The sequence below is a fragment of the Molossus molossus genome, unplaced genomic scaffold (assembly GCF_014108415.1).
Source record: "Molossus molossus isolate mMolMol1 unplaced genomic scaffold, mMolMol1.p scaffold_m16_p_24, whole genome shotgun sequence".
In the NCBI taxonomy this organism is placed as follows: Eukaryota; Metazoa; Chordata; class Mammalia; order Chiroptera; family Molossidae; genus Molossus; species Molossus molossus.
This window is the reverse complement of record NW_023425360.1, coordinates 13458499-13590763: the sequence shown is the minus strand read 5'-3', so window position 1 is coordinate 13590763 and position 132265 is coordinate 13458499. Positions and strand designations below refer to the sequence as shown.

The following is a 132265-nucleotide window of genomic DNA, read 5'->3' as shown; positions in this document are numbered from 1 at the left end:
TCTAACCACTATGCTGTACACCTAAAATGAATGCAAAATAATACTGAATGTAAACAAATTGAAAAAAATTAAAAATTTAAAGAAAGAAAGAAAGGCTACAGAATCTTTCAAATTTGGGGGAGAAATGCATTCATGAAGCCCAAAAGCCTCTAAACAGATTGAATCAAAAGAGGGCTATACCAAGATGCATTAAAATTAAATTATCAAAGTCAAAGAAAAGAGGATTTTGAAAGCAGCAAGAAATAAGCCACTTATCACATATAAGGGAACTCTGATAAGACAAGTGGATTTCTCACCAGAAATCTTGCAGGCCAGAATAAAAAGGGAAAAATACTGAAATTAAACATACACACACACAAAACCTTGCCAACCAAAACAATTAAACCTGGAAAAACTGTCCTTTAAAAATAAAGGAGTGGGAAAGACTTTCTGAGATTCTGTCACCAGTAAACCTGCTTTACAAGAAGTGTTTAAGGGGGTTCTTTGCCTTGCCCAGTTTGACTCAGCGGTTAGAGCGTTGGCCTGTGGTTCAGGGAGACCCGGGTTCGGTTCCCGCTAAGGGCATGTACCTCAGTTGCAGTTTGTCCCCGGCCCTGGTTGGTCGTGCGGGTGGCAGCCACTCGATGTGTCCCTTCACGTCAATGTTTCTCTCTCTTCCTCTCTCTCCCTCCCACTCTATCTGAACAAAAAAATGGAAAAATGTCCTCAGGAGAGGATAAAAAAAAACAAAACAAACGAAAAAAGGGGGGGTCTTCAAATTGAAATGAATAAACACTAAAGAGACACAAAAGCATATGAAATGTAAATCTCTCTGGTAACGGTAAATACAGTTGACCCTTGGACAATACAGATTTTAAAAATCCACAAATCAGTGGACGTGCAGAGTTCAAACCTGTGTTGTTCAATGGTCAACTCTATGTAGATGAACACAGAATGATGTATTACTGTGTGATGGCACACTGATCACTTTAACCCTAGTGTAAAAGAAAAGTATTAAGAATAACTATCACCACAAAGAATTTTTAATGCATTCAAAAAAAATTTTTTTAGAAAAGAAACTCCAACCCTCAGAAGAGGGGATGGTGGGGGGAGGAAAGAGATAAACCACAGAACTTACATGCATGCACGCATAACCAATAGACATGGACCACAAAGCTGGGGATGGGGTGGGGGGATGGAGAGGAGGGTGTCAATGGGGAAGAAAAGGAGAAACATCTGTAACAAAAATAAATTAATATAAAAATAAAAAAGAAATAAACTCTAACATTAATAATAAAAAGTGTGGGGAGGAGTAAATAAAAGTGTAGCACTTTTGCCCTGGCCACTTTTGCTCAGTGGTTAGAACATTGGCCCGTGGGCCAGAGAGTCCTGGGTTCGGTTCCCGCTAAGGGCACGTGCCTCGGTTGCAGTTTGTCCCCGGCCCTGGTTGGGGTCGTGTGGGTGTAGGCCACTCGATGTGTCTCTCTCGCATGGATGTTTCTCTCTCTTCCCTCCTCCCTCTCTCCTTCCCGTTCTGTCTGAAGATAAATGCAAAAGTAAATAATTAATTAAAGTGTAGCACTTTTTATATGCAACGGAAGGTATGCTGTTACAGGCTTAAATTAGACATGTAACTATAAGTGACTCAACGCAAGCCTCATGATACACACAAAGAAAAACCCTATAGCAGATACACAGAAGCTGAAAACAAACAAGCCATAAACTACAGAAAATCATCACAAAGACAGGAAGAAAAAACAAGTATGAATCAGAGAACAAATAATACAATGTCACTAGTAAGTCCTCAGCTGTCAACCATTACTTTCAATTTAAATAAATTAAATCCATACATTAAAAGGACTGAGCTATTAAATGGATAAAATAACAAGACCCGACCACATCCGGTCTCTGAGAGATTCATCTTGGATTTGACTTACATAAGCTGAAAGTGAGTTATTTCATGCTATTGATAACCAAAGAGAGAAGAAATGACTCTACTTCTATCTGACAAAATGGACTTTAAGACAAACACAGTTACCAAGAGACATATAATGATAAAAGGGCCTATTCATCAAGACTATATAACAATTATAAATATATGTGCACCCAACATCCAAGAATGCTGATAAATACAGCAAACACTGATAGCAGAACACTAAAAAACAACAGAGGAACAAACAGTGCCTGGTTTTTTTTGTTTTTTATTCCTCACCTGAGGATATTTTTCCATTTATTTTCAGATAGAGTAGGAGGAAGGGAGGGAGACAGAGAAACATCATGTGAGAGAGACATATCAACTGGCTGCCACCTGCACGACCCCAACCAGGGCCGGGGACAAACCGCAACCGAGGTACATGCCCTTGGTTGGAATCGAACCTGGGACTCTTTGGTCCATGGGCTGATGCTCTATCCACTGAGCTAAAGCAGTCAGGGTGTAGCTGGTTTTAAAGCCACTTTCAATAAAGGGTAGATAATCTGAACAGAAAATTAGAAAGACCAGATGTGCCTAACAAGTACATATAGGACATTCTGTCCAACATCTTCAGAACATAGTCTTCTCAAATACACATGGAATATTATCCAGGATAGATCATCTGTTAGGCCACAAAGCACGATGTAACAGATTCAAGATTACTGAGATCATCATGTGTCTTTTCTTACCACAATGGTATGAAACCAGAAATCAATTAACAGGGAAAAAATGTTTGAAAAAAATCACAAATATGGAGGAATTTTAAAAAAATGCTCTTCTGAGCCACTAATGGATCAATGAAGAAATCAAAAGAGAAATAAAAAATATCTTGAGACACATAAAAATGGAAAAACAACATACCAAAATTTATGAGATTCAGCAAAAGCAGTTCTAAGAGGGAAGTTTATAGCAATAAATGTCTACATTAAGGAAAAGGGAAGATCTCAAATCACCTTTCTTTACACCTCAAGGAATTTAAAAAAGCTGAGGGGAGGAAATAATAAAGATCAGAGCAGAAACAAATGAAATAGAAACTATAGAGAAAGTAAAATATACGAGGTGATTTAGGGGAAAAATGAACATAACTGACAAACTGAATGGTTTGTCTAGATTAGCTAAGAAAAAATAGAGAAAGCTTAAATAAAATTATAAATAAAAGAGGAGACATTACCACCAAAATACAAATGATTATAGGATACTATAAAAAATTATACAACAAATTGGACAACCTAGAATGGATAAATTCCTAGAAACATACAACCTACCAAAAACTAATCATTAGAAAATAATTTTAATAATCTGAACAGCCAATAATAAATCAGAAATTGACTCAGTAATAAAAAACCTCCCCCAAAAGAAAAACCCAAGACAAGATGACATTACTGGTGAATCCTACTAAATATTTTAAAAAGAATACACACCATTCTTCTCAAACTCTTCTAAAAAATGTGAAGAAGGGATAACAGTCCTGTACTTATTTTATGAGGACAAAATTCCCGACACCAGAGCTAGACAGAGACATGACAAGAAATAAAAACTACAGGCTATTATCCCTTACGAATATCGATGCAAATATCCTCAACAATACACTAGAAAATAAAATTCAACAGCAACGTGAAAGTATCATACTATTATACACTATGATCAAATAAGATTTATCCCTGGGATGCCAGGATATTTCAATATATGCAAATCGATTAACGTGATACAGCACATTAACAGAATAAAGGCCAGAAGTTATATGTTCGTCTCAGATGCAGAAAAAGCATTTGAAAGTATTCCTCATCCTTTCATGATAAAGACACTCAACAAACCAGGCATAGAACACATTTCCTCAACATAATTAAGGACGTATTTGGCAAACCCATCATACTCAAAGGTGAGAGAAACACTTAAAGCGTTTCCTCTATCATCAGCAACAAGACAAGGATGCCAACTCGTGATGCTTCTACTCAACATAGTACCAGAAATTCTATTCACAGTGATCGGCCCAGAAAAAAAAATAAAAGGCATCCAAATTACGAAAGAAGAATTTAAAAAGTCTCTGTAGGCGGGATAACACGATCTACCTGTAAAAACTCCTAAAGACTCCACCATAAAAACAAACAACAAAAAAAAAACCTGTTAAAACTAATAAGGGAACTCAGTCAAGTTGAAGGATACAAAATCAACATAGAAAAATCAGCTGTTTCTCTACACAATGAGCTTTCCATAAAAGAAATGAGTAAAACAATCTCATTCACAACAGCACCCAAAGTAATAAAATGCACAGGGGTAACCCTAACTGAGGAAATAAAAAAACCTGTACACTGGAAACTGTAAAACACAGATGGCAGAAACTGAAGATGACACAATTATATGAAAACGTGTCTTCCGCTAACGAGTTGAGAGAATTCATACTGCTAAAATGTCCATGTGACCCAAATAGAACTCCAAATTCAATGCAATCTCTATCAAAATCCTAATGACAGCCCTGGCCGGTTTGGCTCAGCGGTTAGAGCATCTGCCTGCGGTCCAGAGAGACCTGGGTTCGGTTCCCGCTAAGGGCATGTACCTCAGTTGCAGTTTGTCCCCGACCTTGGTTGGGTCGTGTGGGTGGTAGCCACTCAATGTGTCCCTTTCACATTGATGTTTCTCTTTCTCTCTCTCCCTCCCACTCTATCTGAACAAAAAAAATGGAAAAAATGTCCTTGGGTGAGGATTATAAAAAAAAAGCAAAATCCTAATGACATTTTTCACAGAAACAGAAAAAGAAAAGCTAAAAATCATAAGAAACCCTCCCCAAAAAGGCCCCAAACAGTTTTAAAAAAAGAGGAGCCCAGCTAGTGTGGCTCAGTGGTTGAGTGTCGACCCATGCACCAAGAGGTCACTGGTTCGATTCCCAGTCAGGGTACATGCCCAGGTTGTGGGCCCAATCCCCAGTGGGGAACATGCAGAAGGCGGCCAATCGATGTTCTCTCTCCCTCTCCCTTCCTCTCTCTCTAAAAATCAATAAAGAAAAAATAATAATAAAAGAGGAACAATAGTAAAGCTGGTGGCCTCACACTTCCTAACCTCAAACTATATTACAAAATTCTAGTAATCAAAACAGTACACTATTTGAATAGAAGCCAACACACAGACCAGTGAAACAAGGCTTAGAAATAAACCCTCCAATACACTGCCAACTAATCTTCGACAAGGTACCAGAAGTACAAAATTGGAAAAAGTCTCTTCAACAAACGGAAACTGGATATCCATATGCAAACAAACAAACAAAATCAGAAACAAACAAAAAGAAACCCACAACGAACCTGGACCCGTAGGTTGCACCATACACAAAAAACCAACTTAAAATAAACGCAAGAGGTCGATGTTAGACCTGACACTGTCCACAACGGGGAAAAGCACCTTGACGTTGATGTGGGCAATGATTTATGTATTTATTTTTTGGATATGACACCAAAAGCAAAGGCAAGAAAAGCAGAAACACACAAGTGAGACGACATCCAACTAAAACGCTTCTACCCAGCAAAGGAAAGAATGAGGACAAGCAAAAGAGAGTCGCGGCAGAGAGCAGGTGGGGGACTCTGCAGCGCGCTTAGGAAAAGAATACCACCCAGGATTGGAGGCACAGGTGAGCGCCCCTGTTGACGTTCCCCCCGAACCTGGGCAGCGGGTGGGAGCTCTATCCAGGGCCCCTGGCCCCACCCACAAGGCGCTATAACTTGTCCCCAGCTACCCCTCCTGGAGCTCCACCCCCAGAAACAGGAGAGCCAGCCGCACAGCGTGCAAACCAGAAGCTGCGTCACCTGGAGACTGCCCAGCAGGTGCAGCAGCTCGCGACTCAGCGCTCGCACCTGGCTGCGCACACGAGGGCCCCCGCAGCCTAAAGAGCGTGCAGAGCCAACAGAAAGACAGCAGCGCTCACCTGCCGGGCTGCCCTGTCCAGAGAGTCTGGAGCTGGCAAGACGCGGCGGTGCGCACAAGCCTGGCTCCCCGCGGGCCGACGTGGGGAGCTTCTGCGCAGCAGCCCCGGAGACTCGCCGTCCCCGGCCGGAGCGAGGTCAGAACTACCGACGTGCCACTGTGCGCGTGCGCACGCTCCTGCGCACAAGCCGGCCCCGCCCAGGAAAGGGCGGAGCTAGTAGGGCCTTGAGACCCCTGTGCGCAGAGCGGCCCCGCCCAGACGCTGCTCCCACTGAGGATATCTCCACCCATAGGGCGAGCTCAGGGCTGCTCAGTGGCCGAGCCTGCAAAGAACTGGGGTGCTTGTTAGCTCAACAAGCAAAGTGCCCAGAAAATCCAATACACTAACCGGGGAAGATAAATGCACCCCCCACGCTCATTGCAGCTTTCTTTACAACAGTGGAGATATGGAAGGAAGCAAGAGCCCATTAATACAGGGGTGGATCAAGGTGTGGTACCTATAGGGTGTCCCCCAAAACATGTATACAAACTTTCAATAATGATAAATTCCAATGGGTTAAATCTGAAAAGCAAGAAACATCAATTGAGCTACCAGCTTTTAAAGTGTGTATACATTTGAAGGGGGCGCACCCTCTATATACAATGGAATATTGCTCAGCCCTAAAAAAGAATAAAATCTTACCATTTGCAACAGCATAGATGTATCAAGATTATGCTAAGTGAAATGTCAGATAGACAAATACCATATTATTTTACGTATATACCTAGGACTACGTTAGTGGACACTGTAAGTATTCTAAACACACTACATGTAGTTAGATTTAAAATTTTTAATATACTCTGGCAAGTGTTTATAGCTTGAATGGCATCTCCCCTCAAGGCTAGTAACCTTTTCACGTGCTCATTTTCCAGATGGATCTTCCCTTTGTGGTGTACCTGTTTAAATGCCTTCTTCCTCACTTTTCAAATATAAACACTATGTTTTTTGTATACTGGCCTCTCACTGAATACACCTTTGGACAAACAAAAATTTTAATTTGGATGCAACCATTCATCAGTGTTTTCCTCTATGGTCAGTGCTATTGGTTTTCAATTGGAATGTTCTTTTCACCCAAACTGTGATAACACCCTCCTATCCTATGCTCAAGAGAAATGCTGTTTTACCCATGTCATATATGTCTACACTGCACCCATAAATTATTTCTCTGTGTGGTTTTAAGAAGAGTAAAAAAATTTTTTTATAGCCTGGCTGGTGTGGCTGAGTGGATTGAGCATCATCCCAGGGACTGAGAGGTCCCAGTTCGATTGCCAGTCAGGGCACATGCCTGGGTTGTGGGCTCAATCCCCCGTGGGAGGCACGTTTCAATCACTCTCCCTTCCTCTCTCTCAAAAAAATCAGTAAAAACATATTTTAACAATTTTGTTTATGTTGATGTCTGACATACCTCGCAACAAATTTTGAACAGATCAGACCCCCTTTTCCTCATTGTGAAACTGTGGCACCTTTATTACAAACTGAGTAATTATTTCTGTTCATCTGTTTTTGTGGAGTCTCTAGTTCAACCCCATTAAGCTAGTTTTTAAAATTTTTTTATCCTCACCCGAGGACATTTTTCCATTTTTTTGTTCAGATAGAGTGGGATGGGGAGAGAGAGAGCGAAACATCAACGTGAAAGGGACACATCAAGTGGTTGCCACCCACAAAACCTAACCAGGGCCGGGGACAGACTGCAACTGAGGTTCGTGCCCTCAGCGGGAACAAAATCCAGGTCTCTCAGGACCACAGGCCGACGCTCTAACTACTGAGCAAAACCGGCCAGGGCCCATTAAGCTAGTTTTCAATCTTTTGTCAATACAGTCTAACTTTGTTCATTTTCATCAAGATTACCTTTGCATCCTATATACTTCTTGAAATCAGACTGACAATTTCTAAAAAATCCCAATGGGATTACTATTTGGAATGCTGTTACATTAAATCTTTAAAATAAATTTGGGGCAGAATTAACATCTACATGAAGTTTAATTTGCCAATCTGAATATGTTTTATTCCTTCATTTGTAAGGTATTATATAGTATTGTATAATCTGTTCCTACATAATTGCTATTTCTGATGTTCCTGATTTTTATATTTCTAATTTTCACTTTTCATTTGTTATTTCACATAGGCAATTGATCAGTGTATCTCATATTGGTATTTCTCTCTCTCTCTTTCACTCTCTCCTCCTCCCTCCCTTCCACTTTTTAATCAATGGAAAAATATCCTCGGGTGAGGATTAACAACAACAACAAAGACTTATTTCAGGATAGATTCAGATTTATGAACAAGGTGACAATAGCCTAGAGGGTTTCCAAACACTCTGTACCCCTTATTATTAACATCGTATAATAGTAGGGCATATCTGTCAGGCAATTAACCATCGTGGATACATTGTTATTAATTGAAGTCTACACTGTATCGGGATTTCCACGGTTTTGACCTAACTCCTACTGCTGTTCGGGAACCCACAGAGGATGCCACATTTTATTCCACTGTCCGACCTACTTAGGATCTTCTTGACTGGGACACTTTTCCAGGTTTTTCTTGCTTTGAAGGGCCTCCAGTTTTGAGGACAAGTGGTCCTGTATTTTGTAGACTGTCGAGTGGGATTTGTCTATTTTCTCCTCTTATGCTGGGGCTATGGGTTTGGGAAGGAAAACCACAGAGGTAAAGTCATTTGCTTCACATTATCTGAAGGTACATACTGTCAGCTCCGACAGCCTGTCTGTAGTGGCACCTGCCAAGCTGCTTCACTGTCAAGTTACTTTCCTCCTACCCACTGGTCACTCTGTGCTCTTCGGAAGTCTCCACGCACAGCCCATGCTTGTGTGAGGACGGCTGTGGCACCGCCTTGAAACAAAAATATCTACAAAGATTATTTCACATTCTCCTGCACGTGACATTTATCTATTCTACTTTTTTTTTTTTTTTTTGGTGTTACGTGCCCCTAGCGGGAACCGAACCCGGGACTCTCTGGTCCACAGGCCAACGCTCAACCGCTGAGCCAAACTGGCCAGAGCCAGTTTGAAATGGGGGCATTTTAAAAAATGGTTTTATTGATTTTTTTAGGGAGGGAGGGAGGGAGAGAGAGAGAGATTGATTGATGTGAGAGAGAAACATCGACAGGCTGCCTCCTGCACGCCCCAACTGGGGAAGGAGCCTGCAACTGGGAATCAAACCGGGACCTCTCAGTCCCTGGGACAACACTGAATCCACTGAGCCATGTTGGCTGGGCTCTCCCCTATTTTATTTATTCAGTTTTTTATAGTCTTATGGATTCATGAGTATTTATTTTATACTTTGGGTTATAACTCAATACTAAGCTATTTATTCTGTTCAAATTGTGCTGGTTGTATTAGATGCTCTTTGGGTTGGCTCCAATGTCGCTTTGGCATACTTCCATCTGTGTGTGTGTGCGCGTGTGTGTGTGTATATGTGTGTGCCTCTTCCTCACCTCTGGGCTTACAAAAGACCCCCAGCTCATCCTTTCTACAGAATCCACCCTTCTGCACTGTCCCCTGGTTTGTTTCATCGGAGGTTTTGGAAACCCAAGTATGGATTCTAGTGCCTGTTGTGACTAGAACATCAATGCTTCTAGGCTTGAACTGTGCATTTCCAGTATACACATGTCGTGGTTTCCACGTTACCAGTGTACACTTATGAGAAACAACTTCGCCAAGCAGAGGAAGTGCTGTGGTCAGTCACTTTGCCTTCAGTCTCAGATTCCACTAATTCTCAGGTTACTGAGGTCAACACCTTTCCCTCCCAACCTCATCAGTGAGGTTGTTTCATATGTTGATAATACAGTAGATTCTCTTCTCACATTCTGTATTCCCCAAGTTCCTAAATGAATTCTTAACATTTCTACATGTTAGCCCTGGTCAGTTTGGCTCAGAGGTTAGAGCCTCAGCCCATGGACCGAAGGATCTCGGGTTTGATTCCCCATCAAGGGCAAATACCTGGGTTGCAGGTTCGATCCCCGGCCTTGGTGGGGGTCAAGTGGGAGGCAACCAATTGATGTGTCTCTCTCACATTGATGTTTCTCTCTCTCCCATTCCCTCCCCCTCTATCTAAAAATCAATGGGAAAATATCCTTAGGTGGGGATTAACAAAAATAATACTAAAGAAAGAAAATAAAATGTCTACATGTTCAAGCTCCCTTTTTGTGCCATAAAGGTCAATGGATTTTTTTCTTATCCTCATCCGAGGACATTTTTGTTCAGATAGAGTGAGGAGAGAGAGGAAGAGAGAGAGAGAGAAACATTGACATGAAAGGGACACATCGAGTGGCTGCCTCCCGCACGACCCCAACCAGGGCTGGGGACAAACTGCAACCGAGGTACATGCCCTTAGCGGGAACCGAACCCGGGTCTCTCAAGACCACTAACTGCTGAGCCAAACCAGCCAGGGCAGGTCAATAGATTTTGTCAACTACAAAGTATCATGTATGCATGAATACAGTATCACACAAAATAGATTCACTCTCCTGTTTATCTATCTAGTCCTTACCCTCCCACTGCCAACCACAGATGTGTCTACTGTATCTTTAGTTTCGCTTTTTCCAGAATGTCACATAAATGGGGATACATTGTACGTATCCTTTTCAGATTGGCTTCTTTCACTGAGCAAAACGCAGTTAATATTTACCTGTCTCTTTCTCCACGTGGATGTACCATTGTGAGTGTGTGTTTCAATCAATTCACTTATACAAGGAAGTCTGCATTTCTTCCGGTTTCTGGGGATGATGAATAAAGCTGTTATAAATATCCATGTGCAGGATTTTTGTATGGACATTAGTGTTTAACTCGTTTGGGTAAATGCCTGGGGGCACAGTGGCAGGGTGCATGGCACAGACTGTCACACTGTCTGCCAAGGTTTAAGATTTCTTTATATATTTAGATAGAGGACCTTTATCAGATGTTTGGAAAACATTTTCTCCCAATCTGTGTCATCCTTTTTTGTCAACGCAACAGTGTCTTTTACCAAAACAGAGCTTTTAATTTTAATTGTCTACCTTATCATTTTTTTCTTCATGATTTTCACTTTTGGTGTCATATCTAAAACCTTGTAACAAAAACCTGAGGTCATGTTGATTTTCTCCTGTTTCCTTCTAGAAGTTTTCTACTTTTGCATTTCACACTAAGGTCTATGGTCTACTTTGAGATCATTTTTGTAATTAACTTCCAATTGTAATTTTATAATTGACCTACAATCCATCAAGAAAACACGTAAGGTCGGTGTTTAGGTCTCACATTTGAAATGGACATCGAAAGTCCTTTCAATAAATCCTGCACTGAATTTCTTTCATGCCTGTCAGAGATCATTACTGTCTCTGTGTGTATCTCTATTCCCAACTATTGATCCGTGTGTCCATTCGTTTGCCAAACTCATGCTGTCTTAATTAGTGTACCTTTATAGTAAAAGTTTTGAAATGAGGTAGTGTGAGTCCTTCAAATTTGTTCTTCAGTATTGCGTTGGTTCTTGTCTTTCCATAAAACTTGAGAATCAGTTTGTTGATTTCTATAAAATCACTTGCTGGGATTTTCAATAAGATTTCACCAAGTCTATAGATTAAGTTGGGAAGAATCAAGTTCTTAACGATATTGAGTCTTCCAAACCATCATGAATACAAAATTATTTAAATCTTTGATTGTATTTTCTGCATTTAGATCATGATGTGTGTGTATGTGTATATATATATCATATAATATGGTGTACATATATATATTTTACACACATATATATACACATACATTATCTTTGATGTACATGGCTTATAAAAAATTATTTCAAATTCCAGTTGTTCATTACTGGTATATAAAAAAGCAATTGTCATTTTTTTCTATTAATCTTCCATCCTTTAACCTTGTTATATGCACTTAGTTCCAGAAGGCTTTTGCTTTGTAGATTCTTTGGGACTTTCTACATAGACAGCCATGTAATCTCTGGATAAAGACAGGTTTTGCCTGGCTGGTGTGGCTCAGTGGTTGAGCGTTGACCCATGAACCAAGAGGTCACCAGTTCGATTCCCAGTCAGGGCACATGCCCAGGTTGTGGGCCCAATCCCCAGTGGGGTCATGCAGGAGGCGGCCAATCGATGTTCTCTCTCATTGATATTTCTAACTCTCCCTTCCTCTCTAAAATCAATAAAGAAAAAATTTTTTAGAGACAGTGTTACTCCCCATTTCAATCTACATCCTTCCTATTGTCCTACTGAGCTAAGGTTTCCAGGGTTACGGTGCAAGAAGAGCTAAATGCCTTTTTGTGAAATTAGCACAAAGTACCCATGATATTAACTATACGTCTTTTTTTGGGGTAGATGTTCCTTATCATATTAAGAATTTCCCTGTATTCCTAGTTTACTGAGGATTATCACAAAAGGGGTGTTGGGTTTTGTCAAATACGTTCACAGCATTTACGGACGACCATATGATTTCCCTTCTGTAGCACCCTGATGTGATGGATTATGTTGATGTTTGAATGTTGAAAAAGACTTGAATGGATAAAAGCAGATTAAGGGATTAGCCAAAGAACACAGGCATAAGCCATAGACACAGACAATAGCAGTGATGGCCAGAGGGGGGAGGGGTTGGGTGGGGCTGGGAGGACAGGCACATCTGTAATAGAGTCCACATTAAAAAAATAAACACTTAGTCTAAAATAATAGTCTTGCACCCCTGGAATGAATTCCACTTGATTGTACACACGGATGGACTCAATTTGCTAATGTTTTGGTGTTGAGGGTTTTTATGTCAATGTTCATGGCAGATACTGGTCTGCAGTTTTCCTTTCTTGTGGTGTCTCTGGTTATGACGTTAGGGTAAGAATGTTTTAATGGAATGCATTAACACATGTCCCCTTCTCTATTTTCTGGAAGCAATAGTGGAAATTGGTATTATTCTTTCTTTAAATGTTCGTTAAAATTCACCAGTAAAACTACCCGAGCTAGGTGCTCCCTTTTCGGATGGTTACTAATTATGAACTCAAGCTCTTTAATAGATTGAGGGTTATTCAGCACTATGTAGTTCTTCTTGTGAGTTTTGGTAGATTGTCTTTTGATGAATTAGTTCATTTCACCCAAGTTCCAATCTGGGGGCATATAGTTATTCTTAGTATTCTGTTATCATGCTTTCAATATCTATCCACGGGGTCATCACTGATGACTCATTTAATTTCTGATACAGCATTTGTGTCTTCTTTTAGTCTGGCTAGGTTTGACCATTTTATTGATCTTTTAAAAGATCTAGCTCTTGATTTTCACTACTGTTTTTGTTTTTAATTCACTGACTTCTATTCATTATTTTTCTTCTACGTGCTTTTGGTTTAAAGTGTTTTATTTTTCTAAGGTAGAAGTGTATGAATTTTAAATACTCTTTTCTTTTCTGATATAATTTAATATTAAAAATGTGTAAACAATGCTTTAGCCCCATTCCACAAATTATAAGCATATTTATTTGAACTTCGTTCAAAATAATTTTTAATCTAATGACTTTTTCACTGATGTATCTGTTATTTACAAGTGTCTTGTTTAATCCAAATATTTGGGGATTTCTCAGCTGTTATCTTTCCAGATTTCTAGTTTTATTCCATTGTTGCCTAGAGATGTACTTTGTACAATTTCTTTTAAACATGTTATGGTCTGCTTTATGGGATATAGAAAGATCTACTTTGAGGAGTGTTTCATGGGCTTTAGAAGACTGTGCCCTCTCCTGTTGATGGACCATGTCACCTATGCCAGGCAAATGGACGGATTGACCATGCTGTTTAGAATATTCACACCTTACTGTTTTTCTGCCTGCTTAATCAATTACTACCAAAGGGGTGTTGAAGTCTCCAACAGTGGCTTTTGTCTATTCCTCCTTTTACTTCTTTCAACTGTTACCTCGTGTATTTTGACACTCTGTTGCTACGGACATATATGTCGATGGTGGTTACGCCTTTTTGAAGAAATGACCCTTTATTATTCTGGAACGACTTTCTACATGCCTCCCTCGTTCTGAAGTTGGCTTCATCTGAAATTAATGTAGCTTCGCCAGCTGCCTTCTGGTGAGTGTTAGCATGCTGCCTTTGCCAACCATTTCACATTATCCCACCTAAATCTTTCACTCTAAAGGCTTTCTGAAGACAACATCGAGTCCGGTCTTGTTTTATCCATTCCGATGATCCCTGTGTCTTTTCATTTAAACCCTTCACATTTAAAATGATTATTTTGTTGTATAAACATCTTCCATGTTTGTAACTTTTCCAGTCATTGTGTCTGTTCCTGACTGACAGCTTCTTTTTCCCTATGAGCCTTCAACATGTCAAACCCAGTTCTTTTACATTCCCTACATGCTCATCCCGACACCCGAATCCTGAATCTGGTTCCACCAATTGCTTTGTCTCCTCACGCCCTTCCTTTTCTTTGGCACATGGCCTGGGCAAGGAAACTATGAGTTCTAGCTGATACTGGGAATTGAGATAAACAGGGACACGGGACCAGCTGAGTCCTGTTTGTTTGCTGTTGGTCGAGCTATCTACCAGAAGTGTGACCTTCCGCCGCTGTCTGTGCCTCCCTCCCCTCTGGACCCTGGGCTTCCAGGAGTACTGTTCCTCGGGGAAGCGGTGTCTTCTCTTCCCACTGCAACCCTGTCCTCGTTCTAGCAAAGCCTGTTGCAGGACGTTCAGCGACCCGCAGCCTTTGGAGTAAGTTTATCTGTCAGTCAGCTGTGTTTGGGGCCATGGCCTTCACAGCTCTCTCCAGTAGCAGATCTGATTTCTTCCTAGCGCTCTAGTCTTCCCGGGCTCTGGTGTTCCCAATCGATTTCCTTAAAACACCGCCCTCTACTGGTGTGTGTGCTTCCTGATCAGTGCCGTAGGGCGGCCAGAGGGGGCTGAACTCCGAGGAATACACTTTCCCCAGCTGGCAGAGGGCTTTGCTCAAGCGCTCCCCCTAGAGGTAAGGCCTTCTTCATGAAATCCCCTGGGTGTTCGTTACAGGGGTTAGTCCTTTCCTCACACTTCCAGAGCCACGAGGGGGTTCCTTCTCAAATCTTTACCCTGGGAAACTTGGGAGGTTCTCGTAGGCGAAGCCCACACACTGGGAGTCCCCAGAAGTTTCTCCCTCTTGCGCTAGTCCACCTGCAGTCCCCTGAATTGCCATCTAGTGTCCCCAGCAACTCAGGGTTGGTTTCAGCCAAATCTCTCACCTGTGCTTCAAGGACTGTGCCTGTACCCCCAGACGTGGGGGGAGCTTTCCCTACGGATCCAAGAAAACCCCCAATTACTTTGTCCAATGTTACCTTGTAAAGACAGAAATGATGGCTTGTCTTATTTTTTTAAATGTAAAAGGTAACCTCTCAAATGGTCCTATTTTTAAATACGATTTATTATTATTTGTACTGAGGATGCTTGCACCCATGTTCAGAGTAGCCATATTCGGTAAATTCATAATTTAACATTGTCGTATCAGGCTTAATTGCTAGACTGAAGCTATTCTGAGAAAAGAATTACTGATATATTTTCCTTTAAGTATTTGTAAAAATCCATGAGTAAGAATACTTATGCCTGAAATAGTCATGTTTGGAAGAATTTTCATCATGGATTCAATGTCTTTATCAAATATAAGACAATTCATATTTTCTATTTTTGTATGATTTTTCTCATTAGCGGCATTTTTAAGGAATTTTCCCATTTCATCAATATCTTTAAATAATTGGCAGAAAAGTTACTCTTCAAATGTTCTTTATATATATTTTTTGTTTGTTTATTAATCCCCACCCAAGGATCCATTTCATGGTTTTTAGACAGTGGGAGGAGTAAGAGAGGGAGAGAGAAGAAACTTTGATGTGAGAGACACACATTGATGGGTTGCCTCCCACATGACACCAACGGGGGTCGGAAATTGAACCTGCCCACGACTCTTCACTCCGTGGGCCAATGCTTAACTGCTGAGCGGGGACTGTTCTTTATATTCTTTACATTTTAATTTTAAGAAAATTGCAGAGGCAAACAGTGTCTGGATGGCTGAGAACTCTTGACCTCCGTCCCCCCTTTTATGTTCCCTGTGCTTGTCCGGGTTTTGATGGTGAGACGGAAATGCCACGCTTGCCTGGGAAACATGACCCACATGTACGAAGAGCTGCAAATCCCACTCTCCCCAGAAAGACAGGATGACCCAGGGCCAGGAAGCTGCCGGAGTGGCTGAAACTGCCTTCCAGCCAAATCCACCATCCGCAAACTCCTTGACTTTGAATGGACCTGCTCTCTCATACGTCCAGTCCTGGTCAATCAAACCAACACCATTCCACCTGCTTTTTTTTTGCTTCGATCTAATCAAAATACTGCTTAGTCTAATTAACCTAAATCCCACTTTGCCTCAAAATTCTCTATTATTTTGCTCGTTTTTCCAAGAAGCAATTGGTTGAAATTTCTCTTACAAGGTTTTCCCTCACCAAACCAATAATGTGGAGTAATTTTACCTCCTGGCTTTCAGACATTTTTAAGTTCACTTTATTTCCATCCATGTCAAGGAATTGGAATGGATGCAGTCACAAATGAAAATGTCTGTGTTCCACAGGTCGACATTCTCATGCAAGGAGATAACCATTAAAAAATATTAAACACTAACACTCATATTAGATGATAAGTCCTAAAAATCATGGAAAGGAATATAAATAAACTGAAACCAGAAACGGAGCATAAACTAGACAAGAAAAACACAGACCTGGAAGTTGCTGCATTATCAGAACTCCAGCTCCTCACTCAACTTTCGAGAGTTTTGTAATGACAGCAAATCAAACTATGAGACATTTCACCTCCCACCTGAACACCCTGAAACCTGCCCTGATATCTCTCACTCGATGTTGACAGCAGCTGGCTGGTTACCTCCGACCACTGCCCAGCCCAGCTCCTGTCTCGTGCTACATGGTCCACAAGTATTTTTAGGGTGAATGGGTTAATTTTATTTATTTTTTATCCTCACCTGAGGACATTTTTCCATTTTTTATTCAGATAGAGTGGGAGGGAAAGAGGAAGAGAGAGAGGGAGAAAGATCGAGGTGAAAGGGACACATCGAGTGGCTGCCACCCTCACAACCCAACCAGGGCCGGGGACAAACTGCAACTGAGGTACGTGCCCTTAGCAGGAACTGAACCCGGTTCTCTCTGGACCGCAGGCCGACTCTCTAACCGCTGAGCCAAACCGGCCAGGGCTGAATGGATTCATTTAAAACATATTCCATGCAGGTACAGCATGGTACCCTAGAACATGACCTTCGAATCCAGAAGCTCAAAATCAAATGAATATACATGCTTCTTAGTGATTGTTTACCTTACTTTTCTCATCTTTATAATGGAAGAGATATCTAGATTTGCTCTAAAGATTACAGGGTAGAATTAGCTAAAGCAGCAAAAGACGGGACACTAAAAAGGTAAAATAGTGTCTACTATGATGATGATGATGATTGCTCTTACATTGCTTTCACCCCAGTATTTTCCTTCCCTGCATATAATCTCATTATTTCTGAAGTGAATTCCTTTCCTTATCTTCCTACACTTGAATTCGTCCCTGACATGCAGTCACATAAGAAGGGGTCTGCGTGTCCGGTTTCTCCTACTGATTTTGGAGGACTCTGTGTGTCTGGAGACTACACATGGAAGTGGAGCATAAACACGTAGTGGCTGACACATGCCATCCAGATGGAGGAGTGGAAATGGCGAGGATGACCTGGCCAGTTTGGCTCAGCCGCCAGGGCATCAGCCGCAGACCAAGGGCTCTTGGGTATGATTTCCGGTCAAAGGCACGTTCGTGGGATGTAGCTTTGATCCTCGGCCCCAGTGGGGGTTGTGAGGGAGGCAACCAATCAATGTTTCTCTCTCTCTCTCTCTCCTGCTCTATTTGAAAACCAATGGGAAAATATCCCTGGGTGAGGATTAACAAAGAAAAAGGGGGAGGAATAGAAACACAGGTAATGTGCGTAAGGGGTGAGCTTGTACGCTTTTGTAATGGGGATTCTGCTCAAAGGCTATAGAGGTCAGCTGCTCTGCATCTAGGTCAACGTATATCCCAAGGCGCCTTACCATGACCTCTGAACGCTGCAGTTCTTCCCCAGTGCAGTGGGCGTGAGCCCCATGCTGGTGTATGTTAGCAAGAGGGCAGACACACAGGGTGAAGCACAGGGCTGATATATGGCAAAAGCCTCAGCGAACATTCTCTTCTGCATCTCTTTGCTCATTCAGCACAGAATGGAAGTCAACCAACAAGAACCCCTCCCCTCACAGGAAGGACCTGCGTCAGTTTGAGCACGTGCACTCTTAAGTTTGTCATCTTCCCTTAGGTCAGTTGAAAAAAGGATCCATCACGACCTCCAAGAGTCTATCTTTTTTTAAAATCCTCACCCGAGGATAATTTTCCATTTATCTTCAGATAGAGTAGAAGGGAGGGAGGGAGCGAGAGAGACAGAGAGAGAGAGAAACATCGATGTGACAGAGACACAACGAGTGGTCTCCTCCAGCTCGGCCCCGAGAAGGGCTGAGGACCCAACCACAACTGAGGCACGTGCCCGTGACTGGAACCAAACCCACAAGCCTTTGGTCCATGGGCCAATGCTCCACCACTGAGCCAAACCAGCCAGGGCCAAGAGTCAATCTTGTTTTGATTTCAGCTGGGGCGCTCTCCAGATAGAACTCCTTTCTCCTGGCAGTAACAACTACAAGAAACCCCCACAGCAGGGACAGCACGGAACCTCTTGCCTGTTCATGTAGTTGCTCAGGCGGTTAGTGGTCCATGCAGCACACAAATGTTGCCAGGCACTGAACCAGACACGAGAGTCCGCCCCTTTTCGGCTCGTCAGGCTGTCAGTGTGTGGCTGCCAATGCCCTGTGCCCACCATACGACATCTGCCTGCCTCTCTGATATTCACCTCAAATACACTTTCTTCATTTTCCTTTGACCTTTACATGTTTGTTTAAACTCACTAAAGCTCACACCAGATTGACTGGATACTGTAAAGGTAAAGAAGAAAGAACTGTATTTAAATATTGTACATTATTTGTTGGGTTTATTAAAAGGGGTATGGTTGAGCAATTAAAAAAAATTTTTTTTTCTTTATTGATTTGAGAGAGAGAGAGAGGAAGGGAGAGAGAGAGAGAGAGAATCATCAATGAGAGAGAACATCTATTGGCTGCCTCCTCGTGCCCCCCACAACCTGGGCATGTGCCCTGACCAGGGATTGAACTGGTGACCTCTTGGTGCATGAGTTGATGCTCAACCACTGAGCTGGTTTAGCAAATTTTAAACTACTTATGCAATACTGGGTTGAGAAAATTATAAGCTACATTGTGGGGACTGGAAGGTGGGTTTCTTGCCATGCAGAAAGGAGCTGCCAGTAAAGGGGAGTAATAATGAAAGGTTTGCAACCAGAACAGCAGGGTGTGGGAACACAGAGACGGAAGCACATCTGCACGAAGCACACTGCCTGAGTGAACCTCTACCAGTTCCCAACTCTGTACATCTCAGGGCCTGGAAGAAATGACATCCCAGTAGCACTGGGCACACGTTACACTCAGATCTTGGTTTCTAAATACTGTTTTCCAATACAAAGAACCAGTGTTCCTTGAAGAAAAATATAAAATAAGCCTTGAGCATGGCCAGTGTGGCTCAGAGGATTGAGTGTTGTCCCATGGACTGAGAGGTCACAGATCTGATTCCCTATCAGGGCACATGCCTGGGTTGCAGGCTCCATCCCCAGTAGGAGGCTGCCAATCGATGTTTCTCTCTCACATCCATGTTTCTATCTTTCCCTTCCTCTCTAAAAAAAAAAAAAATCAATAAAACATTAAAAAAATAACTCTTGAACATTTTGTGGGACCAGAAAAAAAGGAAGTGCTAGAAAAATGATGTGGGAATGTTGTAAAAGAACACAGGGGTCAACTTAAAATTTGCGCTTCAGTGGTCCATTTTGGGGAAATTTTAGAAGTAATTATTTCCATATATGAAAAGCTATGGGATAAATTAAATATCACACATTCACACTGATGGAAAACACCTGAATACATAAATAAATGGGGTGGAGGAAAGACAGCCCTTCCTGATGGTTAAATTCTAAAAAGTAAGTATAAAAAGTGTCATGGCAACAGGAACGCACCGTTAGGCAAATGTGCGAGTGATAGTCATTGCTATCGGCCAGCATTGTCAGCGGGTGATTCTAAAATTAGTTGAGTGTATGAGGAAAAAGTATTTGCATAGGCTCAAAGTTATCTCCTCCCCAAATATGTATTAATTGCAAAGAGACCACAGTTGCTGTGCAAGGGAGAAACCAGGCCTCCTCGCCCTCCCACGGCGATTGCACGGAGCATCACGTACTCCTGATAGAGTCCACCGGCAAGCAGACTGTTCCTGCTCTTGCATTTACCCAAAGTGCACAACCCCAATCTAAGCCCAAGGAAGGAGCAGACCCATCGGAAGTGACAGCCACTCTACAGAATGACTGTCCTCAAATGTCTCGGTTCAAAGAAAGGTGGAGTTAAGTCTGTAAATTGGGGGGGAGGGGGGTCCAGAGAGATGTAGAAAATACATGTGAGGAGGTGTCCTGATCTGGACCCTAAACAGAAGAAAGGACATTAGTGGGACCCTGGACAAGATCAAACCTGTCTTCAGACTAGTTAAGAGTTGCTACATCAATGTGAATTTCTAGATTTCAGTAATGGATACACACACACACACAGACACACATATTGGATATATATATATAAATTTATATATATATATAAAAGTATTATAATAATGGTTGTTTATCTTCGTCAGAGACCAAATTGTAAACGGAAGTCACAATGAGGAACCTCCTCACACCCCTTCAAAGGTCTGAGACACGCTGTAATGAATGACCATCCCAGTCTCGATGATGAACAGTAACAAAATATCACACGTGCAGCTGGAAGCGACCAGTTTCCACCTCTTTAGGAGACTCTGGAATTTCTTATAAAGTTAAGCAAAATCTATCTTACGACCAAATGAATTCTATCTTTAGATAATTACATAAGAGATTTGCTAACATATTCAGAAGAGTTAAAAACTGAAAACAGCACAGATACTCATCAACAGGAGAATGGATAAAAAAATGATAACATTTCCACTCAACAGGAAACGTGACTGCACTAAAAGGAAAGACAATCTGAAGCCACTGATGCAGGGAGTACCTCGTTATCATGTGGCGTGGGCGAGGCCAAACACACGTAGAGTCCACGTATATTCATTTCAAGAACAGGTCCAATGAGTCTGTGAGCATAGGAACCAGAACACCATTCCCTGTGAAACCGAGGCTGGACTGGAAGGGGCCAGTAGGGGGGGCTCTCAGGTAATGAAAAGATTTTAGCCCTGGTCAGTTTGGCTCAGCACTTAGAGTGTCGGCCTGCGATTCAGAGAGTCCCGGGTTCAGTTCCCACTAAGGGCACGTACCTCGGTTGCAGTTTATCCCTGGCCCTGGTTGGGTCGTGCGGGTGGCAACCATTAGATGTGTCCCTTTCACCTCGATGTTTCTCTCTCTCTTCCTCTCTCTCCCTCCCTCCCACTCTATCTGAACAAAAAACGAAAAAGTCCTCGGGTGAGGATAAAAAAAAAAAAGATTTCACCCTGAACAAAGTAGCAATTACATGAGCATATGCTTTTAAGAAAATTCATTAAGTGATAAATATTAAAAATTATATACATTACTTAAATATAAAAAAGGGAGCTACAGAACATTATCAGTGTGGGTGTATTTACCCACACACGTGTCTGGGGCTAGTGCGCTGTGTGTGCATGAGTGTGTGTCTGAAAAGGAAACAGGAAACCCTCACATCAGCTCACTCCAGTAGGGTAGCTGGGTGATCCTGGAGCCAGAATTGAGGTGAATTTTACCTTTCACAGAACACCCTTTTGTAAGTTTTTAATTCTGCAACGTATTATGAATTTTAAAATAAAAATTTTAAATGCTTCTGGAGACAGGGGTGTTCTGTTTTCTCTAACTTATTTGAAAATACTTTAAAAATAGAGGGTCAACTATATGGTGATAGAAGATTATTTGACTTTGGGTGGAGGGCACACAATGCAATATACCGATCATGTATCATAGAAATGTCCAGCTGAAACCTATATAATCTCATTAACCAATATCACCCCCACCAATTTAATAAAAAATATTTCTCTATTGAAAAAAAAATAACATAAAGTGAAAAGTAAAAATGCTGGCAATGGCAGAAGCTGCCGGATACTCACTTTGTCTGTGCTCGGTATACTTTTACAACGTGTTCATAGTGAACAGTCGCATAAAATTCACAACAGAGAAAAATCTTGCACTGCCAAGAACAAGTGATAATAAATGGATTACACTTGTTGAAGAATTTATTAGGTAGAAACAAAGAAATACAGAAAAAATATAAATTAACTAGAACGTTACACAAACACACACACACACACACACACACACTGATTATACCACAGAGCTGACAGGGAGAGAGTGGGAGGGAGGGAGTACAGTGAAGTTAAAAATCCATGACTCTAGCTTTTTGTTAAAGACACAGAAGAAATAACCAAAACTGGGAAAAATATGAATGTTAATTGAAACAAGAGAAATTAATAGAGATGATAAAAAAAAATACGACTGTATAAATTCATGCTACCACGTTTGAAAATCTGCTTGGGCTGTGATTTTCTAGGAGAAAAAATGTTAAATATTAAACCAAAAAGGCAATAACCATAGAAAAAAGTGAGAGAATTTTCTAGAGAGCCTCAGTTCTATGCCAAATCACACCAAACAGAGGGGACTTCGGATGATCTAACAGATGTGTTTGCTTAGCAGTGATATTAACGCTGACAATTTTTCAACCCAACATAAAGCCGAGAGTGAGAACATTTTTCAAAATCATTTTCATACAACCAAAATGTGGGCATAAAATCATGACAATAAGAAAAAGAAAACTGCCCTAGCTGGTTTGACTTAGCCGTTAGAGCGCTAGCCCATGGACCAAAGGGTCCCAGGTTCAATTCCAGCCAAGTACACGTACCTCAGTTGTGGTTCATCCCCAGCCCCGGTTGGGATCATGTGGATGGCAACCTATCAATGTTTGTTTCTCTTTCTCTCTCTCTCTCTTCCCCCCCCTCCCTCCTTCACTATCTGAGGATAAATGTAAAAATACCCTTAGGTGAGGATAGAAAAAAAAAAGGAAAAGAAAATTAGAGTCAATTTCATGTAACAGTATACTTTCAAAAATTCCAAATCAAACTAAGACACTCATGATTCAGTGGTTAATTTAATGAGTAAAACCCTTTTTTTAATCCAGACAGGTTTGTTCATTCAAAGAACAAGCCCTGGCCAGTGTGGTTCAGTGGTTGGAGCATCAGCCCTCAGACCGAAGGATCACAGGTTCAATTCCTGGTCAAGGGCATGTATCTGGGCTGTAGGTTTGATCCCTGACCCTGCTTAGAGTTGTGCGGGAGGCAAACAGTCACTCCCACATTGATGTTTCTCTCCCTCTCTCCCTCCCTACTTCCCTACCAATCTATCTAGAAATCAATGGAAGGGTATATGCAGGTGGGGATTAACAAACAAAAGAACAAAAGGAAATTTCAATAGAAAGTGAATTATTTCACAATCATAAAAGTTTAAAGAATATAGTCATTTATGCAAAAATCATTTGATTAGATGGACCACCTGATTTTGAAGAAAATTTCTTAGAAATATGTAAAAGGTCAGAGATTGTCCTAATATGATACACAAAAATATGTCAAATTCGAGACTAGCATCTTACATTGATGATTGCAACCACCTACAAATAACTTACCTACTGACCCTGAGGCAGACACCATCCCAGCCCAGTCCTATAAACAAAATAGAACTGTAAACCAATACATTCAGTTTACTCATCTAAGAAAATGTCACTGGTAACCTTTAATCACTCAGGCAAACAGCTCGTTTATCAGACAGAAATGTGATTGTCCAGACTCACATTGAGTCCTCACTTTCATCTTACCAACCTTCAACCACGGCATGAGGACTCTGCCTGACATAACCAGCCCCACACTTTGAAAAGCCCGCATTAAATCCCATTAGCTCAGACCCCAAAGCCACCATTCCCTGCCTTTGAAGCCACTGTCACCTCGTCCACGTCATGTTTCCCCTTGCTGAGTGGGTCTCGTCAACCCCACTTCGCTTCGAGCTCCAGCAACAGTGTGCTGGTCACATCCAAGAACCATTCATTAAAACTGGAATAAAGTCAAGGGTGTGTGATATTTCCACATTGCTTGGTCCTCTGGAGGTAACAGTAAGTGCCCTTTATCAACATCACTAAAAACCCAGGACATTTGGAGCAGAGAATCAAAACCACCAGGTATTTGCAAAGGAATTAGTATGTACGTTGAAAATAAAAATCTGAAAAGTCACACCAAAGAGGAAGGTGATCAATTAACCCCCCACCGCCCTGCCCAAAACAAAACTTTCGGATACAAAAAAATATCAAGTAACACGATCAACTAAAGAAAATACCTCCCCCACCACAAAGTGAGAATACTAACCGTAATTAAAATGACTGAATAAAAGAGAAAAACGTACCTGGTCCTTGGACGGGAAGACTTATATGATTAAAAACCAATTCTCTCATATATTAATTTATTAAAGCTGATGAAATTGCAGTCTAAACTGTAATTTCTTCCAACAAGAAGACATATGAGACAGGAGGCAGAAGAAGACACACACGGATCACAGAACAAACACGGGGCCAGTCACGGATGACGACACAGCAGAGTGCATGATGGCATTACAGATAAATGGGCAATTATCAGCAAATAATCGCAAGTGATGGCAAGTAACTTGGCAACTGTGAGATTTCAAATAAAAATAATTTCTCATGATTTAAGAATTTGAATTAAAAAAACACAAAATAATTAGAAGTTAACATAGGTGAAGATTTTTATGGAATCAATATCAATCTCATTCCCAAATGACATGAAACTCAGAAGCCATAGAAGCGAACACGGTTGCACCTGGACATATAACATCATACACATCTTGTAACAAAAATGAGGCTTAGAAGTGTGAAAAAATATCTGTAATGCTTGACATTCGAAAGCTTCTTGTCCCGATAACAAATGAGCTCTTCAAAATAAGAAACAGACGAAAGCCTCCGACCCCTCCCAAAATTAGACATAAAGAGGAAATTAAAAAAATACAGATGGTTAATAAACATATGAAAAAATGATTAAACTCAAAAACAAAGGAAATACAATTGAAGACAATAGTTTGGGCTATCATATCGGCAAACCCTGTCAATAGCTCTAGCTCCAGGACCTGGGAGGCGGTGGAAAGGTGGCACCTTACTGTTGCCCTTGGTGGATGATACTGTTACCACATCGTAAGGGACTCTTGTATGATAACGTTTCCAAATTTTAAATGTGCATGTACTTAATCCCAGTATTTCAGCCGCTAAGTAATCTGTGATATACTAGACAAATGAACAATTAGTGAGCTAGAGGGAGGGTCACTGCACAGAAATTGGTGTTAACACGTGTCTATGAATGAGAAATGCTTAAAATGATTATAAAACAGTGATGCAGTTATTCAAAAAATGACACAGATGTGTGTTATTGAAATAGAAAAAAGGGCATTAAAGACTGTTCAATGAAAGGCAGGGTATAGAAGAAAGTGTACAATATGCCCCACTTCCGAACCCACCCCCAAATAGGATGTGCTTGTGTGTGTGTGTGCATCTAACCACTTAAAAATGCACACAACTCCCTTAATGGAGTTAGAATTAGGAGAGAGGAAGGCACTTAATTTGTATATTAAATATTTAGACGAGATTTAAATTTTTGGGAAAAAATCTTGCAGCGTTGCTTTGTAACCTATCCCATTTTTTAAATGTACCACCTGGCAAAGAAAAAATTTCAATTGATATTTATGGGAACACTAAGGAATTCCATCATTTTGAGATTCTTGTGCAATACTGTTTCCTCTACTGAGGCTCCTGGGATTGCGTCAAGTGGCAGCCAGGGAACAGTCACCATGCCCAAATTAAAGTCTCAGCGCTGACATCCCAACATGACCATGTCTCAGTTAAGCATGTCTTATCTGCAGGAGGAGTCCGGCGTGCCCGGGACAGAGCAGTCGTGCAGAAGACTAGCACTGTGTGGAGGAAGCCGTGGTGGGGTAACGGACCCAGACAAACACATCCACCTGCAAGGACACAGTGGGGAAAATGGGCAAAGGTGAGGAACAGGTTTTCTAATGTCAGGAGTCTAGGAAGTCCTTACACACCCTGCTCCCATCTGCAGTAGCGGTGGCCAGAAAAATACTTTTAAAGCTTCCTAAAAATCAAAGATGCCAAACATGGGCGCTACTTTCTCTCCTAGGCTGGGCTACTAGGTGACGAGATGGTTGGAGATCTCCAACCATCTCAGGTTTGTACCTGTCTCTTCCCCTCTGTATTTGGCCTCTTCAAGCTCTAGGTCACTCATTCATTTGATCAATTCTTTCCAGACAAGGCTACCTTTCCGCCTTCTAGTCTAGTAGCTCCTGAGAATCTACTGTACCCCATATACAGAGACGGTTCTCCGCAACACCACGAAGGAGCTCAGCTGATTAGATAAGAAAAGGCAGGAATCCTTCACGGTGACAGGAAATGCGACTAACATGCAGAGAAGCTGTGCAGGTATCTAATGACAGATGTCTGTCTCTACTCATTATGCAGTTTGGCCCTTGGAGTTGATGGGAATGCAGCCGAGAGCCATCACTCTCCAGTAAACTCACACCTACCTTTCTACCCAGACACGAGTGCTCCTAGGAAGGAAGAACTACTCTGATCAAACCTTACCTGCATGGATGGCCCTTGGCCAACAGGCGGACGAAAGGCTCTGTCTGGAGAGTCCTGTCTCGGGTGTACTGCTGGCGTTCACTCCCCAAAGAGTTCCCCAGATGTCACGTTCTGAGGGAAAAAAACGAGAAACACAACTTCCAATGAGACGGGAAATTTAGCTGGGTTTTGGGAAGTCACTCTTTGATACACTTTCGCTTGGTTTCATCTGGAAGCTGCTTCTCCCTGTGTTAAGGGCCCCGACCCACAGCCACCTGGCTGCAAAACTACACATCCCACCAGCACCGTGCCCACGGCTCCTCTCTGCACTTCTAAGGCCTGCTGGGCTGGCTGACCCCCACTGAAAACACGTCTCTTTTCTGATGGACGTTTTCTGCTTAGCTGGCCAGGTTATTTACAAAATCACTCAAAACAAGGCCCTCACATGTCTGCTCTCAGTGAGTGTTTCCTGAGATTGTGGTCTATGCCTGGCAATCCATAGGTGTTTGTAGTCTATGCCTGGCAATCCATAAGGTGTTTGGGTCTCAGACACAAACTGAAAAACATCGGACCGTAAGGCATTAAAATTCCACCTGATGGGCCCTGGACGGTTTGGGTCAGTGGTTAGAGTGTCAGTACACAAACCAAAGAGTCTCAGGTTCGATTCCAGTCAAGGGCACGTACCTTGGTTGTGGTTCAATCCCCAGCCCTGCTCAGGGTCATGTGGAAGGCAACCAATCATTGTTTCTCTCTCTCTCTCTCTCTCCACCCCCGGCCACCAGCCACACTATCTGAAGATAATTGGAAAAAATGCCCTCGGGTGAGGATTAAAACAAAAGTGATGAATCTATCATATGTATAAAGAGCTGCGAAAGTCCGGCCAGTGTGGCTCCGTGGATTGAGCAGTGTCCCATGGACTGAGAGGTCCTGGTTCGATTCCCAGTCAGCGAACATGCCCAGGTTGCGGGCTCCATCCCCAGCAGGGGCGTGTAGGAGGCAGCCGATCCATGTTTCTCTCTCACGTGGATATTTCTGTCTTTCTAAAAAAAGAGCGAGCCAAGAAAGAACTTAACCAATGGTAATATGGAGGTAGCTTCAGTTTTAGGATGGGACTGTGGACAAAAGACCCCACATTTCGGAAGACCTGTTAGGATCGACAACTGTTACTCCCAATAATTGTGCCCACTCTCATCGGACTTAGATTGGTTTTGAATGGTATTTAACTAAAACCAAATGCCATTATGCTTCAGAAGAACAATATCTATCAAGTCCTAGCCTTTTCCCAATAACATGCCTACATGGTCGCACCTGCACAGGTGTCCAAAAGGCCACAGGCAGGGATGGAGAGCCACCAACTGAGTGGACATGGTCGGGACCTGACGCTCCAGAGTCAAGGGGAAGGCTTTATAAGCTCCATCGTCAGCTGACAAGGGAAAAAGAAGAAAAAGAAAGAGAAAAGTATATGCCAATATAAATATAATGTACCTTTCTGTACATGTAAAGCATACATAAACACTATGCATATGTAATCTAATGCAACACCAAGTATTTGAAGTGTGAGCACCCGGAGCTGCAGATTTGGAAGAGTGGATTCTGTCAAGTCCTTTGTGTGTGACCTGCACAACCTCACACACAAGCCCGCTGTCCCATCCCCTGGAGGTCCAACAGACACAGAGCAGCCTAATAATTATGTTAGCAAGATCAAATATTTCAATTCTTTTAAGACTAAATGTTATAGCCCTGGCTGGTTTGGCTCAGTGGTTAGAGCTGGTTCGGTTCCGCTAAGGGCACCTACCTCGTTTGCAGTTTGTCCCTGGCCCCAGTTGGGGTCGTGTGGGTGGCAACCACTCGATGTGTCTCTCTCACATCTATTTTTCTCTCTCTCCCTTCCTCCCTTTCTCCTTCCAGCTCTATCTGAAGATGAATGCAAAAAAAATACCCTCGGGTGAGGATTAAAAAAAAAGACTAAATGTTATAAAACATTTTTTTGGTCCCTGGTGAAGCCCCAGGGAGGCACCTACCAATTTCATTGGCAAAAATAAAGTTTCTAGCTTATCAAGTTTTATAAGACCATCTTCTGAGAAATACATGCATGTCAAAATATCTAAGTATCTAAATTGGAATGAAACTAAATAACTCTTTTTAAAATAGTCTAAAATTTGCTGCTAAGCAATTATCTAGTGAAAGGGTGCTTTTCTGAGACATAACTGGATGTGTCCTAACCATTCTTTATCTAAAAGACACCGAAAATGCAGTATTTTAAAGAAAGCATCTCATGTAAGTTATCCTTGTTAAGCAACCTCAATATAACTATAAGGAGAAGGTTTGATATGACCAAATAAAGAACACATTTGATTACTATATTCAGAGTACCCTCAAAATCGCACAGAACAATGGCTATGTATTTACTGATCTCAACATTGGTGATTACTCAATGAACAAATGAAAATTTGTGTGTATCTCTAAATAACGTTCTAATACTCTTTCTGAAGTCATCTGAAGGACATCATAATAAATTTATCAAATATGTCCACAAGTTTTCTATTATCATGTCACTCATTAAAATATTTTGAAATACTGTATGTTTGTAAAGGTGAAAAATTTTTACTTTTAAATTACTATTATTTACTTTTACATTAAAGAAAAGTTACCCAGCCAGTGTGGCTCGGTGGATTGAGTGTCTTCCCATGGACTGAGAGGTCCTGATTCCATTCCCGTCAAGGGACCTACTCAGGTTGTGGGCTCGATCCCCAGTAGGGGGCATGCAGGAGGCAGTCGATCGATGTTTCTTTCTCATCTCTATGCTTCTCTCTCTCCCTTCCTCTCTCTCTAAAGTATCAATAAAAACATACTTTAAAAACATACAGTTGGTAAAACATGCATCTGTTGTCTCAATATGAACTACGGATACAAGACCACTGTCTTCACTATTTCACTTTCTATCTGACAAGTCAATAAACAAATCTTGAAATATCTAACACAGCATGGAAGCTTACAAATCTATTTTCTTTTTAAAGTTTTTTCTTTATTGATTTTAGAGAGAGAGGAAGGGAGAGGGAAAGAGAGACAGAAACATTGATGAGAGAGAACATCAATTGGCTGCCTCCTGCATGCCCCCCACTGGGGTCTGGCCCACAACCTGGGCATGTGCCCTGACTGGGAATTGAACCAGCAACCTCTTGGTGCATGGGTCGATGCTCAACCACCGAGCCACACTGGCTGGGCTACAATTCTATTTTCAAACATCTTTCCCTAAAATAATTTTACCAACAACAGGTATTTTAAAGATGTGATTGTCATAATGTCTACACCTTTGGTCACATCTTCCCATGGATGTTGTAGCTCTTAGACATATATCCAGTAGAACTTTGGTTCCTGGAAACAAAGCTCTGGACGACCGAGGAGCTGGAGTAACGGCACGTCACTGTGCACACATAAGTGCAGACACAGAGAACCGGGTCCTGAACACTACGGCTTGCAAAGAAAAGAATTTAGACCTTGACTACCTGAGTTTTCAGAAAGTCCCAATAGAAGCTGAACAGCCATTTCCTGCCAGAGAAATACATGGATGCCTTTCTTCAGAAAGAATTTTAAAAATCTAAGTTAAGGTCCTGGATTGCAGAAGAGAAAGATACAAAATGCTTCTAAATGGAGAAAAGCAATCAACCTTCTAAAACCACTAAACACATGGCAAGTGGTAGCACCCCTCTGGCGGATGTCACATCTGACTGTTACATAGGTGGTGTACGCAGATTAATATATTTATATGTGTACAACAGTTCCTCAACCCGTTTCCCAATTGTCACCTGCTGTGTGTCTGCTTCTGTAGCTGTTCGGAAGGCCATGGACCACTGTAACATTAGCTATCTGTTTTGCTTCCCGAGACCCAATTTCCACCCCAGGAGGGTGACGTCAGCGACACTGCGCATGCATGGTGAACAGCAAGCTGGGAGGAGTGACTACGTGGACGGGTGTGGAATGTTCCTGGCCACCATGAGCTGCCCGGTGGGTCCCCACTGTGTTCTGTCGCACGTACTCCACAGGACAACGGCGCCGATCTCTCAGTCACGTATCTCACTGGGCCCAAGAGCATCTTCGCTCCTGAAAAGGAAGAAACTGTTCAAACACTCTTAATCGCCAATGCCTTTATGCTTTGAGCCAATCACACGAATGTCAACAGTCCCAGACTCTTACCGGAGTGGAAGCCACAGCAAATTCACCAGGTTGTCAATGTCTATGTCTGACATGACCACAAGAGGCCTCCCAAAACACATTAAATTATTGACTAGTTGAGCAAACAAACAAAACCTCAAAACACTGACTAGAAAAAACACAACTTTTAAAAAGAGGCATTCTACTGTCAAAGGATAAACATTGACATCAACGAGAATCTAAATGCCAATGGTGGTTTGCTGAGTTTTAAATGCAACTTAAAATTTGAAGCAAGAGGGCAGGGGGTGGAAGGAGATAGAAGAGGGTGAAGGGGAGGATAAATGGTGATGAAAGGAGCCCTGACTTGAAAGAATATATGCACTCCTATGTTCATTGCAGTATTGTTTACAATAACCAAGATTCGGAAGCATCCCAAGTGCCCATCAGCAGATGAGTGGATTAAAAAGTGGTGGTACATCTAACACAATGGAATACTACATGGCTCTAAAAAATGAAAGAAAAAATCTTACCCTTTTCTGCAGCATGGATGGACCTGGAGAGTGTTATGCTAAGGGAAATAAAGGAGTCAGAGAAAGACAAGTAGCATATGAAAAAGATGAAGGGTTTGCCCAGCCAGTGAGGCTCACTGGATGAGCGTCCACCCATGCACAAAGAGGTCGCCAGTTCAATTTCCAGTCAGGACACAAGCCTGGGTTGTGGGCCCGATCCGCAGTGTTGGACATGCAGGAGGCAGCCAAACTATGTTCTCTCTAATCGGTATTTCTATCGTGCTCCCTCTCCTTTCCTCTCTCTCTAACATCAATAAGGAAAAAATAAATTTAAAAAAAGCGAAAGGTTTAAGTAAAAAAAAACCTCATAGATATAGTATCATGATTATTGGAGAAAAGGGGGGTTAGAGGAGATAGTAGAGTAAAGGGGGGATAAATACTATTGGAAGAAGACTTGACTTGGGGGTGAATACACAGTACAATATATACAATATATATGAATTTGTACAACTGAAACCTAGATAATTTTATTTACCAATGTCACCCCAGTATATTCAATAAAAAGACAAATACCTGGTTGGTTTTGGCAAAGAAGTGCTGCTTGCCATCACAAGGGATCCACCGACATCCCACGGACGCTGCGAGGCTGGACTCCGAGGGCGCCGCCTCACCAGAGAGTGTCCAGGTTTCCTGGCAGCCGACCCTGGGAAGTGTGGAGAAATCAAATGCAGGGTTGAGAATCATGCCCAAGTTTTAAGGTAACAAGATCCAGGCCACACTTCCCCTTGGGGTAAGCCTTACATCTGCTGGTCCTGCACCTCTGTCCCTGCAGGTGTGTGTGATACCGCACATGCAGGCAGGTATGCAAGTATGTGGGTGCATGCCTCAGCCCCTACAAGCATTCCTTCTGCACAAATCCCTCTTCAATCCCTGCCACCTAGTGATGGAAGACTGGTACCTTCAGAAAGACAGTATGTGAACGCTGACCTAGAAGCTGCAGAGAGTCCATGAACCCACCTTTCAGCCACTCCTCCAAGCAAAGCACAACGCTGAGTCTACCTACACCTCTTCCAGACCCTACGTGTGATGGCAGCATGTACACTGTGTTTCCCTGCAAGCGTCCATAAGTGAACTGCACTTGATGGAAAATTTGCAACCAACCGAACAATGTGACCACCACCATCATGGCTGGCAACACAGGGACACTGGTTAGTGGGCAACAGGTGGCCTATCTTAATATTAAGTTGCCAAAAGAGTCCAGGTCAGGTGACTGCTCATGTCTTTGGTGGGCCAGCAGATCCCAGAAGAGAAATGGTGAGTTTATCAACCATGACAAAAAGTAACACCCAATGGCAACTCGGGCAGATTCCCATCCAAGAATCAGGCACTTCCAAGCCAATGAAATTCAACGTCCTGACCTCAGAGAAAATACTCAAACACGTGGCTGCCATATTCAAAGTAACATCTGAATGCCCCCAGTGTAGTCTCAAAAGCCACGCCCACAAGGAGGACGGTGGACTTCAGGGAGGACAGCCACACACTCCGACTTGGCATAACAGAGCTCAAGCATTTTATCCTCGAAGACAGAAGGAAGAACTAAAACAAAACAACACATTGCCCACACTAGGAAATGTGGGGTTTTCCAAAGCAGATGTGTGTCCATAGCACCTGGGATCACAACACTCAAAGTCCTGCCATGCCCAGACCCTCCCACCATCAATGTAAACATCTGTAAAGACAAAGAGAGCCGCCAGGACCAGGAAAATCAAACCATTGTATACTAACTCTCTGACGTGAACATTCTAAGCTCTGAGGACTAACATCAAAGAGAATGAGAGTCATGGTCCATACAACTCTTCCAGGCAACAGGAAAAGAACTGTGGAGCCCCACAAGTCTGGAAGGGAAACTCCAAGTGAACCCGGGTCAGCTACCAGAGCCCCAGAACAGACTGAGAAGCCTTCCCTGGGTGGCACCAACTGGCCACCGATCCAAGAACCCCAGACACTGCTGGAAGCAATGGCCTCGGCTGAAACAATGCAGCATGTCCAGTGGCAGACCATGGAACACACCACCACCTCCCAGAGCTTCCTTTCTTGTCCTGGGAGTGAGCTGCTACCATGTTGACTTCAGAGCAAATTCCAGATTTAGTCAGTGGTTGGCCACCTTGTAAGGGGACTGACTGAGGAACTGAAACAGCCGGCAGCCAAGTGAAGCACCATGGTCGACTCCCTCAGCCCCTACGGCCAATTCAGTGCCATCAAACATCCTCGAGAGAAGTTGAGAAGAGTCACAACCTGCAGGCCTGGGGCTGCAACCCACTGACCATGAAGGGTCCGGTTTCTGATCTCCAGCTGCTAGAAAAGGACCTACCAGGGCTACATTGGCTGGGAAACATGGCCAAGCTGCATCCAAACCATGTACTCAGTGGGGCTGTGCCATACCACATACTCAAATGTTAAATTCAGAGAACATGCCAGTCAGTGCCATACCACATACTCAAACACTAAATTCAGAGAACATGCCAGTCAACGTGACAAAGGCCGAGCCATCCAACTAAAAACCCACTAATGCAATGAAAGTACTGATTATTAAGACAGGAGGCTCTCTGATGCTGAACCCCTAGGTGAAGCTTGCATGAGTGTGACCAAGGGGAGCTGTCCCTCACTCCTGCCTTCCCTGGGGTACTCAATGTGCTGGACCTCAGATCCGATGAGAACGACGGTTGGAGTTCTCACTCATTTTGTTCAGCTTTTCCAAGGAATGCTTATATGAGGGAGACTCATCATCGATCCGAGCACATTCTGAGATGCTTTTTAACTGACCGGGGCAAGCTGGCAGTTCACTGGGTGAGCCATTTATCTGAGACCTCCAATGTAGTGGAGAATCAAGGTCCACACCACTGAGCAATCAATCACTCTTGAAGAAAACCACTGGGGACACATGGACAGGCCATGCGTAGCAGGTCTATGAAAGCTAAAGTGATGGCCAAGACCTGACACAGAGGAATTCTTACCTTCCTGAGCAACCCAGTCATGGTGCACACCCAGGGACAACCTTCCGGCAGCACACCTGCACACTTGCGGTCACCAAAGGGAAGGAAGATGATCTCTTCATGGCTCGTGGCGAGCCTTGCACGATCACTGCCCCTGGGAAGTGTAAAGAAACCACACGCATATTTGGGTGACATACCCAGATTCTCAGGAAACAAGATGCATGTCAACCTTCCCTCAGGGTGACCTCTTCCTAAAGATAATACTCCAGAGCCAGCAAGCCGGTGGGAGCCTGGCCAACACAAACCCATGCCACGAGCTCACTGGACCGAGGCACTGCCCTTTCTCTCAGATTACTGGAACTAGAATCAGTGGTAGCTAAGCATGCAAAACTATGGCCATTCACTAAAAACAACCAATCTTAAAATTAAACTAAAGAATGAAAACATAACAAAAAATTTGACCTTTTTAAATACTGATGCCCTGGGTGGTACTTGCATGAGTGCAACTAAGGGGAAGCTGTCCCTTACTCCCGACTTCCCTGGGGCAGCAAACCTGGACCTAACGTGAGATGAGTACCACAGTTAAGAGTCATCAGTCATTTTGTTCAGCTTTTCCAAGGAGTTCTTGTATGGGGGGGGGGGGGTCATCATTGATCGGAACACGTTCCTGGGAGAAGCAGCCTGAAACACTCAGTGAGTGAGTCATGACCTCAGTATATTCAGGCTCCTTAACACTGAGCCTCCAAAACTGTCAACTATTCTTGGTACGAAACCCAGTATGCATCTGGGGCACGTAAACAGGCTGCCTCCCTCTGCCAGGGCTGCAGATACCTAAGCAAAGGGCAGAACATGGGTGAGAGAAATGCTTACCTTTCTCAGTGATCCACGGGCATGGTACACACCCAAGGATGCACTTGGGCATGTCTCCCGCCAAACTCCCATCATCAAATCAGGAAGGTGGTCTCTTCACGACTTACATCCAGTCCTGCACCGCCGCTCCACCTGGGAAGTGTAGAGAATCACGTGGACATTTGAGAAACATACCCAGGTCAGGTAACAAGAGGGCAAGCAAGGGAAGCTGTCCCTCCCTCCCTCCTACTGTCCCTGGGACACTAAATGTGCTGGACCTCAGATCCGATGAGAACGACGGTATGAGTTCTCACTCATTTTGTTCAGCTTTCCAAGGAATGCTTATATGAGAAGGTCATCATTGATCCGAGCACGCTCTGGAACTGGAAGTTCAGCAGGGCAGGCAGGGTGGCTCATTAAGAAAGTGCATGACCTCACATGGCCCAGGGACATCCACACCCAAACCAACGAGCAAACGTGCACCTCTGGAGGAAAACTTCACGTGCCATTCAGGACGTCCTAACAAATGAACCCCAGGAGCTCCAAAAACACAACAGCTAACGAACGAACCTGGTAAGAACAAGGCTTACCTTTCTGAGAGATCCCAAGACATGGCACACACTCAGGGCCACACATCTTCCAGGACCCATATTACCCTGGGTCACTCAGAGAGAGAAAGGTCTTCTTTTCTTGGCTGATGAAGAACCTTGCAGTTCACCTCTACCTGGAACGTGAAGAGAAATCACAGGTATGTTTGAGTAACGTACTCAGGTTCTCAGATAACTGATCCATGTTCTCATTAGTGGGCCTTGCACCTGACTGTCACCTGCCTCAGTCCCTGAGGTATGACTGCAGAAAAGTGTGATATGATGCATGTAAATTGGTCTGGAAATAATATAGTGTTGGTGGGTAGAGGCCTCCTCAAATGAACAAGAAGCCCTGTGCTCAGATCCCTGGACAACACTGATCATAGACACCAAACTAATGCTATCAAAATACTGACCGTAAGTCAAGAGGCTCAGTAAGGCTGATGCCATAGTAGGGGCTGGCATGAGTGTGACCAAGGGTAACCTGTTCCTCACTCCCGCCTGCCCTGGGGAACTCAACGTGCTGGACCTCAGATCCGATGAGAACGACGGTTGGAGTTCTCACTCATTTTGTTCAGCTTTTCCAAGGAATGCTTATATGAGGGGGAGTCATCATCGATCCAAGCACGCTCAGGGATGCAGGACATTTTGGAGAAACAGCCTGGGCAGCTCACACACTCAGTGAGCCAATGGCCCCAGTGTCTTCCCAGGCCAGGATATTCTGGATCCTAATCTTTGGTTACCAAAACTGTCAACCACTCTTGGTAACAAAACAAAAAAAAAAAGAAAGAAAGAAAGACAGAAAACCCTGTATGCATCTAGAGCAGCAGTTTTCAACCTGTGGGTTGCGACCCCTTTGGGAGTCGAACGACCCTTTCACAGGGGTTGCATTAGACCGTCGGGAAACACATTATTTCCGATGGTCTTAGGAACCGAGAAACGGCTCCTCTATCCGTCCCCAGGTGGGTCCGCCCACATGCAGATGCGCCCACACACAACATGAGGAGCTGTATGACAGGGTCGCAGCATTAGGAAGGTTGAGAACCACCGATCTAGAGAAACATAAACAGATTGTTTCTGCCAGGTCTTCAGATTCCTAAAGCCAACGGCAGAAAGTGGGTCAGAGAAATGCTTACCTTCCTGAGTGATCCACAGCTGTGTTGCAGACAGGGACAAGCACCCGAACGACTCGCGCAGAACTCCCATCATCGAATGAAGGAAGGTGGTCTCCACGTAACTGACAGTCTGTCTTGCACGGCCACTCCACCTGGGAAGTGAGTGTAGAGAACCATGTGCACATCTGAAACATGTACCCAGGTCTTCAGGGAACAGTCCCCCGAGTAGAGCTTGCATGAGTGCGACCAAGGCGCGTTGCCCCTCCTTCCCACTGTCCCTGCAGCACTCAACGCGCTGGACCTCAGATCCGATGAGAACGACGGTTGGAGTTCTCACTCATTTTGTTCAGATTTCCAAGGAATGCTTATATGAGGGAGTCATCATCGATCCGAGCACGTGCTAGAGCTTTGGAAATTCAGCAGGGCAGGCAGGGAGGCTCCTTAAGGAAGTGAATGACTCCAGAGTCCTCCAGCAGCCCGGGAGCACCCACACCCCATTCAGGACACACAAACCAGCACTGCCGGCAGCCCCACAAACCAAAACTAATGGAGGGACGTGGAGCAGAGCAAGGCTTACCTTCCTGAGTGATCCCCAGCAGGGTGTGCCCTCAGGGCCCCAGATCTTCTGAAGTCTCCAGAACCTCCGTTCAGCCAGGATGAGATGGACCTTGTTTTCTGGCCTGATGATGAAACTTGCAGTGCGCCTCTACCTGAGAAGTGGACAGAAATCACAGGTGCGTTTGGGGAATGTCCTCAGGTCATTATATCCATCCGCTCCCACCTAGTGGGCCTTGCATCTGATTGTCACCTACTTCTGTCCCTATGTATGACTACAGGAAGGTGTGATTACATTGGTGTGGGTCAGGCTGAGAACATGTACACGTGTTTGTGGGCAGAGGCCTCCTCAATCGAACAAGCAAGAAGCCCTGCGCTCAGATCCCTGGACAACACTGACCACACCAAACTAACGCCATGAATATGCTGAGAGTAAGTCAGGAGGCTCTGTAAGATGGATGCCATGGGGGGCTGGCAAGAGTGTGACCAAGGGAGCTGCCCCTCACTCCCGCCTGCCCTGGGGAACTCAACGTGCTGGACCTCAGATCCGATGAGAACGACGGTTGGAGTTCTCACTCATTTTGTTCAGCTTTTCCAAGGAATGCTTATATGAGGGAGTCATCATTGATCCAAGCACGCTCAGGGATGCAGGGCACTTTGGAGAAGCAGCCTGGGCAGCTCACACACTCAGTGAGCAAATGACCTCAGTGTCTTCCCCGGGCAGGGATATAATGGATCCTAACCTTTGGTCACCAAAACTGTCAACCACTCTTGGTACAAAAAACTTTGTGCATCTGGGGATACGAAAACAAGCTATTTGGGACAGGTCGACAAATTCCTTAAAAAAACCGTAGAACATGGGCAGAGAAAGGCTTACCTTCCTGAGCGATCCACAGGCAGGGTTCACCCCCGGGAAACACTCCCTGCACACATCACACAAAACGCCCATCAGCAAATACAGGAAGGTGCTCTCTGCATGACTGACATCCCATCTTGCACGGCCGCTCCGCCTGTGTAGAGTAACACGCACTAATAAGAAACGTACCCAAGTTCTCAATAATAAGACACTGAGTAGTGCTGGCGTGAGAGTGACCAAGGGGAGCTGTCCCTCCCTCCTACGGTCACTGGGGCAGTAAACGTGCTGGACCTCAGATCCGATGAGAACGACGGTTGGAGTTCTCACTCATTTTGTTCAGATTTCCAAGGAATGCTTATATGAGGGAGTCATCATCGATCCGAGCACGTTCTAGAGCTCTGGAAATTCAGCAGGGCAGGCTGGGCGGCACACTGAGACAGTGAACGACCTCAGAGGCATTCACATCCAAGCCTCTGAGCAGGAGAGACACCCACACAAGCCACCTCTAGCAGCGTCAACATACAAGTTAATTAATGGACTTGGAGCAGAGAAACACTTACCTTCCTGAGTGATCCCCAGGCTCGGTGCACTCAGGGCCACAGAGCTTCTGAGAGTCCGGCAAACTTCGGTCATCCAGGGAGAGAAAAGTCCTCCCTTCTTGGCTGCTGAAGAACCTGGCAGTGCACCTGAGAAGTGAATGAAAGCATAGGTGCTTTTGAGTAATGTACGCAGGTAATTATTCCATCCTCTCCCCTTAGTGAGCATTGCGTCACATTGTCACCTAATTCTGTCCCTGAGATGTGACAGGAGATGTGATATCGTGTGTACGTCAGTGTGTAGGAAATATATACGCATGAGCAGATGGGCAGAGGCCTCCTCAACTGAACAAGCAAGAAGCCCTGTGCTCAGATCCCTGGAAACCACCGCTTACGAACACCAAGCTGATGCCGATAAGTATGGATGGTAAGTAGGGTTGTCTGAGGCTGACGTCCTGAGTGGTGCTGGCATGAGTATGACCAAGGGGAGCTGTCCCTCACTGCAGTTGTACTGGGGCATTAAATGTGCTGGAACTCAGATCTGATGACGACGACAGTATGAGTTCTCGTTTTGTTCCAATTTCCAAGGAATGCTTATATGAGGGAGTCACCTCAATCTGAACATGTTCTAGAGCTATGGAAAATTCTGTAGGCAGTCTGGGAGGCTCATTAAGAATGTGAATGACCTGCTCTGACCTGCCCTGGCCGGTTTGGCTCAGTGATTAGAGCTTCGGCCCGCGGATCAGAATGTCCCATATTTGGTTCCCACTAAGGGCATGTATCTCGGTTGCAGTTGGTCCCCGGCCCCGGTTGGGGTTGTGTGGGAGGCAACCACTCGATGTGTTTCTCTCACGTCAATGTTTCTCTTTCGATCCCTCCCTCTCCTTCCCGCTCTGTCTGAAAATAAATAAGTAAATAAAAGAACGTGAATGACCTAAGCACCCACCAGGTGCCCAAAGCATCCATACCCAACCCACTGAGCATGAGGAACTCTCAGTCCCTCCTAGAGGGAAGCCCCATGTGCAGTCACTAAACTCAAGTACGTGTAGCAGCTCCAAAAACCAAAAGCTAAAGGAGGGACTTAAAGCACAGCAAGGCTTACCCTCCTGAGTGATCCGCACACACGGTGGGCACTCAGGGCCACAGATTCTCTCAAAGTCCCACGAATCTTCGTTCATTCATCCAAAGGAGAGGTCGCTTGTTTTCTGGGCTCATAAAGAACCTGGCAGTGCACCTCCACCTGAGAAGTGAATAGATATAGTAGGTATGTTTGAGTAATGTACTCAGGTTCTCAGGTAACTGATTCATGCTCTCCCCATTAGTGGGCCTTGCATCTGATTGACACCTGCTTCTATGCCTGAGGTATGACTGCAGGAGGTTGTGATATCATGCATGTAGGTTGGTCTGGGAATATGTACACATATGTTTGTGGGCAGAGGTTTCCTCACCTGAACAAGCAAGAAAGCCATATGCTCAGATCCTTGCACACCATCAATTATAAACATCCAATTAAAGCCATGAATATAACTGACAGTAAGTTAGATAGCTCTCTGAGCCTGATGTCCTGAGTGGTGCTGGCATGAGTGTGACCAGGGGCGCTGTCCCTCACTCCTGCCTTCCCTGGGGCACTCAACGTGCTGGACCTCAGATCCGATGAGAACGACGGTTGGAGTTCTCACTCATTTTGTTCAGCTTTTCCAAGGAATGCTTATATGAGGGGGAGTCATCATCGATCCAAGCACGCTCAGGGATCAGGACATTTTGGAGAAGCAGCCTGAGCACCTCACTTAGTGAGGTAGTGACAGCCTGATACTCTTGACCCCTGACCATGAGTACACCTCAACTTTCCCCATACTTGGCACAAACCCTGTGAGCATCCGGAGACAAACAATCACACTGCCTCTGCCAGGGCTACAGATTCCTTTAGAAAATGATACAATGTGGGATGGAGAAATGCTCACCTTCCTCAGCAATCCAGAGGCAAGGTGCACACGCAGGGACACATTCCCTGCAAGGGCAGTTTGCCACACAGCTCCCATCAGCAAATAGAGGAGATGCTCTCTTCACGACTGACACCAAATTCCACCGCAGTGCTACCTAGAAAGTGCAGAGAATAACATGCACATTTGAGAAACGGAGTCAGGTTCTCAGGTAAAAAGACCCTGACTGGTGCTTGACTATGTGTGACCAAGGGGAGATGTCTCTCCGTCCTCCTAGTGTCCCTGCAGCACTAACTGTGCTAGACCTCAGATCCAATGGGAATGACAGTATGAGTTCTCACTCATTTTGTTCAGATTTCCAAGGAAGGCTTATATGAGGGAGTCATCATTGATCTGAGCCCGCTCTAGAGCTCTGGGAAATTCAGCAGGGCAGGCTGGGTGGCTCATTAAGAAAGTGAATGACCAAAGAGACATTCACACCCAAGCCACGGAGCAAGAGGGACACTCAGTCCACTGCGGGAGGGAAACCTCGTGTGTCATTCAGGACACCCACACAGGCCACCTCTAGCAGCTTCAAACATACAACAGCTAATGGATGGACATGGAGCAGAAAAACACTTACCTTCCTGAGTGATCCCCAGGCCCGGTGCACACTCAGGGCCACAGAGCCTCAAGAAGTCCTGCAAACTACTGTCACCCAGGGAGAGAATGGTATTTCTCTTGGCTGGTAAATACCTTTAAGGGCACCTCTACCTGAAAAGTAAACAGAAATCATAGTGCTTGTGAGTAATGTACCCAGGTGCTCAGGTAATTAACTCATGTCATCCGTTCCCCCTCTGTAGGCCTTGCATTAGATTACTACCTACTACTGTCCCTAAAGTATGACAAAGGCTTGATATTACATGTGTAAGAAAGTCTGAAAATATATACTCATGAGTTAATGGGCAGAGGCCTTCCCAACTGAACAAGAAGCCCTGTGCTCAGATCCCTGGACAACACCGCTTACGAACACCAAGCTGATGCCGTGAAGTATGAACAGTAAGTCAGGGGCCATCTGAGGCTGACGTTCTGAGTGGTGATTGCATGAGTGTAACCCAGGGGAGCTGTCCCTCACTCCTATGGTGCCTGGGGACTAAACGTGCTGGACCTCAGATCCGATGAGAACGACGGTTGGAGTTCTCACTCATTTTGTTCAGCTTTTCCAAGGAATGCTTATATGAGGGAGAGTCATCATCGATCCGAGCACGTTCTGGTAAGCTGGAAAATTCAGCGAGGCAGGCTGGACAGCTCATTGGGTAAGAGAATGACTCAGAGTCCTACAGAGAAGCTTGGAGCATCAAGATCCAACCACTGAACAAGAGGAACCCCTCGGTCCACTCTTGGAGGAAACCTCATGTGCCACCCAAGACATGCAAACAAGCACCTCTAGAAGCTCCAAATGGATGGACTTGGAGCAGAGAAACACTTACCTTTCTGAGTGATTCCCAGGCTCGGTGCACACTGAGGGCCACACAGCTTCTGAGAGTCCTGCAAACTTCGGTCATCCAGGCAGGCAATAGTCTTTTCTTGGCCACTGAAGAACCTTGCAGCGAACCTCTACCTGAGAAGTGAACAGAAATCATAAGTGCTTTGAGTAATGTACTCAGGTCCTCAGGTAATTAATTCATCCTTTCCCCCTTAGAGGGCATTGCATCAGATTGTCACCTACTTCTGTCCCTGAGGATGACAGGAGGTGGGATATCATGTGTGTAGGTCAGGGTGTAAGAAATACATAAGCATGAGTTGATGGGCAGAGGACTCCTCAATTGAACAAAAAGCCCTGTGCTCAGATCCCTGGACAACACTGCTTACGAACACCAAGCTGATGCCGTGGAAGTATGAATGGTAAGTGAGGGGCCGTCTGAGGCTTTTGTCCTGAGTGGTGCTGGCATGAGTGTGACCAAGGGGAACCTGTCCCTCACTCCTGCCTGCCCTGGGGCACTCAACGTGCTGGACCTCAGATCCGATGAGAACGACGGTTGGAGTTCTCACTCATTTTGTTCAGCTTTTCCAAGGAATGCTTTAATGAGGGACTCATCATCGATCCGAGCACGCTGACAAATGCAGGACATTTTGAGAAGCAGCCTGAGTAGTTCACTCAGTGAGGCAATGTGCTCAGTGTCTTCCATGGCCTGGAAAATCTTGGATCCTCAACTGCTGAGCACACCTCAACTGCCAACCACTCTTGGTACAAAACCCTGTATATGTCTGGGGACAGGAAAACAGGCTGCTTCTGCCAGGGCTCCTAATTCCTGAAGCAAATGGCAAAATGTGAGTCAGAGAAATGCTTACCTTCCTGAGCAATCCACAGGCAGGGTGCACACCCAGACACACACTTCCTGCACATGTCCTGCAGACTCCATCATTACATAAAGGAAGATGCTCTCTTCATGACGGATGGCCCATCTTGCACAGCCGCCCCACCTGGGAGTGTAAATAATGACATGCACATTTGAGAAATAAACCCAGGTTGTCAGGTAACAAGATCCCTAAGTAGTGCCTACATGAGTGTGACCAAGGGGAGCCGTCCCTCACTGCAGCTGTCACTGGGGCACTCAACGTGCTGGACCTCAGATCCGATGAGAATGACGGTATGAGTTCTCACTCATTTTGTTCAGATTTCCAAGGAATGCTTACATGAGGGAGTCATCATCGATCCGAGCACGTCCTAGAGCTCTGGGAAATTCAGGAGGGCAGGCTGGGAGGCTCATTAAAAATAACCACCCTGGCCGGTTTGGTTCAGAGGTTAGAACGTCAGCCTGCAGAACAGAGTTCCCCAGGTTCAGTTCTGGCTAAGGACACGTACCTCGGCTGCAGTTTGTCCCCATCCCTAGTTGGGGTTATGTGGGTGGCAACCATTCGATGTGTCTCTCTCATGTTAATGGTTCTCTCTCTTCCTCCCTCCCTCCCTCCAGCTCTATCTGAAGATAAAGCAAAAATGTCCTCGGGTGAGGATAAAAAACAAAACCAAAAAAGAAAGTGAACGACCTAAGAGGCATTCACATCCAAGGACTGAGCAGTAGGGACACCCACACAGGCCACCTCTAGCAGCGTCAAAATACAAGTAAATGGATGGACTTGGAGCAGAGAAACACTTACCTTCCTGAGTGATCCCCAGACTCGGTGCACTCAGGGCCACAGAGCTTCTGAGAGTCCGGCAATCTTCAGTCATCCAGGGAGAGAAAGGTCCTCTTTTCTTGGATGCTGAAGAACCTGGCAGTGCACCTGAGAAGTGAACAGAAATCATAGGTGCATTTGAATAACGTGCTCAGGTCCTCGGGTAAATTAATCCATCCTCTCCCCATTGTGGGCCTTGCATCTGATTGACACCTGCCTCTGTCCCTGAGGGATACTGCAGGAAGTTGTAACATCGTGCATGTAGATTGGTCTAGCAATATGTATGCATGAGTTGGTGGGCAGAGGCCTCCTCACCCGAACAAGCAAGAAAGCCCTGTGCTCATATCCTTCGACACCACTGTTCATAGACACCAAACGAATGCTATTAAAACACTGAAAGTAAATCAGGAGGCTCTGTGAGCCTGATACCATGGGGGTGCCTGCATGGGTGTGACCAGGGGCGCTGTCCCTCACTCCTGCCTGCCTTCCCTGGGAACTCAACGTGCTGGACCTCAGATCCGATGAGAACGACGGTTGGAGTTCTCACTCATTTTGTTCAGATTTCCAAGGAATGCTTATTATCAGGGAGTCATCATCGATCCGAGCACGTCCTAGAGCTCTGGGAAATTCAGCAGGGCAGGCTGGGTGGCTCGTTAAGAAAGTGAATGACCTCAGAGGCATTCATATCCAAGCCACTGGATAAGAGGGACACCCACAGAGGCCACCTCTAGCAGCTTCAAACATACAACAGTTAATGGATGGACTTGGAGCAGAGAAACACTTACCTTTCTGAGTGATCCCCAGGCTCGATGCACACTGAGGGCCACACAGCTTCTGAGAATCCTGCAAACTTCGGCCATCCAGGCAGGCAATAGTCTTTTCTTGGCCACTGAAGAACCTTGCAACGAACCTCTACCTGAGAAGTGAACAGAAATCATGGGTGCATTTGAGTAACGTGCTCAGGTCCTCAGGTAATTACTCTATCCTCTGCCCCTTAGAGAGCATTGCATCAGATTGTCACCTATTTCTGTCCCTGAGGTATAACAGGAGGTGTGATATCATGTGTGTACATCAGTGTATAGGAAATATATATATGCATGAGTTGATTGGCAGAGGCCTCAACTGAACAAGAATCCCTGTGCTCAAATCTCTGGACAACACCGCTTACGAACACCAAGCTGATGCCATGGAAGTTTTAAAGGTAAGTCAGGGGCCGTCTGAGGCTGACGTCCTGAGTGGTGCTGGCATGAGTGTGACCAATGAGAACCTGTCCCTTACTCCTGCCTGCCCTGGGGCACTCAACGTGCTGGACCTCAGATCCGATGAGAACGACGGTTGGAGTTCTCACTCATTTTGTTCAGCTTTTCCAAGGAATGCTTTAATGAGGGACTCATCATCGATCCGAGCACGCTCAGAGATGCAGGGCATTTTGGTGAGACAGCCTGGGCGGTTCACATACGTAGAATGTCCACTACATCAGTGTCTGCCTGGGGCCTGCGTATACTGGATTCTAAATGTTGAGCTACTAGAATTGTCAACCACTCTTGGTACAAAACCCTGTATATGTCTGGGGACAGGAAAACAGGCTGCTTCTGCCAGTTCTCCTAATTCCTAAAGCAAAGGGCAAAATGTTGAGTCAGAGAAATGCTTACCTTCCTGAGCAATCCACAGGCAGGGTGCACACCCAGACACACACTTCCTGCACATGTCCCGCAAACTCCATCATTATATAAAGGAAGATGCTCTCTTCATGACGGATGGCCCATCTTGCACAGCGGCCCCACCTGGGAGTGTAAATAATGACATGCACATTTGAGAAATAAACCCAGGTTGTCAGGTAACAAGATCCCTAAGTAGTGCCTGCATGAGTGTGACCAAAGGGAGCTGTACCTCACTGCAGCTGTCACTGGGGCACTCAACGTGCTGGACCTCAGATCCGATGAGAACGACGGTATGAGTTCTCACTCATTTTGTTCAGATTTCCAAGGAATGCTTACATGAGGGAGTCATCATCGATCCAAGCACGTTCTGGAACTCTGAAAAGTTCATCAGGGCAGGCTGGGCGGCCCAATGGGTAAGTAAATAACCTCAGAGTCCTCCAGCTGCTGGGTAGTGCTCAAGGACTGAGCAAGAGAAATATTCAGTCTACTCCTAGAGGAAAGCGCTATGTGCCATTCAGGACACCCTAACAAGGCATACACGTTAAGATTCAAAAGTCCGAAAGCTAATGGATGGATCTGGTGAGAACAAGGCTTACCTTCCTGAGTCATCCCCAGGCATGGTGCACAGTCATGACCACACATCTCCTGGGACACCCATGACCGGCGTCGTTCAGGGAGAGAAAGGTCTTCTTTTCTTGGCTGATAAAGAACCTTGCAGTTCATCTACCTGATAAGTGGACAGAAATCATAAGTGCATTTGAGTAATGTACCCAGGTTCTCAGGTAATTAATCTATGTCACCCTTACCAATTAACAGGTCTGGCCTTGGGTCATCACCTAGTGCTGTCCCTGAGGTATGACGACAGGCATGTGATACCTTTGTGTAGTGCCACAGCCACACTACACAATATAGACTACAACAGGAGCTCGCAGATGGGACAGAAAGCCTGGCATTCCCCAAATAGTATTTAACATAAACACCCAATGGATACCATGAAAATACGAACAAGTAAGTCAGGATGTTCTATGAGGCTGATGCCATGGGGGGCTGGCATGAGTGTGACCAAGGGGAACTATCCCTCACTCGTGCCTGCCCTGGGGCACTCAACGTGCTGGACCTCAGATCCGATGAGAACGACGGTTGGAGTTCTCACTCATTTTGTTCAGCTTTTCCAAGGAATGCTTTAATGAGGGACTCATCATCGATCCGAGCACGCTCAGGGATGCAGGACATTTTGGAGAAGCAGCCTGGGCGGCTCACATACTCAGTGAGCCAATGACCTCAGTATTTTCCTGTGGCCTGGGTATTCGTGATCATATCTGTTGGCCACCCAAACCGTCAACTGCTCTAAATACAAAAGCGTGTGGGCATCTGGGGCACGAAAACAGGCTGCCTCTATCAGGGGTGCAGATTCCTAAGCAAATGGCAGGACATGGTCAGAGGAATGCTTACCTTCCTGAGCAGTCCACCGGCAAGGTGCACCCCTAGGGACACACTTCCTGCACTTCTCCCACAAACTCCCATCATCAAATAGAGGAAAATCGTCTCTTCACGACAGTCAGGCGTGCACAGCCGCTCCACCTGGGAAGTGTAGAGAATCACATGCACCTTTGAGAAACGCACCCAGGTTCTCAGGTAACAAGACCCTGAGCAGTGCTTTCATGATGTGAGCGAGGGGCCCTGTCCCTCCCTCTTGCTGCCTCTGGGACACTGAAGGTGCTGGACCTCAGATCCGATGAGAACGACGGTTGGAGTTCTCACTCATTTTGTTCAGCTTTCCAAGGAATGCTTTTATGAGGGAGTCATCATCGATCCGAGCACATTCTAGAATGCTGGAAATTAGGAAGACAGGCTGCATGCCTCACTGGGTTAGGCAATGAGCTCAGAGTCCTCCAGTGGCCTGAAGGATCAATAACCAAACCACTGAGTAAAAGGAACAGTAATTCCACCCTTGGTGGGGAGCCGGTGCGTGCTTTGGGACACCCACACAATCCAGCGGCTCTCTAAAATCCCAAAGTAATGCGCAAGCTTGAAGCAGAGGAACACTCACCTTCCTAAGGAATCCCCAGGCACTGTGCACACTCAGCCCACAGATGTCCTAGGACGCCTGTGACCCTCCAGTCCTTCAGAGAGAGGTCTTCTTTTTGTTGTCTGGTGAAAAACTTTGCAATGCAACTCCATCTGAGCAGTGGACAGAAATCATACATGCATTTTAGAAATGTACCCAGGTCCCCAGGTAATTAATCCACATAATTCTCTACTCATTAGTAGGCCTTGCATCTGATGTCACGTACCTCTGTCCCTGCGGTGTTGACTTAGGGTGGGTGTGCATGTCAGTCTAGAAACACGTATGCATGTGTTCGTGGCCAGAGGCCTCCTGAAGTGAACAAGCCAGCCCTGGGCACTGATCCTTCACCACATGCCTGCCTCCCCATGAAACTGGAAACTCTGACCTCATGGGGCTGCTACAACAGACCAAGAACTTCCATTCTCATTGCCAGGACTCTGACCAAACCAGCTCTTACTAACTGCGAACGTCAAGTAATACTAAACACTTAGACTCCGCTGTCACAAGGGCAGTGTTTTGATGGGAACAGCGACCACTGAAAGAACGAGACCATGAGGCTAGGCCTGCCACCACCAGCACGACCCCCAAGGCAGAAGTGGCCCATCCTAATCTCAAGTAGCCCGGCGGCTTCCAGCCAGGCGCTTTTGCACGCTGAGACAAATGCCCCCAGCAGCACAGAAGAAAACCAGCAGGACTCACAATGAAACCCATTAAAACTGGGCCATGTTCTTCTCATCCAGAGACATTGCAGACCTGGACCCCATGGGATTCAATGTGACTCCTTCCTCCCCTGGCATCAAAACACTACCAATGACCCCGTAGAGCTCCTGTGCTTCAAACATGAAGACGGGAGGAAGAATTAAAGAGATGTACTTCCTCTGAACCAGGGGACGTGAACATTTCCAAGGAAGACCGCATGGCAGTGCGCTTGCGCCTACAGAGCCCACAGTCCCTAGAAGAAAATGGGAGAAACTGGTGCGAAGAAAACAGCACAGCAGGAGTTGACACATGGACCCAAGAAGCTCTCTGCCAAGGGGCAGAGGGACAAAGGGAATGTTGGCCAGGCAATTCAAATCAGGGATGACCGGGGGCTGTTGTGGGCCAGTGGACCTACTGAGTAAACATTACTAGGAATAACAACTGAGTCCTTATGCTCTGGGATAGGAATGGTCAAGTGAACAACGGTCAGAAACCATGGAGCCACACACAGCACCACTGAACTTCACCTGGCAGGCAGGGTGCATGCCCTCAAGACCCTGAGAGGTCCAGAAAGCCAATGACAATGACTTTGGTTGAAACAAATGAGACAGTACATCACAAATAAACCAACACTAGGACACATCCTCCACGTGACCTTCTGCACCTATTAAGGCCACCAGCCGTCACAGCGTCCTGATTCCAAGCTAAGTCCACAGAACTGACATGGTTGGCCACCTTGCATGTGAAATGGGTGACTAGTTGAAATACAGACGAGGCCAACTGTAGCACCATGGCCTGGTATTGCTTGGTCCCACCCCCAATCACAGGGTGGGCACTAGTGTCCTTAACCAGCCAAAATGCAAGAACAAGGCCTCTCTAATCAGAAACCATGGGAGAGACGGCTGCTCGGGTCCCACTTGAGACCTCTAAATCTACCTTTGAAGCAAAAACCTGGCCAGAACACATCCATGTCATTGTCCCAATGGGCCTGAGCCACACTACACCATTAGTTATAATTAAAATACATTTGTGGACAAGAGAAGATGACTAGCCACTTGCTCAAACACCACTGATCATAATCACCCAACAAATGACGTGGAAATACTGACAGTAAGTCAGGGGCTCTCTGAGGCTGATCCCCTGAGTGGTGCCTGCATGAGTGTGACCAAGGGGAGCTGTCCCTCACTCCTACTGTCCCTGGGGCACTAAAAGTGCTGGACCTCAGATCCGATGAGAACGACGGTAGGAGTTCTCACTCATTTTGTTCAGCTTCCAAGGAATGCTTTTGAGGGAGTCATCATCGATCCGAGCACATTCTGGGATGTAGAACATCTTCATGAGGCAGCGTGGATGGCTCACCCAGTGAGCCAATGACCCTCATGTCTTCCAGTGACCAGGAATATCCAGACCCAAGCCACTGAGCAAGAGGAACTGTCAGTCACTCTTGCAGAGAAACCCCATGTATCATAGGGGACCTATGGACAGGCTGCCTCTAGTACATCTAAAATATTCAATAAAATTTAGGGCAGAGGGATGCTTACCTTCCTGAGCAATCCACAGGCAGGGTGCACACACTTCTAATAGGGCCGCTACACACCTCTGGTCGTCAATAATAAGGAGTGTCGTCTCTTCATGGTTGAAAGTGAGCTTTGCACGGTCGCTCCACCTGGGAAGTGTAGGAAAAACACGTGCAAACTTGAGAAATGTATCCAGGTTCTCAGGTAACAATACCCTGAGTGGTGCTTGCATAAGTGTAATCCAGGGGAGCTGTCCCTCACTCCTATGGTGCCTGGGGACTAAACGTGCTGGACCTCAGATCCGATGAGAACGACGGTTGGAGTTCTCACTCATTTTGTTCAGCTTTTCCAAGGAATGCTTACATGAGGGAGAGTCATCATCGATCCGAGCACGTTCTGGTAAGCTGGAAAATTCAGCAAGGCAGGCTGGACAGCTCAATGGGTAAGAGAATGACTCAGAGTCCTACAGAAGCCTGGAGCATCCAGATCCAACCACTGAACAAGAGGAACCCTTCGGTCCACTCTTGAAGGAAACCTCATGTGCATTCCAGGTCATGCAAACAAGCACCTCTAGAAGCTCCAAATATCCGAAAGCTAATAGATGGACTTGGGGCAGAGCAAGGCTTACCTTCTTGAGTGACACACAGACATGGTGGATACTCAGGGCCACACATCTCCTGGGAGTCCGGTGAACCTCAGGTCATCCAGAAAACGAAAGGTGTTGTTTTCTGGGCTGAAGACAAACCTTGCAGGGCACCTTTACCTGAGAAGTAGACACAAATATAGGTGCATTTGAGTAATGTACTCAGGTCCTCAGGTAATTAATCCATGTCATCCGTCCCCCCTTCACAGGCCCTGCATCTGACTGTCACCTAGTCTGTCCCCGAGGTATGACTGCATGAGGGTTTGGCATGATGCGTGTAGGTCAGTCAGAAAATATGGATGCCTGTGTTCGTAGGGAGAAGCCTCCGCTACTGAAATAGCAAGACGCGTGCAGAGATCACTGACCAAACAGCCTGCATTCCCGAAAGACGACCTTTTTCTTAAAAAAGAAAGTGAAGAAAACTTTGACCTCGTAGGGCTAGTGAAAGAGGCTAAAGACTCCCTCTTTCAAAGCCATTCCTCTAGGAACACATAAAGCAGTGCGACCCTAATACACACTCTCTGACCATGGCCACGACTGGCAGCACCAACGTCTGGTTCCCCCAGACGGTCATGAACGAACCACCTTTCATGGAAATACAATGACCACCGAAACCAAGAGATCACTTACACATGGCCTGCCACCATTATCATGCGACCTAGAGGGCAAAAGGGCCCTGTCCTCCACTCAAAGGGCCAAGTGACCATCAGACCTGGCACCTGTTTGTGCTAACAAAGCCAAATGTCCCCAGTGGGACAAAATAAAACCTAAGGAACATGTCTGGTCTTCATCCACCACGATTCAAACAAAACCCCATGTTAAACTAGGCTACACTCTCATCCAGAGACATTGCAAACCTTGACCCTATGCAATTCCAAGGGACCTCTTTCCTCCCCTGGCACGGAAAACACTACTAGTGACCAACTAGAGCTCCTGCGCTTCAAACACAAACAGGAGGAAGGATGAAATACGATACTTCCTCTAAACAAAGGCACGTGAACATGTGTAAGACGGAAACACATCCTGGCAGTCTCTGCCCTGCCCACATGCGTCCACTGGTAAGACACAATCCCTCCGTAGAAAATGGGATGCACAGATTCCAATAAAAGCGATGAAGTAGCACTGACCTGGGAAGCCCTCTGCCAATGGGCAAAGGAGAAAGAGAATGTTGGTCAAGCCATTAAAATTAGGGATGGCCAGCAGCAGTCACAGGCATTGATGTCTTCAGTGGTGCTAAAAAATAAATCCACTGAGTCCTGGCCGGTTTGGCTCAGCAGTGAGAGCGGCGGCCTGCAGTCCGGAGAGACCCGGGTTCAGTTCCCGCTAAGGGCATGTACCTCGGTTGCAGTTTGTGCCCGGCCCTGGTTGGGTCATGTGGGTGGCAACCATTTGATGGGTCCCTTTCACATCAATGTTTCTCTCTCTCTCCCTTTCACTCTATATGAACAAAATATCAAAAAAATGTCCTTAGGTGAGGACTAAAAAAATAAAAAATAAAAAAAAAATTAGTCCACTGAGCATCACTACTCTGGACAGGAAACAAGTGAACGTAGGTAAGAAACCACTGTGCTATACACAAGAACACAAGCCACCCTGAAATCCAGTGACGAAAGGGTCCGAAGAAACACATGGAGATGGTACATCCCATCCCAGGGCAGCCCACAGAACCTAGTAAGATGTGTTCTCATAATGACCTTCGGTTCCTCTCCAGGCCACCTGCCAACACAGCTTCTTAATGTCAGACCTGCGTCCACAGCAGAGTCCATGGCTGACTACCTTGGATATAGATTGGTCGAGTAGTTAAAACAGAGGAGCTTCCAACAGCAGCACCACGGCCGAATGTTCCCTCTATCCCCACCCCCAATCCCATGTTGGGCACTAATGTCCTCACTTCCCAAAAGGCAAGAACAGGTTCACAATGTGCTGGGCCTGGGTCTGTTATCAGAAACCATGTTCTACTTCAGCTCTACATACGCAAACCCGAAGGGCTATGTCCGAGGCAGGATCCAAGCAAGGACACGTTGATGGCATGGGCCCACAGTCCTGCAATCCAACCATTAGGACTATAACATGAGCCAGCTGACGAGACAGAGCCTGCCATTCACCCAAACACCATCGATCATAAACACCCAACTAATGCAATGACAGCACGTCTAGAGGCGCTCTGAGGCTGACATCGAGGGAGGTGCTGGCATGATTGTGACCAAGGGGAGCTGTCCCTCACTCCTGCCTTCCCTGGGCTCTAAACGTGCTGGACCTCAGATCCGATGAGAACGACGGTTGGAGTTCTCACTCATTTTGTTCAGCTTTTCCAAGGAATGCTTATATGAGGGAGACTCATCATCGATCCGAGCACGTTCTGGAAGCAAGACATCGAGGAGAGGCAGCCTGGGCAGCTCAACTAGTGAGCCAGTGACCTCAGTGGCCTCCAGTGGCCAGAAATGCACAGATCCCTGCCACAGCGAGAGGGACTGGCAGGCCTCTCGAAGCTCAACCCATAGGCCACTGTGGACACATGAACAGGCTGCCTGTACCAGGTCTACAAACCCCTCGTCCAATGGAAGAACACAGGAGATAGGAATGCTCACCTTCCCGAGCATGGAACACCCAGGCACACACATGGTCCAGGACTCCGACACAGCTACAGGCATCAAAGGACAAAGCGGTGGCCCCATCACAGCTGACCATGATCGTGCACGCACACTCCACCTGGAAGTGTAGCAGAATCCCACGCAAATTTTAGAAACATACCTGGATTCTAGGGAACATGATAAAATCCGTTGCCAACCATGCCACCGGGGGGGGTAAGCCTTGCACCTGTCTATCATGTTCCTCTATCCCTTAGGTGTGGCATCAGGTGTGTGTGATACCCTGAGGGTGTGCAGGTGTGCGCGGGTGGCCCTGTGCAGAGGACTCAGCAACTGGACAAGCACACCATGGCCATATCCCAGCACCATCATGCTTTGCTTCCCAACAACAGAAGACAGGGTCTTCAAACCAAAGAATGCAAGTCTGACGTCAGAGTCTTCCAAGATAATTTACAGACTCCTCCTCCCACAGCCGGTCTTCCTGGCCAATCATGCCGACTATACGTACACCCTCTTTCTGACTGTGACTGTGACATCAGCTTGGACACTGCATGTATGCTGAAGCTGTCACAGGTAAACCACACGTGACAGAAATCAGTGATCACTGGAACACGAAGCCATGCACATGGAGGTGGCCCCAGTGGCACTCTGGCAGAACTAGCCTGTCTTAACCATAAGTGAGCAAAGGAGTTCAGGTCAGGAGAAGCGCTGTAATAACTAAGCTGAACTGTCCTCATGGGCAGCAGGTAACCAGACAGAAATGGCTCCTCTTCTACCACCATGACCGAGGGTAACACCGCATTGGACCAGGGCACATCCCCCTTCTGGGACCTGGCGTTTCCTCACCCAGGAAGATTTAAGGCCTGACCTTTGTGGAAATGTTACAACACTCGGATGCCTTGGCCTGAGGAGCATCCTCATGCCTGTGATGAGCATAGCCACATAAAATTTGGATTTTGCATGAGCCAACGACCTGGGATTCAACACGTGACCCCACCCTCGGCTAATAATTCCACAGAAGACCTCACAAAGCTCAAATGTTTCATTCTGAAGTACTAGAGCTGAAATAAAAAATCTTCCACATTAAAATTTACTTTCTTTATTGATTTTAGAGAGAGAGGAAGGAATAGACAGATGAAAACATCAATGAGAGAACACTGACTGGCCGCCTCCTGCACACTCCCCACTGGGGATGGGGCCCACACCTGGGCATGTGCCCTGCCCATATATCAAACTGGTGACGTCTTGGTGCAGGTCGATGCCCAGCCACAGAGCCACCCCGACCGGGCCAGGTCTCCCACACCAGGCCTCTCCAAGGGGCCGGCCGGTGCACAGCAGGGCACTGAGACCCCAGCACACAGCACCTCTGCAGAGCTCACAGGCTTCCACAAAAATCACAACTGTGGGAAAAGGTGTGAGAGAACCTGTGTCAGGAAAGTCGGCCCACCCTGGAGAAACACTTTGACCTTAAAACCTCGGGGCTCAGGACCTAAGCAGTCTGATGCAGTGCAGGCAGGACCTCCAGAAGGCACCCAAAACAGAACCAGTGAGCAACACTCTGAAACGGAGAGGACTGGAGAACAACTTCACCCACCGCAGCACATGGACGAAGGCCCTGAGCCTCCCTGGGAGACAGCAATCGGAAGCCCCATCAGGGCCACAAAAAAGTCCTGGGAATCCAATGACCACAGCTGGAGCAAGGACTGTCTGTCCTGTGGAAACACACTCAGACCTGTCCTTTCCGGGACAGTCCCTTCCCACCCAGGCCAGTCACTGCCGCAAATTCACCTCGGTGCTAGGACCACAGCAACGTCCATTTCTGCACCATGTTTATGGGCTGCACAGGTCTACGACAAATAGAAGCTTCCGACAGCAGCACCAACATCTAATCATCCACAACTTACCCAATACCTTAAGGAACTCAGAATTCCTCACCACCAAGTCAAAAGGCAAGAATAGGTATGGCTACCTGCTGGGTCATAGGCTCTGATCAGAAGCTAGACAAGTTTGGGTCTTTGGTGCCCAAGCCTGCTCACCACGGGCTAACACAGAAGAAGCAATACGGCCAACACAGGCCCACACCGTGAGCTTGCTGGGAAAGGCCAATGCCGCTTCCCCGACTCCTGGCAGAGAACTGCTGGATTGACACCACGCCAACAGAGACTGGCCACCGAACCAAGACCTTTCCTTCCTGGTGAAGCAGCTGACCCTCCGAAGGTGTGTAAGTGCTGATGCCACAGATGGTGCTCACACTAGTGACCCAGGGGACCATCCCTCCCTCCTACTATCCTGGGGGACTCAACGTGCTGGACCTCAGATCCGATGAGAACGACGGTTGGAGTTCTCACTCATTTTGTTCAGCTTTTCCAAGGAATGCTTATATGAGGGAGTCATCATCGATCCCAGCACGTTCTGAGATGCTGTTTAACCAGGGCAGGCTGACAATTTACTGGGTGGGCCAATGATCTGCCACCTCCAGTGCAGTGGAGAATCAAGATCGACACCACTGGGCAGGGGAACAATCAATCTCTCTTGCACAAACCCCATGTATCAGTCTGTGGACAGGCTGCCTCGAGAAGGTCTAGAAAATCCTACAGTTTGATACAATTTAGGGCAGAGGAGTGCTGACCTTCCTGAGCGACCCACAGGCGTGACACACACCCAGGAACACTTCCACCAGGACTGCCGCACACCGCCGTTCACCAACAATAAGGAAGGCCGTCTCTCCATGGTTGACAGTGACCTTGCACGGCTGCTCCACCTGGGAAGTGTAGAGAAATCACATGCACAGTTGAGAAATATATCCAAGATCGCAGGTAACATGACCCTGAGTGGTGCTGGCCTGTGTATGACCAAGGGGAGCCGTCCCTCACTCCTGCCTGCCCTGGGGACTAAACATGCTGGACCTCAGATCCGATGAGAACGACGGTTGGAGTTCTCACTCATTTTGTTCAGCTTTTCCAAGGAATGCTTATATGAGGGACTCATCATCGATCCAAGCACGCTCTGGGACGCTGTGTGACTGACCAGGCAGACTGGCAGTTCACAGGATAAGCCACTGATCTGAGACCTCCAATGAAGTGGAGAATCAAGATCCAACCCACTGAGCAAGAGGAATGTTGTGGGGGGCCACTGGGGACACGTGGACAGGCCACGTTGAGCAGTTCTATGAAATCTAAAGTGATGGCGGAGAACTGGAGCAGAGGAATACTTACTTTTCTGAGCGATCCATGGGTGTGGTGCACACCCAGGGACACCCTTCCTGCACGCTTCTGGCCATCAAAGGAAGGTGGTCTCCTCATGGCTGCTGGCGAGCCCTGCACGGCCACTGCCCCTGGGAAGTGTAGAGAAACCACACACATGTTTGAGTAGACACCCAGGTTTCTGGGAACAGCATCCACGTCAACGTTTCCCCGGGAGCCTTGCATCTGTCTGCCCCGCTCCTCTGTCCCTCAGGATGAGTGCAGGTGTGTGGGGTGCCACGAGGGCGGGGCGAGCAGCCGTGTGCACGTGGTCCACACAGAGCACTCAGCTCCTGAGCAAGCACATCTTTGGCAAAGAACTCTAGAATCACACCCTGCACCCCCAAAGGGAGCCATGTCCTCCACACAAAGGATGCAAACTCTGACCTGGGGAGCCTTCAGAAAACATGTGCCGACTCCCTTCCACAGTCACTTGTCCTGAGACCCCCAAACCCACCCATTTGCACCTCCTGACCGTGGGTGCGATGGCCACTTGGACGCGGGTCCCTCAACGCTGCCCCATGTAAACCACACTTGCTAGAGGTCATCAAATGCAGCGATTACAAAAGTGCCCGTGCATCGGTGGTACCAGCAGCACCCAGGCTACAGGCAGCGAGCACCACTGTCATCTGAACTGGCAATGTGAGCTCAGCCACGTAAGCCTATGAGCAGACTAAGGCTCAATACCCTCACAGGCCAGCAATGTTCAGGCAGGAATTGCTCCTGTTCACCCATGAAGACCAAAGGTAAACCCACATGGAACTAGGCATTCCCCTCCAGGGACTGGGCACTTCCTGTTCACAGAGATTCAAGGCCAGACCTCCACATAAACATTACAACACTGGGCTGCATTAACCAGAGGAGCATCCTCATGCCTTCCAGGATGCACCAGGAAAAGCCGCCTCCACTCCCACACCCACCACGGAGCAGGGAGCTGTCGGGGGCACAGGCATAAAGGATTCAAAAGTGACCATGCCCTTGGCAGGGAATCCCAGAGTCTTCACAAAGCTCAAATGCTCCGCTCACCAGGACAAGAACAAGAATGGAAATAATACAAATCTTCTGCACAAAATGACAGAGACTTTTCCCAAGGGATTCGGAAGCCGTGGGCGGAGCACCTGAAAAAGCAGTACTCCGGGTCTCCTCCAAGCCGCAGGCTTCCATCGAAACACCTTGCCATGGGACCAAGGTGTGAGCTACCTGTACCAGGAACACTGGCCCCTGCTGGCGAAGTACAGGAACTTAAACCTATGGGCCTTGAGAAGGCAAAGGCCAAAGGAAACTCCCCCGAAGCAGTCTGAGCCAGGGTGGGCTGCCCTGTCAGCTGACTGGGCCACTGTACTAAACAGAGAACCACAAAGTGACACCAACTTACACACCGAACCAACAGCCTTCATACACCACAGTGCCATATGCAAGCTTCCGGAAGCCTCCCCTGGTGGACAACTAGTGACATCCCCATCGGTGTCCAGAGCAACTTGTGAGAAGTCGATGTATCAAATGGACACAATGACATCTTAGGAGCCCAGGGACTCAAACTCCGATTGTCCTCTTGATGCCTCCCCCTTCCTGTCCTGGCCACAGGACACCACGGTGTCTTCGCCTAATGCTTGGAGCACAGCACAGTTGTTGGCTGCTGTGTGTGTACCCTGGGTGACTATGTCAAAGACAAAAGCTTCCATCCATTACCACACCGTAAACCAATCATCAACAATTCTCCACTGACACCTTGGAAAACTCAAAATTTTTTACCAAGCCAAAAGTTAAGACGAGGTATTGCTACATGGTGAGCCTGGGATCTGATCAGGAGCCACAGAAGTGTGGCCCTTAGGCCCCAAAACAGAGACCATCCAGGACTAGGGCTGAAGCAGGACCTGGCCAACCCAGATCCATACCGTGAACTCACTGGGCCTAAGCCAACACAATGCTCGAAGATGGACACCACACCAGCAAAGACCAGGCATATCAAACCAGGATGCTTGATTCATGGACACTCAACCGCAGTGGTAAACAAAACGGCGCCCAGATGTGAGGTTCTCAATCACTGACCCTGGGTGGTGCTGGCATGAGTGTGACCAAGGGGAAGCTGTCCCTCATTCCTACGGTCACTAAAGGTGCTGGACCTCAGATCCGATGAGAACGACGGTTGGAGTTCTCACTCATTTTGTTCAGCTTTTCCAAGGAATGCTTACATGAGGGAGAGTCATCATCGATCCGAGCACATTCTGAAACCAGGCAAAATTTAGAAAGGCCAGCTGGGGAGCTCACTGGGAGAGTCGATGACCTCAGAGTGTTTAAGAGGCCTGGAGCCTCCAAATCCCACTGCTGAGCAAGAGAAATACTCAGCCCACTCTTGGGAGTGCCATTCAGGACACCCCAACAAGCTACATCTCGCAGCTCCAAAAATACAAAAGGAAACAGGTAGGCATGGAGAACAACGCTTACTTCCTGAGTGGTCCTGAGGCTCAGTCACACTCCCACACGTCTTCTGGGCTCCTATGAACCTCACTGAGCAACCAGCACGAGCAAGGTCTCTTCTTGGTGGAAGCAGGACTGCAGTGCACCTCCACCTGAGAAGTGAACAGAAAGCACAGGTGCATTTGAGAAACGGACCACTTCTCAAGTAACAAGATCCATGTCATCCCTTCTCCTTGCATCCTACTGTCACATATGTCTTTGTATGAGGGGTGACTGAAGAAGGGCACGACATAATGCTTGCAGGTTGGTCTGCAAATGTGGATATGTGTTCATGGGCAGAGGCCTCCTTAACTGAACAGCAAGCCCTGTGCTCAGATCCCTGGACACCACTGATCGTAAACACCCACCTAATGCCATGAAAATACCGACTATGAGCCAGGAGACTCTCTCATGCTAACCCCTGGGTGATTCTGCATGAATGTGACCAAGGGGCACTATCCCTCACTTCTGCCTTCCCTGGGGCACCCAACGTGCTGGACCTCAGATCCGATGAGAACGACGGTTGGAGTTCTCACTCATTTTGTTCAGCTTTTCCAAGGAATGCTTATATAAGGGAGACTCATCATCGATCCAAGCACGTTTAGGGATGCAGGACACTTTTCTGAGGCAGGGGGAAGCTCATCCAGTGAGCCATTTACTTAAAAGTCCATCAGTAGCTTGGATCAACCACGTCCAAACCACTAGGCAACAGGAACAGTCCCTCCACTCCCAGATCCAAGCCCAGCACAGCACTGGGCACGTGGAGAGGCTGCCCGGTTCAGGGCCATGAAATCCGCAAGCATTTCTCTGCCTACCTTCCTGAGCAATGCACAGGCAGGGTGCACACCCAAGGACACACATCTTCCAGGACTCCCGCACACCTCTGGTCATCATAGGAAAGGAAGGCCGTCTCTTCAGGATTGATAGTGAGCCCTGCATGGCCAGTCCATCTGGAAAGCATAAAGACAAATGTGTATTTGAGAAACATATCCGGATTCTCAGGTAACACAACCCATCCCAACGTTTCCCCTAGGTAAGCCTTGCATCAGCCTATCAAGCACCTCTACCCTTACGAGTGACTGCAGGGTGTGATGCCATGAGGGTAGGCAGGTGTGTAGCTGTGTGTGCAAGTGGCCCTGGAAAGAAGATTCTGGACCTGAACAAACATTGCCTTGGGCTCAGCATCATGTCCAGCTTCCAAACAAAGACGGATGGAGCCTTCAAAAGCAAGAACGTAGGTCTGACTTCAAGATGCTCTACAGTAGTCTATCCATTCCATCTTCCATTGTGGGTCCTTCTGAACAAACCGCAGCAATTCTGCGTACACCCTCTTCTTGACTGTGGGTGTGAGGTCGACTTGGACACAGTGTCCTGTCAAGCTGCCATAGGTAAATCTCATCTGATAGAAACCAGTTCCCACCACAACAACACACAGCAGCCCACATCAGGTGGCACTGTGGCACTCTAGCAGAAGAATACGGTTTTAAACGTAGAGACTTGAACAGTGAAGGCCAGGAAAATCCTCCAGGAAATTAAGGACTAATTGTCCTTACTGGCCAGCAGGTAACCAGACAAGAACGACTCCTCCTCTGCCACCATGCCCCAGGGTAAAACCCCATTGAACCTAGAACACATTCCCCTCCAGAGACCACGCACTTCCTTCTCCAGGAAGATTCAGGGCCCTGATCTCTGGACATATTATAACGACTCGGCTGAGCTGACCAAAGGAGCATCCTCATACCTGCAAGGGAAGGCCCAATAAAAGTAGCCTCGGTCACTAAACCAGTAAGAACAGGGAGCCTGAGGAAGGACAGCCACAAAAGATTTAATTTTCATGACTTGACAACCTAGTTTCGACAAGTGACCACACCCCTGGCAGGTAAGAACACAAACCCCCCGCCCCCCCAAGCTCAACGCTGCATCCACAAAAACAGCAGAAACTGAAGTAAAACACAAAATAGTAAGAACCAATGCTGGTCAGCCAGCTGTCTGGAACAGGCCACTGCACGTCCTCAATATGCTAAAATTAGCACCACTGGAGGCCAAAATATATACCAAGTGATCAAGCTGGACCCCATAGCACCATGTACAAGACCCTGGAAACACCCCTAGAAGGGAGCAACTGGAAGTCCCCTTGGGGCCAAAAGAGAGGCCTGAGAAACTGAACAAGTGGGAAGAGCATGTCCCACGCCAGACCGAGGAGTCACAGGAGGACCTCCCAGGCATGGAATGTCAAGGATCATCTTGATTCCAGACCTAGGTCCCCAACACAGTCCATGGCTGGCCACTGTGCATCAGATCAGGTGAGCAGTATAATTAGACAAGCTCTCAACTGCAGCACCGTGACCGCATCATACCCCTGTCCCCACCCCAGTGCCATGGGGGACCCAAATTTCCTCACCAAGCCAAAGGCAAGAACAGACTCACAATTTGCCAGGCCTGAGGCTCTAATCTGAAACCACAGAAGCTTCTGCTCTGTGTTCCAACATACAAATCAAAGGGCTACATCTGAGGCAGGAACCTGGCCATGGTCTCCACGGGCCTGTGCCATAGACACACAACTTTTAGAACCATAATATGTGGTAGTAGGTGACAAAATGACTAGCCATTCACCCGAAATCCATCAAACATAAGCACCTGACTGATGCAATGAAAATAATGACAGTAAATGAGGGACGCTCTCAGGCCGATTCTCTGAGTGGTGCTGGCATGAGTGTGATCAGGGGTAGCTGTCCCTCACTCCCATTGTCCTGGGGACACGACACGTGCTGGACCTCAGATCCGATGAGAACGACGGTAGGAGTTCTCACTCATTTTGTTCAGCTTCCAAGGAATGCTTTTGAGGGAGTCATCATCGATCCGAGCACATTGTTCGAAGAACAAAAGCCATGCTGAGGCAGGCTTGGTGGCTCACTTAGTGTCCTACACTTTTCCGGAGCAACCAAGAGGGGCGGTCAATCCACCCTTGAGACAAACCCAGCGTAACATCAGGGACGTGTTGACAGGTATCTGTGTCAGGCCGATGAGTTCCTAAGCCAAATGTCAGGCGTGGGGAGAAGAAATCTTACCGTCCTGACTGCTCTTCAGCATGGTGTACACCCAGGGACACGCTCCTCCAGGACTCCCACACGCCTCCGGTCATTGAGAGAAAAGTTCTCTCTTCATGGTTGACAGCGAGCCTTGCATGGCCACTCCATCTGGGAAGTGTAGAGAAATCACACGCACGTTTGAGAAACATACCCAGGTTTCTCAGGGAACAATATCCATGCCAACCTTTTCCCCGGTAGCCTTGCGTCTGTCTATCACATTCCTCTGTCCCTCAATAATGACTGCAGGCATGTGGGGCACCATGGGGGGGCGTGCAGCCGTGTGCAGGTTCCTGTCTCTCTCAGGAGTGACTGCAGTCGTGTGGGGCACCATGGGGGGGGGGTACAGCCGTGTGCAGGTTCCTATGTCCCTCAGGAGTGACTTAAGGCATGTGGGGCACCATGGGGGGGCGGCGTACAGCCATGTGCACATGTCTTGAGCAGAAGACTCGGCACCTGAGCAAGCCCATCTTGGGCCCAAAACACTAGCAACACAGCCTGATTCCCAACATAGGAAGACGGGTCCTTCAAAAGACATGACCAAACTCTGACATCGAGAGGTTGGTGCAAGTCAATAGACTCCCTCTTCCACAGCCACTCCTTCTGAACACACCACACCCATTCTACACCATGTCAGTAAGGAGCCTGTTTATCTGCCAGGTGTCATGAATAAACCACCCTCTGAGAGACTTGTGACAGCCTCAACAACACAGCCACCCATCACACGGAGCACCAACGGCCTTCTGGCGGACAGAGCCTGTGCTAATCTTGAGTGGCCATGTGAGTTCAGCGATGTCTTTGAACTCACTCAGCTGAACGCCCTCCCAGTCCACTGCTAACCGTGCAGGAATGGCTCCTCTTCACTACCACGACCCAGGGTGACACCGCGCTGGACCAGGGTACATCCCCTCCTGGGACCTGGCGTTTCCTCACCCAGGAAGATTCAAGGCCTGACCTCTGTGGAAATGTTACAACACTCAGCTCCTGGACGCAGGAGCATCCTCATGCCTGTGATGGAGAGCTGCCTCCATCACACGCCCAACATGGAGCCGTGAGCGCCAGGGACCAGCCATGAGAGATCTGGGTTTTGCATGAGTCGTCCACCTGGACTCAACAAGTGAGCTCACCCTTGGTAGGTGCTCCCAGGAACGACCTCACAAAGCTCAGATGGTCCATTCAGGAACACGAGGACAAGAAGTGAGAACATATGTATCGTCCACCCAAAGACGTGAACTTCCAAGGGACCAGTCAGTGCTCGGGGTCCCAGCATTCCAGCCGCTGCCTGCCTACAGGTACCACACAAGATTCTAAACCACCAGGAAAAGATGTACTTTTTTTCTGCACCAGAAAAAAGAAAATCAGAGCACCCTGAAGATATACTTTGACCTTAAAATTGCCAAGCTACAGGACAAAAGGTCAAAGGGAATGTTCCCGTAAGCAGTGTGACCGGTGCTGGCCAGCTGGCAGGCTGTGACGGGCCACTGAACCACCTCAATGCACTAAAGACAGACCATTGAGCCCCACTGTCTGAAAAGATGCCAAGTGAAGAACCTCCACCCACTACAACACCATATGCGAGGCCCTGAACCTTCCTTAGCAGGAACCACTGTCAGCCCCATAAGGGCCTAGAGAAATCTCGGAAGCCAAGAACTTCCCTGGATCAAACGAAGACAGTACATCCCAAGGAAGCAAATGGAATCACACACCAGCTGTCCTCTTGGTTATCCACCCTGCCTGTCCAGGCCACCATCCACCACAGCATGCTCACTGCACAGTCCATGGATGGCTGTCGTGAATATGCCTGGTGAGTGTGTTACCAACAGGCACTTCCCACTGCAGCAGTGAGGGTCACACCTACGATGTACACTGACACCTTGGGGAATCAAGGCCCCACGAGTCTAAAGGCAGGGACAGATACTGCTACCCGCATGCTGGGCTCCCATCAGAAATAGGCAAGTGTTGCTCTTCAATGCCCGTGAGAGACCATCAGTGCCCACGTGTGAGCAGGGACCTGGCAAACACAGACACGCTGTAAGCTCACTGGGACTAGGCCAGCCATGTTCTGCGACTCCTGGGATGGAAATGCTCGGAGGCCACCAAGCCAACAAAAACTGGACATTCAGCCCAGAACCTTTCACTCATGGATGCCCATTGAGAGGTGAAGCCACTGACCCTCAGAAAGAAGGTGCTCAAATGCTGCCGTGTTGGGTGGTGCTTGCAAGAAGAGTGTGACCAAGGAGAGCTGTCCCTAACTCCTATGGTCCCTGAGGCACTCAACGTGCTGGACCTCAGATCCGATGAGAACGACGGTATGAGTTCTCACTCATTTTGTTCAGATTTCCAAGGAATGCTTACATGAGGGAGTCATCATCGATCCGAGCACGTACTGGGATACTGGAAAATTTAGCAAGGCTGGCTGAGCAGCTCATTGCGTCAAAGAGTTCAGAGTCCTTCAGCTGCCTAGAGGATCAAGATCCGAGCCACAGAGCAAGAGGGACACTTGATCCACTGTTAGAGCAAAGTCCTCAGGCCACTGAAGACACCAAATGAGCCACCTCTAAGAAATCAAAGAGCAGTTGGCTGAACATGTAGCAACGCAATGCTCACCTTCCCAATTGTTGCCTTGGAGGGGTGCACACTCAGGGCCAAGTATCTGCTGAGGTTCCCGGGAACCTCCAATCATCCAGAGAGAAATGTCTTCTTTTCTGGGCCGAAGAGAACTCTGCAATGCAACTCCACCTGAGAAATGCACAGAAAAAACATATGCATGTTTGATAAACATTATAAATCTTCGGGTAATTAATCCATACCATCTTTTCCCCCTCAGTAGGACCTGAATCTGATTTTCATGCACTTCTGTCCCAGACATATTGACTGAAGGCGTGGGACAGCATGCATGTCAGGTCAGTGTGCACAGGTGCATGTGTGTGTTCATGGGCAGGGACTCCTCGTAGGACTGAGCATGCCCTGGGCACTGATGCCTGGCTGCACCCCTGCGCCTCCGTAAAGGAAGACCTGTTTCTTCAAGTCACAAAAGGGAAAATTGATCCCATGGGGCTGCTAAACTAAGCCAAGTGCTCCTTTCCTCAGAACCATTCCTGCTAAACAACCACCACAAGAAAAACACACTGATTTCACGCACTTTTGGATGTGACATCAATGTCGCCATTTCATCCCCGAAAACTGTCCAACATGAACTGCGCCTGATGGAAACCTGGTGACCACCCACAGAGCCTGGCTCCATCAGCACAGGAATGATGGGTCAAAGGATGCTGGCGTCATCTGATGTGACATCAGGCCAGGCTCCTGTTCCTGCTGGCGAAGCCAAATGCCCTCAGAGGCACAAAAAGAAACCCGAGTGACATTCGTGGTCTTCGCCACAAAGGACTCAAAGCCCAGTTGAAACTTGGATGAAAACTCATCCAGAGACACTGCGTATGTTGACCCCTGGGATTCAACGTAACCAACCCCTCCGCACTGGACCACCACCAGGTGACATCGTAGAGCTCCAATTCATCCGTGAAGACGGGGAGGAGCTCAATACAGCACATCGTATGCACAGAGCACGTGAACATTTTCCAAGGCAGAAATATGTCCACAGCTCTGCGCCTAGAGCCATGGCACCCACAGTCCCTGCACATGTTCACAGGCTCCCACTGTGAATCTGGATCCCACTGAGTGAAATGGGAGTCGCGCTGCCAAGAAGACAGCGACCTCCCAGGAAGCATGTTGGCCTGGAAGGCTCCCAGCCAAGGGAATAAAGGACAGGAAGTGTCAAGCAAGTCATTCAAACCAAGAAGTGCTGGGAAGCAGCCATGGCCCAGGGGAACTCTTAAAATGGACAAGGAGAAAAACCACTAATGCCACTACAGGAATGAAGAAGTTATGTGAACAGAGGCCAGAGCCGACTGTGCCATATGCAAGATCCCTGAACATTCCCTGGCAGGCACCCCCTATATGTCCACTCATGGCCCTGAGAGTCCAAGATGCCCAGTGCTTCCACTAGGAACACAAGGAAACAGCACAGCCCATGGAGCACAGGACGACATGTTCTCTCCTTGCACTTTCATCGCTGTCTAAGCCATCAGCCACTGCAGCACCGTCAGTTCAGAGCTGGGTCCATGCCCAGTCCAGGTATGCCCACCTTGCATGTGGGCTGGGCAAGTAGTTGAGCTAAAGAAGCTGCCAGCTGCAGCGCCATGGCCTAACCATCCCTCCATATCCACCCGCAAAACCCATGGCGGGTTCAAATTTCCTCACTGAGCGAAAGGACCAGAACCAGTTCCAAAAATTGCCAGCCCTAGGACTCCAATCAAAACCATGGAAGCCTCTGTTCTTACAATCCACACAAAGAACCCAAACAGCGACACGCCATGGTTGGCAAGACCAAACTACACCGCTTTAAGGAGTAGATAGGAAGAAGCAACAAAGACAAATATTGGCCTGAGCCGACCACCTATCATAAACACCCAACTAACGCCATGCAAATATGGACACTGAGTCGTGCTTGCAAGAGCGTGACCAAGGGGAGTCGTCGCTCACTTCTACCGTCCCTGGGGCCCTAAACGTGCTGGACCTCAGATCCGATGAGAACGACGGTTGGAGTTCTCACTCATTTTGTTCAGCTTCCAAGGAATGCATTTGAGGGAGTCATCATCGATCCTGCACGTTTTAGGAGAGGTGAACTACATGGCTCCTGTGAGCCGGTGACCTCAGTGTCCTTCGGTGTCCTGAGCACACAGATCCAAGCAACTGAGCAAACGGGACCGTCAGTCCACTTTTGGAGCAAAACCCAGCACATCACTAGACGCACGTGGACAAGCTGCTTCCAGCAGGTCCATGAAATGCTAAACCAAATGGCAGAACACGGGTCGGAGGAATGCTTACCTCTGAGCGATCCATGGGCATGGTGCACACCCTGGGACACACTACTTTCAGGGATCCCGGGCACCTCCAGTCAAAGGACAGAAAGCTGGTCTCTTCATAGCTGGCAATGATCCTGGGAGGGCCAATCCACCTGTGAAGTGTAGCGACATCACATGCACATTTGAGAAATGTACTCGGATTCCCATAGGAAGTTCCTTTCCAACATTTCCCCTGGGCAAGCCTTCAGTCCACCGGACATGCCCCTACCCCTCAGGAGTGACTGCAGGCATAGGTGATATCATGAGGGAAGTGGGCATGCAGTCGTGTGTGCGTCTGCCCTACCCAGAGGACTCGACACCTGAACAAACACACTGTGGGCCCAGATCCTAACATCACACTCCGGTTCTCAAAAAGGAAGATGTGGCCTCAAGACAAAGCCTGAAACACGAACCAGGAAGACTCTGAAACAGTCAACAAACTCTCCCTTTCACAGCCGTTCCTTCGGAACAAATCACACCAATGCCACTCACGCCCTTCTCCTGTCTGAGTGTGATGTCAATTTGGACATTCTGTAGCTTCACAAACACCATGCTGGAACAACAAAACCACCCACATTTTGTGGGGTCACTGGCACCTGGCAGACACAGTCTCTCAGGGAGCACAGCCATGAAGTTTGCTTTCTCATGCCACAGCCTTTGATTCTGCAAGGGATCCCACCTTTAGCAGGTGATCCCACCAGGGACCTCACAAAGCACAAATGATCCAGTCATGAACACAAGGGCCAGAACTGAACTGAGATGCACCTTGCGCAAAACCAAAACCAAAGGCAACACGCGGCCCTCTCCCAACGGGGTGTCAGTCTCCTTGGTGGCAGCCCTGACATCCCAGCACTCATGGTCTCTGCCCACAGACTTCCAGGGAAAACCTAAATCTCCCAAAGGAGATGTAAGACTCCAGGGCCAGGAAAATCAAACCAGCCTGGAGAAAAACTTTGACCTTAAAATCATCAGTTCTGAGCAGGGCCAAGGGTCAAAGGGAATGTTCGACTAAGCAATGTACAGTATGCTTGGTGGACTGACCAGCTTTAATAAGCAACTGGACCTCATCAAGGTGCTCAAAACAGATAACCTTGTCCTCTCTTCCCTGAAATGGAGACACCAAGTGAGCCTTCAGCCAACTCAGTGCCATATACAAAGGATCCGAACCTTCCCTAGTAGACAGCAGTAGGCATCCCACCAGGGCCCAGATAAATTCCAGAGAAGCTGATGACCACCATGAAAACAGAGACAGTGCAAATCCACTGAATCACACCGACCTGTCCTCTTGGGTGAACTTCCCTTCCTGGACAAGACATCAACCACTACAGGGTCAACACAATACAGTACATACCTGAAACCTATATGACCTTATTATCCAATGCCACTACCATAAATTCAATAAAAAGAAAAAGAAAACACAGGGTCTTCACTTCAGATCATGGAGCACAGCGCAGTCCATGGTTGAGCACCACGCATGTGCAATAAGCAAGAATGTTACAAACAGGAGATCCCAATTGCTACGTTGGAGCAAATCATCTGTAATTCACTAACTCCGGGCATGAACATTCCTCACCAGGTCAAAAGCAAGAACCTGTCAGGCCTAGGGCTCTCACTATGTTCATGGTGACAAAGCCAGTACTTCAGAGGGTAATTCTGAGGCAGAAACCTGGCTTTCACAGATCCATGCCACGAGGGAACTGAGCCAAGGCCAATGCCATACTCTCCCACTCACAGGACTGAAATGCTAGATGAACACTACCCCAACAAAGACAACTCATATAAACTACTCCTGAATCATACAAAGTTTTGATTCATGGACACCCAACCATAGTGGAAGAGCTACAGACCCCTACAATAAAGTGCCCAAATGCTGATGTACTGGTTGGTTCTTACAATTGTGTGACCAAAATAAAGCTGTCTCTCACTCTTATTGCCCCCAGGACATGTAACACACTGGGCCCCAGTTCAAATGAGAAATACAGTAGGAGTTCTCACTCATTTTGCTTAGATTTCCAAGGAATGCACATGAGGAAGTCATCACAAATCCGAGCATATTCTGGAGTGTTGGAAAATGTACAAGACAGGTTGGACCACTCACGGTGTGAGCCAATGACCTGCCTTCCAGCAGCCTGCAGGAGGCATAACCCAGCAAATGAACGAGAGGAACACATCATTCTTGTAGGACAACCCCGTGTGCCATTCAGGACACCCAAATAGGCCACCTCTACCAAACTAATAAATCTAAAAGCTAACAGGTGAACTTGGAACAGAGCAACACTCACCTTCCTGAGTGATCCCTAGGCTCGGTGCACTCAGAGCCACAGAGCTGCTGTGGTTCCCATGAACCTCAGGTCATCCAGGGAGAGAAAGATCCTCTTTTCTTGTCTGAAGAACCTTGCAGGGCACCTCCACCTGAGAAGTGGACACAAATCACAGGTGCATTTGAGAAACATACCCAAATCCTCATATAATTAGCCCATGTCACCAGTGCCATGAAAACACTGACTACAAGCCAAGAGACTCTCTGATGCTGACCCCTGGGTGATTCTGCATGAGGGTGACCAAGGGGCGCTGTCCCTTACTCCTGCCTTCCCTGGGCCCTAAATGTGCTGGACCTCAGATCCGATGAGAACGACGGTTGGAGTTCTCACTCATTTTGTTCAGCTTTTCCAAGGAATGCTTATATGAGGGGGAGTCATCATTGATCCGAGCACATTCAGGGATGCAGGACATTTTGGTGAGGTACGGGGAAGCTCATCTAGTGAGCCAATTACTTCAGAGTTCTCCAGCGGCTTGGATTAACTGTGTCTAAACCACTAGGCAACAGTAACAGTCCATCCAACTCATAGATAAAGCCCAGCATAGCACTAGAGACACATGGATAGGCCTATGAAATTCTCAAGCAAATGGCAGAACTTGGGGCAGAGAAATGCTCACCTTCCTGAGCAATCCACAGATATGGTGCACACCCAGGGACACCCGTCTTCCAGGCTCCCGCAGCACGCCACCGCTCATCAAAGGAAGGTCGTCATTTCATGGTCGATGGTGAGCCTTGTACGGCCACTCCACCTGGGAAGTGTAGAGAATCACATGAACATTTAAGAAACGTACCCAGGGGCTCAGGTAGTGAGACACTGCCATCTTTTCCCTGGCGGTAATCGTTACATCTGACTAGCATGTTCTTCTGTCCCTCATCAACTGCAGGCATGTGTGATTCCGTGAGGGTAGGTAGGTGTGCAAGTGTGTCCACACAGGTCCGAGCACCTGAACTAGGACACCTTGAGCAAAGATCCCTGGAATCACACTGTGATTCTAAAAAAAAAAAAAAAAAAGGGTGAGGCACTGAGAGCCACCAGTGCAACAAACACTGTGAATTCAAAAGGAACCCTTGAATCATGGAAACCATGGATGGCGACAAAGCCACTGGCCCTCACCAGAATGCTCTCAAAAGCTGACAAATCAGCAGGTGCTTCCAAATGTGTGACCAAAATCAAGATGTCTCTCACTCTTACTGTCCCTGCAGCACTAACTGTGCTAGACTTCCCGTCTGATGAGAAGGACAGTAGGAGTTCTCACTCATTTTGTTCAGTTTTTCCAAGGAACCCATATGGGTAAATCATCATCGATCTGAGCCCATCCCGGAATGCACTATAATTTACAAGGCGCATGAACAGCTCATTGGGAGAGGCAATGACCTCACAGTCCTCCAATGGCATGTAGGATTCAGATCCCAGCCACTCAGCTAACTTTTAAAGGGAAATCCTACATGCCATTAAGGAAACCCCAACAAAAACCTCTAGCATCTATAAGAAATTCAATAAATGATGGCTGAACTTGGAGCACAGCAACGCTTACCTTCCTGAGTGATCCCCAGGCTCGCTGAGCCGTCAGAACCACACTTCCTCTGGGAATCATGTGAACCTCTGGTATTAAAGGACAGAAATGTCTTCTTTTCTTGGCCGAAAAAGAACCGTACAATGCAACTTCACCTGAGAAGTGGACAAAAATCATAGGTGCATTAGAGTAGTGTAGCCAGGTCCTCAGGTAATCATCCATGTCACCCTCTACACACTTCTGCCCCTGAGGATCACTGAAGGATACTGATGCAATGCACGTAGGCCAGTCTGAACGTGTATGTTGTATGTGTCTGTGGGCAAAGGCCTCCTCATATAAAGAAGCAAGCCCTGCATGCCAATGAAGGAAGACCCGTTCCTTCAAAAAACATAAAAAAGGGGAAGTTTTGGATGACGCTTGCATGCGTTGACCAGGGGGAGCTGTCCCTCACTCTTACCTTCCCTGGGGCCCTAAACGTGCTGGACCTCAGATCCGATGAGAACGACGGTTGGAGTTCTCACTCATTTTGTTCAGCTTTCCAAGGAATGCTTTTATGAGGGAGTCATCATCGATCCGAGCACGTTATGGGACGCTGGTTAACTGACCAGGGTAGGCTGACAATTTACTGGGTAAGCCAATGAACTGCCACCTCCACTGCAGTGGCAAATCAAGATCCACACCACTGAGCAAGAGGAAAAGTCAGTCACTCTTGCAAAAACCCCATGTACCACGGGGAACCTGTGGACAGGCTGCCTCTAGCAGCTCTAACAAATCCTACAGTTTGAAACAATTCAGGGCAGGGATGCTGACCTTCCTGAGCGATCCACAGGCAGGGTGCACACCCAGGAACACTTCCACCAGGACTTCAGCACACCTCCGGTCATCAACAAAAAGGAAGGTCGTGTCTTCTTGGTTGACAGTGACCTTGCATGGCCTCTCCACCTGGGAAGTGTAGAGAATAACATGCACATTTGAGAAACGTACCCAAATTCTCTGATAACAAGACCTTGACTGGTTGGTGCTTGTTCGAGTATGACCAAGGGAGCTGTCCCTCACTCCTACTGTCCCTGGGGTCTAAACGTGCTGGACCTCAGATCCGATGAGAACGACGGTTGGAGTTCTCACTCATTTTGTTCAGCTTTTCCAAGGAATGCTTATATGAGGGAGTCATCATCGATCCGAGCACATTCTGGGATCCTGGTTATGCTATCAAGTCAGGCTGGGTAGCTCAGGTAGTGAGCCAATGACCTCAGCATCCTGCACTGGCCTGCAGCATCCAGATTCAAGCCACTGTGCAAGGGGAACCATCAATCACTCTCGCAGAAAACCCCATGTACCACGGGGAACCTGTGGACAGGCTGCCTCTAGCAGCTCTAACAAATCCTAAAACGTCTGATATAATTTAGGGCAAAGGGATGCTGACCTTCCTGAGCGATCCACAGGCAGGATGCACACCCAGAAACACTTCCACCAGGACTCCTGCACACCTCCTCATCGAAGGAAAGGAAGGTTGTCTCCTCGTGGCTGAGGACGGAACTCCCACCTGGGAAGTGTAGAAAAATAACACGCACATTTGAGAAGCATACCCAAGTTGTCAAGTAACAAGACCCTAACTGGTGCTTCCAAGAGTGTGACCAAGGGGAGCTGTCCCTCACTCCTGCCTTCCCTGGAGCCCTAAACGTGCTGGACCTCAGATCCGATGAGAACGACGGTTGGAGTTCTCACTCATTTTGTTCAGCTTTTCCAAGGAATGCTTATATAAGGGAGACTCATCATCGATCCGAGCACGTTCTAGAAGCAGGACATGTTAGCAAGACAGGCCGAACAGCTCACCTACTGAGCAAATGACCTCAGAGTCCCCTAGTGGCCTGGAGTCTCCAGATCCAACAGTCAATACATTTGGAGCAAAACCCCATGTGCCACTGGGGACCTGTGGACACGTGACCACATGTAGGTCTATGTAATTCTAGCACTAATGGCAGAACGCAGGTGAGAGGAACACTGACCTTACTGTGCAATCCACAGGCAGGGTGCACACCCAGGGACACACTTCTTCCAGGACTCCCGGCACCTCCCATCATCCAAGGAAAGGTAGGTTTGTCTTTTCATAGAGAACCTCACTCAGCCTTCTGCCTCAGATAAACAGAAAAAAGGCAAAAATATAATCTCAGAAAATAGTCAACAGTAAGACAACAAAGCACTAAAATGTGTGCCACTGTGCATTAAGACCCGCATGCTGGGTTTCCTTCTTTTCCCCCAACCCTAGTGAGACCTTCAGCATCCATCACAGTGGCCCGTCTCCTTGTTAATTCAATCTTTATTTTGGGTCCTCATTCACTGTTCCAGAACCAACTTCCTACACACAGAATCCATCTACCTCTCTGTTTGAAGTCAGCGAAAGGAAGCGAGTCTTGGATCACTGCTCATACCTACAGGGCAACCGTCTCCTTAGCAGGACACCGGGCCCCGGTCTGAGAGCGAGACAAAGCTCACAGCTGCACCGATGCCACCGAGGCTCCGTGGACAGAGCCACGCTCTAGCGTCTCAGCTCTCCTGGTGAGGGCCACACATCTGGACCTCAGGCTGGCATCTGGACCGAGTCTCTCAGACCCTCAGACCCTGTGCTCCTGGCAGATCCAGACACGGCCCCTCCCCAAACGAGCACTCCCTCAGCCAGGATTACCTTCTTCAGGTTTCCCTAAATTATGAATAAAGAATAAATGTGCAGCCCTGGCCAGTTTGGCTCAGCGGTTAGAGCATCGGCCTGCAGTCCAGAGAGACCCGGGTTTGGTTCCCGCTAAGGGCACGTACCTCGCTTGCAGTTTGTCCCCAGCCCTGGTTGGGTCGTGCGGGTGGCAGCCACTCGATGTTTCCCTTTCACATCGATGTTTCTCTCTCTCTCTCTCTCCTTCTCCCACTCTATCTGAACAAAAAATGTCCTCGAGTGAGGAAAAAAAAAAAAGAATAAATGTGCAGTAGACATTCTAGAAGTAGATTTCAAAGAGATTTGCATTTAATAAAGGAAAAGATCAATAACAAAGATTCCTTTAACAAAGTAGGCACACCTAAGAAAGGAATCTATCAGCAAATTCTCTCCACTGAGCCTCTGAAGAATGAGCCCGAAGAATTTCACGTGCTGACCTCACTAACCACAACACACACAAGTAATTTCAAAAGCACCAAAGTAGCTGCTCACCTTTCTTCTCCCAAGTATGGTAACTTATTCTAACCTTTGACCTCCAGCCAAACATCAAGGAATATAAATCAGATCAGAAAATATCTGAATTTCATTTAAAAATCAAGTACAAGAGTTGGCTCTGTCATAAGTATTTATCAGACAGGCATCCCCACCCTTCCAGTGCTTGGCACATAATCAGTTGCTTGGTTCTTCACCGCCCTTGGCCCTTCGTTTCTTCACTTACTTCCCCTCTGAATTTTTTTTTTTCAAAAATCCTCACCTGAGGATACTTTTTTCCAATTATCTTCAGATCGAGTGGAGGTGGCGGGTGAGAGAAACATCAATGTGAGAGAGACATCAACTGGTTGCTTCCTGCACGACCCCAACCAGGGCCGGGGACTGAACCACAATCAAGGTATGTGCCCTTGTCTGGAATCAAACACGTGTCCGGGGACCAATGCTCTACCGCTAAGCCAAACCGGCCAGGGCACCCCTCTGAATTCTTCCCTCTACAACAGTTAATAATCCCTTCTATCATGCTGTGCAAAATAGAGACACAGCATTTTGACCTTTGAATGAGAACTTCTAAAACTGCAGAACACCAAATGAGGACTTTATGAGAATGCTCTACAACAGGGGAAAAGGAAGACAGATGGATCAGGGTGCTGCGAGACAGGTACTCTAGAAGAAAGCCAAACGAACACTGAAACTGTTACAAACAGCATAGACAAGCTGATGGCAAGAACAGAAAAACCGATGAGACGTTTCACTAGTTAAATGGAAATTCTAGGGACACCCCAATGGAACAGCACATTAGAAAGGGTGATCTTTCTTAGAATTTTACCAATTTCCCCTCTAATTTCTTTTTCAGAAATCCTGAACCAATGTCCTATTCTTTTCCGGTCTATTTAGTCTGACTTCGTCTGGACTATTTCCTCAGTGGTATTAATATGTTTGAAGACTATAGGCTATAGTTTTTTTGGTTTTTTTTTTAGAATATCCCTCAATTCGGGTCTGATAGTTTATGTACTTTTGTCTGAGACACTACAGAAATGAGGCTGTTACCCTCAATACCTCCCATCACAGATAGGAGATGATCATCTTGTAGTCCAGGAAGTGTCTGGCCAGGTTCTCCTGCAGGAGGTTATTTTCTCTTTGCAACTGGTAAGTATTTTATGAAGGAGATAAATGCAGACTTATAACAGGACCCTGCTACTCCTCAAATTTAATTCAAGAAGTTGTAGCATCTTTTGATGGTTCCCGGTTGAAGCAACTATTATGATTATTGTAGAATATATATTTTTAGTATCGTATCATTATGTTTACTAGTTTTGTTGTAAAGAACTTCACTTTTCACCCTATTCATCCATTCGTTATTCAGATGTTAGCTTAACAACATTACAACTGTCTTACCATCATGGGTCCATTTTCATGTCCTTGAAGAGATTTATCATGTCCAAACATCCCGAAAATTGCATCAAATTCAATGCCAGAGGTGGCTCATCGCTTGGTATCCATCGTCTCACATAGTCCATTTCCCTCAAAATTAACAGGAGATAAAAAGAAGTTAGAAATAACATAGCGCATTCCTCACTTTATAAACCAGTCAAATGTTTAAATACACTGTAGCCACTGTGGTAAAAAACCTAGCACTACTTCCCTGCTTATCATTTTGGCCAACAATCCAGCAAAGGGTCAGAATTCCAACTTCATTGTACTTGCAAGACACTAATGTTCCGTTCAGAATGGGGGGGTGGGTATGAACTCACTAGGGAGACACATTCAAAGGGGTCCATAGTTTAGAAATCAGACCCGGTGGTCATAAATTACAATTGGAAAAGTATACCAACAGCTCAGCAACTTTTTTTTTTTCTGGTGGTACATGCCCCTAGCGGGAACCGAACCCAGGACTCTCTGATCCGCAGGCCAACGCTCAACCACTGAGCCAAACTGGCTGGGGCAACAGCTCAGTGATTTTACATTCACATCATTTGGGGCTGCATCATTCCTCTGAGATCCTCACTGGCTTTTGCCCTGCTCCCTGCAGTCCTGGCCACGGCACTGCCTGTCTTGGGCCTATTCCAAAGTTGCTTCTTCTGTTTAGTGACCCTCCTATTATTGGCCGTTTCTCCTGGGCTTTGATCTGTGTCCCCATGACCTACAGTGCTCTACAAAATGTTCTTAAGAGGAACACAGTGGCCAGTCTCCTAAGCACTGACACCCCATATTTGTAGAGGACATTCTTTGTACATTTATACCACAGAATTTCCCATAAATCAATGTCCTGTTCGTATCCTTCCCGTCCCTGAAATACCTCAAAACTTACACCTTTTAGCCTGAGGAAATGCACCTGAGAATTCTTGTGGCCGTGCCATGTGACCCAGTGATCCCACTTCCAGGACCATACCCTAAGAAGCCTCAAACACCAATCAGAAAGAATATATGCATCCCTGTGTTCACAGCAGCACTATTTATAACAGCTAAGATCTGGAAACAGCCCCAGTGCTCATCAGTAGATGAGTGGATAAAAAAGCTGTGGTACATATACACAATGGAGTACTATGCAGCTGTAAGAAAGAAAAATGTCTTACCCTTTGAGACGACCTGGAGGGACCTGGAGAGTATTACGCTGAACAAAAGAAGCCAGTCAGAGAAAGACAAATACATGATCTCACTTACTTGTGGAATATAATGCATAAAATAAGTGATGAACAAAGAGACATGGAAATAGAGATAAGACTGACAACTTTCACAAGAAGAAGGGAGGGGTAGGATAGGAAGAGATAAATAACTTATATGCATATATGCACAACCAATGGACACAGACAACAATACTGTGAATAGGGGGATGGGGAGGAGGGTGTCAATGGGGGAAAAAGGAGAAACATCTGTGATAAAAATTAATTACTTTTTAAAAAAAACAACAACAAAAGAATTCTTATGGCTCTGACCTTAAAGACAAAGGCAAAATGAATATGACCTCAGAAATGTGCATTTCCCCAAAAGAGGTCTCACCCATCGATTTAGGAACATACACGTATTGTTAATTACCACCCACTGAAGTTTGTGATACACTAGCTGGGTTTTATTAAGTTGTGAAAAGTAGGATGAATCACATAATCAAACTCAACCTAAACTCAGCCTCTGTTATTTTGAAAAATAAATATCCTACTCGGCATGGTAATTGTAAGTAATACATGAGATAATCCATGAAACCATGTTTATCTCGGCATGTGGAGCATGCACTAAGAATTAACAAGTGCTATGTATGTATCATTGAAATACACACATTTACAACTACACACAACACTCCCACAAATGAAGCAGGGAAAAATGACCAGACCTCACTTCCACCATTTTTTAATATTCTCTCTATAAAGTTAGTTTATTGACCATATCCGAAGAAATGCATACATATATCATTTCAAATGGATGAACCACAATGTTGGTGCCTGAAACACAGTAACTCAATAACTGGTGGAAAAATAAACTTTTGAAAAACCTGGATTTTAATATCAATCACTTCAAACATACATTACTATATATAACGGAATACAATCCAAATAGATAAACAGATCATCAGTAAGTCCCCAAGCATGATGACTTGATGAACAGGTTACTTACAGTTTTACAAGTATAACTAAGGCTGCAATGAGTATACATCTTTGAACAAGACCTATTACATCCTATAGGTCAATTTCTAAAACTAAATTTGTTAGTGAAAATGTGCTAATTTCCATTGAATACATATTTCCCACTGTAACATACCAGGGGGCCAAAATTCTATACACTTTGTACCTCTTAATCTAATAGGTGAAAAAAGACAATTCTTGATTTGTTTCATTGTGTGTTTATCTGTGGGCACACATGCATTGATTTCATTCTATATTTATTATTTATAATTATTCCATATATTTAACTTTTTCATGATAAAGACTGATAAGGCTGGGCAAATGTTTCTATAATATGCTGGCCATTGACGATACTTTCCTTTTATGAACTGATTATGCACATGCTTCCTGCTCTTATAACAGGATGTTTGTCTCCTTCTAATTAATGGGAGTTAGCCTTTCACAGGGTAACCCTAAAGTGGTCAAATACGTTTCAAGTAACCATACAGGTATATTTTTAATTGGCTGTACAATACACAGCAGCCCAAATTTAATTTTACGTTAGCTGGTTGCAGATTCTCTTTCTCTCCTCTAAACCCTCCAAAACAAATAACAAACAAACAACAGCCAACTTGGAACACACAGCTTAATAGGTTTTTAAAGACTATATCCATTGGCTATGTTCAGATCTGGTTTACTATTCAGTTTTTATAAACTAGGTTAAACAATAGTCTTGGAATATACAAATCCTTTTCTGAGATGTTGAACCAATTACTACTGCTCAGATGAATTAAAAAAAAAACCTGACTGAAGCCACTGCCCAGGGAGACGGGGTGCCACCGACGAAGCTGGAAGTGTACCCTTTGTGACAGCATGGGTGGACGTGGGGAGCATTAGGCTAAAGTGAAATCATCCAGTCAGAAAGAGGCAAGTACCATAAGATTTCATACGTGCAATCTAATGAACAAAGTGAACTAACAAGCCAAACAGAGATAGACCCACAGACAGCAGGCTGGCAGCTGTTGGGGAAGCGGGTTAGGGGGCTGGGGGAGGAGTTGAGAAGAGAGAGAGGTCTCCTGGACATGGAAAACAGGGTGGGGACTGCCATGGGGGGATGTAGGAAAGTATAGGGGGACACATGCAATGGATGGAGACTTGACTTGGGGTGCTGAACAAGAAAGAAGGTTGAGAGAACCTCTCGATGCTAACTAACTGCACTGAACGGGAGACAGGCAGGACTCAACACGAATTCCTGGGGCGCTTAAGAGATGGAACGTGGGAGAAACGTTCTAGTCTAGTGGTCACAACGAAAAGCAGTACCTACCCCTCTGATCCCTTGCACAGTGTGGCATTACATGGTTTAGGTGATGATGTCGAGTAGTACTCATTTATATCCTCCTTGTACTAATGAGATATAGAAAAGGAACTACACTTAATTTTCATGACAATCATGTGGGGAAATAATCCTCAGATATTATTACCAGGTGGCTGAGTTACTCTGGGATTTTTCAGATTCCGATGTAACCAGTGCTCGCGAGTTCAGGGACTGGTTAACAGCAAGCCTGTGCTGTAAATAAGCCAGATCTGTCCCATCACCCACTGTTTGGCTGCTCATACTGGGACAGCAAACAGATTAGCTACACCAGCAGAGGTCCAAGGTCTGAAAGACTGAGCCTGTTTGTTACCTTTTCGGAAAAGGCTGGCCAATCCATGGTCTAGTGAACACAGATTGTGCGGATAATTACATGTAATGAAAATTGAATTTTAAACATGGAAGCTTGCCAGACTAAAAAATTAGAGGCATCATATTTAGTCTAAATGTTCTCATGTCAGGCTGGCTCAAAGTCAAGCATAATAAGGGTGGCGTTCATGCTGGGCTGGGGTCCCTGAGGCCTCATATTCTCTCCGTGATTTCTTCTATACACTGTCACCTCACAGACCACGGTCACTTCACAGACCACTGTCACCAGTGGGGGAAGGTCACTCCCGTGGTTCTCCATTACTAAACTCCTGACTCACATCGAACGACAGAATAGACAGACAGAAAAACCAATAGGTAAGAAGATGAATGATTGATAGGCAAGAAGACAGATCATTGATAGGCAGAGATATACAAACAGACAGTAAAAGCCAAATTGATAGATGAAAGAGAAAAGTAAAATTGGAGTTGAGAAGCATTAAGTCAAAATACCACCAATCAAGGTGTTTCTCTAAACTGAGTATTTCTGTCCCACAGACATGTCTTTCTCATACACTCCACTGGAATGCTATTTCGAATGCTCCCTACGATTGCACGAGAGCGCGGTGTCTTCATCAAGGTGTACATGAAAACACCGCAGCTTGCTGCCCTGCAGAACTGCTCTGGGAGATGGCAGGTCGAGGTCATGCCAAGGTGAGAAAGATGCCCCTCAAACCAAATAAGATACAATTAGAAAATTAATTGCATCTTCCCCAAATTCAGAGGTCCCACTTCTCCTCACTATAAACATGCTTATTTCAAGAGCTGGCTCAATTCTGTGTTAAGTGAAATCACATAACATGTTTACAACACAGCACAGTTCACAAAATTGTCCCTGTTTCTGTGCTTTGACAGTAACGGCAGTGTTGTCAATTAATCCAGTGAAATATTTCTATCGATTCACACCAATACTTTCACATTGCTTTTCTCTTTACCAGTCACCTATAGCAAAACTAGCCCCTTAAAAATATATGATGGTTATTTCTGTACGCCTTTCTGGGTGAGACCAGAACATTAACAATTCCCTGTCAAAGGAGCTCATTTTATCAAAACTGTGAAAGAGAGCCTCACGAGACAGAAAACAAACCTTCTCCATACCTACCCTTTGCTGAAGTATCTATCATATTCTGCTTAACTAACCAGAACTTTTGTTTCAACTATTTTCTACACCAACTAACCAAAAAAGTGAATAGTTCTATTCAATGAAGACCATAAAAACTGTGGAATATTATCTTTCAAGTAATAGGAGGAGGAAGGTAAATGACAATCCTGTGTTCAGGAACAATATCCCTCAATAAAATGGGCTGAAAAAATAGACATGATCAGACAAAAGGAAACTGAAAAAAGCATCACTCACAGTCCTGATACTAAAGAAAGTCCTTTGGCAAGATGGATGGATGATAACAACATAAGGAAACATGTACCATCATAATAGGCTGAACAGCATTGAAACTCACTAATATTTAAGTGACTATAAAATATTTTTCCTTCTTAAAATCTTTAAAATGACTATAGCTAGTTAAAATAATTATACCATTGGCTGTAGTAAACCCCACATGTGGTACATGTAGGTACAATATACCCATATGATAATTCTATCACAAATGGGCACAGACTAGGAAAATGGGTATATACAGTGACAGGATTCTTATAATATTCCTAAAGACGCACAACGAGGTCAGAAGAGCAATGCAGAAACGAAATGAGAATTGCCCAACGGACAGAATGTTTGAAGTACCAAACAGAAACCACAGTCTCTGAACGAAGATGTTCAACAGAGGGGTTCAACAGCAGAGCAGATAAAGTGGGAGACAGGACTGGTGAAAGACAGGGCAGTGGAATTCATCTCTTCAGGTAAGTCAAAAGGAAAATAGAATGAAATGTGGGAAGACAGCCTAAGGAATTTATAGGACACCATCAAATGAACCAATGCAGACATAATGGAGATCCAGGAAGGAGAAGTGATAGAGAAAGGCGCGTAAGTCTTATTTACATAATGGCTACAAAACTTCCCTAATGTAAGAAACAGGCATTCACATTCAGGAATCTCAAAGGATACAAAAAATGGGGATTTCAAAGAGACCCACAACAAGACAGATTATAATTAGTCAACAGAGAAAGACTAGGAGAGAATCTTAAAAGTAGCAAGAGAAAGCAACTTGTTAAGACCAGATGCAAAGTGTTCAGCAAACACATAGCACAACAGAAGGCAGCATGATGATGCACACAAAGTGCTGAAAGAGAAACCGCCAACCAAGATCTCTCTCCCCCACAAAGTCAACTTTCAGAATTAAAGGAGAGATAAAGAGTTTTTCAGGGAAACAACAGCTGAAAGTCCACCCTTACAACAAATATTAAAGGTCTTTTCCCAAGTTCAAAAATGAAAGAATTAATCAAAGGAAAACATTTGAAAGTATAAAACTCCCTGACAAAGGTAAATATATAGTAAATTCAAAATAAATAGACATGATCAGATAAAAGAAAGCCGAAAAAAGCATCACTCATAGTCCAGAATAATGTTGTGATGGTATAAATTACTCTTAACTCTAGAAGAAGGTTAAAAATGAAAAAGGACCTAAAACCCTAACAATGTGTTAATGGGTACACAATGTAAAAATAGGCAAATCATGACCACATAGTATGTTGTGGTAGGGGAGCACTGGTAAGCACCTGAAGACATTATCAACTTAAAATAGACAGGTACAGTTGTCCTGGCACTTCGACGTTCGTGGCTTCATGCTATCAGTTTTTTCAAATACCATGAAAGTCCAAGTGTGAAGTGGCAAGGACGACGGTATATAAATAAAGAATCCTACTTCACAGAGATAAATTTAACGTAGAATAAACGAGGGCTGACTGTATACATAAAAGATATTTTATGTAAGCCTCAGATTAACCACAAAGCAAATGCCTAGAAATATAAACATAACACAGAAAGGTATCAAAGCATACTACTGAGCAAAACCACCAGATCTCCAGAGAACAGGGCGAGAAAGGACAAAACCAGAAAATAATGAATAAAATGGCATTAGTAAATCCAAATCTATCAATAATTACTTTAAATGTAAATGGAACACAATATCTCCAATCAAAACACAGAGTAGCTAAATAAATTTTTAAAAAAGACTCATCCATATACTACCTATAACTGACCCACCTAAGCTTTAAGAACACACACAGAATGAATAAAAGTGAGGGGAAAATATTTTTCATCCAGCTGAAATACAAAATAAAGCAGGAATATCTATACTTGTATCAGACAAAACAGACTTTAACCCAAAGATTGTAAGAAGGCATAAAGAAGGTCATTATAGCCCTGACTGGTTTGGCTCAGTGATTGGAGCGTCAGCCTGCGGACCAGAGAGTCCTGGGTTTGGTTCCCGCTAGGGGCACGTACCAAAAAAAAAAAAAAGGTCATTATATATATAATGACAAGGGAGACAATTCATAAAGATGATATGACAATTGTTACTTACATACCCAACATAAGAGTACCTCAACATATAAAGAAATGTTAAAGATCTGAAGGGTGAAATACATAGCAATAACAGAAAAGAACTTTAATACTCCACATTCAACATTTCAACAATGGGTATCATATAGACAAATTAAATAAGGAAACATTAGACTTAAACTACACATTATATCCTATAGAACATGTGTGCACATGCACGCGTGCGTGCGCACACACGAAGAATTCAATACAACAGCAGAAGGTCACAAAACAAGTTTAATACATTTAAGAAGACTGAAATATCAAGCATCTTTTCTGACCACTACAGTATGAAACAAACAAAAAACCAATTACAAAAAGAAAACTGAGAAAATTTAAAAATATGGAGATTAAACAATATGATCCTGAACAACTAATAGGTAAAAGAAATCAAGAGACTAAAAAAAAATATTGAGCCCTGGCCGGTTTGGCTCAGCGGTTAGAGCGTCGGCCTGCGGTCTGGAGAGACCCGGGTTCGGTTCCCGCTAAGGGCACGTACTTCTGTTGCAGTTTGTCCCCGGCCCTGGTTGGTCGTGCGGGTGGCAGTCACTCGATGTGTCCCTTCACATCGATGTTTCTCTCCTCTCTCTCTCTTCCTCTCTCTCCCTCCCACTCTACCTGAACAAAAAATTGAAAAATGTCCTCGGGTGAGGATAAAAAAAAAAATATATATTAAGACACACATAAAAACATAAAAATACCAAAATTTATGGTGTGCAGCAAAAGGAGTTTTAAGCAAGAAGTCTATTATAATAATCACCTATATTAAGAAAAATATCTTAAACTCACTCCACATCAAGAAACCACAAAAAATAAAAACAAAGGAATCCCAGAGATGGCAGAAGAAATATAGTAGCAAAGATTAGAGCAGAGATAAATAAAAGAGACTAAAGAGCTAATAGAAAAGATCAATGGAATTAAGAGCTAGATTTTTACAAAGATGACCAAAATAAAATGGCTTTACATATACTTGCCAAGAAGAGAGAATACTCAAATAAAATTATAGATGAAAGAGACAAGACAACTGATATCACAAAGGATCACAAGAGACAACCACCATGTACCACTTAACAAGGATATGTTCTGAGAAACGTGTCCTTAGGAGAGTGCATCGTTGTGCAAACGTCATGGAATGGCCTACTATTGTAAACGCATGCTCTATGTGCTTTTATGGACTGGCAGTGCAGTGGGTTCTTCACACCAGCATCACCACGAACATTCATTGTTGTGTGAGTCCCAACAATGGGCTTTTCTTTTTGCAAATGCAAATAAATGCCTCATGTAAGCTTCTTTTCAAATCATTGTTTTACTTTTTCAATTACAACTGACACACAATCTGCTATTAGTTTCAAGAGTACACCCCAGTGATTAGACATTCTGTAACTTACTAAGAGATCATCCTGATAAATCTCGTAACCAACTGGCCCATACAGTCATGAGACTATTACTGACTATATTCCCTATGCTGTAATTTACATCCCCCATGACTATTCGGTTAACTACCAATAGTAGTTAATCCCTTCACCTTTTTCACCCATCTCTCTCCAAAACCTCCTCCCATCTGGCAACCATCAAAATGTTCTGTTCTGCTAGTTAATGTTTATTTTTAAAAATATTTTCTTTATTGATCTTAGAGAAGAAGGGAGAGGGAGAGAGAGAGGTAGAAACATTGATGAGAGAGAACATCAATTGGCTGCCTCCCACATGCCCCCTACTGGGGATCAGGCCTACAACCTGGGTATGTGCCCTGACCAGGAATCAAACTGGTGACATCCTGGTGCATGCTCAACCACCGAGTCTCACCAGCCGTGATTGTTAGTTAATTTTTAAAGACAGTGCCAGCCACACTAAAAAGCCAGGTCACCTCTCCGACTGAGGCTCCATTGTTTCAGGCCTTGCTTGATTTTGGTAAAGTAACCATTTGAGCTACTTGTTTTGTTTCTTCCCATGCTTGAAATTCTCACTCTTATGTCTCAGATACATCAATCAAGAGTAAGCCTGCAAAACCCAATGCCCCCAATAAAAGCAGAAATCCAGGCCCAAGAATTTTTTTCTCTTTCTGCCCTAGGACTTCCTGTGTTCCTTCTTGAAGGACTCCTATGCTTGGGGCCTCTATGTTATTATAAGCTCATTTCTAATTCAAAATCTCTGAACGGCTACTGCAGAAGGGCATCTTGCACTCTGATAAGAACCACAAGTGTCCGTCCAGCTGAACACTGGTTTACAAAGGAGAGCTGTCTGGGAAGCTCACGTGGTCCCAGGTGAGTGCACCCAGGCATCTCTAGCTGGTAGTACTGCTGTTCATAGACTGACACTGCCAGAAAACTTGAGTGTGTTGTGCTACAGCCTTAGGATGGCTACCAGGTCACAAGGCAATAGGAGTTTTTCAGGTCTACTATAATCTCATGGAACCACCCTTGTATTTGTGGTCCACAATTGACTGAAATATCATTTAGGAGGCACATGCCTGTACTATGAACAACTATACACCAACACATTCAACATCCTAGAAGAAATGGATACGGTCCTAGAAACATATACTCTACCAAGACTGAATCATGAAAAAATAGGAAATCTAATTAGACCGATTGCTATAAAGACTGAAGCAGCAATCAAACACCACCTAACACAGAAAAGTCTAGCAATAGACGATTCACGTGAATTCTAACAAAGCATTATGAAAATCAGTCCTTCTCAAACTCTTCCAAGGAACAGAAGAGAATGGGACCTTCCAAATCCATTTTTTTTTAGGACTAGCATTATCCTGATACAAACACCAGAGAAGCGCAATACATGAAAATAAAATTACAGGCCAGTATCTCCAATGAACACAGATGCAAAAAACTCAGCAATATATTACAGCAAACCAAATCCAACAACACATTTAAAAAAATTATACAGCATTATCAAGTAAAATTTTTTTCAGGGATGGTTCACAAATGATCCAACATCCACAAATCAATCAATGTGACACACCACATTATAATCATCTGCATAGGTGCAGAAAAAGGACTTGACAAAAGACGACATCTATCTATGATAAAAATTCTCAGCCAAGTGGGTATGAGGGAGATAACACATGACAAAGACCATATACAAGCCCACGGCTAGCATTGCACTCGTGGTGCACAGCAGAAAACCTAAGTGGCATGGCCTACAACTGTGCCAGTATGTGCTATACTTTTATACAGCTGCAGAGCAGTAGGTATATTTACATAAGCATCACCACAAACACATGACTAATATATTATACTATGACATCACAAAGTGAGCAGTTTTTCAGCTCCATTGTAGTCTTCTGGGACCACCATCGTATAGGTGGTCTGTCACTGAACAAACTGTGGTTACGTGGCACCTGACTGTATATAGAAAACTTCAAAGACCCCATCAAAAATAATATAGAACATATCATGTAAGTTCCAGAATACAACATCAATATACATTAAGTCAGTTGTTTCTAGACACCAGAAACAGAAATTAAGAAAACACTCCCATTTAAAATAGCATCCAAGAAAATACAATACTTAAAATACATTTAACCAGGGAGGGAGAGGATCTTTACCCTGAAAGATATAAGACAATGAATGAATGCAAGTGAAAAGAACACAGATGAACGAAAAGGTAATCTGTGTTCATGGATTGGAAGAGTTAAGTATTGTTAAAATATCGATACTACCCACAGTGATCTACATTTTCGATGCAATCTCTATCAAACTTCCCAAGGCACTTATCACATAAATAGAAAAAAATCTTGAAATTTGTAGAGACCTCAAAAGACACAGGTATCACACTATATTATAAAACTAGAATCATCCAAACAGTATGGTTTGGGCATGAACACAGATACACAGATCAATGGGACAGCACAGAAATACCAGAAATAAACCTATGTGTATGTGGTCAATTATTTTTCAACAAAGGAGCCCCCAGTACATAATGGGGAAAGGACAGCTGCCACATTTAAGACAATGAAACTGGATTCCTGTCTCACACTATCAACAAAAGCCAATGAAAGATGGATTAAGGACTGAATGTCAAGACCTGAAACCATAAAACTCAGAAGAAAATTTGGGGACACTGATCTTGGCAATGACCATACTATACAAGGAGACAGTATCAAACGGAAAAGCTTATGCTCAGAGTAGGAAACCAAAGCCCAATGAGAAAGGCCACCTATGGAATGGAAGAAAATATTTGTAAACCATGTATCTGGTAAAGGGTTAATATCCAACACATACATGAAACGCAATTCAATAGGAAAAACAAACAGATAACCCCATTTAAAAATGGGTAAAGACCAAGGACGTAGGCAGACATACTTTTCGAAGATGCACCCGTGGCCATAAAGTACTTACGAAGTTGCTCAATATCATTACTCAGGAGGGAAATTCAAATCCAGAGCACCATGAGGCATGTCACACCTCTTAGGAGGTCTACTATCAAAAAGGCAGAAGATAACAGATGCTGGCGAGAATGCAGAGAAAACCCTTGTACCATATTGGTGGGACGGTAAACGGGTACAATTGCTATGGGAAACAATAGGAAGGTTCCTGAAGAGATGAAAATGAACTACCTACCATATCATACAGTAATCATTTCTGGGCATATATCCAACGGAAACAAAATTATCTCAAAGAGATATGTTCATAGAAGCATTATTTGCAATAACCACAGCACAGGAAAGAAAACTTCAGTGTCCACCAACAGATAAATGAACAAAGAAAATATGAGACGAGGGGACATGTATGCGCATACGCACGCACACGTGCACATACACGCACACTAAAAGGAAGGAAATTGTGATAAGGTGAAACTGGAGGGCATTATGTGAAGTAAAATAAGTCAGACAAAGGGAGAAATCAAACACAGCCTTGTTATCACTTACATATGAAGTATTTTTTTAGAAGTCAAACTTATAGAAACTGTAAGAGACTTGAGAAGTGGTTGCCAGGGTATGGAGATGGGGAAAACATAGACAGGCTGGTATTTAGGTATATGAAGAAGGTCTGAGGATCTGATGTGTAACACAGTAACTATATACTATTGTAAAATTGAAATTTGCTAAGAGAAATTAAGACACATCAGGTGTCTGTCTGAATAACACTATTGCTCTTTTATTGCTATAGAGTCTCTCATTATTTTTTACCCCTTTCACTCACTCCTTCACAAATGTGTTTAACAAACTTGAATGAAATTCTTTCTCACATTACAGCATAAAATAAGACAACATACAAAAACGTCCCTGTCAAGTAGGAGCTATTTTTATGTATGTTTGGAAAAGGAGGCAGAACACACAATGTAAAATGAATGAAAATCGCGAAGTGCATTACTGATAAGGATATAAGTATAACATCGAAGAGTTTGACGTGGGAAGACAAAGCAAGGGGCATTCATTGCATTAGATTCCCACGAAGGCACGGTGACCAATCCCAAGACAATTCCGATCTCAACATGGTCTCATCCCAAATTTACCCTTTGATCCTGAATCCACTCAGATGCTCACTACAAATCAGCACTTTTTCCACCAAGAGAATGAGGTGTGGGTTAGAATGCCACAGAGTCTTAATGAAGATAACCATGAAATCACTGTGTGTGTAGTTTTTTTTTGTTTTTGTTTTTTTTACAGGGCTTTCGCTCAATCTATCACTATTCCAAATTGAACCAGCAGCACATAGTACTTTCCTAAAGGTAATAGAGTCAGAAAAAATCTTCAAGTCAGTTGAAACGAGGAGGAGGCATACCTCCTATTCACCTAATATTTCAATGTCCTGGAAGTCAACTCTGTAACAACTTGAAAAGCTCCCTGCCGATAGGGTATTTTTAACCTCTTCCTAATCTCCATGAAATGGAACATTCTTACTACAGTATTCTAATTTCCCAACCCAAGAGTAATGGGAAAGGCTCAATGTACAATTCCGCCTTCTTTTCCTATGGTCTCCCTTGGTCTCTATGTGAAACACTATCTCCCACATCTATCACTCATCAGGAGACTAGTCTTCCTGAAGTATCAATACCAAGCAAGTGAACTGGTTCACATAGATGAATATAACTCTCTTAATTCTTGGGAAATACTCATCATAGTTAGCATGGCAAGATGGCCTCCAGATATACAAAGGAAGGGTTTTTAAAAGTTGGAAAGTTAATAGACGGCAACAAAAATATAGCAGTATGGGGGCACTGAAGTTAGCCAGATAAATTGTACAGTACTGTTCCTTCTCGTCATTGAACGCCATTAGCGGGGGACTCTATTTTCCAATCTCACTCTTATCCATTGGTCTGCTCTCTCTCCTCAAGAACAGGGTAATTCTAAAAACAGAGGCATGCCTTAAACAGAGAAAATAAGTATTTTCTAGGGGGAGAAAAACAAGTAAGAGAAGTACACTATAAGATCTATTCATTCTATCCAGAGGAAAATACCTACCACCATAAAATAAAGCTTCCTCTTTAGAATGCCTACATGCCATGCACCAGAAGAGAACGGGTTGAATTATCCCATTCCACAGTAAACAATGGGCATTCATAACTCCACCGGTAATACTACACGCACAATTCAACTCCACATGTTCTATAGAACCTGTGTTTATCAGTCATGGCCGTGGGGCTCTGTAAACTTTCACTAACCTTGCCCTGTACGTGACTGGCTAACTTACACACTCATTCACACATGACACAAGCAGTTTGGTCAATGCAGTAATAAAATTGTTATCAACTACGTACTAGGCTCTGGAAGGTAATGGAAAGTTAAATATAAATAGGAAAGATCCCTGTCAAAGGAGCTCATTATTTCTAGTCTATTAAACAGCCACAAATATAAAACAAAGTGTGACAACTAAAATGTTAGAGACATAAAGCTTGTTATAAACTATTAGTGGAGGGCACACAATGCATTATGCAGATGAGGAGTCACAGAACTGTGCACTTGAAACCCATATGATCCTATCAGATAAATTAGAACAGTGTAGCAGCACAGCAAATACCTCAAGTGTGAAATGTACATGGAAATAGCATTTTCAATCAAGTAAGATAAACAATATTGCAGAGTTTTCAATGATGGCCCTACAGAATATTTACTCATTATAAAGAAATTTTAACTTTAAAAGGGAGACACCTTGTGGACACCAAAAGCTTGTGATCAAAGTTAATGCTATCAGCCCTGGCCAGTTTGGCTCAGCGGTGTGGGCATCAGGTTCCATCCCCTGCCCTAGTCGGGGTTGTTTGGGAGGCAACCAATCAATGTGTCTTTCACACATTGATGTTTCTGTCTCTCTCCCCCATGCCTCCCTCCTTTCCAATCTCCATCTAAAATTCCATGGAAAAATGTCCTAAGGTGAGGATTAACAACAACAACTAATGTATAACCTAATCTCTTATTCATGAAACATCAGAAAATGCAAAATATAAGAGAGCTTTTAAGAACTGTAAGCCATTATTTTTCAAGAATACCAAAGAAAAAGAATGAATGAGCAACAGTTGCAGATTAAATGAGACCACAGATACATGACACATACCTGCAATTTAGGGTCCTGTTCTGGGTCCTGAATAAGGGGAGAAACTGCTGAGAACATTACTAGAACTGGTAAAATCCGACGATGGACCACATATCAACATTATTTGTGCTGATAAATTTCGTAATTTGAAAAACTCTACCAAGGTTAATAGAAGAGGGTCCTAAGGCTCTCAGAAAGTGAATGCTCAAGTATTTGGGGGTTAAAAGGGGCACAATATCTGCAATTTACAAATAATTCACAGAATAAGAACAAATGAGGGGAATATGGATGTTGGAGGGAGGGAGGGAAAGTAAGAGAAAGAGAACAGAACACGGTAGAAAAATAACCTACATGGAGAGTATTTGGGGGTTCTCTGTATGATTCTTGAAACTTTTCTAAATCAAAGAAATAAACACTGGAATGAAGTAAACTTAGGAAGTTTTTGAACCTCTGACAACCAGGATGACTCTTGTGATTAACAGAAAGGTGGACCATTGTTTGTTTGTAAAATCACCTATCGGTATTTTGGAAGATTTTATCCATGGCCATTTACTGGCGAAATCAGAGTTAATACTTTTCACCTATTAGATTGTCTAAAAACATATAGAATCGATAATACTCATCTCGTACAAGTCCTCATGAAAACCTGCACTGCTACTGCACCATAGCTCTGTTTTGGCTTCAAAACTTTTCAAGGACAATTTGACAGAACCTACTGTAATCAAAAGCATGCAGAACTAATAATCCAACAAAGCCACATCTAGAAACCTATTTTATAGAATTGGGAACACAAGTCCATTAATGCAGATATATAATTATATACATTACAACATCATAGGCAGCTGTAAAAACAGTTAACCCCAAGTCTCCTAAATAGAGAAATGTTTGAACTCATTATGATACGTACTTTACATCCAAGAAAAAGTCTGTAAGCTACATTTATTGGTTTGAAAAATATGTCTACAAGATATTAAAACCATAAAGGTGCAAACAACACATAGCATGATGACGGCACATTTGTAAAATAAACAGCATAAATGTATATAAGCTGAGAAAAGTTACTGACCGCCATGTCACAAATGGTTAACTCTTATCCCTAGGAATCAGAAACAGAAGATGGGGGTGAATAACCACAGACTGCTTTAAATTGCTTAATAACCCATTCGCTCTCAGTGGTCCCGGCAATTACTTGCCAAAAGGCAGGTCAGTTCTGTTCCTGAAGATACGCATAGAAAAGTTGTGCCCTTGGAGAAACAAAGGCACAGTAAGCTTCTCAAAGGGGGGAATAAGGACAGCATCTGGATGATGCTGTGATGGAACCACTTCAGAAGGTATCTATGATCCTGACGTCCACATGTCCACCACCTGGGAGAGCAGAGGGATAGTGGTAATGAAAACAGACAGGTTTATCACACAGCCACACCTCATAACATAGGGATGTCATCTGCAAGCCCAGGAGGTTACTGCTAGTCCATGGAAAACAACTCCCTGGATCCTGATGCTAAGTTGCCGCCAAGCTACAAAACCGAAGTACGTTTGCTGCACGATTTTCCTTCCTCAGCCTCTAAGTGGAATTCCAGTGCCCATTTTCCATTCCTTGTTAATTTAATGTAAGTCAACCACAAATGCATGTTGAAACCACCTATTTACTGTCTAACTTCTTCATAATTTGCATTTTAGTTCAGGGTTAAAAAATGACAATGATTGGCACAAGGACATATTAATAATGTGTCATGGAAATCTTTCCAAAAACCAAACCCATTAGGACAACATTCACATAGCTATTCTCCATTTTACTGGATGCTTTGTGATGTGCTTTATTTAGGGAAAGAAGAAGGCATCAGCCTGGCCGGTGTGGCTCAGTGGCTGAGCGTCAACCCTGCACCAAGAGTTTGCTGGTTCGATTCCTGGTCAGCGCACATGTCCAGGTTCTGGGCCTGTTCCCCAGTGGGGGACATGCAGGAGGCAGTCAATCGATGTTCTCGGTTATCGATGTTTCTCTCTCTCCCTCTCCCTTCTTCTCTCTCTAAAATCAATAAAGAAAAAATATTTTTTTAAGAAAAAAAAAAAAGCTGGCATCATGACTAGTGATTTTATTGTCTTGTTTACTAACAAGAGACGACTCAAATATCCTGAGTTGAACTGTACCCTCAACAGAATCACATACGTCACATCACAGGACTGATGAAAACAAATGGTGTGTCAAATAACTCCGACATGAATCTAATCCATCATCAATACAGCCAAGACAGTATCTCAAAATTAGAAGATAAATTGTAATGCTCTTACCTGCAGTCAAAATCTCTTTGGTCCTTGCTTATGAAAGATGCTTGTGAGACAGAGAAAAAAAAAATGCTTGAAAATATTTAAACAATTTTCATGCACTCATCACATGAAAGGTTGTTAAAATCCGACTCCACCAAGGTACTACTAAAACATCCCTCAACATCTGCTGACCACTAATATTAGCGATACCCTAACTTAGGCTTCTGAAAAAAAATTCAACTTCTGTCATTAAGATCAATAGTATTTGGACGAAATTCTACTAACGATTTACTTCCTAATGTCTTTTTATACTTTTCACATTTTTCTACACCTGCTTGATGTCCTTCCTTTTATCCCTCAATGAATTAATTCCAAAGCATTTAATTCTTTTTTAATCCTCACCCGAGGACATTTTTCCATTTATCTTCAGATAGAGTGGAAAGAGGAGATAGAGAAATATTCATGTGAGGAGAGAAACACATCGACTAGTTGCCGCCTCCCACATGACCCTGACCAGGGCCCGGGGAAAGAACCGCAACCAAGGTATGTGCCCTTGGCCGGAATTGAACCTGAAACTCTTTGGTCTGGGGACCAATGCTCTTAACTGCTGAGCCAAACCGCCCAGGGCCCAAAACATTTAATATCTAATGAATTTAAAATTGACTGATCGGCTGGTGCAGCTGTGGCTGAGCATTGACCCATGCACCAGAGGTCGCCAGTTAGAGTCCAGGTCAGGGCACATGCCCAGGTTGTGGGCCAGATCCCCAGTAGAGGAGCATGCAGGAGGCGGCCGATCAATATTTTTTCTCATCGATGTTTCTCTCACTTCCTTTCTCTCTAAAAATCAAAAAAGAAAAAAATTTTAATAAAAATAAAGTTGATTGAGTGTAGAGATTCTAGTCTCTGTCTAGATAATATCACATTCTATGTTGAGGAGGTAAGGGTAGCACACCAAAATCTACATAATCTATGTATCAATATTACATCAGAATCTAAGAGATACTTTTTATGGTATCTAATTGGCAATCACACTACATTTTGACCATCTTATAGTCTACTAAATTCACATATATGGTTTTAGATTTTAAAATATTACAAACAAAATTGTATTCTACATCAAACTGGTCAACAAATAAACAGTAAACAAGTATTACCGATTCTTACCAGCATTTTTGAAGATCAAGTCCAAAGAAATTATCAATAAGAACTAGAATTTGCATTGATCTAGAAATGTCAGCATCTAAGATGTCTCACTTCTCAAACTGGGAACACTTCAGTTAACAACTGTGGAAAATATGGGAAAATGTGATACGTACATGACTAACATAAAACACAAAGTGAAGTTCACTGTTTGATCAACCTCCTAAAAGTCCCCAAATTATAAATGTATTTTAAAAAATCATTATCAATCTACTGAGATTTCACTTCAGTTAGTTTTGATTTCTTTTGTTTTTCTTATCACAATAATCTGAGACCCAATCACCAAACCTTTCTAATTTTATAAATAATGGCAAATTAGCCGATATCCCGCAATAGTCTATCTTTCCATTCAACTTTACTATTGTGCCTCTTTTCCCGATGAAATTCTTGCACCATTCATATATCAAACTATACATCAAACCACCTACCTGTCAAGCCACTTGAAGACCATCAGCAATGCTATCACTCAGGTGATTCATTCATCTGTGCACCACTCCCTACATTCACTCATTACTCTGGCCAGCCATCTATCAATCTAAACTCACGTAAATCCTATCTGGACAAGATTCATGGATCCAACCTCCCATTATATAATCCACTCTCGAACCAACTCCATCTTCATTTGATATTGACTCCCTCGATCCATACATCAACACTTTCTCAAAACATTATTTTTCCTTGCATCCAGTGGCCCACTCAGGTATAGTCTAGTTTCACCAATTCATCAGTTGTTGTACCCTAAATTCAATAAAGGAAGATTCTTGCATCCATTTTCTAAATCATGTATGCCTTTCAATAATTTTTCAGCCTGAGCCCTGAACTAATGACTATCTAATGTCTTACTTGAAAATCACATACAATCTCACATATCTCCATGATGAATTCCAGTACTGAACAAATCCTTCAACAGTTACCTCATCAAACCATTCTGTGAAAAAAACAAAAGCAGAGAAGAGCTCAGGATTAATTTTGTAAATTAACAAAGGCCTGCTAGAGACAGATTGTCCATCCACTCACTACCGGCAGTGCCAAAAAAGAAAAAGTAGCTTTATAATTAGGCAATATTACAGGAATGGCTATTTGTTTCTCCGTGATACTGATCAAATCATTAGTACCTTGAAAGCCGATCTAAAATAAAACACAACTGGTCTTTCTTACTTCTTACTCCATTCCACAACTATGTCCCTCATCTATTGTGCTATTTGACAAATCCTTGTAGTGTCAACAGCTACCATGGAAACCACAAATTATCCTAGTTATGATGGGGGAAAAAAAGCATTGTAAACACCATTTTGCTGTCTTCACTTCCAATATCCCAACCCAACCATGTTTCTACTCATAACTCAAAACTTGTCACATTCATCAGTTCTTTATAAGGCTGCATAATATGAGCTCTGGACTTCCTGCAGATTAAGTAAATCCACTAGATCATAAATTTCAATCCAAAGTTTTCCATTGTACACTCCCACCATGATTGTGCTAGATCCCATCAAACATCTGGAATGACTGCTCACTTGAGAGCTGATGGGTTCAATGTACCTTGGCTGTGTACCTATCACTTCAAATTACTTGTGCTGTATACAATGAATCAATCAAACTGTATCCTTCTCCAATTGTCTGTTTTTCCCCCATGATTGCAGATAACTTGATTGGGCAAATAACTATTTTCTCATGCAATTATCAACTTCTGGGTTTTCCACAGCACCACATTCTTCTATACAATGGTCTAACGTTTAACTTTTGGAATCCATACCCACCTCTTCTTCCATTCCTAATCTATACAATGTCCTATATTGCACCTGAATAGCCTACTCTGTGTACTGCATAAATTACCACCAGTACTCCTTACTACAACCAGAAAAAAAGCCATGATGCGCAGGCCCTTTCTTTGGCGGTTTGCATACAGTAATTCCCTTAATACTTAGGAACTCTTTGAGAAAAACTACTGTTGTTTTTAAAGATATAAGCAAATTAGCACAAACAAGTTGCATCTTGCTAAAACAAAGCAGTGAAGAGTCAAGTTAACAAGTGAAAATTCAATGAAACAATTTCAAAAGGGAAACAAAGTTAATAAAAGGGTACATAAAAGGGAAATAGAAACCATACAAATGCTGTGTTGCCTAGTTTGGCTCAATGATTCAGGCCTCAGCCCCAGGAACAAAGGGTCTCAAATTCTATCCTGGCCAAGGGCACATTCTGGATTGTGGGTTAGATCCCTGGCACTGGGTGGGTCTTGCATGAAGCAACCAGTGCATCTCACATAGATGTTTCTCTCTCCCCCTACCTCCCACTCTCTAAAAAAATATAAAATCAAAAGGGAAATACCCTCTAAGAAAAAATTCTGTTATTTTCATAATTGCAATGCTGTTCTAGCAGCAAAATAATCTTTGTAGTTCTATTTTTAGACTACAATATATGAATTTGTATTAACCACCTTTGGGAAGCTAGAGCCAAATTATTCTGCAACTGATAATGGTAAATGAGCATTCATCCTATATATTCTTTTTAATTAAACATTCAAGATAGTTGAGGAAAGTTTTATATAGATGAAAAAATTGAGTATGAATAATTTTACCCTCCTTTTGACCACGTAGGCAACTATCTGAACAATGACATGATTTTCAGTGAAAACCTTTCATAATTAAATGATTCAGTCTAAATATACACACATGATGGAAGTAAATCTATGATGAAATGCAATTGGAAATTGTGGAAAACTACCACAGGGGTGCCATCTACGATGCCAAGCGAAAGAAATGTAATTTTTAAAGGGCAAATAGAGCAGAGGGTATCTAGGGGGAAAAAGGAGAAAAATCTTTAACAAATACAAATTTAAAAATAAAGGGCAAAGAGCCCCCCCCCCCCCCCATGCAAGGTCGTTTGCAGAGAACCACAAATTAACAAATGAAACAAAATGCAGTATTCTCATTTGAGGATGCATTATTCTCAAATAAAGTGCTCATTCAAACAAATAGTTTGCCCTGGACAATTTGGTTCAGTGGCTAGAGGGTCGGCCTGTGGACCAGCGTTCCGGATTCGGTTCCTGATAGGGGCACACACCAAAATAAACGTATTTCATAGCTGGTGCTGGGTATTCCATTGTGATACACAAATTACATTTTATATTTTTCAGCAAGTTGCATGATTATGCTTAGATGGAAGATCTGATTTGGGATATATGAAATCATTGGAATATTTTACATGAAGTGAAAAATAGTAATCTTCAGTAAGATTAACAGCTCTATAGTTTATACTTATCCCATAATAATTAGAGCTCTTCACATTGAAGACAATGCACTTACTTAGCATCTCTAACCCATTTACAAACCTGAGGTGTGCTTCTTGCACTTGATTTCAACTTCTGTGTTGGTATAGTTTATAAAGGTATTTTATGTACTCTATAATGAGTTGTACAATCCTCTCTATAAAATTATGATGGAAATTAGGAATTCTACAGTAGCTGTATAGCAACATAATTTGATTAGAAATTGAAAGACATACCTGTAGTGGTACAAGAAGGCTCACTTTTAAAGAGATTTATTGTCTATTTAATCTAATAAATTTGGTGCAAATGAAATAAAATTTTTTCCAACTTGCAAAATAATTGTAAGCATCAACTGAGAGAAAAAGTGTGAGTACAGACAGGGATGCTCTGAAAGAGAAGAGAATGAGAAGAACTCAATAGACGAACAAGCATCAGAAATAGAAGAAACACAGAACATTGGCCAATAGAAGGTTGGAATTTCTATAGGATAGAGCAGAATTGAAAATAAGAGGTTAACTGCTTAGGTCAAGGTGAGTAATTTGTGTATGTAATGCTTCATAACTGTAGCCATGATTTATGTAAAATGTAAAAATAAAATGACAAAATTGATATAAAGTAGGAAATACAGACAAAAAGTTAAGATATAATATTGTAAACATGTTTTTAAAGAAAACCACAAACACAAAAGGCATAAAACAGAACACGAGTATATTTAATACACAACTTTGGTACAACCAAAAAATAAAAACACCACAGTAAAATAATACAAAAAAAAAAAAAAAAAACATGAGAAATGGTTAACAGCTCTTAAAAACCAGTAACAGAGGCACTATAATCCAAGGGAACTGGAAAGAGGAAAATGAAATACAAATGAGGACTAAGATTAAGAATACATGATTGAGCTGAACAGGAGCAGAAAAGTAATTTCTCTTAACATCACAGTGGCAAGAATAAAAACACTGACATGCAAAGTCTTTCAGTTTTGAGCAGTGTTGTCCGGCTTAAGTCTCAGGAAAGAACACTGGGAGAGATTGATGAGCATCTACAAATAGGGAGGAATCTAAATTTGACTTAAAATATAAATTCTTAATTCCTTCACCCTAGCAATTCCAAATCAATTGAAGAAATTAAAAATGTGTTTTATGTAAGCATGCATAATGCAGAGAAAATATGTAGCCAACATATGGGGCCAAAACACTACCTATCAAACCAAAAGGATGTGCACAAAATCTATTACTAGTAGATTACAGCATAAGGAATATGGTCAATAATCCTGTCATGACTATGTTTGGTGCCAGGTGGGCACTGGAAACATTGGGGGGACACTTTGTAAAGTAGAGGATTGTCTAACCACTATGTAGTATACCTGAAACTAATACAAAATAATGCTGAATGTAAACTGTAATGGAAAAAGAGAGACAGTATATAACAATGGGGAGGGGTCACATTAAAGGAAAACAAAGTCACATAAAGTAATAACTATATGTAACAAATTCCTACGTCCTCTAAAATTTCAAGAATATGATTTTTAATGAACATATTTAATTATTTTCCTATAAGTAAAAGTAGAAATATAAGCACTTAGTACTACTCAGGGGAGCCCTGGAAGGCGGCCTTGCAATGGCTCTCCTAGGCTTCTCGGTATTTATGTCTCCATCACTCCATTGCCTGGAATTCATGCCTGCATACAATTCTCTCCATGTCTCCCTGTAGGTCACCTTCAAACATGAGCTTTCTCAGTCCTGTGTTTCTTATCTGCAGGGAGTGCCCATGGCAAGCACGGAAGGAGTCTCCCCACATGAAGTAGACTGTCTTTAGGTTTTTAAGATGGTGGCAGAAGCAATGGCATGATCCTATTCATCATCTCCTGCAAGGACAGTGGGGAAATGAAAACTGGTCAGAAGCACAAGCAACCTGATGCCATCACCAGGATGGTGTTTCCCTCACTAATTCTTAGATATGGTTGAAAAGTCCCAAGTTGCACAGGACAGCAGTGACCCTTTCCTGAGGCTCAAACAGCACTTCTGATGCAGACCCTTCTCACCTGGGTTTCAGGTCCGCCTGAGGAAGGACTCCACAAAAAGACCAATGAACTGAATGTCATCTCTCCTCACTCTGCAAACACATTGTTATTCCATCACCTTCATCTGCAAAGTATATGGTATTGCCCAGTTAAGATTCAAATGAGATACCAGGACAGAAATTACAGTAACTTTACAATGATCAGAAACACTGAACGTAGATAACTAAATGCCAGCACATATGATTGCCCAAAGCTCTCCTTTTCAAGGACCTTGGACACAAATGTAAACAGTAGTGAAATGTTTTGTGCTAATTCCGAATAATCTCCATTCCAAAAGGCCTACTTGTAATACTTCTGATAGACAAAAATAAGTAATTATTTCTCCAATTACTGTCATTTAAGAGTAATGCCCCACATGGCCCTAGAGACCTAGTCACTAACTACAAATATGACATTGCCTTATGAAAATTAACACAAGATACACCATTCCCATTTTCACCACTCATCTGTCTACCCAAATGTAAGTTTCTCACGTACCTCTTCTTTCTCATCTTCTCACTTCTTTCCTCGAGTACTGATTCTCCTTATTACACTGTACAGCTCAGTGCTGCATTTTTCTCCAAGTCATATCCTCTTCTTGATTTCTCAAAAACCATTCACAGCGGCCAATGGCAACATGAGGCCAGATACAACCGCCCTATATGCCTGATAGTGACAGGCAAGATTAACGTCAAGCACAAGTTGTTTGTGCCTTTAAATTCCTTGCTATTCAAATGTTCCTTTAAAAATACCATTAAAAGTTCTATTCAGAAAGTAATAGCAGTCTTTCTATTCCATCTCTCCATACAGTCTTCCAGGTAACTTTCTCTTCCATAAATGTCATTTTAGATTGTCACGTAGCAATACAAATATACCAATAAACAATGCCTTGCTATTTGACTCGCACATGTAGAAAAATTTCAAAATAAATGCCAAAACAATCAGAGTGGCACTGAGGAGGGCCCATGGTCATTAGCAGTGCAGGTGAAGATCTAGAGGCATATGGACACACTTTCCATGTAAGAATGTTTTAACAGTGTGTTTCATTTATGTTCAACTTACATAAGCTATAATCATTCCAAACTTTCTTTTACTGACGTATATTTCGGTTGTTCCTTGTTAAACTCAATTTATTATGTACTTTCTTTCTTTGTAAATTAGAGAATTGGAAGAGTTAAAATCCAAGCAGTAACTTATTCCAAAGTTTCACATTCAATTTTGATTGTCATTGCCAAACTGCTGTTTAAAAAGATATGATTTATACTTTTGGATCAATACTGGATAGGACCACCTTTCCAAGAAAGTTTCACAATGTACATTACAGGCAACTGAGATACAAAACATTCCACATTTATCACATAACATTCAAATATAACAATTAACCATAGTTTTAGAAAGGTCTCAGAGAATTGGAAGAAATATTCATAACTGGATAAATTCTCTTCTCATACAGATGCAGAGATTAAAATAACGCATATGGAGCTGCTTAATTTTATATAAGAGTAACAGTTTTAGAGTATCATGAAGCAAGCTTCTACAAATGTTTAAGCTAGAAATACTATTTTCAAACAAAAAATGGAAATAAGCTAATGAGAAGGAAAGCATTTTCAGATCTATACTCAAGCTAACTTTATATACACATGGCTATGCATATACATGAACTTGCAAAGAGACTTATCTAGCATAGAATAAACAGTTGAGCAATGTATCTTCCATCTCAGATTATGTCACTGAATGTATCTGAGTATGACAAAGACAAAGTTACAGTTCATGTCTCATGTCTTTTTCTTCCTAAAGATAAAAATACAACCCTAGATGTATTCTGTTACCTTATCTTTTCTTAGACATGAGATCCTAAGCAAAGGAAGTTAAGGAATCAATTTGTCTATCCTCCGCCAAAACTCACTGAACACCATAATATAAGCCCATTGCCAAAACATTACAGAAGCCATTATAATAGGTTGCAATGAAGTATTTACAAAATGTTTGCGGAACTCCCTGTGCATCTAGAAAAACCAGATGTTTTAAATTATATACACACACTTGCTATTTACAAAGCTGTATTTTGAGGTCATGCAGTACAATGAAATTCAAAACTGTTAATTCAAAGGCGAATAGAATGTGTTATAAAAACACATTTCCTGTGATTAACATACATAATGCCCTATGAGCAATACAACTACATAATTATAACTTGAGATTTTAAAGGCACAATAACACAACCACTAAACAATGGCTTAAATGTTGAAAAATCAAAACCAAAGTTATACTCCCTCTTAGTTTTACCTTCACCTAACAACTACAAAGATCAGATATGTACAGCTCAAGAAACTCACTCTATCCATTTCACTTTTTAAATACATTTCAAAAAATATATAACCATGAAATTTTACTATGAATTATTTACAAAGTTATACGTTGTGAGACTCTGTACATCTGAAAAGACTAGATGTTAAAAATTAAAAAGTGTATCTGCCTATTATTTACAAAGTTGTCTTGAATACTGTCATGCAACCAAGGGAACACATACAGAACTGTGTGTAGTTCCAAGAGGTAGTATAAAATCCATTTAACAAAGTCATTAATATCCTGAATGTTTAAAAAAAAGAAAATACAGAAGGATGAATAGGCAGAGTACAGAGGATTTCTAGGGCACTGAAAATGCTGCATATACAAGGGGTGTTAAGTCATTAAGCATGTCCTCACACCCGTACAACGAACGACACCAAGCCTTAACCTCAATGTAAACTCTGGACTTTTGGGTGATTGTGGTGTTAGCATGAACTGCTCTGGTGGGGGATGTTAGTAACAGGCATGATTCTCCATGTGTTGGGTTGGATAGTGGGGATTGTGCCTGTGTGTGGGGAAAGGGGTATATGGGGAATCTTTCTATCTTTCCTTCAATTTTGCAGTGAATTTAAAACTGTTTTTAAAAGATTCTTAATGAAAAATAGTAATAGAAACATATCAGGAAACTTGATGCATCCAAAAACACCAAATGAATTCACATGTATTTAAATTTTTTAAATGATAGTTGATACTTGTTAGGATGGTAGACTATTTCTCCACAGTGGGGTAAATAATATCTTGTCCATTTCTCCTTACAACCAAATTAATGTATAAATTTTTCACAGCTCTAAGAGCCTGTTCATCCATGATTAATTGTATTGCCATATTATTTTTAATAACAAATTTACAGCAAAATATTTACAGGATTATGTCATGTAACAAATTAACACAGAACCATCCTGTACATTTTGAAAAATAAGATGACTGCATGTCCCTTAAAAAATGAGGTTTTTTTTCTTTAAAACGACCATTTGATGATTTTTCTATATACTGTTTCAAAATAAAAAATGAGGTAAATATACTTTCAATGCTTTATATCGCACATGAAATTATGTGCTTTTTAGCTTTTTTGAGTTGTGTTCTCAAGGTCAATCCATGTTGTTTGGATGGGGGTGAGGGGTTGTAAAGGGTAAAGAGGGCCAAATATATGGTGATGTAGGATGGGCAAATAATGCAATGTTCTGATTCTGTGTCATAGAAACATATGCACAAATCTATTGTCACCCCAATAAATTTAATTATCACAGGTGTTTAACAAACCCCATGGAGCCACCTATATAGTTCTTAAAATAATTTGTGAAAGCAGTTCTGTACTGTCATGATTGCAACATGTGTCCACAATCAGTAAACAAAAAACAAAAAAGCTGTATAAGTGAGATGTGAAAACATCCACTACCCTTGTCCATAACCCTTAAAATACATCACTATACATACAAAAAAAGTCTAGTTACATTAATAATTTGATATTTAAAAGTATCAGCAATGAACAGGCGTGAAACCAAAAAAAAAAGTATATGCTATAATTTTAGTTGAAATCCATTTTCAAAATTACAGAAATGTCTGCACATCTACAAAATCATATGGTAAAAAAAAAAAAAGAACCGATGAGATTAACCACCCCCTCCATTCACACCAAGTGAAACCAAACACTAAGGGGTGAAATAACACTTCTATTGGTAATAAACATCTTACCATATTCCAACATTAATATATTTACTGTGTGTGTGTGCGTGTGTGCACGCGCATGTGCGCATGGAGAGAGGGTATGTCTACATACCTAGGAAGTTAAGATGTTATTAAGAAGGTTGTCTATTATACATACAGCAGTCAAGTACTTCCCTGCTCGGTTCTAACATTTTACATTCAAAAATTAAATTGGAAAAAAGTATACATGTTTACAATTATTTAAAATATTAATGGCAAAGATTTTACAAACTAACAAGAATGTCTAATGGAAAAAAACCCACAAAAACACAAAGGCAATCCCCCTTGACCAAATATTTACATCCTAAATAGTCCTACTATAGCAATTCAATTGCAAAAGTAGAATTCTCACACTTGCCTATCAGCTTGGTATTCACAAAATATATGCCTATCAGTAAATCCTATGCAGATGTTATAAAACAAAAACATTTGTCCACCATATAACTAGCAGCCTCACAGTATCTTCCAATCAGTTTTTCCTATGACTTTTAATAAACAGTTCTATACAGTCATTTACATGTATGTACATGTAAGTACTCATGTGTGTACATGTACACACATGAATATGTAAACATTCCTTATATTTCAGGGACTAAACGTTTAAAGCAAAAACATTTTAACTATTTCATATAGAATTATTTAAAAATTATCCCCCATCAGCTGCCCAATTATTAATTCAGAGATAATGACAACTGTCAGGGAAAGTTTTCGCTTTATATACAATAAATATACCTATGAAACATGCAAATATAGTTGTCCCTATTGCTTTAAAAGCATAACTGAGTCCATTATTTAACATATAATACAAAAACATTCTTTTGTCAGCCCACATTTAATGAACTTGGGTTTGATATATTCCATTGCTAACGTCCCACATAAAACTTATAAATCACCTATATAACTAGAAATAGGTACATTAAAATAATTCACTATCAAGTCAAATTTCATTGGCAAATGGAAACTTTTCTAATCAATGCTATTTTTATCACATGTAGAGATTTCTCCAAGTTATGCCAAGCTCTGTTATATCTGTATATAAACATGTCTGAAAACCATAAACAAAGACAGATCTAGAGTTAACAATGACGTTTCCTAAATGATGATTTATGTCAAAAAACAGTGTACATTATACTGCATCCTACAGATTACACTGACCACAATTTAGAAATGAAGCCTAAGGAGCCTAATCCAAATATACAGAGAGGCTAGATCTAACATCTCTTTGGCAAACAGAAATGCTTCTATCCTAATATGTCAATATATATTTACAATGATGTTTATACATGTATAAAATTGTATGGTAAACATTAATAACACTGTATAAACAAAATGTATCAGAAATAAATTAATGATGAAATCAATTGTGGAAACAGTCTGCCTGTTTAACATGAGAAAATTTACAAAATATGTAGAATTCTGACATATGAGCATTGTAGTCCCAGATGTCATCCATTTGTATGCTTGACAAAATGGTGTATCAGTGCTTTTCCTACTAGATAACCAGGAATAACAAAGCCTCTTCAATCCTGCACTCTCTTTGTCAAGCATAAAGTAACAATTCTGTCTCACTGTAACCTTTTTTCCCATAAAGAGCATTTACATAAACATCTACATACAAAGCAGCCTTAGTACAATGTCTATTGACAGCTGTATACAGAACAATCCCTCTTCCCCCAACTCCCACAGCAATTACCCACTCAAATGATTTTAAATGTACATCTTTCAGAGGTATTCTGACAGTTCTATTTTTATAATCTTGTATTAAAATACTTCTATATATTTCACCAAATTCTTTGTTAACAATTACAGTACATGAGGAAATGTCGCAAAGCAATATTTGGTTTTTTTTTTCATACACACTATTCTCAGAATGTACATGAAGACACCTGGTGCCTTGCTTTTTTTCTGATCAATGTGTCGAGCACTCCATTCCTTTTCTGCTTTCCCTGAGCACACAAACAATGAATACAGAATTGTGTATAGCTTTACAAAACGCCTCCGGATTTTCTAAAATATTCTCCAGAAGACAATTTTACCAAATGTTATTAGAAACTTCCTTAGGAAACCAGCTGTAATATCACAGCAATCGTTACAAAAGTATCTAAAAATAATGAATTTGTTTATAAATGGAGGCCTCTGTGCTTGAGTATAATATTCCAAGGAAGTTTAAGTAAACAAAAATAAAGAATAAAATGAAACCATTACATGTTGAAGTTCATTCTCTTCATCTCTTAACATCAACTAACAGTTCATACACATTCATCAGTCACTGAGCATTTTATATTTACATTTTAATACCATTCCCCAGTTTTCATAAATTTTGAAGCTTGATGTGTCCAATAAATCAGTTTGAGGGATTAGATTCAGAGCTGTTTTAAAAATGTTAGTGGGAAGAAAAAACCACGAACTTCTGTGTCTAACACATGTACACAAGTGTCTGCTGTACACAGAATTCAAGGGTAACCATTCTGAAGGTAAGTTGGTTCTGTGTAACAAAACAATATCCTTTTTATCCAATTCCATAGATTTTCAATGAAAGGCAAATATTTGAAAGACAAGACGAAGGTCAAAACGGTGCAATTGCCTTTTTTTGTAGCTGGAAAAGCTTATAGATCAGATCAATTCTAACGTGCTGCTGTCCTGAGGCTGTGGACCAGACATGAATCACACTGTTCTTGATCTGGCCCAAGATCCCTTAAACCAGCATGAGGATCAGATACCCAGAGCAGTCCATAACCACAATTGTTCAGAATTCTCCAGAACTTGAAACTACCTTCTATCAATGCAGGGCAGTCCCTCAGGCTGTTGTCTCCTGCTCATCTAATGTTAATGGAAGAGAGGTTTTCAGAAAGACTGTACATTATCCTGGGCTGCAATCACATTGTTTCTTGCTGTACATATTTCTGGAGATTCTTATGGAACCAGAGGTTAAGAGCAAAGGAACATCACAGATTTTTTAAGAATCCAAATCTTCAGAGACTCCAATTGGAAATTTTCCAGTTTTAACTTAGGCAAAGGAGACTCTAAATACCACCGGTTTATATAATCTTTCTCTTCTTCGATTATTGCTTATTTCTAACACTGTTAAAACAAGATGTGGTTCACCATCTGTCCCAAAAACTTCTCTGGCAGACACAAATAAAAAAATCTGAAGACAGAAGTTAAGGCGGCAGCTGGAAGTTTCAGTATGCTTAAAAGACTAGAAAGGTGTCTCCAGAGCAGCCATCTGATGGGCGTCTGAGCAGTATCCACCAGGCAACAAATGTTTTAACCTTTGGCAAGAAACTCTTGTCCATCTTTCTCAGGCTCCATCCATGTCCATTAATGATGGCTACTTCCTCAGCCCCTAGTTGGCATCACCTTTTTACATTTCTATAAAATTCAGTCGTGTATTTCATACAATGATTTTTAAATATTTCACATGTTCAACTACCAGCATATTGTTATCCAGACATGTTGTCATTTTTAAAAATGTTCCAAGTCTTTTCCTTTCCATCAAGTTGTAGATGTCTATGTCCATTACAAAAGCCAACCTAAATATATTCATGTGGCCAAAAACTGCTATCCACTAACAAGTAAACTGTTGTATACTTTCAATAGCAATGAACTCTTGATCTCTAAGAGATTTGCACAAAAGATTTGTTCAAATGAACACATGCTTGTTTTTTTAACATGTACATTTTATCCCTCAGTGAGCTAGACTGACAGGTGGGTGCATACAGTAAGGGTAGACAACTTTAAGGAACACTTTCTTTTTCCACCAAAGCCCCAAATTAAAATTTGGTGCTCTCGTGGAAGTATCACTATCTGATGGGGTAGGCAATTTGAATTTAAGATAGTATTGTCCTATTCTCTGTGCCCATCATCACAGTACAATGAAATGCCCTTTTGTCTTGACTAAACCTTTAGAGAATGAGAAAAATATAGGAGGTTTAAACTGGAAACTAAATTTTGCCTAAACTGTAGGGTCTCATTTCTTGTACCCTTTGTTCAATTAGGAATGGATTCTCCCCCATAAAAGAATCAGAAAAGTCCGTCTATGCCTTTTTGTAAGTATTTTTCCAGATTGTCATGTTATATTGTAAGACAAACAAAATTATTCTTCAGTTTCATCATCGTGTTTTGTAATTTTTGAGTGATGGGATATTTCTATTATTACTTTGACAATCTTAGAATTCATAATTCACTCAGTAGGTATGACACCCAGTCTATCTGAAACTCAAAGCCTTGGCATTCAGTCTTGCTCACCAGAGTTACAGTGTGCAAAAGATAATTAGAAAAATATAATGACCCAATTTTTCTGCCATCCTATAAAAATACAAAAACCAGTATCATTGCAGTAATTTTTAGAGAAATCATAAATCAGTTTTTTAAGTCCTGTGTGATTTCTCCTTGTACTCAGGCCAAGCCACAGAGAAGAAGTCTCTTTGTTTCAAATGTAGGTCCCTTTCCAAGTCACAAATTTTAAAAAGCCTCCATGATTTCCCATTTTAGGTCCAAGCCATAAAATAGAAGTCTCCTTGTTATAAGTTGGGAGTTCCTTCAGAAGTCATAATTTTTATCCTCCATGATTTCTCATTTTATTCAGGCCAAACACAGAAGTCTCCTTGTTTCAAGTTGGGAGTCCCTTCATAAGTAACAATTTTTTAAAAACTCAGTGATTTCTCATTTTTTTATTTAGACCAAGCCACAGAAAAGAAGTCTCTGTTTCCAGTCTGGGTTCCTTCTTCAGTTGCTGTAGGGTACCTCTGACGTGACCTACATCTGTATTTCTCAGTACTTTAACTAAAAGTGGCTAAATTTCAAAGTACGCCAGTAACAGTGGACAGTTCATTGTAAAACTATTCTCATAAAGAAGTATATTTACAAAGAAGTTCTCCATTCCAATACCAAATATTGCCGCCAGGGTATTTACAGCCAAGCTATTATAACACATATATTGAAATTTCCCCCAGAAAATAGCATCACCCAGAAATTCATTGGTATTGCAGTTTATGGACCATTTTAAATGGTCCAGAAGTGTATGCTTCAAGTACTGCAAAATGTGCCTAAATGCAGAGTAATTAATGTTATGCAGAGTTCAGTGACCAACACAGAACACAACCTGGGAAAAAATCCCCCCACAACTTTTAAATAACAGGGAAAAAAACCTTGTCTAGGAAATCAACGCACTATTGAGATCACATCTGTATTTTAAAGTGTTTTATAAAAAGTCTGTTTTCTGGGCTTTTCTATTTATTAGTCATTTTTATCCAAATTGAACTAAATAAAAATTTGGGTAGTAGTTGATTAGAAAAATTATAAAAAAGAAAACTTTCTTCCTCAAATAAGGTTCATGATTTAAATGTAAATTTACAATTTGTTCTGAGAAGATATATGGATTCATATTCTCAAATCGATTTTCCAAGTGTCTGAAAACCCACACATTTGATTCTTATTTCGTTGGATTTACAAGGGAAAAATAATGTAGTGTTTTGCATTCACTTAAGACAACCAGTTTTCTCTCCAAATTCCCTACTCATGTTCATTTAATTATTTGTCATATTTCATTGTTATCCATATTCATATAAATTAATCATATAATAGCACTTTTAGAGAATGACAACTTTGTTCCAACTAAAACCCATTTGTTCTGTGTGTGATACCTAATCCCAATCATCTGTCAACATCTCAGACCCAGAACTACAGTATCCGTATCTGAGCAACTGTACAAACCCATGGGCTGATTCTCATGTGCACTCAAGTTGGAGAAAAGTTTGGTTTCCTCTTAGCTGCCTACAAATGTAAACCACGTGGCCCATTCTAGTAATAAATAAGCACAGCAAGAACGCTCACCCCCCTCCCTTCTTGGCAATCTCAGCCATCTCCACAGATGACATGACACTGCCTAGTACATGACCTCAGCAAGGGCCCAGACCTAACACCTCTAAGCTGGGAGGTAGATTGATGTTTCTAACTCCTTAACTTCCCACTGTTCTGATATTCACACAGGGCTCACAAATGAAATGATTCTGATGCTGCTCCATTTACAAGTCTCCCTTTCACACTTGGACAACAACACAGGGACATGATCACCTTAAACCTATTTTTCCTTCTCTTCCATTCATCTATCATCTAAGTCTTTCCCTTTTACCAGTCCTCTTTCAGAAACTGCTCCAATCATAAATTAGCTGTGATGGACCTCAGTTCCCTCTGCAGGAAGGAAAGCTGTCATCAGGTTTAAGAGCTCTGATTTTTGATAGTCAAGTCAAACCTCCCCCATCCAAGCAACAAGCCCCTGTGCAGGCATTTTCTCTGGGACCCCTGTATTTGGATGGGGCTCACTAGCACCAGTGTTCCTTCTCCCAGCAGTGGGAGGACCCTAGTGCCTACACCCAAGTCCAAGGTCACATCCATCAAGCTCACTCCTTTCATCTCTCCCTCAGCTGGCTACTCCTCATGCCTTTCAATTACAAGGGCAGCTTCCTCCTGTCAATTCAATCAGCATATTCCTACTGGTCAGGATCAGCAACACTAAGAGAAACCAAACAAGTCTCTGAGGTAGTAAATATACAAAAATTTCTGGCAGGAAAACAGGGACTAAATAAGGTCAAGAACTGTGAAAATACTTGTCTAACTTAACTTTACAAAGAATGTAATTCATTGGAACCCCAACAGCTTTTCACTATAAGCTGTTCACTCAACATAACACCCATACTATATTTACACACACACACACACACAACAAATTAAGGTGACTATTTAAGGATAAGGTCTTAGTACATTCAACTGTCCATGGTAACTTTTTTATACAGGTTTTTTTCTAAATACCTGTTTAATTACTATTCAACCTCCTCACAAGAGCTACCGAAAGCAAAGCACAAGCGCCTAACCATAGAATGTCCACCTCAGGTAATAAAAGATGTGCTACTCATACAATACAGACTGAGATTAAAGAATGATGTGAGTAAAGACCCCTTTCAAAAACTGCACAGTATTTGGCAAAACTTTCTCTCTACAGGGCTCAGATCCACCAACTGCCAAATGTCAATTTCATCCTCTTGAATCAGATTGAAAAATTCTAAATCTCCATCCATGCCTTGCCAAGATACAGAAAGTGGTAACTTAGTAAGAAAAGAATGAGATAGAGCCCTCTCTCTGAATATGAAGTCTCATCTCAGGCCAGAGTAAACTGGCAGTTTCTTGTTCCTATGATGACTGGAGCTGCCTCAGAGGCTGGGCTCAGGGTCTCAAACTGGTACAACGCTGGAATAGAGCTATGCTTTCATGAATCAAACAAACCACTGTAGCTCCCAAGTCCTCATTCTCTTGAAGTTATCACTTGAAATGCACAAAAGTGAGATGTACCAGGCACTGCAAATACAGAAAATACTATGTACAGAAAGGAATAATGTCATGGATCAGGAACCTAACCTTCCTCAACTTCACTGGGAAAACCTACAGCTCAATATTGATGGGGAGACCTTGTGAAATGTACAGCCTACAGCGTTTGTTCAGAAAATGTGCGGCCCATGTCCATGGACTGACACTTTGGCTGGACTTCAGAGTATTCAGTTGACCATCATGTCATGGTGCTCAGGAAACACAGCTCATCATAAGTCAAGCCAAGATCTGCCCAACAAGTGCACCTTGCTCAAATGTTCATGTCTGCAGACTGTACATTTCTATTAATGGAAAATTCCTGGCTTCAGAAGGAGTGACAGGTGGATCATCTTTGGCAGCAATATCCTTCAACTGACACAATTAAGGTGACAAAACTCTCAGCAATCTGCCAGCTCTTTGGGGTCTTACAACGAAATATAATACCTTAGAATGCTACTTCCCCATTCAAATGGTCCAACAAATTGAAAACTGAACTAACCGAAGGCACCACAGGCAGATGTAACCTCAAGAAATACCTTCCTATGTTCAAACAACTTAATTTTAATCCAATTCAAGAGCCTGGGTTACATTGAACAGTCAACAAAACATTCCAAAGCATATTTAAAAAAAACCAAAAGGAAAGAGCAATGAGAATGGTCAAATACAATTGAGGCAGATCAATAGACGAAGCCAGGTCTGTGGCTGCTACCCTTGGGAGAACTAAGTCTGAGCTAAGTTCTAACATCGCTGATATAAGGAATCCAAATCCTAAGGTAATGTAAACCAAATGTTATCATTGAAAGAACTGAGCACAAACTACTTTTCCTGATATGTCTCCTAACAGACAAGAAATCACTCCCACGGGAACAGTTTTCCACCTTATTCTTGCTATCGCTGCAGAAGTGATCATGTACAAGAAAATGGCTCCTGTGGACTGCGTCCCTGTCACCAGGACACTGAGGCCACGGGGCACAACTACCTCCCTTTTGTCTGAGAAAGAAGTTGCTTAAGATCTTCATCTACAATTAGCTGAAGCCTACACACAGATGTCCCTACACAGACTGACTGCAGAACCTGATGAATACGCTCGTCAACATTGACTTCCAGAATGAATGTCCTTGGAAGCTGATTTCAGATCCTGTTCTTGTGCTGCTTGGCTTCCATGGTCTCACTGAGCAACACAAGTCCCTCACCCTGTGATATAAACAGTAGATAAAGTGTATCCCCTAAAAATGTCCTGTCACAGTAAGAAGCATTGGTAGACACTTTCAGCAACAGCTGACTTCGTAGTGTTTGAGTATGGAGTTGGGACTCAGATGGGCCTAGACTGTTACCCAGGTATTCCACTGTAAGAAACTGTAAAGCATTTCATGACTCGTATTCACACATTTAAAAATGAGTAAGACTGCCTCAACTTCTTAAACATTTCCTGTGTCCTGGACTTAAACCCTTTGATCTAGGACAGCGATTTTCAACCTTTATGAACTCAGAGCACACATAAACCAATAATTAAAATTCTGTGGCATACCAAAAAAGTATTTTTGCTAATATGACAAAAAATGGGTATAATTTTGTTTCATATTCACAGCGCACAGTGTTATGTTTGGCTGTTGTCTTTTATTTGACATCTGGGAAAAGAGGTCAGTGCTCCTGACTAATCAGGTATTGTATGTCTTGAAAATTCTTGTGGCACAATGGTTGAAAATCACTGGTCTTGAATACAGACAAATGAAGAAAAACAAAAACAAAAGATAAACTGTCCTCAAACATCAGTAGTATCTGAATCCACGTGAAGGTATTTTCCACATCCCTTGCCTTTCCGTAGTTGTGAGATCCCTCCTCCCTGGACATCACTAGATACCTAGAGCTCCAGCAGGTGGTGTTGATTGAGAGGGAGGCAGTCTCCTTTCCAGTTGTCCTGGCTTCTGTCTCACGCCAACATGTGTGCTTCCTGGGACCCAAGGATAAGCTTCCTTTGTTGCTTTCACAGCATAAATACATATGGAACAAAAAAGAATTAGCTCCAATTGTCTATGAAAATGTTAAAGGAGAATGTTTGAGGAACTGGCATGTGTTCTAAATATGCTAAGTTTCAACACCACAAGCCAATTTCTGTTGAGAATTATGTTCTCTGGAAAATTTAGTGAGGCACACTGACTGGATTTCAGTGACATTTTCAAACTCAGATTTTGAAATCACGATGCTCAGACAAGGTCCTGTGTCATCATGAACCTAGCCAAGGCCTCTACAACACGGGCTTACTTTTCTTTACGAGGTCACCTTACCTGCTGCAGCTTGTTGCGTTTCTGTCCTAAAGGCAGTTAGTATGGTTTTCAGCCTCGTTTACAGCATCGGCTTGGATCCACATTGACATGCCAGAAAATTCAGTGATCAAATTCCCTCTTCTTTTCACTCAACTATGAGGGCAAAAAGGCACTGCATGAGACTGGATAACTTGTTAATGAAGACCCCCATTCAACATGCCTTGCTTTATATTTAACACAATTCATCCCTGTAGTCATGGCCAGTCCCATGGGAAACAGAATGCCAATCTTATTAAGACAAAATCTGGCAATGTATTATTAAGTAGCTAATATACTTGAAATTTTCATGACATAGAACTTTAATAAACTACAGGTTGAAATCAATAGAAGTTCTAGTTATTACTTTTAAAATGTTTTTAGATTTTTTAGAAGGAGGAAGTTCAGTAGAAACCATGTGAGAAACGTTGATCGGCTGCCTCCTACTGCAGATGGAACCTGAGAACCAGGATGGTGCCCTAGAAGTCCATGGAACAGCATGCTGAAATCTACTGAGATCTTTCTTACCCCTGGCTGGTTGGGGCTCAGCTGTTAGAGCTTTTCCCTGTGCACTAAAGCATCAAAGTTCAGAATCCTGACCAAGAGCAGATACCTGGGTTGCAGCAGGTTGATCCGCAGCAGGGCTGTGCGGGAGGCAACAATTGTATGTGTCTCTCACAGAGTTGTTTGTCTTTCTCCCTCCCTTTTACTCTATCTAAAAATAGTGAAACATCCTCAAGTAAAGATTAGCCAAAATTAAAAACAAAAGTCTTTTTAAATTACCGTTTTTTTCTGATTTTTAAAAGAGTATTATAAATCTAGGCAAGGGTTACTAAAATTACATATTCCTAGATGACCTGTATTATTAGGACCTACAAAAAATAAAACATGTTTTGTTTACAAACTGATCTCATTTACATGGGGAAAAAATGTTGAACTCAGAAAAACAGAATAGAATGGAGGTTGCCAGGGGTGGAGGAAATGTGGAGGTATTGTAAACTCTTGAATATAATGTAGTTTCTAGGGATTTTGTGAATAGCATAATCACTACACTTACAGTTAAATCCCTGAACAATGCACGTGTAACTGACTTGGCCAAAACTTAGTTACCCCTCAGAATCGGTGGGCAATGGTTACAGTATCCCCATGGGTACTTTCAAAACCCAAGGATCTCCAAGGCCTACTTATGAAATAGGGCAGAACAATGCATGCAGCTGGTCTTCCACATCTGAAGAGTCCCCGCCACAGACTATATATGATATGAGGTTGGCTGGAATCTACAGGTGTAAAACCCAGGGATACAGAGAGCTGGCTGTGTTTCCTGACAAAATCCCCATGTCAGTGGATCCATGCAATTCAAAGCCATGTTCTTTAAGGGTCAACTGTACTTAATCTGCTTACAGTCCATTGTAAATGTTCTCACCACACATAGCAAATGTTGTACATGATAAAATTACTACATTCTTTATCAATTACATTGCTATGATGCTGAAGAAAATGCAGGACTTTTTAAGTCTGGCATGATTTCATGACTAAAAACCAATGAGTTTAAGGTCGAAAGTTACTTTTGATATGCTTTTACACAAATACAGTTCAACACAGGATACCAATGATAACCAGTAACAAAGTTTTAAGGCAGCATAACAATTGGATCATAAAAATCTACTTGAAACTGTTTTGTAAACCATACTAAAAACCTAAAGTGGTATGCAATGTATATAATCATGGAGTCACAGTCAATGTGATCGGAATCCAGGAACTTATCTTGAATGTAGGAACAATCTTAAGAGACACCAGGAAATACACAGGCATACTTCAAGTTAGTGTGTTATTTTACAAAATTGAAGGCCCCTCCTGTTTTCCACCAGGAAAAGTTCCTGGCTTGCTTGGTTATGCATGTCTGGCAGAGCCCACTAACATCTCATGGAGGGGCCTGTATGAGGGACAGGACAGGCAGTATTCACATTGCATGAACCCCACCATGCCAAAACGGACACCATCACGTCTGCAGTTCTACGTATGGAGGCATGTTTCCCTTACAAAAATTTTTTCTACACAAATCATTTGAGGTTAGCCTAGAGAGCAGTCTGCACAGAACATGAGTATATACTATTCATACAGTATTTTGTCATGTATACCAGAGTTGAACTGACCTTGTCTCTTAAACCAAGGAAGGCTTGGCTACTTTTTAAGTGCCTTACCTGATAGTGACCATCAATAGCAACTGTAATCCTTCTGAAGGCCCCCTATGGGAGACATTTCCTTGACAGCCAATGATGGAAAAGATGGACACACACAAATCTCCGCTGAAAAAAACAACAAAGACACCGTCAGTCTACCCATTTCAAATACTCAGACTAGGCCACATTAATGGAAACATTTAGAAAGTGATACTTACTCATGGGTAGAAAATATGCGTGTTCCAGGAACATTTCCTGTGCTCTGATCACACAAGGCCCGAGCACTGCATAAATGGGTCCCGTAGGTGCCTCCTAGCCAGGTGCTGGGACTCCACCTGTCTCCTCCTCTGTGTGGCCTTATAAGACCCTTCATCCCATCCTAGCCTATTCCCAGGTATGCAGGGAATAATAAAGTGGAGTCTCGTCTCAACCCTTTAACTGAATCAAGTTTCCTTAGGTGCAAAGGTTGTTACCACCACCAGTCAATGCAGTGTGAAAGTTAGGAAGCTGAAACAATCATCAAAACCATGCTATCACAAGAGTCAAAGTGAAATGGATTTTAAAAAGTTGCCTTAACAGGATTCACCTCAGTCAAGACAACTATCTCAGTCTTCACTGACCTCAACAAAACCAACAGGCAAGAAAATGTACAACAGTCCCTCACAGTTTAATTACTCTATCATTTATTAGTGAATATTAACGCAGCGAAGAGGGAACAGAGGCTCACAAACATTCTACAGTCTACAGTTTCACAAGACGTGTTGCAGGAAAAAAGTGGCAAAGCACAATAGCATCCTATGGTCTTGGTGGACGCATTCCCGGGGGAGGTGGACCTGGAAAATAGTGCAAAATTCCACAAGACCATTAACCAAAATGCACTTCCATATCCAGGGACCCATTGGTACCACTGAGCCCTTATACACCCACTCACCCCGAATCCCGGGTGGAGGGGGTCTCATTCCTGGAGGAGGCATGCCTATGGGTGTCCCTCGAGCAGGCGGAAGCCCAATTGGTGGGCCCATGGGTGGTCTCATACCAGGTGGAGGAGCCATAATGCCTAGAATAGAAAAACAACCAAAATAAAGACCACAGAAATATGAAGGAAATAAACTCATGACGGTACTGAAATAAATGGGCCCAGACACCAAATAGAGTTGACTGATTTCTCCGTGACTATTAACCATGTAAATCATCTGCAGTCCAAATGTTTCAACTAAAAGCCACTATCCACAAGGAGGAACCCAATCTAAGCTCCTAGTTAGGTACTGAGTCTGGGTCTTAATTCAGTATTGAGAGTATTTTAGGTAACTCTTCAGGATTCTAGATTCTCTTCGCAGACCCACACCTCTAAGAACTAAACTCTTGCTTCTTGTTCATCCGTTCCTTACCTGGAGGGGGGGTTGCCCGGCCCACAGGTGTGGGGGGAGTCCCCCGACCTGGTGGGTACTGAGTTGGGGCTCCAGCAATGCTTGCAGTGGCCGCAACAGCGGCTGCTGCCACAGTGCCTCGTCCCTGTGGAGTCATTACCTGAGAAGGATGGCCAGAGAGACAGTCCAGGTAAGGCACATCCTCACACCATTCAAACAGAGAAACCAAGTGGCGGATCACGGCCTATTCAAAAATCCCTCAGCAGCTGTGTCCATCTCCCACTGTTATCGTTTACCATCTCGGCACTCTGAATCCCCTTTTACTGAAGGTACCCCTATTATATCTATAGGCCTTTGCATTTTCTTGGCATTCACCAGTAGTGTGAGCTACTCCTACTAAGGTGGCTGTGTTCTACCTCTTCAGCATGCACCTGTCTCTGTCCGGTCCCCTCTACAGAACCTGATGCTCACACTGCAGCGTGCACTCAGGCTTTCCCATCCCCTCAGCCTCAGGCTCAGAGAACATCCTCCCCTGACATGAAACCTGCTGGTTTCCTCACCTGCTGGGAGGGTCCCCCAACCCCTCGGACAGGGCCTGCTAATCCTGCAGGAGCCTGTGGAATTGGAACATTAGCGGGTACTCCTCTGCCAGCAGCCCTGCCAACCCCAGGGCCTCCTGCAGCTCCCGCAAGTGGTACACGAGCAATGCCAGTCTGAAACCAGAAAAATAGCTTAAAATCAAATAATTTATCAAAGTTATCACTCGTCTTTAATCATCCCCTAAAAGATCATCTTCCTTTCCACCATTCCCTATGTCATCAACCTCCTATTAGCTCTGCACTCGGAGTAAGTGGATCGAGGCACCGTGGAGGCACCTGCAGCTGCAACGCATTGTTTTCAAATTGTGACGAAACATTTTATGACCCACAAGAGAGAAAATTGGCAAATCCACCCCTATTTCTGGTGTATGCAGCACCTGGAAATATTCCAAGAACACTTTATTCCCATATTCACAAGACAGAACTGATTGTCAGGCACACTTGACTAGACAAGGCCTCTTCCCTGTTCCTCTGTTCTGTTCTACTGAATTTTTCACATCTGTTGTTCTCCCCCATCAATGTTTATCCTGCTCTGTATCTTCCTTACATCTTTGGGGGGAGGTCCCTCCACAGTCATGGAAACCAAGTTCTCCCCACGCAGCAACACCAGACCCAAAACTCGCTTCTCTTCGCGCTCCGGCTGCTTTGCATTCTTTGGCCTACAAGTCAGAAGTACATTTTAGTAAGGTGCCCAGGGATTCCTCACACACTGAAGTATTCATAGATCATCATTTACCTGTTCAGTCAGTATTTCATGCCAAGATGCTCATGCCTAAACCATAGTGACAGAAAACACCCACACAACAGTGGCCTCCATTAACGTGGGAACGTTATTAAGCCACGAGGAATACCAAACGGTGGAGAAGTTTTAAGTAACAGACAGCTGTGATTTCCTGGCTTTACCACTTGACTGTACAACCATGGGAAATTAAAAAGCAACTTGAGCCCTGGCCAGTTTGGCTCAGCTGTTAAGAGCGTCGGCCCGCAAACCAGACAGAACTGGGTTCAGTTCCCAGTAAGGGCATGTATCTCAGTTGTAGCTTGTCCTGGGTCCCAGTTGGGATTGTGTGAGTGGCAATCTGTTGATGTGTCTCTCTCACATCAATGTTTCTCTCTCCCTCCCTATCTGAAGATAAATGCAAAAAAAAAGCAACTTGATTCTAGTTTCTTCTACTGTCAACAGGAACAAAACAAGGTGGGGACAAAAGTAGGTTTACAGTTGTTTACGTGGAAAAGAGAATAATTATGAAACAGTCAACTCAGTGGTTCTGAACTCACAACTGTAAACTACTTTTACCCACCCTGCATGCCCTTGTGCCATTAGGCTTCTCACATCTGGAATGTCCAGGCGTCATAAGCACCAAGACAGATGCTATGATTTCAATTCCAGACTGGAAGGAAGTAACCACGATATACCACATTCTGTGTCCTTGTTGTGGATATGCCACTCTGCTCGAGAGGGCTCCCCACCAGGGAGGTGGCTCCTGGAAAAATGCAATGGGGGTTAGGGGCGGTGTCCAAACCAACAGTGAACTTGATGGTGCAGACAAAACATGAGCCTTTTGCAAAGAGGCCGGCTGAACAAATTCAAAGTCTGGCTTGGTATTTCCTCGTCATATCCCAACGAGTCAACCATGGAGACCATCTGCTGTTCTTTTGATGCCGTCAGTCTGAATTAATGTCGCAGCAGAACATACTAAGAACATTTCCCTATTTCTTAAATAAATGCAAGTGACATAACATATAGTTCTAGTCCCAGTTCACGTTTTCATTTACAAAACATCAAATAGTGTGGATACCCCATTACTTGGGAGTATTATCCAATCTGGAGAAATCACTAGAAGATTGAACCACACCAGTCCAGCCATGTTTTCAACCTGAATGTCCTTCCCTGTGTTCTCAGTATCACTAATCTCCCAACATCCAACCCCAAGGGGTCTTACTTGATCTTCCTGAACTCATCACAATCGCAGAGGATCAAGTTCATATGCTTGTCAAAGGCCTTGAAGGTGCCAATGAAGATCCGGCCGTCCTGCAGGATGCACCGCATCCTGTAGTCGATGTGCTGCAGCATCTTGCTGCTCTTTCCTACCGTCTGGAAGAAGAAAGCGTTACTTGAGTGTCCACAGCTCCTTTCCAACCCTCCCCTCTCCTATGCCAAACCAGTCAGTTTCCCCAAACCCCTTGGTTTCAACCCCAACATTCTTTCTCCAATGCCTGCTCAAAATACTGGACCACACATGCACCCAGGGCTATTACACTCTACTTCCCAGAAACCCTATGTACTCTCCAATCATCCAGACTAATAGATTCCCAGTGCCTTCTTAATATCCCATCATTTAATCCCTGTGATTTCCCAATTCTACTCCCAAACTCCTCTCATACAGTACACTTGACACTGTAGATGATTTCTGTATTGATTCACATGTAAGATTACTCTTCAAGTGTTTTCCAAACTGTTTACCCATAGGACAACTGACACCATTCCTTCCCAGTAGTGAGTTCACGTGGTGACGTAGCTTCTCCAAAGATCCCATTACCTCTCTATAGATCAACTTTTATTTCTACCACTCAACTACCTCCCACTCTGGCCAAGCATTGTGTTGGGCCCTTGCAGTACTTCTCACCTCTCTGCTCCAACATAACATCTTACCATGATTGCTGTTCCACCAAATCCAATATCCAGTCAAGTTTCGGGATCCTTAAGACCTAAGGGAAGGCTACAGATAAAGGTATGACGCAGGTTCTGCTACAAACAATGCAAGCTGGGGCAGAAGCTTCAAACAGTGGGTGGAGCCTGCAGAGGAAAGCAGGGTCTAGCTGCACTGCGATACCCTTGGCATGAAAATCACTGTAACAGACATTAATCCACCAACTGCAGGTGCTCCCCATGCAAACTCCCTTTCCATTTCCTCTCACCTCAACTCCCAGTACAGGCACCTAGGATTGGTGACGCTTAGGTCTATGTGGTACACAATAGTCTGTGCAGCTAAATTAGTCAGTTTCAGGTGTCCAATACAGTGCTTCCACACCAGGTTGTTCCCTGTCGCCATGGAAACTAATCCTGCTATTGATTTCCTTTCTCTCTTCTTCCCCATCCACTTTTAAGTTTTTACACTAATTGTTAAATGTTTCAAAAATAAGCTTTTGTTTTCACTCAGAAAATCTTATTTCCTCTCACTGTCCTTATTCATAGTGCTTCGTGCTCTGGTCCCAAGTTCTTACTGAGTCGTCTCAATTTCACCAGTTTGATATCCTTCAATTTCTGAGTAATTCTGACTTAGTGAATACTTCTTAGCTGAAACACCTCAATGTTTTGAACCTCAATGTTCCTTCCCCTACTCTGCCCACCCAATTCCCTTTAATATAATGTCAGACAATCTTTCTTCCCCAAGAACCAAACCTGTATGTAACCCCTTTACAAATCTCGAAGGCTTATATGGATATATGGGCAACTTTCTCAGTAATCAAAGAAACATGCATTACGTTATCCTTTCCCTCAATAGACTAAACAGTTTCATATTAAGTTTGGCAATCAAATCTAGCCAAAATTGGTAAAGGGTCTTAAACTGCTAGTTATAATGATTAAGCGATTACTTTTGAAAGAGTAGTTGGCTTTATGAATAAAAGTATCCCAGTATCATAAACAAAGTCTGGTAAACATAGTCTAAAAAATTAATTCCTTAGACTATTTCCCCCACCTTTACTCTGTCAGATTCCTCAGAAGCATTTCCTGCAGGTCCCTGTCCTGTATTCCCCCACCCTGTGCTAAGACCACGTCATACCAGGGTCTCTCCACCATCTCTTCTCCCACCTATTCAAATGTATGTCTTAAGAGATGCACATCTGATACCCAGAATCTGTTCAAAGTTAAATCATGTGATGACCCAGTCCAATCAGCAAGCTGAAGCCCAAAATAAATGCAAGTTACTGACACAAACGTCGATGAGTCCATTCAAGGGCAGGATTCTCTAGAAAGCAGAGCCTGTGTGTACGTCCTTTGCCATTTCCATTTCTCCTTAATGAAACAGACTTAAAATTTAGGAATCATTCTCTCTTGTCTCTAAATTTTAGCTCACCGTAATATAACACCCATGTAAAAGACATCACTATGGAGAATGATCGACTCGACCTCAACAGAGAACAAAACGCTCCTGGAAAAAAAGGACAAGAGGAGCGATGACATCACACTGATACCTCAGTACTTCCACTAGATACCGTTCCATCAGAGGCACACAGCAAATTGATGATCCCATGTCCCTGCCTCAAAAGTCCCAGGGATCCCCTTACAGAATTTCTCAAAACTCTTTCAAATGATTAAAATGCATGATAATGCTTCTTTAAGCTGAAAGAACTAGGTCAGAGGTTTGGCCATGACACATAACTCAGGAGACAGCATATGGAATAATGGTAGTAAGAGTGGCTCACCCTAACCTAGTACAAGAGACCCTTCACCAAAAATGTGCAAGACTTTAACAAGTAACAGGAGAAAAAAATAAATGGAAAATACTGCTCACAAATGAATGCCAGGTAAAACTACAAAACTTTTCCTTTTTTTGGATCTCGTTCTTCATCAAAAATCTTATTAATCAATATCCTAAGGTGGTGGTGACAAAGTAGCACTCCAGTAATTTCTGACGGCAGTCAGCAGGGCTTAGGATGCTGTCAGAAAGTCATGTAACAAACGTTTATGCCCTGCTAATATTCATGCCCTTCAGAGCACAAATGGACCCTAACCTTAATTTAAGGTGCTAAATCTACCTTAAAAATATAGAACTGATTTTATTCACAGAATAACAAACTAGGGGGGAAAAAAACACAAATACATGAGAAATGTAAATCATAAAGGAACTATCATTTATTCATTATAAATGATAATTATGACCATGTAATAAAATGAACATTAATGATATACATTTAAATAAATAAAAATAGTTTAAAAGCAAGATTCCAGAGCAAATGGGAAAAATAAATTTCAACCTCATGCTATGGTTGAAACATGGGCATAAAAAGTTTTTGGTTTATTTTTCCATCTTATTGGGTACCACTCATATGCTTTAGATTAATAACAAAAAAAAAGAAAACATCAATTGTTAGCATTTCTTTAAAAAGTACCCACACTTGCCTTTAACATGAATCTTGGACCTGTCCCTCTCACACCAACACTCCCAGGTCCTCTCCCCTGCAATGCCTCTTTCCTACCTGCTCCTTCTCTAACCCATTTCTTGAGCACCTGCTGCATTACCCACTACACACACAGGTTCCACCTGGTGGTGTCATGTTTGCAGGTGGTTTCCTGAACAGAGATCAGTATGTCCTTTCACAAGGTGACACGTAGATTCTTTCTGCCCTTCAACCTGCACTTGCAGAGCCAGTGCACCCACAGACCACATGCAAATTCATGGGTGTGGTTGCCCACCAGGAACTTTGATTCTTTACCACTCCTGTCCTAAATCTCAGCACCAGTAATGTTTAGATAAAGGTAGAATTTGAGAATCAGAGAATTAAGAGAGTCCTGTGTGCAGATTATAAGACATGATTTTAAATCGTATACTTAGGAACTTATGAGTGTATGACCTGCACAGAAGAGCCAAAAAACTTTTTTTAAAAAACACATATGTGGCCCTAACCTGTTTGGCTCATAGGTTAGTGTGTCAGCCACGGACCAATGAGTAGGTTGATTCTGGGCAAGGGCAGATACCTCGGTTGCAATTAGTCCCCAGCTCTGGTCGGGTCATGAGGGCAGCAACCAGTTGATGTGACTATCACATCAATGTTTCTCTCTGTCTCTCTCTCTCTCTCTTCCTCTATTTGATGATAATTAGTAAGTGTCCGAGCGAGGAATACAACACACACACAATTGTATACACTTAGGCATTTAAGAACGCCCTTTCTCTGGAGATAGAAACAATGATCAGATTCCATTGTCTAAAATTAATTCCACTGTCTTATGATTAAGTTCAGGCAATCAGAGAATGCTGGGTAAAGAATTTAACAGGAGATGGTTTTCCTAAAAACTTTTTTGCTTCAAAACTTGAAATCGTGACCATGAACAGGACTAATCAATTTGACTTGAGGAATAATATTTAAAGAAATAAAATCTAGATGGTAACTCACCTGTAAACCCCCTTTCACCTGTCTCATTTTCTAAAAAACATATTAAACTCTTTGCATTGAAGTCATTTCAATCTTAAAATTTAAAGTCACAAAGAAAAAACAAAGAATTAAATCAGAATTAAAAATATGAATGGCTTTTCCTTTAAAATGCAAGCAATCAACATAAACAGACTGCAAATAAATCGACAGCACATTGAAAATCATAGATAATGTCTTTATTACATTGTCACCTGATTGAAATACATTGGTTAAAACAAAAAAGTGAGAAAAATGCAAATCAAAAAAGAAGTAAATAAGCATGGAATAATATTTAGCTTTTTACTTGCTAATGAATGTGATGTGTACTTGTAATTCGGAGAGCATAAGTTAGAATAACTGATGCAGTTCAAAAGTGCATTGTAACTTGTACTCCATTTTTTCACAGCAGTGAAGACCAATATATTTTGTATATAATTTGGAAAATATTTCTTGGTTCAATTTATGTGCACATCTGTGTATCTATCTGAAATGATCCTGTTTTGTGCAAAACAATTTACTTAATGATAATCAAGCTATTAGTAGAAAATAATATCAAGTCTCTCAAAAAATAATTCTAAAACATTCATTAGCAAGATATTCAGCAGCCATTTATAATGACTTTTTTCATATAACGTTAAGTTGAAAATCAATACATATTAAATATGAAAACTACCTAAAAAAGCATGCATCACGACAAAATGGACAGGAACACAAGAATGTCAGTGCAAGAACACTAATGTCCTGCTTTCACTTGAAGTTTCCTGAAAATTACTTATTTTATGAAGCTTTTATAGAAAAAAATGAATGTATCCTACATAGTTAAGTGACCTCCAAACACCCTATTCTTGAAGGACATCTTTATTCCTGACCATGACTTGATCAGCTCAAACCTGGTTTTTATTGGCCTCGGCTACCTGGGACGTTCCAAGACGGCCTTAGCCCCCTCTTGGAGTCTCAGCTAGGAAAGCCTGCCTCAGCTCCGCCTGGAAGTCCACCACAGGTACGTGCTGCTGCTGAGACCGCCTCGCGTACTGCTGACACCTGCGACAAGAGGAGAGCAGGTATCAAGGAAGAGACAGTGACCTGTGTCGCTAATAATGAGAGAACAATTAGATACCCTACATTTAAAGGGAGCCTCGTTTAGTCATTGGACAAGTAGGCTACACATAAGAGGCAAGATTAAATCATCTGTCCACAATGACATGGCCTAGGATCAATGGCTGTAACAAAATGTATCAAATGGGACAGAATCTTCATCCATTCACAAAGTTGCCCCCAAGAGACATTACCCCCAATACCTCTTCCACAGTAACTATCTCAAAGTTATCTCCAGAGATTTGGGGTGATTTAAATAGTTATTGATTTTGTGAGGAAGGGTGAAAAACATTTATCAGCTGCCTCCTGCATGCCCCATACTGGGGAATGGAGCCCACAATCTGTGACCTTACTGGGAATTGGCACAGGGACCTCTCCATCCTTGTGATGAGGCTCAACAGACTGAACCACACCAGGTAGGTGGGCATGTGGCACTTTTAAAATCTCTGAAGTCACAAAAGGTTACAGAGGAAAAAAGACATTACCATATAAAGAAAATAGGCAAATACAATTTGTAAAATACTCCTTTTGAAAGTAATTTCTAATATTAAAATATAGTAAAAGAAAAAATATTAAACACAACTAAGGCAATCATGGAACAACTTGGAAATCTTTAGCCTTACCAAATATTTAAAACATGCAAATATATTTTAAGTCTTCATATAATGATCTAGTAACAAAAATAAAACAGCGTTTTTTTATAATTCTTTAAAATGCTTTTAGATTTTAGGGACTAAAATGCAAATACGTTACTAACAAAGTTTCAGATTGTCGATAAGCTAAGAAATAAAACTAAAGCTGATGATACGACTGAAGTCATTCCACCACCCATACTCTATGATTTTTAAAATAAGGGGTTTTCCATGCACTGACACTGTAGAACCCAAAGCAGAGTTGCAGAAGAAATCTCCTGTACATATACAAATCACCAACACCCCGCCCCTGCTGTGCTGGGGTGTGAGTGGTGCAGGTGCAGCAAGGCTCTAAGGATGCACAGGAGAGGGTCCTTGTGAAAGAACCAGCCGGGATCCAGGGGCCTGAGCATTGTTTCTGGGGACAGAGGAGTAGACTGAAGATTCAATGTATACTCAATATGTATCAGGTCATTAAAAACATGTTCAGGAAATTAGTTTTTAATTAAAATCTCTTCTAAAATCCTAAATGTAATAATGTATGTAACAACCGTATATATCCTAAACAGAAAAAAATGTATGTTTCAAATTTTAACTGGATAAAGGCACTAAACAAAAGCAAAAATGTAAACATTGCAGAGCAAGGCAAGAATCCACAACATCCCTTCAATGTACAGGACATCCTACAAGCAAAGGAAAACTTATTTACCATAAATAATAAAGCATATAATTTCAATGTAAATTGAAAAACAAAATTTTATAAAGATATGACCCACCTAACCCATGTATGGAAAAAGAACACACATCTTATCAAATGTTCTTAGGAGCCGTAATCAAAGAGAATCGCGGGTGCAGCGCCCGCGCACTCACTCGCGGTTGCTCAGGGAGGCCGTCCTCCTGCGCTTCACCTGCACTTCCACCTCGGGCACGTGCTGCTCCGTGGTCCGTCTCAAGTGCAAGCGGTCCCTGGGGCAGAGAGAGGTATTTAATGCAAAAGCTTATGAAAACCACGTACCTACGGTATCACGCAGCGTGGAGTGATCAGTGTCCACGATCTCACGTAACAAAGTACAGGGTACATGTCACGTACATCGCAATAAAACGGGGAAACAAGGCACGTTAAACATCAGCAGGTCTTGTCCTATAGTCAGATCCTATCCTAACAACCCACTTTTTTTCCTGTTGGAAGTCCCTTTACATCCGAAAACCTAGGGGAAAATACCAAAATTCAGCAAAAAGAACAAATTCTCGTCTTAAGCACCAGAAAAAAATAGCCAATTTGACTCGAAAACACTTTCCTTACACATATCCTGATGTACAGTAGAAAATGCATGAACTGTAAATGACAAACGTCCACTTAGACTCTCCCCCTGCAAACGCGGTCTCAGGACCCGCGAAACAAAGGCGGACAAAGGCGCAGCGCAGGCCGGCCGCGGCCGCCATGTTAGGCCCGCAGCGCGCTCACAAAATGGCCGCCCAGCGCCTGGCGCCAGACCTGCCACGTGGCCCTGCCTGGGGCCCAGGCTCCGCTCGTCCGCCCGGAACCTGAACGATGCCCCGTCAGCCAGCGCGGACCGACAGCACTTTGCGAAATTCAAAAGCAGCCGACTCCCAATTCCGCGAGCCCTGGCGTTTTAAGTTCTTGTTAGCTTAGGCAAAGCAAACCAGACAAAGCGTTCGCCCTTATCCCTCCAAAACTCAAAGCTTTCACGTTGTGGTCAAAGAAAAGCCAAGATCATTTTTAAACGTTACATATGTGTATCACATCTTGTAAGAAATGATTCCTCCTTATATATACCTGAATCTCCTAAGTTGAATTAAATTCGTTAACTGGACTTCACCAAAAGAAAAAAAAAGCCTTTGCTTCGGAGAACACTGTTAATACAGTGACAGAGCGACCAGCAGAACGGGAGTGACCACTAGCAACACAGCCGATGAAAACCTGGCATCCAGCTTGTCAAGTACTCCTACAACTCAGTAAAAACATAAAACTCAATATAAAAAGGGTAAAGGCCGTGCAGACTCTTCCTAGAAACTGTACAAATTTCGATCAGCACAAAAAGGAGCACAGCACCCTCATCGGAAAATGCAAATCGAAGACGGAACCAACCACTTCACACCTCAGGCGGCGGAAGTGGAAGCGCCCGCGGGCGGAGGCCGCCTCCCGCTCTCCCCGCGACGTTCATTGGTCCGCTCAACACGCAGCGTGGAAACCACAGCGCGCGCGCGAAGGGCCGCGCAGCGTTGCCCACCATGGCCCCCAAGTGCAGATGCCGAGGGGAGGCAACGACGCCCCAGCAGAGCGGGGTGCGGCACCTCCACACGACGGGATGTCCTCTGCCATCAGGGGCTGATTCACACACGTTTCATAATACAGGGTGGACAAGAGTACGTTTACAGTCAGAATACAAATTAATAATTGAATACAAGACTAAACCTTCGTGTGCGCGCAACTGTAAGCCAACGTTTGCCAACCCCACCTGCACATCGACACGTATCAATTTGGCGATCCTGAAACACGTTCTAAGGACACACACAGGCGTTTTATAATCTTCCTTAGCTGCATTCCCTACCCAGAAACTAACATTTCAGAAAATTATGCATTTAAGAGGAAAAAATGCTAGCGTTTCAAAAATCAATTTTGAAAACTTTATCTGGCAATACACTGAACCGCAAAGTGGTAAGATCTCACATCGGTTCTCCTAATTCTCCTATAGTACCAAACTTTAAAAATCCTTTAAATGAAGTTTTTGACTACTAAACTCTCAAAAATGAACATTTAAAATGAAAACAAGGACAGGGAACCACTCCCAGTCGGCAGATTTCCCCACAAACACGAGATCAGTCCGTTCGAGAACAGACCCGCGGGCGCAGGGCGTCCTGGGCGCCACGCGCTGCTGCAGACAAAGGGCGGCCGTGGCGCGAACAAAGCGGGCTGGCGCCAAAGCCCGCGCCGACGCGCGACAAACTGCAGAAACCAGGCAATGTCTTCCTTAAACCGCAATCCTGGAGTCCCTCACGTGCTCTGCTTCTGGTGAAGCACCGGAGGGGTCCTGCCGCCCCTGTACAAAGCCCTGGCCCGCAGCCAGCTCGGCCTCCAGGCCCCACCACGCGGTGCCTGGGCCTCGCTCAAGGCTGCAAGATGGCGGACCAGGCTCCCTCCCTTGTCCTCCAGGGCCACGTGGTCAGCAGGCACCCCGTGTGGAAGCAGGGTCCTCGTCCAGACAGACAATAGCGCACATCGTCGGTATCACGAGGTTCCAGACACACTTCTGGAAAACCACTCTAGAACAAAGGTTTTCATGCTTTGGGGTTTATGTTTTCGTAACTACATTCCAACTTGGCACAGCCAGACTTACTGGGTATGACGGAGGAGACAAGGGGAAAAAAAAAAAGGCAGGAACATCAAAATTCTGTTAGAAAAAATAAAACCCTTAAACATTCCCACCCAAGTCAAAGCAGAATACACAAGTTGCTTTGTTCAATAGTCTTTCGCATCAAGTTTTCATAGTGCCTCCAACTTCGAAAACGAATGACCAAAAGCAGTAATTTAAAAAATCCCATGTACACCCACCCAACAGACCTGTAACATTCTCTCTACTTTTTAGTCTCTCCTCTGCTGTTGTCCTTGAGCCCGGATTCCTATTTAATAAACCCGGTTTAATAAAACGGTCCATAAAGGTGACGTCATAAGAACATCCAACGATTAAGAAATGAGAGAGGCTCGTCAAGGTGACACAATTGTGGAATTACAAATCCGCAAAGTGGGAATAACGGTTCCAAGGAAGGGCCCTGGTATGAGGGATCACTGAATCCACTTTGATTGTCGAGAACAATGAGACTGCTCCTTGTGCAAACCCAGCACAACATAAAACGCAATTCAAAAGGCGGCCTTTATGGGGTGTCTGAAAACATTTAAAACCCGCTGCACCAAGGACGGAGGCTGCCTTACCTTCCTGGGCCTCCCGGCCCTCACCTCGCCGTTCAAGCCGCCCTTCCAAGCTGGCTCGGAATGCAAACCCGACTCCTCACCTCCTCCCCGCACTGCGGCAGTGGGAAAGGGGCGGCCACGCGGCAAAGGCTCGACCATCGCATGGCTGTCCTGCTCTCCCCTCCTCCCACCGCCACTGCGAAGCAGGGAGAGGCAACCGTGCAGGCAGTGACCACACAAACCTCCTGCCCTGCAGCTCGCCCCCCCTGGGGCCCCAGGCGCCTGCGCACCCCGCAGCCTCTGCCACTGCGGCACTTTTGGGAGGGGTCAGCCGCCCCCGCTGGCCCGCCCCCTCCGCTCCGCACTGCGCGAGGGGCGGTGCAGCTGCAGGTTCCCGCCGCGGCGCCGCCCCTCCCCCACTGCGGCAGGGCTGCGAGGGGCGGCGGTCCCCTCCCGAGGTACCCACAGCGCCTGCGTGCCCCGCACCTCTGCGGCAGCCGCCATCTTGGGGGCGCCGCACAAAAGCCAGGGTGCGCCTCGGCCGCCTCCCCACGCCCAAAGGCCGGCCTGGCCAAGGCGCGCTCCGTGGCGCCGCATCCGCCGCTGGGCACCCCTCACGACTCGCACAGCCAGTTCCACACTCCGCGTCCCCGGCCTCACGCCGCAGGAAGGGTCCAGGAGCCAAACACAAGCACGGGGACCTTTCTACCCTCTCCCCGCCATCCCTTCAGCGGAGAAAGGCGCCCAGAACCGCCACAACACGCAAAGTCTCGACTGTCCCCCACCCCGACCCCCGGACCTGCTTTGTGCTCACTCAGGTCACGGTCCCCACACCACGGCTGAATCCGCCACGGATGCGCGCTCGGCTCGCTCCGCTGCTCCCTCAGCAAACCACCACGCCCATGGGCTCCCCCGACCGCACACGCACAACCCCCGCACACCCACAACCCCCACGCTACCCCGGCCCCAAAGCCGCCACCTGCGCTGCAGCCCGCTTCCTGCTCCCACCTCGGTCACCGCGGTCCCCTGACCGCCAAACCACTGGCGCGGTGCCCCTGTCGACCACGACCATTGTTAACACCCACGCTCCGCCCCCTCACACCACCATGGTCACCCCACTCCCCAGCCCCTTCCCCGCCCCTTCCCCGCCCCGCCCCCACCCGCCGCTCGGCCACCAGTCTCCCCCACCATGGCCTCGAGGACAAAGGCCGCCTTGGAAAAGACCCTTGGGGAGACATCAGGACGTGGAGCCTGGGGTGCCGTCCGAGAACGCGCAACCCAGCCCAGCGCTCCAAAGGGTCCCACCACGCGCTCCTCCGCAATCAAGGCCCTCAGGTCGTGGGTTTCCCACGTCCACGGCGGTCTCTGGGTTCTGCAGCCGTGGCGCACCACACCTAAACGGCTGCTCCCTGCGCACCCCGGAGGAAGATGCCGCACGGCTGACCTGGCCCGCTCCATCGCGCCGCTGGCCGCCCCTCAGGTCCCCACGTCTGGCATCGCCGGCGGCCACTCGACTCTGCACCGCGCTCGCAGCCGCAGTGCCCACCAGTCGCACTGGTTCCGTCCGCGCATGCACCACATCCCGCGCCTCCGGCCTCCGCGCATGCGCGGCATCTTGCCGCAGTGCCGCGTTCCTGCCGCAGTGCGGGGCGCCTGCGCCTTCCCAGCTGGGATAACGGGGACATGCTCTGTGCCAGTCCTCACGGCGCCCCGGGTTAATGGCAACGTCGCCCTATTTTAAAGTGCGTGTAAAACGTTCAGGGACTCATTCTTGCTTCCCAGCAAACATTTGCAGGCAACCCTGATTCACAGTCACGCACCCTGTCTTCCTATAGGCCTGCCAGGGCTGCAGGTTTGAACACAGTAACACGGATGCAAAACCACATCGATGCAAATCTAACTGAAAAGATACTGCGTTGTTCAAATCTGATGGGACTTTCCCCCCACTTTCCCTACTTTCTACATTTTTTACTTGTGAAACCTATGCCAGGACAATCAATGTAATTAAACACTCCAATACAGAATGAATAGATCAGTAAATAGGCAACTGTATTCATTTCTTGTTTTTTAAAAAAAAAACAAACTTGGATCCCTACATAAAACGAGAGCCTTTACTTGAATACATGTACATCTTTACCAATAATCAATGATATCTGGACTGGGATAAATAGCACTTTTCATACAACAATAATGAACAAGTATTTTTTTCCCTAAAAATACCCTCTACAGAGTAAGGTACACTTTGGTAACTCCACAATTTCTGCATTTGTATAGAGCATGAAAAAAGACAAAACTGAGAAGGGTAATCTAAGGACCCAATCCCGCAGTGTCATCTGCATAGTGTTTTGCATATCTTTGCCCTTTTCTCAACTGTCCATTTCAAAGAACTGAGGTGGAGGTAGATTAATGGTGAGTGAATGGCTCAGATCCATTCCCCATCCCCCTAAACTAGTGCTGGGCCTCCAATGAGTCAAGCAAGGGTGAAGAGATATCAATGCAGACCTCCGTAAGAGTGAAATGTTGGAAACTATGTAATGTGCCTCGTGGAAGATGGTTAGGCTAAATAAATTCTATATAAACAGTAAAATATAATACAGCTGATGTAAAGAATGAACTATTAGGCTGAACCATGTGAATGATCAATGTTGAACAGTTTCTGACTACAAAAATGCCGGTTTCTAATAGTTCATTCTTACAGATTTATGGGAAGTACCATAGGAGGAGTTTAGAACAAGCCACTCGGAAAACAGGGCGCTCTGGCATATTGACTACTTTTGAGTTAATCCCCTACGCACAGAAAATCCACTCTGATCACAGGAGTAAATAGGAAAATACAATGTAAAACTGTATGTGGACATGTTATGAAAACATGTTGGCATGCACACTGAAAGAACAAACACTACTCTAGCCTAGTGATGAAAAATATGCCTTTGGACTCAGACTCAGTGGATTCAAATTCTAGCTTTGACAGCAATATAACCTGGGGCAGGTTAACTTTCTGTGCCTTAGTCTCCTAATGTACAGCAGAATTTTATTTCTCTTATTCAATGACTGGATAATTAAATGAGTTACCATACATATTTAGAACAGGGTCTGATATAGACCAAAAGTTCTATGAAAGAATTGTACCAAATATTAGAGGTGCTTCCACCTGGAAATGGTACCTCTCTCCCAGGGAGTGGAAATTGTGAATTGTATATATATTTTGTTGTTGTTAAACTAAAGTCCAGACCTTATTTAGATTTCCTGTTTTAATCTAAACATCGCTTTCCTGTTGCAAAATTACACACATATTGTGTTCAGTAGTTATGTTTCCTTAGGCTCCTCTTGGTTAAGACAATTTGGTTAATTGGGGGGTTGTCTTTTACTTTTCACTGTTTATACTTTTTTTTCAGTGATCACTAAATACTTTTAGAATGAAACAATAAGTATTATTAAGACAAGACAAAATTAGACTTAATTTTAACTCTAATGTACCTGGTTGTCTAGTTTCTGGACCCATCTCCAACCCTGTGTAGGCTGCTCCTTTCGACAACTCTGACCACTCTGCTCATAATTTCCCGGCAGCTCTACAACTCTGAGAAGCTGACTTTGGATTCCAGAGACAGCATGAAGGGCTCCCCAAGCCTCAGACAATCCAAAGAGAGCTGCTGCTATGGCTCACTCA

The 132265-nt window shown here is 43.8% G+C and overlaps 2 protein-coding genes, 4 long non-coding RNA genes, 35 other non-coding genes and 2 pseudogenes across 46 annotated transcripts; all 43 read right to left on the bottom strand.

Annotated features, from left to right (window-relative positions):
• Positions 1-26727: 26727 nt before the first annotated feature.
• Positions 26728-34456, bottom strand: LOC118640898. The gene is made up of 5 exons (XR_004961488.1): positions 34374-34456; positions 31933-32062; positions 30505-30799; positions 28007-28121; positions 26728-26830 (listed from the first exon to the last, which is right to left on the bottom strand). It is a non-coding gene; the product is annotated as an uncharacterized LOC118640898 (long non-coding RNA).
• LOC118641082 lies at positions 34056-34152 on the bottom strand. The gene has a single exon (XR_004961545.1). It is a non-coding gene; the product is annotated as a small nucleolar RNA SNORD116 (small nucleolar RNA).
• Positions 34457-34907: 451 nt separating the features above from the next.
• LOC118641090 lies at positions 34908-35009 on the bottom strand (annotated as a pseudogene).
• Positions 35010-35228: 219 nt separating this feature from the next.
• Positions 35229-50035, bottom strand: LOC118640896. The gene is made up of 18 exons (XR_004961486.1): positions 49916-50035; positions 47658-47788; positions 47060-47188; positions 46204-46334; positions 45599-45730; positions 44732-44862; positions 43929-44054; positions 43122-43253; positions 42260-42390; positions 41413-41543; positions 40812-40947; positions 39953-40090; positions 38875-39000; positions 38336-38468; positions 37481-37613; positions 36925-37055; positions 35792-35925; positions 35229-35354 (listed from the first exon to the last, which is right to left on the bottom strand). It is a non-coding gene; the product is annotated as an uncharacterized LOC118640896 (long non-coding RNA).
• LOC118641068 lies at positions 35476-35569 on the bottom strand. The gene has a single exon (XR_004961532.1). It is a non-coding gene; the product is annotated as a small nucleolar RNA SNORD116 (small nucleolar RNA).
• On the bottom strand, positions 36314-36410 carry LOC118641070. Its single transcript, XR_004961534.1, has one exon. It is a non-coding gene; the product is annotated as a small nucleolar RNA SNORD116 (small nucleolar RNA).
• LOC118641057 lies at positions 37201-37294 on the bottom strand. Its single transcript, XR_004961522.1, has one exon. It is a non-coding gene; the product is annotated as a small nucleolar RNA SNORD116 (small nucleolar RNA).
• Positions 37995-38089, bottom strand: LOC118641071. Its single transcript, XR_004961535.1, has one exon. It is a non-coding gene; the product is annotated as a small nucleolar RNA SNORD116 (small nucleolar RNA).
• Positions 38602-38695, bottom strand: LOC118641056. The gene has a single exon (XR_004961521.1). It is a non-coding gene; the product is annotated as a small nucleolar RNA SNORD116 (small nucleolar RNA).
• On the bottom strand, positions 39381-39469 carry LOC118641091 (annotated as a pseudogene).
• Positions 40490-40586, bottom strand: LOC118641069. The gene has a single exon (XR_004961533.1). It is a non-coding gene; the product is annotated as a small nucleolar RNA SNORD116 (small nucleolar RNA).
• Positions 41092-41185, bottom strand: LOC118641086. The gene has a single exon (XR_004961548.1). It is a non-coding gene; the product is annotated as a small nucleolar RNA SNORD116 (small nucleolar RNA).
• On the bottom strand, positions 41934-42030 carry LOC118641073. Its single transcript, XR_004961537.1, has one exon. It is a non-coding gene; the product is annotated as a small nucleolar RNA SNORD116 (small nucleolar RNA).
• On the bottom strand, positions 42782-42876 carry LOC118641078. The gene has a single exon (XR_004961541.1). It is a non-coding gene; the product is annotated as a small nucleolar RNA SNORD116 (small nucleolar RNA).
• LOC118641055 lies at positions 43395-43488 on the bottom strand. Its single transcript, XR_004961520.1, has one exon. It is a non-coding gene; the product is annotated as a small nucleolar RNA SNORD116 (small nucleolar RNA).
• LOC118641066 lies at positions 44454-44548 on the bottom strand. The gene has a single exon (XR_004961531.1). It is a non-coding gene; the product is annotated as a small nucleolar RNA SNORD116 (small nucleolar RNA).
• On the bottom strand, positions 45255-45349 carry LOC118641077. The gene has a single exon (XR_004961540.1). It is a non-coding gene; the product is annotated as a small nucleolar RNA SNORD116 (small nucleolar RNA).
• On the bottom strand, positions 45872-45965 carry LOC118641059. The gene has a single exon (XR_004961524.1). It is a non-coding gene; the product is annotated as a small nucleolar RNA SNORD116 (small nucleolar RNA).
• On the bottom strand, positions 46721-46815 carry LOC118641075. Its single transcript, XR_004961539.1, has one exon. It is a non-coding gene; the product is annotated as a small nucleolar RNA SNORD116 (small nucleolar RNA).
• Positions 47329-47422, bottom strand: LOC118641054. The gene has a single exon (XR_004961519.1). It is a non-coding gene; the product is annotated as a small nucleolar RNA SNORD116 (small nucleolar RNA).
• LOC118641061 lies at positions 49591-49681 on the bottom strand. The gene has a single exon (XR_004961526.1). It is a non-coding gene; the product is annotated as a small nucleolar RNA SNORD116 (small nucleolar RNA).
• A 146-nt stretch (positions 50036-50181) lies between the features above and the next one.
• LOC118641080 lies at positions 50182-50278 on the bottom strand. The gene has a single exon (XR_004961543.1). It is a non-coding gene; the product is annotated as a small nucleolar RNA SNORD116 (small nucleolar RNA).
• A 2509-nt stretch (positions 50279-52787) lies between these two features.
• On the bottom strand, positions 52788-52884 carry LOC118641081. The gene has a single exon (XR_004961544.1). It is a non-coding gene; the product is annotated as a small nucleolar RNA SNORD116 (small nucleolar RNA).
• A 2546-nt stretch (positions 52885-55430) lies between these two features.
• Positions 55431-55525, bottom strand: LOC118641063. Its single transcript, XR_004961528.1, has one exon. It is a non-coding gene; the product is annotated as a small nucleolar RNA SNORD116 (small nucleolar RNA).
• A 499-nt stretch (positions 55526-56024) lies between these two features.
• LOC118641072 lies at positions 56025-56119 on the bottom strand. Its single transcript, XR_004961536.1, has one exon. It is a non-coding gene; the product is annotated as a small nucleolar RNA SNORD116 (small nucleolar RNA).
• A 2364-nt stretch (positions 56120-58483) lies between these two features.
• On the bottom strand, positions 58484-58580 carry LOC118641079. Its single transcript, XR_004961542.1, has one exon. It is a non-coding gene; the product is annotated as a small nucleolar RNA SNORD116 (small nucleolar RNA).
• A 737-nt stretch (positions 58581-59317) lies between these two features.
• On the bottom strand, positions 59318-59414 carry LOC118641085. The gene has a single exon (XR_004961547.1). It is a non-coding gene; the product is annotated as a small nucleolar RNA SNORD116 (small nucleolar RNA).
• A 2177-nt stretch (positions 59415-61591) lies between these two features.
• Positions 61592-61682, bottom strand: LOC118641060. The gene has a single exon (XR_004961525.1). It is a non-coding gene; the product is annotated as a small nucleolar RNA SNORD116 (small nucleolar RNA).
• Positions 61683-64190: 2508 nt separating this feature from the next.
• On the bottom strand, positions 64191-64284 carry LOC118641058. Its single transcript, XR_004961523.1, has one exon. It is a non-coding gene; the product is annotated as a small nucleolar RNA SNORD116 (small nucleolar RNA).
• A 236-nt stretch (positions 64285-64520) lies between these two features.
• Positions 64521-71565, bottom strand: LOC118640897. The gene is made up of 6 exons (XR_004961487.1): positions 71456-71565; positions 70667-70800; positions 69749-69880; positions 69094-69223; positions 66795-66924; positions 64521-64646 (listed from the first exon to the last, which is right to left on the bottom strand). It is a non-coding gene; the product is annotated as an uncharacterized LOC118640897 (long non-coding RNA).
• LOC118641065 lies at positions 66480-66570 on the bottom strand. The gene has a single exon (XR_004961530.1). It is a non-coding gene; the product is annotated as a small nucleolar RNA SNORD116 (small nucleolar RNA).
• Positions 68767-68858, bottom strand: LOC118641087. Its single transcript, XR_004961549.1, has one exon. It is a non-coding gene; the product is annotated as a small nucleolar RNA SNORD116 (small nucleolar RNA).
• Positions 69423-69519, bottom strand: LOC118641074. Its single transcript, XR_004961538.1, has one exon. It is a non-coding gene; the product is annotated as a small nucleolar RNA SNORD116 (small nucleolar RNA).
• On the bottom strand, positions 70348-70440 carry LOC118641089. Its single transcript, XR_004961551.1, has one exon. It is a non-coding gene; the product is annotated as a small nucleolar RNA SNORD116 (small nucleolar RNA).
• Positions 71127-71220, bottom strand: LOC118641052. Its single transcript, XR_004961518.1, has one exon. It is a non-coding gene; the product is annotated as a small nucleolar RNA SNORD116 (small nucleolar RNA).
• A 165-nt stretch (positions 71566-71730) lies between the features above and the next one.
• LOC118641062 lies at positions 71731-71825 on the bottom strand. Its single transcript, XR_004961527.1, has one exon. It is a non-coding gene; the product is annotated as a small nucleolar RNA SNORD116 (small nucleolar RNA).
• Positions 71826-72330: 505 nt separating this feature from the next.
• Positions 72331-72427, bottom strand: LOC118641084. The gene has a single exon (XR_004961546.1). It is a non-coding gene; the product is annotated as a small nucleolar RNA SNORD116 (small nucleolar RNA).
• Positions 72428-73218: 791 nt separating this feature from the next.
• LOC118641042 lies at positions 73219-73283 on the bottom strand. The gene has a single exon (XR_004961510.1). It is a non-coding gene; the product is annotated as a small nucleolar RNA SNORD109A (small nucleolar RNA).
• Positions 73284-98206: 24923 nt separating this feature from the next.
• On the bottom strand, positions 98207-114965 carry LOC118640875. Its single transcript, XR_004961479.1, has 5 exons — positions 114861-114965; positions 112645-112776; positions 99443-112340; positions 98927-99029; positions 98207-98749 (listed from the first exon to the last, which is right to left on the bottom strand). It is a non-coding gene; the product is annotated as an uncharacterized LOC118640875 (long non-coding RNA).
• LOC118641036 lies at positions 110534-110599 on the bottom strand. The gene has a single exon (XR_004961504.1). It is a non-coding gene; the product is annotated as a small nucleolar RNA SNORD64 (small nucleolar RNA).
• On the bottom strand, positions 112520-112592 carry LOC118641039. The gene has a single exon (XR_004961507.1). It is a non-coding gene; the product is annotated as a small nucleolar RNA SNORD107 (small nucleolar RNA).
• Positions 114966-115505: 540 nt separating the features above from the next.
• On the bottom strand, positions 115506-120943 carry SNRPN (small nuclear ribonucleoprotein polypeptide N). 2 transcript variants are annotated; one of them, XM_036277989.1, is made up of 8 exons: positions 120885-120943; positions 119459-119514; positions 118749-118900; positions 117353-117464; positions 116767-116919; positions 116228-116366; positions 115771-115896; positions 115507-115672 (listed from the first exon to the last, which is right to left on the bottom strand). In XM_036277989.1, the coding sequence occupies exons 2-8, from the start codon at positions 119459-119461 to the stop codon at positions 115635-115637; spliced, it is 723 nt and encodes a 240-aa protein (XP_036133882.1). In that variant the 5' UTR covers positions 119462-119514; positions 120885-120943; the 3' UTR covers positions 115507-115634. The 2 variants fall into 2 exon arrangements, with proteins under 2 accessions (XP_036133881.1, XP_036133882.1); XM_036277988.1 differs by lacking the exon at positions 120885-120943 and having other exon boundaries at positions 115506-115672; positions 119459-119602.
• SNURF (SNRPN upstream reading frame) lies at positions 119459-130149 on the bottom strand. Of its 5 annotated transcripts, none has more exons than XM_036277994.1 (4): positions 130043-130149; positions 125538-125633; positions 123855-123981; positions 119459-119514 (listed from the first exon to the last, which is right to left on the bottom strand). In XM_036277994.1, exons 1-3 carry the CDS (start codon positions 130054-130056, stop codon positions 123876-123878), a joined length of 216 nt encoding a protein of 71 aa, XP_036133887.1. In that variant the 5' UTR covers positions 130057-130149; the 3' UTR covers positions 119459-119514; positions 123855-123875. The 5 variants fall into 5 exon arrangements, with proteins under 5 accessions (XP_036133887.1, XP_036133885.1, XP_036133886.1 ...); XM_036277992.1 differs by having other exon boundaries at positions 119465-119525; XM_036277993.1 differs by having other exon boundaries at positions 119498-119514; positions 123831-123981.
• Between the last annotated feature and the right edge of the window lie 2116 nt (positions 130150-132265).

What these genes read in the sequence shown, in the direction of transcription:
- SNRPN (XM_036277989.1), bottom strand. An exon ending in CCGGGCAACCCCCCCTCCAG is followed by an intron (nt 115,897 to 116,227) that starts GTAAGGAACGGA and finishes TTTCTATTCTAG; the next exon opens with GCATTATGGCTCCTCCACCT. An exon ending in CCCTCCACCCGGGATTCGGG is followed by an intron (nt 115,673 to 115,770) that starts GTGAGTGGGTGT and finishes ACTATTTTCCAG; the next exon opens with GTCCACCTCCCCCGGGAATG.
- SNURF (XM_036277994.1), bottom strand. An exon ending in GCCTCCCTGAGCAACCGCGA is followed by an intron (nt 123,982 to 125,537) that starts GTGAGTGCGCGG and finishes CTCTTGTCGCAG; the next exon opens with GTGTCAGCAGTACGCGAGGC.